This window comes from Tursiops truncatus, chromosome 5 (assembly GCF_011762595.2).
Source record: "Tursiops truncatus isolate mTurTru1 chromosome 5, mTurTru1.mat.Y, whole genome shotgun sequence".
Taxonomy (NCBI): domain Eukaryota; kingdom Metazoa; phylum Chordata; class Mammalia; order Artiodactyla; family Delphinidae; genus Tursiops; species Tursiops truncatus.
The window spans coordinates 59,425,249-59,569,427 of record NC_047038.1 but is presented as its reverse complement, the minus strand read 5'-3'; the positions used below and the strand labels follow the sequence as shown (position 1 = coordinate 59,569,427).

The 144,179-nt window shown below is 35.8% G+C and overlaps 1 long non-coding RNA gene across 1 annotated transcript; it reads left to right on the top strand.

Annotated features, from left to right (window-relative positions):
* Window positions 1-33,508: 33,508 nt before the first annotated feature.
* On the top strand, window positions 33,509-108,197 carry LOC141278688 (uncharacterized). Its single transcript, XR_012331729.1, has 3 exons — window positions 33,509-33,576; window positions 74,679-74,760; window positions 108,144-108,197. It is a non-coding gene; the product is annotated as an uncharacterized lncRNA (long non-coding RNA).
* Window positions 108,198-144,179: the final 35,982 nt, after the last annotated feature.

Sequence of the window (144,179 nt, the reverse complement as noted above, 5' to 3'; positions counted from 1 at the left end):
GCTTTCACTTCTCTTGATTAAATACCTAGGAGTGCAATGGCTGAGTTATATGGTACCTGTAGATTTAACTTTATATTAAACTGCAAAACGCTCTTCCAAAGCAGATATATCACTTTACATTCTCACCAGCAGTGATTGATTTAGAGTTTCATTTCTCCACAAATTGCTAACTCTTGTTATTGTCAGTCTGTTTTAAATTCTAGTCATACTCTTAGATAATTAGTAATATCTAATTATGGTTTTAATGAAGTTGATTAATGATGACTAATGTGGTTGAGCATCCTTTCTTATTAGCCATTCATATTGCTTTCCTATCAAAGCATCTGTGAAAAGCTTTGTCCTTTATATTTACAGATTCATTTAGTGTTTTATCTTAGTATTGAGATATAAGTAGTTGTCACTTACTGTCAATACAGGTCATTTATCAGATATGTGTTTTGCAAACATTTTCTAAAAGTTTATTGTTTACATTTTCTTAAAATAACTTCTGGGGAGCAGAAATTTTTAATTTTGAAAAAATCATTTTACTGATTTTTATTTTATGGTTTGTACCTTTTATTTCCTGTTTAAGAAACATTTGACTAAATCAAGTTTGTTTGCATTAAGAATCTATAATTTTATCTTTTATATTTATTTTTATGATACATTGCAATTTACATACATTAAAGATAAGTCTAAATTCATGTTGTTTTATACATGGATATCCCATTAGTCCAGCACTGTTTCTTAAAATGGCTATTTCCTCATTAAATTACCTTGCCATTTTGGTGAAAATTCAATAGGCCGTATGTGTTTGTGTTTATTTATTGGACTCTTTTTTCTGTTTCACTGACTTATATAGCCACATTTAATCCACTCTTCATTCATGTAGTGTCAAATAGTAACTCCTGAAATTAGGCATATAAATCCTCCAACGTGTACAACTGGCATTCTAACCTATGACTTAACTAACTTACAAGATCTGGAAGCTTATTTGTGGATTCTTTAGGAATTTCTATACACATAGCCATGATGCTTATAATAAATTCAGTTTTACTGGTTCCTTTTTCGTATGTGTGAAAAGTATTTCTTTCTCTTGTCTTACTGCAATGATGATACCTCAAGTACAATGTTGAAAAGAAGTGAGACTTTAGATATCCTTGGCTAAATCAAGGAAAAGCATTCAGTGTATTGTAAATAAGTAGGAATTTGACTGTGGGGTTTTAGCAGATGCCCTTTAGCAGTTTGGGAAGGTCCCAATTTTTGTTGTTGTTTCCTGAGAAGTTTTAATCATGAAAGCACTTTGAATTGTGTCAAATGCTTTTTCTGCATCTGAGATGATATGGATTTTATTTTTATTAATATGATATAATACATTGCTTGATGTTTTTAATGTTAAACAATCCTTGGATAAATATTATTCAAAGTATTTTACCCATTATATACAATTTCAGATTTGATTAACTAAAATTCAGTTAAAATGTATTTTTAGATCTATATTCATGAGAATTCTTTATTTTTGGTCTCACCTCTTCCTTATGTGTTTGGAGGAATTCACCAGAGAAACTGTCTGGGGCAGTTTTGCTTGTGAGAAGGTGTTTCACCTATATACGTATATTTTTAAATGGACATAGAGCTATTCAAGTTATCTGAATAGCCCCAGTTAGTTCTGGTAATTTGAGTTATTCAAGATACTTGTTTATTTTATCTAAATTATTGATCTCAAAAAGGCAGATTCTAGTTTTACCATATTTTTCTATTGATTTTCAGTTTTTAATTTTATCTTCATTACTTTTCCTTCTGCTTACTTTTAGTTTCATCATTTGCTTTCTAGCTTGTAAAGATGTGTTCACTCATCATCTTTTCTTATCATTTTCATTTCTAACATGAAACTTTAAATCTATACATTCTCTTGAGCTCTTCTTTAGCTGTTTCATGTAAATTTTGATGTTTTGTTATTATAATTTCTATTTTCCCTTTTGATTTCTTCTTTGACTCATGAGATAGCCAAAAATGTGTTGATAATTTTCCAAATATTCACAGATATTCTTAATATCTTTTGGTTATTGATTTTCAATTTAGCCTTTTTGTGGTCAGAAAACATACTCCGTATGACACTAATTTAAAAAAAAATTGTTGAGACTTTTTTGTAGTCTAGCATATAGTGTATCTTTTTGAGAGTTCCATGGACATTCTTAAAAAGTGTGCATTCTGTTATTGTTGAGTGAACTATCATAAAAATGTCAATTAAGTCCAGTTGATGATATTGTGGTTCAACTTATATTTCGTTACTTATTTTCTGTCAACTTATTTCCTCAATTAAAGAGAGAAAATTATAAAATCTAACATTAAACTCCATACATGGATAATAATTCAGTGGAAATGCTTATTGTTTCTTAGATGACCAGATAGGCTTTAATCTACCTAACATGTTTGTTAAACCTAGTGTCCCCTAGAAATCTGAATTTGTGATCCCTGTAAGAGAGTCCAGTGATTTTTTTTCTCACCTTGGGACAGATACAGAACTGTGATAAATCAGTCAATTTACTTGCTACGTGTCTTATGGTTGCCCCACAGAGGGTAGAACCAAATTCCACCCAAAATTTGATTTAGATATTAAGAGTGATGATGCCACACATGCATGAAGAATAACATGTAAAGGTTTATTATTCGTATCATGAGGTGTTCTGTAACGAGCAGGGCAGATACCCAAACTGGTCTGAAAATGGCTTCAGAGAGCAAGGTGGGACAAATAGTTAGCGGGTGTGTCTGCGGTGAGGGTTACTGCTCCAGTCCAGGTATTACCTAGTTTGAACTTCCCTCCAGACCAAAAGAGCCAACAACACCCAGGCTATCTTTTTTGGTTTTCCCAGATGTGGGCCAAGAGGGGGAGAGAGTGAAGTGGGGCTTGAAAGCTCTCAGCAGTTAAACATGCAAATGGAGACAGACTATTTATTACACTACATATTACTCTGTTATAAACCGGGCAATTCCACTCAACAGAAAGTAATTTCAATCTATCAACAGCCAGTGTACTGTATACCTCATTTTATTACAATAAATATCTTTTGTTTCATTCCATGTAGGCCTAGCTTTAGAACCCAGACTTTAGGGTTTTATAACATGAAGTGCTACAATGAAAACTTTAAGGAAAAACTGAACTGATTACTACTTTTGGTAATATATGGCTTTTCTAATTTAGAGGAGATAATTAGAGCTATCAGATATTTTAAGTCTATGTTTTGTCAGGCAACTGAAAATAAAGGACATTGTTATGGTAAATAACCTGACCTTTAATCAGAATATTTTTGTTGTTTGAAATTTAATACAAATGAGCTGTATGACCTTGATCAAGATTAGTTTCTGTGTAGGATGTGTTCTTTATTTGAGAACTTATGATTAAAGGGACAACTACACAAAGTTAGCAAAAGTTTATATGAATTAAAATTTAATAACTGTGTGCCCAACACATAGACCTAAGGCTTTGAAAAAAATGAGAGAGGGAAATTAATATGTTTTCTTTGGTTATTTTCAGAAATACTCTAGTGAATAATCTCAAGTGAACATAACATGATTTTCAGAAAGTGGGACGTATAATGCAGCAAGTAATTATAGGCAGGTTAAACGTTCATTAGCTATGGGGAAAAACAGTAAAAATTACTTTCTTAGCTATTTTGAAGAAATAGCTCAGAAAGATGATCTAATTAGAAGTAATCAAAACTGATTCATCAGAGTGGAAAGATTGTTCTTTAAATTTTGCTATAGTTATTTATATTGAAAAATATAGAATGATGGCTATTTTCCTTGTTCAGTATTTCAAAATATTTTGAAAAAGCTAGGGTGAAAATCTGCTCAAATACAAGTGAGAAAAATTGATTAAGAATAAGAGAATAGGACTGGTTTTTCAGTTTTAATTATTGCCACAGAACATTTCAATGATTTGATTAGTAAACAATATACAAAAATGTCAAATTTATACCAAAATCATTAGAATTAATGGCATTAAATTTAGGGACTTTAAATTCTTCGGTTGATTTTTCTAGTACATAGATTTCAGTGTAATAAAAATGTAGAGTGATAAACTTAGGGAAAGATACAAAATAGAAAATGTGTGCTAACCAATAATGGAAATATTATATATGCAATTGGTATTAATTTCCTTGCCCCATTCCAACCACTTGGACACCTCAGCCGCTCTGTAAAGCATTACAACTGTAAAGATCACTTTTTCACCATGAGTACAGTAAGAAAATTATGATATCCCAGTACAACAATATGACCATTCCTCACTAAAAAATATATTTTTTCCTGTGTGCGTTTTTCCAACATAGAAATAAAAAAATCACTAAGATACAAGATAATACAAAACTTGAGCAGGGAAGGGGTATGGATTCATATTGCATCAATGAAAAATGTCAGGATTGAAAATAAGGTACCGGGGCTTCCCTGATGGCGCAGTTGTTGGGAATCCACCTGCCAATGCAGGGGACATGGGTTCGAGCCCTTGTTCAGGAGGATCCCACATGCCGCAGAGCAGCTAAGCCCATGCGCCACAGCTACTGAGCCTGTGCCCTGGAGCCCGTGAGCCACAACTACTGAGCCTGCATACCACAGCTACTGAAGCTCTCGTGCCTAGAGCCTGTGCTCTGCAACAAGAGAAGCCATTGCAATGAAAAGCCCATGCACCACAACGAAGAGTAGCCCCTGCTCGCCACAACTAGAGAAAGCCAGTGCGCAGCAACAAAGACCCAATGCAGCCAAAAATGAATAAATAAATTTAAAAACAAAAAGAAAAGAAAAGAAGCTACCATTTTGAGTTATTCTTACCTATCAGTTCCATCTATAGGCAACTGAATTGAAGAAAACAAATGTATGATAAAAACAGGACTTACAGTGTGTTTATAATGGAAAACTTGATGCTGGTTTTTCCAAAGAAAATGATGAGTAATAATGATAACATTCCAGAGGGAATAGGAAGGCTTTTTCAAGAACAATATAGAAGCTAGTTATGGTCATTACAATGGTTAAAGTGTCCTGTTTAATGTCAACATTTCATTTAAAATTAAGTGAATGATGAACTAATTGCTCCAGTGAGTAAAATTGTTGTTTAATTCTCCCACAGGAGGGAGCAAAGAAGTGGATATAAATAAAGTGGGAAAACAATCATAACTCAGAAATGTGAAATATAAGTTTCCTCCAGAGGCCCCTCTTTTGTACCTGGGAACTTAAGGCTACTTGGTCTTGAGATCACCATGGGAACACCTTTATAAAGTGTGATGAGTACTTACTAATAGGTCTTATGGGGATGCTCATCTGCTTGGGATTTAAGAAAACAGTGAAGGTAATCACTAAGAATTCATAAGAAGTATGTTTTCCAATCCATTACCTGTGATTTTCTTCAAAATTACAAAATCATCTCTGCAATGTAGGTCAGTTAGGTGGATTTCTGATGATCAGATAAAGCACTGGAAAATTGAATAGAAGCCTTGAAAATTGAAGAGGAAATGTGATTGTCTTTTCCTTTTTTGTCTTTCTCCTTTAACTGAATAATATGCTTCATTTAAAAATAAAAAAGCCTGCATTTGAGATTATTTCACTACCTTAAAATGAAAATAATTAAATAGCCTTACTCAAAGTTTACATATTGTTCTTAATAATGCTAATAACTTACATTTATTGATCTATTACTTGCTACTTATCTACACTCTTCTAAGACTTTTAAGCCTCACAACAACCCCATGGAATAAGTTCTGTGTTTATCTTTATACAGCTAAGTAAACTAGGATTCAGAGAAGTTAAGCTACCTCCCAAGGCCAAATAGTTTGCAAATGATAAAGCCTGGATTCAAACCCTAGCAATTTTACCAGCAAGTCTAGGTCTTTAAGGACTTGACTTCCCTACTGATGCTTCAGTCCAGTCTGTTAAATAACATGTATCAAAAATGTTTAAGGTTAATGCTAAATTAAGAAACTCTTTACTTTTCAATTAGATAATAATAAGCTGTATTTAGTTAAAATATAGAGAAATCAACTGGCTAAACTTGGCAATAAATAGTGCCTGTCCTTGTTTATACAAAAAAAATGTAGTATGCTTTCTTAATAAATCTGTATATTTAATATCACATTGGACATTACTTGTTTTGAAACTACCTCTAATTAAAACTACCTAGAGAGCCAAAAATTCCATAGAAATTCTACAGTCATTCTTAAATCTTTTCCTTCTTCAATTTCTCACTCACAAGCTATGTGCCAAGCACTTTGCTTCAATTAATCTTTGAAGGTGATGATGAAATAAAATTGGGTTACCTCTTAAGGTGGTTTTTGAAGTTTGTCTAAGCATTCTTTGACACCCCTCCATTTAAAATGTGGACACTAGTTTCTCTCACCTTGAATGTGGGCTGGCCTGAGGGTCTCTAAGTAAAAAGATGGCAGAAATGACAGTGAGTGGCTTTCAAGGCCAGGATATAAAAGGCATTGCTGCTGTCCTTGTTCTCATACTTGATTGCTTACTCTGGGAACCCACCACCCTGAGGATACTCAAAAAACCCTGCGGAGACCCATAAGGAACAAAACAAGATCTTACAAGCACAAACTTGCCAGGCATGTCAGTGAGTCATCTTGGAAGCAGATCCTCCAGCCTCCGTTTTGTTTATTATCCCTGCTAACAATTTAATGGCAATTTTATGAGAGACCCTGAGACAGAACTTCCCAGCTAAGGTGCCCCTGAATTCCTAAACCAAGGAACTGTGAGATTCTACATGCTTATTGTAGTTTAAACTTCTAAGGTTTGGAGTTGAATTTTAAGGCAGCTATTGATAATTAATAAATGTCTGCTCTCAGCTCTTTAGCATTTTTCTAGAATTTATCAGCAGGTATCTTAACTATTATTTTAGAAAATTAGCTATCATTTTATGACAAGTGATTTTAAATATTGTTGAATAGTTATGGACTACTAACCATATAATTCTGCATTGTGCAACTGCTTAGAAAAGAAGGTTTAATAATTCTCGGAGTCTAAACTTGTTTTGGGTTAACCTTGCTACTATAATATTATGCTTTTTTTTTGGCGGTATGTGGGCCTCTCACCACTGCGGCCTCCCCCGTTGCAGAGCACAGGCTCCAGACGCGCAGGCCCAGCGGCCATGGCTCACGGGCCCAGCCACTCCGCGGTGTGTGGGATCCTCCCAGACCAGGGCACAAACGCGTGTCCCCTGCATCGGCAGGCGGACTCCCAACCACTGCGCCACCAGGGAAGCCCTATGCTTTTTTTGAATTCATGTCTCATCATAAAGTATATGGGCTCAATAAAAAATGACAAATCAATGTTGCTTTAAAAATACATATAAAACATCTCTGAAAATTGCCATATTTTGGCTTATAGTTCCTTTGTTTCTCACAATGCTATAGATTTTAACAGATTAGTCTTTAGAAAGCTAGAAGACAGGTTTCATATGAATCAGTTTGGCTCACATACTCTAAAGTAGACTTCTGAATATTCAGAATTAGCAGAAGAAACATTTAATAATATTTTTATAAATGTGCTATATATATAAAACTAGTATACTATGAAGAAATATGCTATGAAATGTCAAAAGCCTCTAGGAAATGCAACGTACTATTACTTATTTTTAATATTATCACTGTGTATAGGTATTATTTTAGATATTATTCCAAAAATGAACAATTTCTGTTATCTACTGTTGTATACCAGCACAATCCCTCAAATTAGCTTATTAAAAATAATTTATTATTGTCTCTCATGATTCTGTGTATTTCCTGATCTCTACTGGGTGGTTCTCATTTGGGATCTCCCAAACATCTGCAGTTACATAGCAACAGGGGATTAAGTCATTCAGAGGCTATAATCCAAGGTTGCTTCTTCATGAACATGTATGGTCCCTCAGGGTTGCTTCACATGCCTTCTCTGGTTAGGAGAGCCTGTACTTCATACATGGAAGCTCCAAGCATGTAGCATTAGAAGCAGGAGTTCCCAGGCTAGTGAAGGGCTATTCCTAGCACTGACATGGGTTTATTTCCATCATATTCTTTTGGTCAGGGCAGTCTGTGGGCCTGCTTAGATTCAAGGAGATATAGACTACACCTCTTGTTGGGTCAGTGGCCAGGTCACATTGCAAAAGAGCATGTGGGATGAGAAATATTCTTATATCCATCTTTAGTAAAACAGTTTGCCAAATTGTATTTATAAATGCTTTGAAATATATGAGAACCATAATTTTTTAAGTTCAGTGGATATAGCTGGCAACCCTATATCATCTGTTTTAGAGTAATAAAGAAATTTGTTTCATACAAATTTCACCAGTTTTTCCCTGAAAAAATTAAGTTGTTATATGAGCTTTTGGTCTTCAGATGGCTTATTTGCATCTTTTCTATTATTTAAATAATTTAATGAATAATATAAAATAATACTAAATAGATACTGATGTTTATGTTTAAATAATATTAAATAGTAAATTGTGTAACCTGAAAGGATTAATTAGTATGAATAATTTGTCATTTTTCATAGAAATTATTGAGGATAGACAAGTATCTCATATTGCTAATTATTCTCAGGTAAAACAAAGCCTTCCTTATATTATGTATAAAAATGAAAGTAAAATATTAGTTTAAAACTAGAGATGAAAAAGAACAGACAAACATCTCTTAACTTCTTATTAAAGCACATAACAATTGGTATCTGTAAAATATGTGTAAACTGTGCATAATAAAATTATAAAAATATTTCAATAAATAGATAATTTCTTTGGGATTCCTACTAGTTTAGATGTCTAAAAGGCTTAATTTCCATGTTCCAGTTCTACTTTCACCCATTCTGAGGGTTGTCTTTTCATTTTGTTTATGGTTTCCTTTGCCATGCAAAACCTTTTAAGTTTAATTAGATCCCATTTGTTTATTTTTGCTTTTATTTTCATTACTGTAGGAGGTGGGCCAAAAAAGATCTTGCTTTCAGCTAATTAATTTACCTCAGTTTATGTCCATCAAATTTAAAAGATAACAATAATTTTTAGAGAGTAAGTATCCAGTTCCAAGCAGGTGCATATATCATCATTGATAAATATGTGGTACAGACATGATCACAGAAGTGTTTTAAAAACCATGCAATGATTATTATTTTCCTAAATCTGCACTTGGTGTTTTCCCTAAGACTTGAGTATAAACTCTTCTAGAGGATCTACTATAACCTCTTAAAATCTGGTTGTCTGTAATAGAATTGTGTACTAAGAAGTCTTTGGTAGCTAGCCTTGAGTGATTTTCATTTATACTATATTAGTAAAGTGTGTGTGTGTGTGTGTCTGTGTCTGTATATGTCTTTGTATGTTTTAATTCCATACTCCCCATTTAGTTCCATTCAGTTTAATAAACTAGTAGGCCGGGTATCTAATTATCAGGTTTCTTAGAAAAGGGACATGCAAAGTCAAGATTGACCTTTAATAATGTTATTATTAAAATTTGTGTTTCTCTGTGGCTACTTACAAAAATATGATTCACAGATAGCATTGTTAAATTTTAAAGGCCAGAGGGATGCTATCAAATAGATAGCTGGTTATCTATTTGATAACACCAAGGAAAGAAAGTTAGATAACTATCAAAAGAAAGAAGTTGATATGACATATGGCTAAAACGGAAAATAATTCATTGTAAATGTATGGAACTGGACAGTGAAACAATTGACTGAAGAAAAAGCCTTATAATAGTTAACTAGAGGCTCTTGAAATTAATTCCTTGAGAAATGTTTGCAAATAGCACAATGTTAAAAATATTAGGTGTTTATCAAAAATTGATGAAAATATTCTAATTAATATAGACAAATTACAGTAAGTCCCCTACATAAGAAATAGTTCCGTTCTGAGATCGTGTTCATAAATCCAATTTGTTCTTAAGTCCAACAAAGTTTGCCTAGGTACCTAACTAACATAGTCGTCTGTATAGTACTGTACTGTAATAGGTTTATAATACTTTTCACAAAAATAATACATAAAAAACAAACACAAAAAATAAAGAAAACATTTTTAATCTTACAGTACAGTACCTTGAAAAGTACAGTAGTACGGTACAACAGCTGGAATACAGGGGCTGTATGTCAAGTGAACAGGCAAGAAGAGTTACTGACTGGAGGAGGGAGAGGAGGTGGGAGATGGTAGAGCTGAAGGATCATCAACAATAGGAGATGGGGGGGCAAGCTGCAATTTCACTCACACCTGACATTGACGCCACAGGTTCTGGTTCCTTGCTGGATTCAATTCTATCTACCCTCTTGGAAAAACGATCCAGTGATGTCTGGGTAGTAGCTCTTCTTTTCTCATCTTAGATGACACGGTAGCACTGGATTGTGTTCTGAACAGCTGCTACAACCTTCGTGTACCATTCTACATTTGGGTCCTGTGCCTCAAAATCTAAAAGTGCCTCCTCAAACAAAGAAAATCCCCTTGCCATTTCCTGCGTCGTGAATTTCTTCTGTTCTTCAGTTATTTTTTCTTTCTCTTGTCGCTCCACTCTCTCAATTATTTTCACTTTGTTTCCATCTTTTTGGCTTGGCGCTTCTTAGCAGTACCAGCTCTATCACCACTGCTTTTACACTTGCTTCCAGACATCCTGGGCTTGAAATAAAGATACTGTACTACCATACTCTATACAGTACTGTACAGTAAAGTACACAAAAGCACAACAACTTGTGGAGGATGCATGCACATGGCTGTGTACATCAGACACGTGAACTAACTTAAGTGATTGGACATACAACACGCATTCACATCTTTGAAAGTTCACAATTTGAAGGTTTGTATGTAGGGGACTTACTGTAGTTCTTATTTGAAGATTTCTAAATTTTGAATAGCTAAATTGCAATATTATTACAATTGGAATTTGAAACAAAGATTAATTAAATCTTTTTAAGATTCTCCATTCCCCCCATAGAATTTCTGGAAGTCAATCCAGCACTTAACATATTTTTCTTTACCATTTCTTCTTTTTCATGTAATGTTTGCATTTACACATGTCACTTCACTTTAATTTGGTCCCTTACTTTTAACCTTTGATTTCAAGTGCTCTTCACTTTAAGAGTCACAGCAGCAGCAAACAACAAGAGTGAAGAGGTTTTGTTCAGGCAGCAGTGAAGAACATCATGGTAATGAAAGGGATAATTGTGGCTCCCTGCCTTTGCTATAATTGAAAATTGAGTATAGAGCCTTTTCCATTTAACTTTATTGCCTAAGTTCAAACCACTGTATAGGAAGGAAAGCAACACTAGAGTAATTCCTCTAATGTTGCTTTCCTGTCCACACAACAGTTTGAAAGCTAGCATTAAAATTAAGCAGAAGAGGCAATTAGATTTATTCAATTACAGCTATGTGAAAGAAGTATAATTATCAGTTTCATTATTGGAAATGCACTGCTTGCCAAATATTTTCTTGCTAGCCTGGCAACTAGGTTTCCTCTATCAAACAGAAAAACTGGTAAGCATTTGATAGAATGTCCCCGTTATTTAACTTATACTGACTTCCAGTAAAGACCCTGTTACGCTGTGGCAATTAAAGTAGCTGGACTAATGATTTTAATGCTGAAAGAGCATTGTTCCTTGCCTTTAATATGAGGCAAATTTCATCAAATGGCATCTTTATGTTAAAGTGTCATTTAAAAAACTGGTAAAGTTATTTTAGAGTATAAACATGATGTAATCTGGAGGAAAGAACACTATGGTATTTGTCAACAATTTTGATTTGAATAAAGTCTCTGAAATTTATTCCATGGTCTTGGAAAACAAAACATGAAGAATTTAGATGTGAGTCAGATAGCCTGGGTTTGAACCCCTCGTAGCCTCTTTCTAGTGCTATAATCTTGGAGAAGCTGTTCAACCTATTGGTAATCATCATTAAAATATGTACAAATTGTATGCAAAAGTATATGTTAAATTGTAGAGATGTTTGCTTCTGGTATAAATGGAATAACAGGGACTTGACTTACCCTCCCACCTGAAATAACTAAAAACCACACGAAGTACATTAAATCAATGTTAGTCAATACACTGGAAATTAGGCAACAAATGACAGTTGTCCCTGAGAGATGAGAATAAAATGAGGTGAGCACTGTGATTTTTTTCAGCTTACTGGTGGAGAGGGAAAGGAGCCTAGGAATAGCCTCCTGGAGCTGAGGAGATGAAGCTTAATGTTTGGGAGGCCATGCCTGTTAAGATTTACAGAGTAAATCACTGAAGAAAAGAGAGCTACACAGAGAGAACATTCTGAAAATTCTCAGTGTCTAGATTGACTTTTCAGGAGGATACGAATCAGCAGTGTTCTTCCTTGTCTTACAAAAGACCTTGATTAGTTCCTATTATAACCAACCATAGTGGAAATCCTCATAAGTCATGGGGCATCTGGTAGACTATTCAGAATTGTTTTGCCTCAAGATTTGGATGAAATTATCCTACCTGAAACACAATTCCTATCCCACCTAACAGGGCTTAAAAACCAGAAGTGGTAGAATCAAACTAGTTCCAAGTTACTAGCTGAATCTCAGAGCAAAAACTTAAGGACATTCATATGAAAGCCATATGTGTATTGTGCATACATAAAGATAAAATAGCATCTCTGGCAATGAATAAAAATTACTAGTCATGCAAGAAAGTAGAAATTACAACATGTAAGGAGGAGGAAAATAACCAATGAAAACTGACCCAGGGACTTCCCTGGCGGTCCGGTGGTTAAGACTCCATGCTTCCACTGCAGGAGCCATGGGTTCGATCCCTGGTGGGGGAACTAAGATGACCCAGAAATGAAAGATGATTGAATTAATTAATAAGGACATTAAAACAGTTATATAACTGTATTGTATATGTTCTAGAAGCTTAAAGAAAATAAAATGACCATATGAAGTAGAGACAAGGAACATGTAAAAAATCCCGAAGTGCAATTTCTAGAGATGAAAACTACAATGTCTGATGTAAAAAATATACAAAATGGAATTAACAGCAGATTAGATGTTGCATACAAAAAAAGCAAAGAACTTGAATAAATAGCAACAAAAACTATCCAAAATAAAATACAGAGAGAAGAAAATATGTTAAAAAAAATCAACAGAGCATCAGTAATTTGTGGGACAACTCTAAGTGGCCTAATATATGTAGTTAGAATTCCCAAAGGAGGGGGAGAAGAAACAAATTATTTAATAAAAATGGCTAAAAATAATCCAAATTTGTTGACACTATAGATTCACATATCAAAGAAGTTAATTAACCCCAAGCACAAGAAATAAAAATACACAATCAGATTGCTTACAACTAGCAAAAAAGAGAAAATCTTAAAAGCAACCAAAGGAAAAAGACACATCATGTACAAAGGATAAAAAAAAAAGAATGACAACAAATTTTTATACGAAACAATGCAAACAGAAGACAATTGTAGAGTTTGGGAACGTTCTACAATACTGCCCTCATTTCTGTCACCAAATGTAAGTGTAGGACCCCCACACACAAGATGACCTTCAGTTTTGATAATTAACTGCAAGACTCACAGAACTCACTGAAAGCTGTTATACTCACAGTTACTGTTTATTAGAGCAAAAGGACACAAATTAAAATCAGCTAAGGAAGAAATGTATGGGGCAGAGTCCAGGAAAGTTCTACACATGGAAATTCCAATTGTCTTTTCCTGGTGGATTTTTGGACAGATTTTGGACATTAATTTTCCTGGCAAAAATATGTGAAAATAGGCAGACTATTGCCAAGCAGAAAAGCTTCCAGCACCTTGGTGCTCAGGTATTTTATTGGTATTTGATCATGTGGACATGGTTAACTGCCCAAAGGACTTATTTCAGTTCTTAGCCCTTCCAGCAGTGAATCTGATAGTGTGTGACCCAAAGCCTCCACCATAAATCACATTGTTAGACTTAGGCATGGCCCCAAATCACCAACTTAAAAAAGACACTTTTTTCTTTAAGAACTCTTTTTTTATTTCTTTTTTTTAAACATCTTTATTGGAGTATAATTGCTTTACAATGGTGTGTTAGTTTCTGCTTTATAACAAAGTGAATCAGTTATACATATACATATGTTCCCATATCTCTTCCCTCTTCCGTCTCCCTCCCTCCCACCCTCCCTATCCCACCCCTCTAGGTGGTCACAAAGCACCGAGCTGATCTCCCTGTGCTATGCGGCTGCTTCCCACTAGCTATCTATTTTACGCTTGGTAGTGTGTATATGTCCATTCCATTCTCTCACAAAAAAAGACACTTTTATCAGGACGTATATTCCAAGGGCTTAGTGAGTACCTCCTAGGAGCTGAGGGCAAAGTCAGACGTCTCTTTGAGCAAGGTTAAATTATTTTCGTGCAGTGAATCAAGCTTTTTAAAATATGCAATCCAGAGTTCTGTATCAATGAAAGTATCTTTTAAAAATGAAGGAGAGACTTAATCAAACATGAAAAATGGAAAGAATTTATCAATTGTAGTTCCACACTACAAGAAATGTTCAATGCAATCCTACAAGCCAAAAGAAAATGATGAAAGATGATGTCTGGACCTGCAAAAAGCAATGAAGAGCACCAAAATAGTACTACATGAGTAAACATGATCTTTTTCTTATTATTTAAATCCCTTTCAAAGATCATTATTTTTTAAATATATAAATAATAATATAATATGGGATTTATAACATATGTATAAATAAAATGTGTAGTAACAATAGCCCAAAGACCCAGAGAAAAACAATGGGAATATACTATTGCCTCACCTAACAAAGCTTATAAAACAAGTGAAAGCATCAAACTTTACATGAGACAAGGTTCTCATGCTTTACATGAAGTGCTAAACTATCATAGATGAGAGAATATGATAACTAAATTAAAGGGTAATAGCATAAATTCTAATGCAACTAATAAAATAGCACAATGATAGCTAATAAAACAATGAAGAATGTACCATCATAAAAGTACTCAATCCAGAAGAAAGCAAAATTTTATATAAAAATACCACTTTCCTCAATGTATAGTTTAGAATTAAATGAGATCATGTATTCAAAGTACTTAGCATGGTGTCTGCTTATTACATTGTAAATTTTTAATATGTTATTGTTAGTTATTCATTTCAAGTAAATTTCATTACTTCCAAGCTTTAGCTGTCTCAGTCCTGGTGTATGATCTCTTAAGTTGATCTCAGTTTAAATATTCTACCATTCTTGCTAAGCTTCACTTTTGTAAATACCTTTTATCAACATGATAATTCATTTCAGCCTTGTACACATATATATTAACCAACAATTTTGTGGCAGACCTCAGATTTTTACTCCAGTTAATTTAAGCGTATAAGTAATTTCTTGGAGGCTATTGGATATATTAGAGACTAACTAGGAAGGTAAAATACATAGTCAAAAAATGAGCCAAAACCTAGGGGTTCTAGGTGGCAAAAACCACAGAAAATGTCAAATAAGGGACCATTCTTGTGGAAAGCCTTGCCTCTACTAGTGACTTCCATTGCTGGACACTGGTGACGCCGCTAGTGTATGTCTACTGGATGGAATTCTTCCTGGAACCTGCTTCTTTAAATTATTCATCCAGTTAAAAATCCTGAGTAGGATCAAGAGATTGAGTAGATTATTTACTTTTTGCTCTTTTGAATCTGTGTTGGTGAGTGTATATGGATGTCTGGTTGGGAGAAACTTTTGGACTTCCTGCTATTGTAGTAGATGACAGACCTTCCCTTCCACCAATACTCATTCACTGGAGAATTGCTGGAAAGTACAGAGCATATAGAAAATTTTAAACCCATAGTAAAAACTATATCAACAAGATCCCGTTAATTTTGTTTCCTTTCCACCTTCAAATTATAAATACATCTTTCCTCCCATAATGACATTCAGAAATAAAAATAAAATTTATTGTCCATAATATACTGCTACACTCAACCCAACATGCATTTACTCACCACTCCCTCCTTTTGGAAAAGTAGATTACCTAAAATTTCAGCAAATAGTTTGTCTAATTCCACGTCCCAGATTTCTTGGTGACAGTTACTCCTTTTATATTTCTGTTTCAGTTTTAGTTAGAGGAGGAAAGAAAAGAAGTTACCTCAAATATGTAAATATATACATGAAACTAAATGGAAGGTGTAGCTGAGAGTGGAAAAGTTCTCATTTCTGCATTTGATCACAGTCTTTCTTTGTGACACTGAGCTTCTCAAACCTTTCTGCAATCTTTTTGTTTTCAAGTAACACCCATGTGGCTGCAGCTATTCCCCTAGTTCAGTGACACAAACTTTCATTCCTGAGATAACTGAGACCTTGTGTTAGTATATGAATGAGGAGCCTTCCCATAAACTTTTACACTGATCATTAGCAGAATATGAAAGAACAAAGAGGTTCCTTTTTGTTCTATTCATACAGCTTCCTGCTGCTCTTTTAGTCATTCCCTATCCCTGATTTTAGTCAGACTCAGTCCTCTGAGACAACACTAACCCACCTCCCTCCCTTTTTTTTTTTTTTTTTTTGTGTTGTATATATTTAAGAGATGAAAAGCCCAAAAGACCTGGGTAGAATCTTACCTTCCAAATTAATAGGAACAGCTTTGTCTCCTGTTGCAAGCATTCCCCCCTTAATTGCTAAAACATTTAAGTCAATAGCACCCATGGATGCTGGGACAGGAGACAATAATTTTGAAAAAGGATCATTAGGGAAAGTCATTATATGTATTATCTACATTTCCACTTCTTGTGTTATGTACTCAGGTATTTGAGATGTGGGAAAAAGTAGAACCAATTTTCCCAGAACATTCTGTAGGACAGCATCGCAAACTTACAAGGAACCTTAAATGAAACATCCTTTTTCATGAGTTAGCCTCACTGGATGAATTGGAACATGGAAAGAACAGTACATTCCATGGGCACAAGTTATAGCCTTAATTCTTTCACTGCAGTTCCTTTTCTTTTCAGTGGTGCTGTTGTATGGGATATCATGGTAACATAAAAAGTACCCAACACTTGACAACGTGATATGAAAATGTCTCTTCATGATAGAAAGGTCTAAAGCAATCTATCTGCCACTTCCTAGTAGAGAAATATAATATTGCATTGCCAGTTCTTCTCTGGTCACTGGTGATGGAAAATTAGGTACCTTTAGAGATGGTAACCAATTTTACCTTATGTAAGGAAGTGCATGCCTTCCATCTCTTACAAAATCTCCACCTGTATCATTATAGTCATATTGTTACTGAGTTCATTGAGCAAAAATTAGATAGCTGTGGAAGAAGGCTTACTTGCATCCACAAAAAGGTCATTTCATCCCTCTTTTGGGGGAATCTTTTGTAATCATTCAAATAGATAAATATTCTCATCCTTTATGAAATGCTAAAAAGCAATGTTCATGCACTTTTTCCCCCCAAATTTTCATCAACTAGTTGACAATCTTCCTCTTGCCCCTTCTTTTACAAACATGATTTTTGAAGGAATCAGAAAGTCAATAGCACAAAACTTCTATTTGCTGGAGATAACCATTTGAAATATGTACTCAGGAATTATTAAAACAAGATTGGTTGGTATTCTATTAGGCCTAATTGCCATAATTCTTCCATTTAACCAGTGGAAAGTAGCAAGTGGAAGCTTTTAGATCTCCAGAAATCAATTTTCAGGAAGGATTGGAGGATTTTCCACCCATAATTTACAGGGAAACTGGTAAACAGCTATAAGTCATAATCATTCAAATTATTTGGTACCAGTAAACTGGCTTAGATTGGATCCAGGTACTGAGTAAGGAGCCATGGTTCTCTACCACACTGGCTCAAAGCCATGTCTAATCTCCATACCTGATTTTTGGTTTTTTTCATTAGTAATATAGGACCTTGTTAAACTGTCCATCTATTTTATTCTAACTGGCTACAAGAGCAAATAGTCCAAACCAAAAATCAATGTGAGTCATAATTTTAGTTTACTCTACTGCCTATTATGGTAATTTTTCAGACCATACCTCTAGCAAGTAAGTGTTATTACTTTCCTTTTAACACCTAGGGATTTTCATTCATATCCATTGAAATTCCTGGCCTAAAATACTTCTCAAATATTGTTACATCCCCTCCCTAAATATTTCTTGGGGTCTTAACAAAAGATTGTTCACTTTCCCTCTTGTAATTTGTCATCATTATCACTATGAGTACCAGCATTATTATTGATAAGTTATCTATAACTAAATATGTACTAGGAAGCTGTCTCAACTCTTTAATGATATTAACTTATTTATTTCTCACAATAATCCTATGAGAAAAGCACTGTTAAAAATCCATTTCATAGATAGCTAGTGGGAAATAGCCACATAGCACAGGGAGATCAGCTTGGTGCTTTGTGACCACCTAGAGGGGTGGGATAGGGAGTGTGGGAGGGAGACACAAGAGGGAGGGGATATATGTATACATATAGCTGATTCACTTTATTATACAGCAGAAACTAACACAACATTGTAAAGCAATTATACTCCAATAAAGATGTTAAAAAAAACCCATTTTATAAGGAGGAAATGCAATGACTTGCAAAAAGTTATTTATTTGAGAAATGGTTGGACATGTCATAAGTGTTAAAATCACTCCAGCATTTTCATTCCTATATACTTTGGAGTCTTTCCTTTACTAATATCAAAAAATGTTTGGCACCTCAACTTAATTTACTTGGTTCCATAGGTGAATCTATGTTTAAGTCTACAACCAAGCAAACAATTAAAACCACTCACAGCTGTTCCAATTTGCTCATTAAGGAAAACAACAATAACAAACAAAACTCTCTCTTGAGTCAGTGAATCCCAACCTTGGCTGCACATTATAATTACCTGGGGAGCTTGTAAAAATTATTGATGACAAGGCCACACCCCAAACCAGTTAAATCAGTCTCTTGGGTGGATTCTTAGGCAAAGATTTTAAAGAATTTTCTAAAAAGGCAGAAACAGCCTGATCAACTAGATAATAAAAGACTACTTTTAAGGGATAAGAGGATAAGTTAGAGTGTGGCTATGCAAAGTCTTCAGAATCCCTCAAATAATGATTCTGATTTTAAGACTATTTCCCAGTCTTTCACAGTGTTATGTCCTGTTACATTAAGGTTAAGACTGTGAGTTCAACTGATGATATCTATCCGTCAGCGGGAACAAATAATGCATTTCGGTTTTGGTTAATCAGCCCTGTAGCTGCAAGAGATAGACTATTTTAACACAGATTCTAAAATGTCTCAAAGCTTCAGACCACAATATTTTCAAAGTTGTGTTTATCTTTTAGAAGTAGCCACTCTGACCCATAGTCCTTGAATTCCTGGTACCCTTTGTTCTCTATGACAACAGACGCTTATTCCCCAGAGTTTTGCTATTAATGGCAAATGAGAGCTTTTCATTACCTTAAACACATTACTTCGCAAATATTATACCTCCCTAAAGGTTTTTCTTGATCAGTTTTTCTAGTGCAAGTCCTCTATTTTGTCTTCCATAATTATACCCCCTTTATATTTATTTGTCTCTTTTTTATTTCTTCTTGATTATAAACTGTCTCTTCCACTGGATTATTAGCTCATGAGGATAGGATAAATGCTTAATTTTTTCATATCTACATCTCAGATACCCAGAGCAATGCCTAGTGTATGATTATGCTCAGTCTTGTTTTATACACACACACACAAAACACATATGTAGATGAATAATTTATCAGGTACCATGGAGATAGTCTCCAAAGATAGCCAGCAACAGTTTCTGCTCTCCCTATACCTAGATGCTCCTCATTCCATCAAGAAGTGGAGTCCATTTTCTCTCTACTTGAATATAGACTGGCCTCATGACTTGCTTTGACCTACAGATTGCAAAAGAAGTGAAGCTGTGCAAATTCCATTCCTAGACCTTAAGAGTTATGATACCTCTGCTTCTGTTCCCATGGAACTTAGCTACCATCCTATAGGAAAGTCCAGGATATTCTGCTAGAGGGAGATGCCACATGATGATAAGAAGATGGTATATATGCACTAAGAAAAATTGCTATAATATGTTTGTAAAACACTAATTGAGAGTTCAGAAGGGGGAGTAGGAAAAAAAAGACAAATGTTGACTACAGGTACACTTTAAAATATAATACATTTTACATTCTGTTTTCATATATTATTTAATATTTTTTGAAAATTAAGTTTCTGAAAGTATATAAAGTAAAGCATTTATAAACAAGCTACTGAAATTCATTTTCACATTTTCTGTAGCTGTGTTCTACTCTCTAAACTAAACTAACTTTTAGGCTAACAAATTATTTCATATAGTACAAAAGATACCTGAATAATCATTACTTGTTAGACTCCACTAATCTCATTTTTATCATTGTTGTATGGCTGATTAATTACATAAAAATGAGTTTGAAACACTTCCTACCTCATTCAAGCAGCAATTGGGCCATAGACTGGGAATAATTAGGAAGTAGAAATCAGACATGTTCTCTCTCCTGAAGTTGTTGGCATTCTAATACGGAGATAAGCAAGTAATCAGTCTTGTAGCACAATATGATAAGTATATTGATCAGAAACACAGGTACCATGGAACTTCTAGGAAGGCACTTTCGTAGGGTTTGGGAGTTTAGAGAAGGTTGCTAAAGGAGATATCTCAGTGATTAACAAGGTAAAAGTGGTAGGGGGAGAAAAGTGAGGAAATAAGGCAAGTAAGGACATACCCATATGTGAAGGCCCTTAAAGGTTGGATCATAAGGCACAAAGTGTTTAGCAATTATAAAAGAGTCATATCATAAGGAAACACCTAAAGATAGTTATCAGGAGTTTGGACATTATTCTGACTGTGATAGGAAATTATTTGAGGGTCTTAGACAGAAAAGAGACATAATTATGTCTGTAAATTTAAAAATATAACATTTCTACAGGGTGGAGTATGAATTGGTGAAAGATAAGACTGCAAAAAGCTGTTGCACCAGTCCAGGCAAGAAAGAATGGTCGCCTAATATAAAGCAGCAGGAGTAAGGATAGACATTGACATGTAAATCTACCAGTCTTGGTGATTAGATGTAGGAAGTGAAGGAGATGAAGGGGCAAGGATGATACTCAGATTTCTGGCTTGAGTAACTGGGTGTATTATCTTGAATTTAATGATGCAAGAAAACTGACATAAGGAAGAGAGTAATTTCTCCATAAAGTTTTCTTTCTTTATTGGATTCAAATATCTCATGAAGCATATTCATTTAAACCTACTGCTAAAGCCTGCATAGATGAGTGACCATCTTCCACACATGAGTAGATCTTTGCATCATGTAGCTTAATATTCTCATAGAGAAGTCCTGTCTTTGATTTTTTTTTTACTGCCATGCACTATCTCATAATTGAGGGCAAAATTCATTTTTCCTGATTCTTAGATTGGTTGTCTAAAAGCTTTTCATAGACTATGTAAAAATTCTAACTAGGAAGTGAATAGGGCAAATCCACTTTTGTCTTCTCTTGGGTCAGCATGAAGTACTAGTTAGTTCTCCACAAACAGACTAAATAAATTGACCTTGTAACAGTATCTCCAGTAACCTCTTTATACTATGATATATCTTTTATATGATTTAAAAATTTCAAACTACACAATTTTTTCTTTTAAAATATTGTATTATGACTTCTAATTATTATTGTATTGTATGGAAATGTAAAAGTTTAATAAATAGATAAAATTTTATTATTCTAGAGAAAAGAATCTGTATATAAGTGTAGCTGAAGTTTGAAACAAAGGAAAAAATGACATGTGCTCTATAAATTCTCAAGAAAACTGGTATAGTTTATATGTTTTATTCTAAAACAAAGAAACTATATGGAAAAAGCTTAGTATGGCACTAAACTATTATCACCATAAAAAATGATTGGTGGAAACCATTCCCTATTCCTTTGAAATATTATTAAAATGAAGTCTTTCTACTCTCAGAATTCTTGTAGTAAGATTTTAGGAATTATTAACTTGCTTTCACTACTCAAGAGAATTAGTTTAGCAATGCTGATGACTTCTGGATTTGTATCTCTAGCCAAGATCCCTACTAAATGCTGGATCCACACATCCATCTGGACGTTCAAATGTATATTTCACAAGAACTTTAATAGCTTCTCTAAATTTGCAAAGTTGACAATTCCCTAGTTCTTTTCCTGACGAAAGCATCCATCCTACACTCGATACCTTTTGGACAGTGGAGTCATACTAATTTTTCTTTAGGAACCCATGTCAAAAAACTGGTATTATCCTAGATTTCTCTCTGTCTCTTCCTTCACTCCCTATAAAAATCTCATTTCCTAAGGATCTTATATTATAATAATGTTACTATCATTCATCTTTTTTCTTTTCAAATGCTATTAGTCTGTTTAAAATTTATTATTTATCACTTCATCTATTCCAAATCACATCCTTCTTAGTTGGAAATCACTTTTCCCCTTTCCAATTTATCCTTTATAATGCCTCCGAAATTATCATTCTCTACAGGGAAAGCTAATGCTGGTAAAACTATCCCCAATCAATAATCTTCATTATTTTACAATTACTTAAAGAGTAAAATCTCAATTCCCTTGCAAAATAAAAAGATTCCTTTGTTGTCTAGCCCTTGCCACATTGGCCACAATTTATTACACGTTCATGCTGAACTCCTCTTCATGCCAATGCATTTGTTGTTTTCTCTATCAGAAAGTTCCTACTCCATTTGTTGCTTGGGTGCATGAGTAGCAGTGCTTCTTATTCATTACTTAAGTTTCAATTCAATACCTTTCTGTTTCTCCTTTCTAAAGATCATTCTAGACCACTCATAAGCTCTTTCAGATTTTTCATTGCATCATTTATAAGTCTTTATTAAAAATTTTTAATATATTTTAAGTGTCAGAACATGTATATATGTATTTGTATATATGTACACATTGTATATTATATATACACATGTATATATGTATATATATATACAGACATAATTTATGTTACATATATGTATATATCTATATATACAATTAATATAATTATATACATCAAGTTTATTGAGTTCAAAGAGATTTTTTTTGGGGGGGCAGAAAGTTTTTTGCCTTTACTTATTGTTTGACCTCTTAGAACCCAGGACAATGACTATCATATAATACGCACATAGTAAATGTTAAGTGAATGAGTAAATCAATGAATAATTTTAAAATAACACTAGTAAATAGTTACTAAGCATTCAATTAACTTCTTCCTGTGTTATAGAATATGAACCTTAACTATATAATTTGATTTTTAGTTGCTCTTTATTCCTCATTCAGTTTTTTATTTTTATTTTTTTTGTGGTACGTGGGCCTCTTACTGTTGTGGCCTCTCCCGTTGTGGAGCACAGGCTCCAGACGCGCAGGCCCAACGGCCATGGCTCACGGGCCCAGCCGCTCCGCGGCATGTGGGATCTTCCTGGACCGGGGCACGAACCCATGTCCCCTGCATCGGCAGGTGGACTCTCAACCACTGCGCCACCAGGGAAGCCCTCATTCAGTTTTAATTATGTTTTCTCAGAGAAAACAAAAACAAAAGCAAATTTAACAACTAGCCAAAACTTGGCAAATATTGGTACTCTACTGGTTTTAAGGTGAAACCAGGTTACCTTCAAGAATTGGTGTTAATTAATTAACTCATCCATCAGATTCCACAGGTGCATAATCACTGTATCTGAAATTTTGTATGTGTTTCTGAAATATAAGCACAGATACATCTACCCTTTCTTTATGTGGTATCACATCATACATCTTCCTCAGAAAGGTGTGGTGGAGGGATGGGAGGTAAAGAACAATAACGGATTTGTAAATTATGGCTTAATTTCAAACTTAGGAAGATCATTATTGATAAATTGTTTCATATGTGACCTTGTTTCCTCAAGGTGAAATAAGATGGGGATACTTTGCAATTGTTGCAGTGTTTATTCAAAGCTAGTCAGCTGAGAATGAATAAACATCAGAGACTCAATGACGTAAATAGAAAAATACAATGGTTCATTTGCAAGAGGGAAAAAATGTAATATTTTCAGAATGAGTGAATGCTAATAGGTTGTATAGATTAACAATGGTGAAACATTCAGTTAATTATTTACATAGTGTGTTTATGAGGACACGACTCAGAAGGAATTAAGGGTTATTAACAGCATAAAACCATAACCTAGGCAAATGGCTGCCAGATGAAGCACTCAAGACTTTCTATTCTGAGCCTAGTGATTTGTGGGGCAATTTAGAATGTTTCTGAACTTCACTGATCTTATATCTCTGGCCTATCAGTTCATACATAGATGAACAATCTTAATGAATATCAATAATAATCACCTGCCTTTCTTTCTTTCCTTTTCTTTTCTTTCTTTTTCTTTTCTTCCCTAAATATCTGTCTCTACATAGTCTTTCTAAATTTGCCCAAAGGGTGCGTATTTTTTCATGGGGTAATTAAAAAATAAACCTAAATTTAAATAGTGACAATTTCCTAAAGAATCTAGAACTGATCTCAGGTTCTTTAGGGGAATGGATATTTCCAGGAATGACATTCTTGGAGTTTAAAAAATATTAAATAATTAGTGCTAAGTCACTTAGGAAGATAAATGCAATATATAAAAGAAATTGTCTTTAATGCATGTTGTGCTATTGGACCTGATAATATTATTAGGAAATATATCTCTTTTTTTTAACATCTTATTGGAGTGTGATTGCTTTCCAATGTTGTGTTAGTTTTTGCTGTATAACAAAGTGAATCAGCTATACGTATACATATATCCCCATATCCCATCCCTTTTGCATCTCCTTCCCACCCTCCCTTCTTCATTTTGGATGATCTATCCATTGGTGAAAGTGGGGTGTTAATGTCCCCTACTATGACTGTGTTACTGTCGATTTCCCTTTTTATGGCTGTTAACATTTGCCTTATGTATTGAGGTGCTCCTATGTTGGGTGCATAAATATTTACAATTGTTATATCTTCTTCTTGGATTGATCCCTTGATCATTATGTAGTGTCCTTCTTTGTCTCTTGTAATAGTCTTTATTTTAAAGTCTATTTTGTCTGATATGAGAATTGCTACTCCAGCTTTCTTTTGACTTCCATTTGCATGGAATATCTTTTTCCATCCCCTTACTTTCAGTCTGCATGTGTTCCTAGGTCTGTAGTGGGTCTCTTGTAGACACCATATATACATGTCCTGTTTTTGTATCCATTCAGCCAGTCTATGTCTTTTGGTGGGAGCATTTAATCCCTTCACATTTAAGGTAATTATTGATATATATATATATGTTCCTATTACTATTTTCTTAACTGTTTTGGGTTTGTTTTTGTAGGTTCTTTCCTTCTCTTGTGTTTCCTGCCTAGAGAAATTCCTTTAGCGTTTGTTGAAAAGCTGGTTTTTTGGTTTTTTCTCTTAGCTTTTGCTTGCCTGTAAAGGTTTTAATTTCTCTGTCAAATCTGAATGAGATCCTTGCTAGGTAGAGTAATCTTGGTTGTAGCTTTTTCCCTTTCATCACTTTAAATATGTCCTGCCAGTTCCTTCCGGCTTGCAGAGTTTCTGCTGAAAGATCAGCTCTTAACCTTATGGGGATTCCCTTGTATGTTTTTTGTTGCTTTTCCCTTGCTGCTTTTAATATTTTTTCTTTGTATTTAATTTTTGCTAGTTTGATTAATATGTGTTTTGTCATGTTTCTCCTTGGACTTATCCTGTATGGGACTCTCTGTGCTTCCTGGACTTGATTGACTATTTCCTTTTCCATATTAGGGAAGTTTTCAACTATAATCTCTTCAAATATTTTCTCAGTCCCTTTCTGCTTCCTCCCTCTTTTTCTCTTCCTCTTCTGGGACCCCTATAATTTGAATGTTGGTGCACTTAATGTTGTTCCAGAGGTCTCTGAGACAGTTCTCAATTCTTTTCATTCTTCTTTCTTTATTCTGCTCTGCAGTAGTTATTTCCACTCATATCTTCCAGGTCACTTATCCTTTCTTCTGCCTCAGTTATTCTGCTATTGATTCCATCTAGAGAATTTTTAATTTTATTTATTGTGTTGTTCATCATTGTTTGTTTGTTCTTTAGTTCTTCTAGGTCCTTGTTAAACATTTCTTGTATTTTCTCCATTCTATTTCCAAAATTTTGGATCATCTTTACTATCATTACTCTGAATTCTTTTTCAGGTAGACTGCCTATTTCTCTTCCTTGGTTTGGTCTGGTGGGTTTTTACCTTGTTCCTTCATCTGCTGCATATTTCTCTGTCTTCTCACTTTGCTTAACTTACTGTGTTTGGGGTCTCCTTTTCACAGGCTGCAGGTTCATAGTTCCTGTTGTTTTTGGTGTCTGCCCACAGTGGGTAAGGTTGGTTTAGTAGGTTCTGTAGGTTTCTTGGTGGAGGGGACTGGTGTCTATGTTCTGGTGGATGGGGCTGGAACTTGTCTTTCTGGTGGGCAGGACTGCATCCGGTTGTGTGTTTTAGGGTATCTCTGAACTTATTATGATTTTAGGCAGCCTCTCTGCTAATGGGTGAGGTTGTGTTCCTTTCTTGCTAATTGCTTGGTATGGGGTGTCCAGCACTTAAACTTGCTGGTCGTTGAGTGGAGCTGGGTCTTAGCGTTGAATTGGAGATCTCTGGGAGAGCTCTCACCGATTGGTATTATGTGGGGCCAGGAGGTCTCTGGTGGTCCATGTCCTGAACTTGGCTCTCCCACCTCAGAGGCTCAGGCCCGACACCTGGCCGGAGCACCAAGACCCTGTCAGCCACACAGCTCAGAAGAAAAGTGAGAAAAAAAGAAAGAAAGAAAAATAAATAAAAATCGTTGTTAAAATAAGAAATAAAAGAAAATTAGCAAAATTTTAAAAAGTAATAAAAAAAGAAGAAAGTAACCAAACCAATAAACAAATCCACCAATGATAACAAGCAGTAAATACTAAACTAAGATAAATATAGAAATCAGAAACTAGTCAGTGGCATACAGCAAACCCCAAGTCTACAGTTGCTCCCAAAGTTCACTTCCTCAATTTGGGGATGATTTTTTTGTCTATTCAGGTATTCCACAGATGCAGGGTACCTCGAGTTGATTGTGGGGATTTAATCTGCTGCTCCTGAAGCTGCATGGAGAAATTTCCCTTTCTCTTCTTTGTTTGCACAGCTCTTGGGGTTCAGCTTTGGGTTTGGCCCCGCTTCTGCATGTAGGTCACCTTCTGGCATCTGTTATTTCCCTCTTGGTGCTTGCACTCATCAAGTCTTCCCTCCATAACGATGCCTGATACTATATTTTGTTAGCTTGAAAACTGGGCTGTTGCTGTTCATTTCAGCATTGAAGGTGCATGCAATGATTATCTGAAGGCAATGTGAGGCATTATCAAAACTCAACAAGCTTCATTTCAACATATCCAATCCCTGACCCACTGGTTGACCTCTGTACCACATCTTCCAGATTAACAGCAAGATAAACCAGACACCTTCATAGATTTTGGAACAGTCACCTTTTCACTTGAGGATACAGCATAAGAGCTATGGAGAGTCATTTCACAAAGGCCTAATGAATATTAATGATTAGAGTAGCTGTGTAAAGTTACAGGTGTTTTCTGTATTAGAGATTCCAAGTAAAAAAAATCAACAATATGTTCTTTAATATTTTTATTTATAATTGTGTTTGTGACATGTGAGGACCTCAAATAGACCTAGTCCTCTTATATGAATCTAAAGGCAATACTGATTTTTTTTTCCCAAATATAAATTTCAACCTGATGCATTTGTAGCAATGGTAATTAACCAACACATATTTTTGAATGACTGTTATTATTATCCTAATGTTACTTTAGGTATAATGTCTAATAGATAGACTCTATTATGCCTAATTCAGATTTTAAATTTTGCATTATTAATATTCATACAATTTTATATTGAGACAGTTCTCCATGGGTTTGCATCTCTTACAAACAAAAGCGCTGTCTGCCTTTTGTTCTGAGTAGGTGGTGTCTGATCACCCTGGTCTGCCTTTATCAAGAATCCTGTTAGATCAGTTTAGCCAGAATCCTCCCTTATCTCTGATGTTTATTCTCTGTAATTTTCCATCCAATGACTGCCCCCCTCTGACTCCCCGCTTCTTAACTACAAATTTCCACTTTTCTCTGTTGTATTTGAAGTTGAGCCCAAGCTTGCTCCATTGCAGAACCCTATTGCATCAGTCCGTATTCTTACCATCATGGTCTTGAATAAAGTCTGCCTTACTGTTCTTTAATAAATGCCATTGAATGAATAATTTTTTTCTTTAACAGAACCAGCACAACAAAAATCTGGTACTTTTATTGCTGCTATTATTGTGAGTAACAAAATCCTTTGACCTAGATGTCTCCCATGAAACTAGGACAGGCTAACTTGGTGGCAGGGACGTGGAGTAAGATCTCAAACCATTCATAGTTCTTGACAGTTTTTGGTGATGAGAATGGGATACTGGCAGAGGCATGGCTTTCTGGAAGAGGAAAGAGAAGGGCCTCACATGCTAATTAACGGGATTTGAGGGAATCATAGGAATCATTATGGAAAGAGCTGACAAAATTGTATGCTCAACTGGGCATAAATAGTCGCCCATTTGGCACTTGACTACATGCCAAAGAAGTGGAATTGAGGGAGTCGTTTCAGACTGAGTAACAGGATTGGTAAAAACACCTGACCAAATGTTTCCCTGGATGTTACCAATTCTTAAACAGGTATGGAGAGTCCAATGCCAATCTTTTGGTAGACTCACTCGAGATCCTAGAATATTTAATATGGGAAAAACAGTATAGAATATGTGAAAATAGAAAACAATGACTAAAATTATCTGTATTTGAAGAGTATATCATCGTATATGTATAAGGTACATAGTATATCCTAAAGAAAATATAGGAAGAGCTCACAGATTTAATACGTAACATGAATAAATTTAAAATAGGGTTTCAATATGCTTCAGTCACAGTTCTGTAAGAGAAATAGAACCAGAAGAGAGAGACTAAGACAGAGACAGAGAGAGAATTGACTTATTGATTGGGGGCCTGGCTAAGCAAGTCCAAAATTCACAGGACATCCTGTCAGGAAGGCCACACGGGAAATTCTTGGGCAGGAGCTTATGTCACAGCTCACAAAGAAACAGTTGGTTGTTTTTAAGGCCTTTCAACTGATTGGATCATGTTCACCCAGATTATCCAGGATAATTTCCTTTATAAGATCAACTGGTTACAGATGTTAATCACATCTACAAATACCTTCACCGTAACACCTATGTTAGTGTTTGATTGAATAACTGGGTAGTAAAGACTCATCAAGTTGACAAATAAAACTATCACACAATAATATACAAAACTAAGTATATATTTAATAAAATATATGTAAGACCTCTATGTTAAAAACTGCAAAACTTTTTTGAGAGATACTAAAGGAGACAAATAATTAGAGATATATATTTTGTTCCTGTTTGAAAGACTTAGCATTGTTAAGATGTCAGTTCTAAAATTGATCTATCACATCAATGTAATTCTAATCCAAATATATGCATATGGACTGAAATTGATAGGAGGATCACAACATTTATATGAAAATGAAAAGTAACTAGATTATGCAAAACAGTTTTGAAAAAGAAGAAAGTTGGAAAACCCATTTGACTCACACTATGTGACTTGAAGTGTTATTTGCTACCTTAATCAAAACAGTGTGGTATTGACATAAAAATAAACATATGAAACCAAGTAGAGAGTCCAGAAATAGATCTACACATATGTGCTCCACTGATCATCAACAATGATACAAAGGTGCTGGAACAACTATGTATCCATATGGAAAAACAAAAATGAACCTCTATCCTTACCTGATCCCCCCTCCCCATAAACAAAGTTCAATTTAAATGGATCTTAGACCAAAGTATGTGTGCTAAAGCTAAGGAGTTTCTTTTAAAAACATATGAAGTTTGTGACCTTGAAGTAGATAAATATTTCCTAACTAGAAAACAGACCTATCTATCTATACTTAACGTAAAATCCATCAATTCTACTCTTAGTTATTTATCCAAGAAAACACAAAAATATGTTCATACAAACTTGTACAAAATGCAGTCCAGATATATATAGATGGATAGATAGATGGAGGATAGATAGGTATGTATGTTTCCCAGTTAGAAAAAAATATTTTTTATATATATATATTATATATAAAAATATTATATATGTATATAATATTTGTCTACCCTATTTGAAATTTGTTACAAACCTTACATAGTTTTAAAAAATATATGTATATCTTTCAACTCAATAATAAAAGGAGAACCATTTTGATTAAAAATAGGTAAAATAGTTGAAGAGATACTTCACAAAGTAAAATATATTAATGGCCCCAAAGCAACTGAAAAGACATTCAAAAGAACATTAGAAATTAGTAAAATGCAAATTGAAACCACCATGAGCTATGACTATATACCCACTAGAATGTTTAAAATTAAAAGATTGAAAATACCTAGTGTTGACATTTTCAGTAGTTGTTGGTGGGAATACAGCCAATTTCTTACTTATATGCACTTAGCATGCAACCCACCAATTCTACTCTTATTTATATACTCAAAAATATGTCCATACAAAAACTTGTACAAAAAGTGTTTATGACAACATTGTTTATAATAGACAGAAACTGGAAACCTCCCAAATGTGCATCAGTAGGTAGAAGAATAAACAGATTGTATGGTATCCAAACTTGGTTGACTGCCCAAAAATGATTAGGAATGAACTACTGATTCACATAGCAACATGGATGAATCTCAAAAATATGCTGAGTGAAAAATGCCAATCACAAATAAGTGCTCCCTGGATGATTATATTTGTATGTAATTATAGGAAAGACAAAACTAATCTACAGTGACAAAAAGATACATCAGTGGATACCTGGGTGGTCTGAAGACTTACTACAAAAGGACCTACGAGTTTTGGGTTGACACAAGTATTTTGTATTTTGATTGTGGTAATGGTGTATATTTGGCAATGCCCATTGGAGTCTTATGCTTAAAGCATGTATTATTATTTGATTATACATCAAAATTTTTATTTTTGTATAAAAAATAAATTGAATCAGTTTATGTCAATAAAATGCAAGGTTCAGGAAAAAAATGACAAGAATGAGTATAGAACTTCTTTTCAATAATTTATTGGTAGTCAATAAGAAAAATAGGCTCTGCATTTTATTCTCAACACAAACAAAACACAATTTATAAGGAATAAAAAGCTGCCATTACTTAGCCAAAAAGAGCATCCCTTAAAAAATTATGCAGCACATAGGAGAAATGCAGAAATAAGGAAATACTGAGAACACCAAGATGTTCATGTTCATATATATATATATATATATATTTTTTAATTTAATATCTGTTTCCTTCAGTGAGACTACAACTGCTGAGTTCAGAGAACTTTGTCTCACACTTGTCCCTACTGTTTGGCACACTGCTTGATACATAGTAGGAAATCAAATAAGATTTGTCACCTGAATGGATATCTCAGTATCTAATTTTACTTCTTCTAGAGAAAATACTATTTCTTGGCATTACAAGCAGAGTTTCTTTTTAAACCAATTTTAAGAAATGGTGTTGATTCAATTATCCAAATTTACCTTCATTATGTGTAAGCATTCAGCAGCTGCTAAGACCACTTAAGGGTCACTACAAAAGTCTACAGGTACTAGCACCTGTCAGTTCTCAGATAAGACTTGTACTGAAGATAAAAAGATAATATGAAGATCAACAATTCATAGTGAATATAATAATTACATTTGCATATGATGAAAGGAATGACACAATAGTGAGGTTTTTCCATTATCTTTCATCTTGTCACCATCAAGTCAGTGCTCATTTCACTTTTTACAAGTTATAAAATCGACAGAGCATTTGCTACAAATTGCATAGCTTTTCAGGAGAGGCAATTTTGAGACAGTTTTCCTGAGCACCTGGTTGAGTTCCTATAGAAAAAACATATGCTAAGCAATATGTTCAGAACTGAAAAATTATCAAAATTACTAAATAGGCTTGTACTGTGACCAGAATGTAGCCTTAAATTGTAGGCTAAAATATGAAATGTAGATTAAATGGAAAGAATAATTTTTTTAGTCAACTTAAGAAAATAGAGCAAAAATGAAACCCTTCACTAATATCTTTACATATATAAGGAACCACCAAAGAGTCTAAAACAATGATTAGTACAACTGAAGGGATTTATCTTAAAACTTAATTGGGTTATATCTGTATCATATTATCTCTCATCTGGACCTGAACTGGTTAACCAGGTTTCAACAACCCTGATTTAAGAACTCAAATTTGAGAATGTAGCTTCCTGAGATAAAAGTACTCTCTTTCAAATAGTTTTTATAGAGGAATGAGACCACTTTTAACAGGTGGGTTTTCATCCATTGTCACATCTTACTTAAATCACTTGAATTCTCTAAACAAGTATTTGAGGTTTATTTTAGAATTTTTCTGAAACACCTCAATTTCCATTGAACTTGTCATCTCCGGTAAGGATGAGAAAGCAGAAAGGGCAGGGCAGGCCACCAGCAAAACTGGAATGCAGGAAATGTGTGTCAGTGGGGTCGCCAGTCTCCATGCTCATAGACTTCATCACATTAATGATACATGTTCAGCCGTCTCTCTCAGTGCCTATCACCAAAGCTTACTCTGCTCATCCCACCTTCAAAACCTGCTATCGGCAGGGGATCTAAAGAAATTCATTCACATGTAGGCATGTATGACTACTTCGTTTCTACATGCTGCACTTTTCAGAATTTGTTATTAAGAATGTAGATTTCAGCTGAAGGAATAAAGTTAGAAAAGTTTGAGTTCAGATATTAGTGACTTACAAGTTTCTGGTACAACCATGCATGTAGCTATTCATTACCAAAAATATTGTCTCGTGAAAATGATGCTACCAAGAAAGGACTCAAATTGGATAACTGTCATACCATGTATATATTCTGGGACAGATGACCCAGGTATTAACCTCATTCTCAGTAACTCCATTTCTTTTACACAAGTCATTTGATATCATAAACTGACTTAAACCGTAGGAGGGCAGATTTTTATCTCTTGAATATGTCTTTGGCAAAAATCTCTACATTTTAAGACAACAGGATTAGGAGAATGATTGAACATTTTGAAAGAAGAAAAACAGTAATTTTTTCTTGAAATACAATATGTGGGGATAAAGTATAGAATTGCAGATAAAGAATCTAAGAAGTTGGACTGCCTTAGTGAAATCCTGACAGCATGATTACTACTGGTATTGTGACATTGGGTATATTATTATATAAACCACCTGTGTCTCAAGGCCCCATTCATAAAATCCTCACTTAACCTCTTTGGTAAACTGGGAGTAGCAATAGAATACACGTTATTGAATTCTTAGGGGAATGAAATGTGCTAATCCATGTGAAATGTGTTACAAGTGCCTGAGAGAGACAAAATGCTGAATTAATGTTATTTTTTTTTTCCTTCCTGGGCAGGATTCTTTTAATACTGAGTGGAATGGACATAGCTACTAGCTCCTGAAAAACTGAGATGACTGATAAAGTAAACCTACATTAATGGCTAATAGGCAGCTGCATCACGACTTGAATTTACCATTTCTAGGCTAAGATGTCTTCTGGTAAGTCACAGTTTCTACTCCAGAAATTTGTATCCCGCTGAGCTGTGAATGAAGGGAGAAGTCTTACAAATGAGAGGCTTCCTCACGGTATATCAAGGATTCTAATGTACCAGACACACTAGACTTTATTTAGGGGTGCGCTTGTCCTCCAAATCTGATGAGATTGCTGTGGTGAGTGCTGGCTGGATGTGACCTCAACCCTTCAAGACCTTTAAACTAGTTACACACCTTTCTGTGCTTAGCACTTATAAGAATCACATTTAGATTCTAGCTGCAGTCAGAGAAAACTAAGTAATGCAGACATTACTAAGCTCAAAATGTGTCTAGGAAATTGAGTTAAGCTTTGATGTGAAGGTTAAATTGACCTTTAACAGAACTATTCTCTAACTTTTCTTCTTTCCCTTTTCTCTTTGTGCCTTGTCTCAATCTACCTTTCCGTTTCTCATTGTCTAAAGGCATTATTTTTATCTTTTTTCTAAGCCTTTCTCTCTTTCACTGTCTTTCTTTCAACCTACCCTTCACATATTTATTTTCTTTAGAACCTTTATTCTGCGAACTATCGTCCCATATGATCTTACACTTTGAGTCTTATATTTCCATATTTCACAGCCCTGGGAACTTAGTTGCTTTTAAGGAACACCTGTTTAAGATTTAATCATTTTAGGTCTTGAGAGGTGTTTGGAAATTATTTAGTTCATCTCTTTATTTTACCTATTAGGCTGCAAAAGTTGAGTAATATTTTAAGGATAAACAGTTTGTTAGGTGATTAATTACCTAATTCACTTATATTTCTATAATTCTACTAATATATCTTATTTGATCAATTTCTTCATCATATTTACATACACTTAAACCCTTGGTTTTGGTATCTGCTTTAGTAGCTATTATTGTCTAACTTTATTTTTTGTATTTACATATTTTGCAAATTAGAAAGCATCTTGCTGACATACTCCCATGCTGCTCTTTTTAAATAAAGTGATTTTTGTTGTTGTTGTTCTCAAAAAGATGTGGTCAAGTTTGTTTTTTTTTTTAATTAATAAACTACCTTTTTAGAGCAGTCTTGGGTTCTCAGAAAAATTGAGCAGAAAGTGCAAGGAATTCCCATATAACCCTCACAACAACATATGCATAGCCTCCCTTACTACTGACCACACACACAAAGTGGTGTATTTGTTACAGTTGATGAACCTACATTGACACATCATTATCATCTAAAGTCCATAGTTTACGTTAGGGTTCATTCTTGGTGTTGTGCATTCTGTGGGTTTGGACAGATGTAAATGATACGTATCCATCTAGTACCATACAGAGCCGTTTAACTGCCCTGAAAAAGCCTCTGTGTTGTTCCTATTCATCTCTTCCTTTCACTTTACCCCTGGCAACCACTGATTTTTTGCTATCTCAGTAATTTCCCCTTTTTCAGAATGACATATAGCTGGGCTCATATAGTATGTAGAATTTTCAGATTGATTTCTTTCACTTAGTAATATGCATTTAAGCTTGCTCCATGTTTTTTTCATGGCTTAATAGCTCATTTCTTTTTAGTGCTGAATAATACTTTACTGTATGGATGTAGTATATTTTTCCACTCACCTGCTAAAGGACATCTCAGTTGCTTCCAAGTTTTGGCAATTATGAGTAAAGTTTAGTAAGAGAGTTTCAAGTTTTCCACCATTAACAATGATGTTAGCTGTGAGTTTCTTATGGATATTCTTTATCAAGTTGAGAAAGTTCCCTTCTTTTCCTAGTTTACTGAGATTTTTTTTTTTTAAATCATGAATAGGTGTTGGACTTTGTCAAATGCTTTTTCTGCGTCTATCAATATCATCATGTTATTTTACTGCTCTAGTCTTTTTCTGTGATGGATTCCATTAATTGATTTTCAAATGTTGACCCAGTCTTGCATCACTGAGATAAATCCCACTGGGTCTTGATATATAATTTTTTTATATATTGTTGGGCATGATTTGCTAGTATTTTATAGAGGAATTTTTCATATATGTTTATGAGATATATTGGTTTGTAGTTTTCTTCTAATGTCTTTGTCTGCCTTTAGTATTAGGGTAATGCTGGCCTCATGAGTTAAGAAGTATTCCCTCTACATCTATCTTCTGAAAGAGATATGTAGGGAATCGGTATAATTTTTTCCTTAAATATTTGGTAGAATTCACCAGTGAACCCATCTGTGCCTGGTGCTTTGTATTTTGGAAAGTGATTGATAATTTATTCAGTTTTTTAAAGGATGTAAGACTATTCAGATTGTCTATTTCTTCCTGTGTGAGCAATCCTCAAGTTTTTATACATGCTTTTTCCTTTCATATATATATTCTCTACTCATTATATTTATTTGCTGTTAAATCTATAGAAAGCATGGTATATATAGCAAAGATTTAAATATATGTAGATGTTACATACATTTCTATGTTTGAAAAAGGAAAAATATACCATGTGGTTTTCTGTCTTACCATAGAAAAATAGTTTTGTGAAGAATATAACAGAAGGATTTCACTAATGATGGTGATGGTGGTAATTGTGGTTCTGTGTGTTGAGATATTAGAAAATTAAAGGAGACCTGTGGGTAAGTATTAGTTATTCAGGTCAAGAGTGAAGGGATATTGGAAGAGAATTCAATTCTAGTGTAGGAAACAAATAGCACATCTAAATGTTCTATAAGGCCTTGAATTTTGTAAACATTAAAGACCACTATAGCTTTTATTCGTTTAGTTAGAGGATATAGTGCTAAAAGTAAAATCCAAGACATAAGCATGGGAAAGATCATTCTAGTCCACAGTCTATGTTAAGGATTTTGCAGTACATTACAAACTACATCAGAAGCCATTTTAAAGAGTTTTGATTGGTGGAATAGACTGATCTTATTTATTCATTTAAAAAAAAAAAAAGATTGCTCTAGGTGCTGTGTGAAAAATGGACAGAGATGGAGGATGAGGAAAAGCACTGGAGAGATTGAATCTCCTTCCATGTATAGAAGCTAAATAATTTGCAGGTAGACTAGCCTTTCCTGCAGATATTTGTTCATTGTTCTTCAGAAGGCAGCATTTTGTTATTAGCAGAATTCTTTATTACTGCAAACAGTAAACAACTGTGCAAATTTATAAAAATAAATGTTCACCAATTGAATGCATTAGGAATTGGAAATTAGAATTCAGTGAAGTCTAGAATCACCAAAATATGAAATTTTTATCTGATAATATGAGTAACTAAACAGTTCAATTGTCAGAATTTAAAACCTATATAAATTTCAAGAGTGATCTTTAGGAAATTAATCTTCCATGCCACTAGATATTATCCTAGGAACTTGAATACATTAACCCAATGAGTATATTATGATCTTCTCACAGGAAGGACTGTGTTCTCCTTGAATGCAAAAAAGAAAAAAAAAGTGGTTTTAAATAATAGAAGGGGGGGTGTCAAGTTAGAGTTTTCAAGATGGAAGGCAGACTTCACAGTCATATAAACCACCCTGGGTAGCCATCTTTGAGTTAGTTAAGGCATGGATAAAATTAACATTTGATATCTGCAAATATCATTAACATAATTGTTCAGTTATTTGTTTACTCTGTTAGCATAATAAAGACTTACCTCAAGAATATATTATTAGTTTATTATTTTCCAACCATAAAGATTGTGTCTTAGACTAGGTGAAGCGATGGAGCAAGTACTGAATTATTACAGGGTATATTTCAGTAAGAAGTCTGGTTGCAGTGACTGGTAATTCTGGCAGGTATTCTCTAAGGTAATTAATCATCATCCCTTATTTTTAGTAGTGACTAATTTACATTGTCAGAGATAGACTGTAGTTTGGCATGTGATAAAGTGATTTTGAACTACTCTTCTTGATACTGCGGACAATTTCAAGTAATTATGACATGTTTTGTGAGTCTGATTTTCAGAGAAGATGAAAGGAATGGCCTATAGAAGCATGAGGGACTGGCTTGTTTTCTTGTCATTCAGATATTATATTGTTTTTATCAATGCTACTTCTGATATTGCTAAATTAAATCATATTCTAAAGGCTATAGCAGTGACTGTTTTCTTGCATGGTTTAATTTTTAATGTAGCATGGCTAATTTAAGTTTATCATAAAATAAAAAAAAAGTTCAAAAGTAACTCAACAATAAAATATTGAGAGCTAGTGTTTATAAATAAAATTTTCTATCAAATTTTTTTTTAATCCAAGTGTTCTCAATCCCGTTTTGCATTATATAACCTCTAATTTAATAATAGGTGCCTCAGAAATGACCGGTTACGTTTAAAATAAAGAAGAAGAAGGAAGAAAAATGGCATAATGGCATTGTTTTACAGTTGAATGCAAATTCATTTCCAAGTACATTAATCTTTTGCTTTTAATTTAGTGGAATTTTTCCTCTGAGGCATTTGCAGTTTGTCAGTTCTTCACTAAAGCAGATATATGTTGCGCAATGTAATATGATTTCCTGACTGGATTTCAAATTAACCTTTTTCTATCAATTCTAAAATGCAATACTTGACCCCTAAAGGTACTGTTAACACCTCACAGTTCAGTGTGTTATTAAACTTAAAGTAAATCAACGAAATTCATATTAAAATCAGATTAAAGATTTACACTTGGTAAAAGGTTAAGCAAATCTCCATGCTTTTTGATATTTTTAATTTGCATCTTTAATAAGCTGTAGCATCAACAGAGCTGCTGGTCTCATTTCTACATATTTCAGAATAGGAAAACTTGTTCCTTTCACCACAGTATCAAATATTCTAGGTTGGACATTAAAAGTCTTCAACATACCAACAAGTTTAAGCCACCAAAGCTTAACACTTTAAAGTACTTCAGCCTTGAAAATGGTGCTGGAAGACTCTGTCATTGTGGTCATCATCTCTCATTATCTAATGCCTCCTCACTCACTGTTGCTGGTTGACCTTGTGCCTTTTGACCTGGACGTAGAAGCCCCTATTGAGTTCCTTAACCTAAAGAAAGTGACTCGAGCATTAACTCCTTCAGGCCACTAAAGAATTGCTCTGTAAGTTCTTCTACTGAGTTAATGCAGCTTTCACAATTGTCGTTTGCCCCTGAGGATGATTTAGACAACAGATCAGTCTGCGATTTAAATTTTCTTCAGTGACTAAATTACTCCTTCCCACACTACGTGTTAAAAGAGCCACTTGAACATGGACTGTTTTGGGTCACTAGGGCATCCTAGAGCCAATTTGCAGCAGGAGGGTGTTAGAGCATATTAACTCTTCAGACTATTAGGGTGCCTTTTCATCTGCGTAAGTCAACGCACTCTCGAACCTACCTAATTTTCCACCAGGAAATTTTGCAATCTAGCTGGGATGAGGAGTTAAGTGAGTGTTTCACTTTTTAAAGACTCTGCCCCAAGTGACAAAGATGTGATTCCAAATGGAAGGTCCTAATAAGAAAGGTATTATTTTGTGTGTGGTGAGCTGACGGGTACACTGGGGGCTTCATGCCTACTCATGGTTGTGTTTGTGTAAGTTGTCTGTTCTTCAAATTCACCATTAGGTTTCTAGTTTCTAGGGCTGTTGCAACATACATTGGGAGCAACACTTTTAAATGGAATTGTAATTGTGAATTCAAGGCAAAGGAAGAAATTATGATCAAAATGGTTTCTTATAGTCACTATTCATTAGGCTGACAGTGAAAAACTGACTGTAGGCAAAAACTGACTTGAAGGCAAAATCAGGTAACCATGTTGAGATATGCAGTCAAGGGAGTTACTGTCGAGGCCAAATATAAAGTGTACCAGTGACAAGTAGTTAGAGAATGCAGTCTCCCTCTGTGCATCCGTTTACAACAGTAGGTACAATGTCAAGTCTAACATCACTTTTTTTTTGAACACCAAGTATTAACTGGACACCGAGAGGTTAAATATTTGTTTAAATGGCATATTGAAAGACAAATGACCATGGAAGCTCTAAGTTCATATTTTTTTTAAGTAGATAAAACAAGGAAAAGTTAAACTGTCCCAATGACTGTATCTGTATACTGAGAGCCAAAATAATACTGTATACATGGGAAGGGAAGGAATGGTAAAGGAGAAAAAAAAATGTTTATGTTGCTCTTTCATTTGTCTTCATAATCTCACTGCTTTAGCTGTAAGAATAATAGTTTTAATTCAGTTTCAGGTGCTTCCTTAATCTCTGAAGATCTTTTATAAAGAAATCCCTAAAAAATACCTTCTATGTACCTTTCAGTATTCAAAGTAGTCATATTTATTGGATGACAAAGGCATTCTCAAATTAGAAATCATCATGGAGGAAATCCTAAATTCTGGATGTTGGCATGTCTAATGTGTTATGTGGGTATGAGTGCTTTTGATTAAAGCCTTGGCCTCTGAAACCAGACTAGCAGGATTCAAACCCCACTTCAGTGACTTAGTAGCCGAATGACTTCGTCATCAAATATCTCCTCTATGCTTAAGTTTTCTTATTTGCAAAATGATGATAATACTCTAGGGCCTGACTAACCTCATAGTGTTGTTGTGAGAATTAAATGAGTTAATATATGTGAAGCATTTAGAACAGTACCTGGCACATAAAAATCACTCAGTTATTAAGATGTGGAAAATGATAAATAAATGTTAGTACAAATTCTAAACATTGAATATTTTTCTACATTTTGTTTATTCCCTGATTATTTTGATTTCAGAGACGTTCTCAGATTTTATTATACAATTCAGGTCACATATTATGGCCCATAAAAAGTTTTCTCTGTTTGTTCCAATCCAAAGTAATTTTTCCTTCACTAAACTGGTCACAGATAGTCTCCACCATACCTAGTTACACAATGTACCTTGCAACATATATCAAGTTTTAATACCTGCTATGAATTCATTCTGTCTTAAATGAAAACTTAGTCCCTCTTGGTGCCAATGAAAGTCTCTTTCTTCTTACACTGAACCTTGTGAAAATGATGAACAGCAGGACCCAATCAGCCATATAATTATATACTTGAAACTTGAAGGCAGACCCCTCGTGGTTTCCTTTTTGGTAACCTAACTACAACACCGTAAAACATGTACTGGCAATGTTTCCTCTCCAAAACTTTTAACTATTTTCTTCAAATACCATATACCTCAGGCTGCTTTTGAAAAGCCCTCATCCTGTTCTCTGGTTTTCTCAAAACAACTTTCTCCCCTCCTTTCCCAGTACTAGCATAAACCAGCTAGATTTGGCACCTTCTATTGTGTTGATTTTTCTACTATGTATCATCTAAAGAATTATACGAGCACTAGGCTTCACATTTCTCACATTAAGTGAAGGAATGGTAATAAGACTTAGTTTGTAGTTCATGACCTACTTGGCCTTTGGACCCAAAATATGAATGGATGACTCCAGTTCAGGATTTGGTTAGATCACGTGGAAGATTGTAGCTACCCCGACAGCTGCTAACTTCTCTGAATATAGGGACATAATTAAAAGTAGGACTTCTTAGAATAGTTATATAAATATCAACTTCAGGAAATGAGGAGGTTTTGACTTCAGGCAAAAGAGGAACACTGAAAAGGTCTGAATTAAGATAAACAGAACTAGTACTGGACTACACTGCCAGAGACACTGGACTTTTATTGGAATGAGTGCAGTACTGATAACTGATCCTTTAAGAAACATAAACTGTTTTTGGAAACTAAGTAAAAAGCCATTTATCCTCAGTCATATAATTTGAAAGTAATTGAAATATGATTTAAATATATATATATATATATATATATATATATATATATATATATATATATACACACACACATTGCAGTTTAAAAAAAAACAGAAAAAGAAACCTGAGTTTCTTTTCTTCATCCTGCCTCAATCAATGTGTGACCTTCTGTAAATTATTTCATGTATCTATACCTCCTTTGAAAACAGTGATAACCATAAGCCTTTTATTATCTTCAGCATTTTTTTGAAGATTAAATGAAATAGGGTATGCAAAGGACTTAATAGAATGCTTACAAAGGAAGAAATGCTTAATAAATGGTAGCTAGTAATATTTTTGTAATTATTGCTAGAATTATTGGATTTCTACTTGTATCAAAGGTTAAGCAAATATTTTAATCTAAATTATGGACTCCTGAGATTAGAAGAAATACAAATTTTAAAATGATCTCATCTATAATCTGTGGGTAATCTTTTTCTTCCCTAAGTATCATAGTATATATGAAGGAAACATCTAGGACAAAGAGCAGTTAGTTATATTTTAATTCCCATCTCTTCACTTACCTTGAGTTGGTACTTCCTCAACATTCACAATGTAGTTGCATTTATAATAAAGTTCTAGAAACTGGGGTAAATATATCTCTTAAGATTGAGGTCTTAATCTTAAAATTAAGGCTGAGAAATGGACTAACTAGCAAGTGCTTCTTGCTTCAGCACCTTCCAGTAAGGTCAGGAGACAGAATCCACTTCAGTTATACTAACAGAAAATGTAATTTAGAGAACTTTTAACTAGGTATTGGAGAGCTGCAAAGTCACAAAGGACACACTATGGTATTACAGAGGTAGTAATTGCAGGAAATAGGACTGCAGAAAGAAATGGAAGAGGTTTGGACTATTAAAGCTTGCAGGAGGAACCCTGCAAAATCAGGACTCAGACCTCTCCGAGGAGGGGTGTTTTGCAGCTGAGGCTCCAGCCTCAGATGCTTGAACTTCAGGTGTTCAGATAAGGGGCCTGTGATGCTCAGGACTCAGCCAGACCTCTGATGCGGAGGAGCTGGCTGGCTGGTAACTCTCAAGAGGAGGTGAAATAAGGCAGATTCACGAAGTATAGGAAAAACCTGCAAACTGAGATTAACTTCCATTACTGTAGCAAATACTCTGCTGAGTTGAAGCAGCACAGTTGGGGTGATGCTACAGGAAAATGACACCAAAGAAAGGTTCAGGCCTCTTCTTCTTCCTCTAGGCTTTCAGTGTCTCACCACTGCTCCTGCTGCGTGGAACCTAACTGCTGGCAAAGAAGAAATGTACTTTGCAGAGCCCCAATCCCGTATCACAAAATAGAATATAGAAGCGTAAGTTTGAAAATAGAACAGGAGGTTCTAAAATATTTAATGATAGATGAATATTTTGGGAATTTTGAGTCCACAATATGGATGTTTTTCCATAACTGCATTTCTGAATTTTATTACCTTCTAAACAAAAGCAACAATAGAATAAAACATACTTTGATCTGATGACTACAGTATTCTTAATAAATAAAGCAGGATTATTCCAAAGGCCAATTGCAAGTCTGTTCAGAAGCTTGTTCGAAAGAGATGAAAATAAGTATTCTACCAGCCAAAGACCAAATCCAGTTAAAAATACACATAGTCATAGAAATAAAATTACCAAATTCATGGATATATTTACTTTTAACAAGAGAAATAATATATATCAATATTTTCATGAACTATTGTGCATTTCTATAGATTTTATTTTGCTTAGATTTTTAGTTTTCAGAATATTAGAATACTTCAAATAGAAAAATGCATTAGAAAACATTTTAGGAAGGTACCTTTATGTCACATTTCCAAAACTCAATTGAAAAATATATATTTTCAAAACATGCAAGACATTTGCATATAATTCTATATTTATCTCATAGTATTATAATTGTATATTTATCTTTGCATAATGAAAAGCTCTTAGAATGGAGAAATTCATATATGCAGTTCATAACTGACAATAAGTAAAATGAATTTAAAATTTGAGACTATCTTTGTGATAGCACCAGAATCTAAATCAGTTTGATTCTAGCATACTTATAAAGAAACATTATTAAAATTTAACCTTACTGGAAGACTATGTTATGTTTCAGGCATTGCACCTAAAATAATTTAGAACTTATATCTCCCCATCTGCTGTATATTAAAATTGACTTAATGGGTACTACTGCATTTTGTTACATTTGATACTAATCCTTTTCCCCATCTCAGATGAACACCAGTTTCCAAACATTTTAAATAGAAAATATTTTTCCCCAAGAGTGAACATTTCTCATTACACATTGCAATCTTTCAGATCACTGAGAAAAGGAAATAGACTTACTAAAATTCCAGAATAGGTATCCAAACAAACCTGAAAGTTTATTTTAAAAAGTTGCAAGGGAAAAAAAAGTTGCAAGAAAGGATTTTTAATAGAAGCAGTGCAGAATGAATATGCTATCATCTAAATTCAGCCACTCAAGTGCCAGAATAGCACGAGAGATTAATAATGTGTACACCAGCATATTTTATTCATGGTTATAGCCACTACACTTCCAAAATCTGAAATTCAGAGACTATAAATCTCTAAAGAAATGATAAATGCAAAAGGTGGGAAAATGGGCTGGAGTTCTAGAGTGATGTCTTGACATTCACATGTGCTACACTGGCATCCATTAGCCATATGTCATCTTCCCTTTTGATAGTGAAGACTTCTTTTCACCTTATAATTATTTATATATGTTAAATAAATAATGTCCTCTTCTGCTTTTCAGGCTGACGTTGCTCTTCTTCTTTGAAATGGGGAGTTTAGAAATGGCATACCAGGATCCACACACAGCTTATTATGGACAAGGGAGAAGAGTTATTCCCTCCTCCACAAAAAGCTCACGGCCAAGTTCTAACCTTACAAGTTCCCATGCAGATCTTGTTCACAACCTCAAGCTGATGTTACATACTTGGGTACAGCTGTGAGGTATACTCAACAGTAGCCATTTCAAACCAGTGTCTTACATCAACAATAACAAGGATCTGAAAACAATAAGCCTAGCTAAAAATGTGTGTCATATTATCTGTCTTGCCAGCAGTAGCAAGCAGGACTAAGCCTAGGGGAAATGATGTCCCACACCTGGTAAGAGTGCACAATTCTCTTTCCTGCAGGACCTGCTTACATATGGTTCTCTGCTGGGAATGCTCTACCCAGCTAATCCTGCTCATCTTTTAGAGTTTTAAAGTGAACTTTGAAATTCAGTTTTGCCTTTCAGAGTATAAAGCAGACTCAAAGGAACGGATGGAAATAGTGATCAAGAGAAGGAATTATCCTTTATTATAACTAAAGTTGAGATTCTGCCTAAAAGTCAGAGACTATATTTCACCCCTGATCAGGAACATATTTCATTATGCATATTTATCTACCATGAAAGATATTCATCTGAGCCCACTTTAGGGTATGAGTGGGAGAGTTGGGACTATGTACTCAAGTTCCATGAAATCCACTGTCCATTGTTCTTTCATGTTCTTTCAGTGTACTTTCCTGTGTTTGGCAGTAAACTGGCTGTCAAGTTATCCGGGATGGCCTTGGCTGGGAAAACTGGGAAAAGTCAGTTTGCATGCATTTCAGCCTGTAATACACTAAGCCAGCTATGTCCTAGCAGCTGTGGTGAAGAGCAGGCCAAATTTTGCAACAGGGAAAGCAGAAATACACATGTACATTTAAGCAGAAATACATGTCATGTATGCTAACACCAATTTTGAACAAAATGAATCACATAGCTAGGTCCAGTGTCAGATTGAGAGGGGACAAAACATTTTTAGGGCAAAGGGAGCAGATACAGGGAGGTAATTAATTAGGGCCATTCATTCAATTACTCTATCACCATCAGTGATTCTGATTTGCATACACACATAAAATACACATCAGTTGAGAATCTTTTTCCTAGAATAGGCCTTCCCTCTTTCTACTACTTCTGTCTTTTCCATATGAAAATAGTACCTGCAGATACCACAGTAAAAGTATTCTTGTTGTCATACTAAGACTAAGAAAGCATTAACTTACTTTCCTACAGATTGAGATTAAGCTTCTCAGCCTCCTAGGCATGAAGAGGACATGCACCCCCTACAACGAAGGTTAACTTTTTTGACCTTGTTCCTATTTGTGGCAGCTGTTGTCCGTTTGCTGGAAGAGAAAAGATCTGCAGTTACTTTGTATATTAAAAGAGATGCTATGGCTCAGCATTTATAATAGGTATTGAACTCACTAAGCATGCTATCTACCCACAATCTGGGATATATAATAAATACTTACATAAATTATTTTGAGTGAATAAATACAGTTTTTAAACTCTAAAGATGTACAATTATAAGTAAACATACTTAATATATTTGGAATAATTGGGGGATTCAAAAGTCAGTCTAAATTGAGAAGAGTAGAATGCTGTGAACATATTAATGGTTCTGTGATCAAACTAGAAAATATAGCGGTGATATATATGTTGGGAGAGAGGTTGTTTGAAAAAAGAGCTTCTTGTTGTATGTTCCTGATGTTTAAAAGAATTTAAAGTGGATTAAGGAAAAAAGTAAAAAGCTTTTATTTGTCCAAGTAATTAAGTCACCTTCTTGTTGGTTCCCTAAGCCTCTGCTATAGACTGAATGTTTATGTTCCCCAAAATTCATGTGTTGAAACCTAACACCCAAGATAATGATATTTGGAGGTGGGGCCTTTGGGAGAGTTCTCATGAATGGGAATAGTACCCTTATAAAAAAGACCCCAGAGTTCCCTCAACCCTTCTTCCATGTGGGGACACAGTGAGAAGAATGACTATCTCTAGGCCAGGAAGCAGGCCCTCCCCAGACACCAAATATGCTGGTGCCTTGATCTTGACTTGTCAGCCTCTAGAACTGTGAGAAATGAATTTCTGTAGTTTATAAGCCAGCCAATCCAAAGTATTCTGTTATAACAGCCCAAACAGACTAAGAGAGCCCCTAAACTTTGCTCATCAGCATTTCTCAAACCACTCTGAAATTGCCTCTTTAGTACTCTGTATGGTAAACAAGACCTTAAGTTTTTGCACACTAAACCTGTATATTTTCTGGTCAGGCTGTAGCGTCTGGCATAGCATCTGGTATATAGTATAGAAGATAGGAAATTAATGTTTTTGTCAGGCTATCAGAAAAAGGACAATTAGAATTGATCAGGTTATGAAGAATAAATTTGAAAGAGGAAAATAAAAATCAATGTTTATACTATGGTAGCAATGCCTGAGTTGGAGTTGGTATTTTGTGTGCAGAGAAAAGATTACAGTTGAATCAAATATTACTTTGAGTATATTGGGTGGGAGAGTTAGAGAAAGGACACATTCAGTACTCACTATGGTGGAGAAGATAGTACTGGTCCCTGAAAATAGAAAGATTTGAAATGTTCATATCTTAAGAAAATAAAAAGTTCAAGTATGTTAACCATCAAAGTGGTCAGATTTATTAGAAATTGTTCAACAATGAAAACAGGTAACACATACAACACTCCTTCAGTGCCAGACCACTAATTATTTTCGTAACAGTGCTCTGAAAACTTAATATTATTATTATCATTAAAAAATGTAGAAATTTAATTTGAAAGAATAACTTACCCAGGGTTACACAGTTAGAAAGCAGAGCAAAATATTGAACGCAGGTAGTCTGGTTCTACATCTGAGCTCTTAACTATACTACCTCTGTCTAAATTACCTTGCTCAATATATTTGAAAACTATAAAGATACAATGTAAGATAAGTCATTACTTTTGTTTGACAGTATCTATAACTGTGCTATCTAATGTAGTAACCACTAGTGATATGTAACTACAGAGCACATGAAATATGACTTGTCTGATTTAGACACTGGATTTTGAAGATTTACAATGGGAAAAAACATAAGATATCTCAATATTTTTTATATTGATTACGTGATAAAATTATAATATTCTGGATATATGTGTTAAATAAAATATTTTATTAATTTTAATTTACCTACTTCTGTTTATATTTTTAATGCTGCTACTATAAATTGTAAACTTATATAACTTACATATGTGACTGTCTTAGTTTGGTCTGCTGTAGCAAAGTTCCATAGACTGGGTGGCTTATAAACAATAGAAATTTATTTTTTATAGTTCTGGAGGCTGGAAATCCAGGATCAAGGTGCCAGTATTATCGGGTTCTGGTGGAAGTCCTCTTCCAGGTTTCAGACTGCTGACTTCTTGTAGTATCCTCATATGGCAAAGGAGAACAAGCTATGTCTCTGGCCTCTTCTTGTAAGGGCATGAATCTCATTAACAAGGGCTCCACCTTCAAGACTTAATTACCTCTCAAAGTCCCCACCTCCAAATACCATTTCACTGAGGATTAGATTTCAACATATTAAAATTCAGCGTACACAGATGTTCAGTCCATAACAGTGGCTTATTGAACAGCGCTAGCATATATATTGTAGAGGTAATTTCTTATTAGTTCTAATGGTTATAAAGCCCAGGTATCTTTGCTGTATTGGAATTGAGCTTAGCTCTTTCCCCTATTACAATAGTACTGAATAAAGTCTGTCCCTATCAACTTTAATTAATGTCTAGTTCTGTTTCTCTTCAGCAGTTGCTACCCTAGAATAGCATAGTTTTAAGAGGAGGAATCTTTGGCCATATTCCTAAACAAATTGAGCATGTTTGTTAAATCATCTATTAATCATTCAGTATCAGGCTGGTTTAATATGAATTCAACAGATCAACTATTTGGCAAAATTTAGTAATATTGAGGGGTATTTTGAATATATATTAAATGCTTCAAATTTCACATCACTAAATACTAGCTCAGAAAAGGAATTTGCATTCTACAGGAGAGAATGCAAGTATTTTAAAGTGGGGTGGAAACCATGTGCACTAATTTTCTATTGCTACTGTAAAAAATTGTCACAAATTTTGCAGCTTAAAACCACACACATTTATTGTCTTACAGTTCTGTAGTCCAGAAGTCTGAAATTGGTGGTGGCTAAATCACAGTGTTGGCAGGGCTATGCTTCTTTCTAGGAGCTTTAGGATAGAAATGGTTTCTTTGTCCTTTTCAACATCTAGAAGCCACCCACATACCTTGGCTCATGGCTTGCTTCTTCCATCTTCAAAGCTAGCAACGTTGGGCCAAGCATGTCTCATGCTACCCTTTCTCTGGTTCTATTTTCTTATTCACTTTCCACTTATAAGGATCCAGATAATCCAGAATAATTTTATTACCTTAAGGTCAGATGATTAGCAACCTTAATTGCATCTGCAACCTTAATTCTATTTTGCCATGTAATATAACATTTTCATAAGTACCAGTAATTAAGACATAGACATCTTTCGGTGGTCATTAGTCTGCCTGTCACACCATGGTTATTAATTTTATAAATCTATATCAAGAGGAATCCATAGGCAAGTAGAGTAGAACATATTTATTCTCTATCATTCCAAAATAATTCTATTCAAAGTAAGTTTATTGAAATAAACATATGACAAATATCCTACCATAGTGCTGAAGAGTGAGTATGTATGAGGTGTAGTGGCATAAGAGAACAAGATATTATGTCTGTTGATATGGATCAGAATTGGCTGTACCAAGAAAGACGTTTGGGGGCCTTGAGGTGTAAGGATAAATTAGCTCATGAAGTGATAACTTTATGCTGCTTTTTATATATGTGAGACCTCTTTATAAATTATTTTTTCTGTTTTATATACTATATTATTTTCAGAAATATGTTCTTTATCTGAACCCTTAGTGTGATGCTTCCTCACATTTCCCTTATACAATTTCTTCAAATTGGTTAATTCACGATTTTAAAGACCTACCACCTTTTTTACCTTTTAGAATAATGGGACACTAGCAATACAGTACTGAATCAGAGGGCTGTGGTCTCTGCCATCAATTTTCCTTTTTATATTTAATCTACTTCATAGAGCTTTCTATACAGATTTCACATTTTCTAACATATTCAACAAGTAATTTGCCCTTACTCTGCTTCCTGTTCACTTTTCAATGACATAATCTCGTTGTTAAAGTCACATTGTAAGTACTTTTTACTTTATAAGAAGTGAAGTTTGAAAATTGAACTATAAAAACATAACACCTAATGTTTTTAGAAAGCTACACACTTTCAACTCATGTGGGGACATATAATCCTTCTGGTTTTCATAAAAAACGTTTTTAATAAATAATGATAATAGTCTAATAATAATAGATAGCTAAAATTTGTTTAGCTCTCACATGGGCTATGAGCTTCACATGGATTATTTCAATTATTGTATCATTTGTGAAATAAATGTTTAAGACTTAAATATTAAGTAACTGTTGCATAATCACATAATAAGAAAATGACAGAACAAGATTTGAATAATATGACTTACGAGAACATTCTTAGCAAATACGCCATACTGAAAGTAGTATTATAGGTTTCTAGGCTACCATAACAAAGTACCACAGACTAGGTGGCTTAAACAACAGAAATTTACTTTCTCATGATTCTGGAGGCTAGAAGTCCAAAATCAAAATGTCAGCAGGGTCAATTTTATTCTGAGGTCTCTCTTCTTAGCTTGTCAATGGCCATATTCTCCCTTTGTCTTTACATGGTCTTCCTTTTGTGCGTGTCTGTGTCCTAATCTTCTCCAAAGGGGAAAACATAGATTCATTATTGCCCAGTGACAAAAAAACATGAAATTTCTCCAACTGAGAGCAAGATGTGTGATACTTACTTTTACAATAGCATACCCTGCTAAATTACATTTGGAAAGAAATAGTGAATGGCAAGGATTGGGAGTCTAAGAAAGATAATCAGAATCTTTGGAGACGAATACACTGAATATCAAAATCTCTGCAAGAATAAAGCATGAAATGCATCCATTGTGCTGGAAGTTTAGTAACTTGCTGATGAAGGGGTTTTCTGTTGGACTACTGGTAATACTATCACTTGGGAAGAATTTTCACTGAACTAGGAGGCAGAGAACCAATTTACTCTAAGGATTCCAGCCAAAAGTTTAGTTTGCTCAGAAACACTCAGCAGAGCATGAACAGGAACTGAGGAGGTGGACTGCGGGAGGTGAGTGCTATCAATTGAGCTTTGAATGTTAAAACAAAGAAGAATGTGGAGGCTGAGGCTGAGATCAGTCTCCTGCTGAGGTACAGAGCTTGCCTTTCACCTCTCCCAGGGGCAGCAAAGTGCCAGTGTCTGTGTGGTCCACTTGCATGAAATCCATAGAGCGAGACTTTGTTCTGTGGTTTTTCTTCCCACCTATATTTCCGAGAACACTGTAAGCTTTTTACTCCTTGATAAGTGTCCCATGTGTCTGATCTTCACTTTCCCTGTTTATTACTATTTTAATGACTTTGTAGCGCTATATCTCTTAGGGCCGCTTTGTGCTGAAGAGCCCCTTTAATTGCAAGTTCCCTTTTCTCAACCTCCTGCCTTTCAAATCGAACTCCTTCAGGGACTAAGCTCTACTGAAACATTCCTTTCAAAGACTTATTGAAAAAACAAGATGCTTATGCAACACTAATGCTTCTAAATATCTAGAATAAAACAATTAATTATTATCAGGTGTTGGACATTTTAATGTAAAAATAAACTAGATTAAGAAAATTAAAATACACTATCCCAAAAATGAATTTAAAACAGAACAAATCAAAGAGATATACTCTCCTCACTTCTTGCTGGGTAAAGTTTAGAGTAAAATACAAACTCCTGCTTCATACTTACTAAGTCCTAGGTGATCTGTTTTTCTGTCTGTTTCTTGGTCACCCATCATACACACTTCTTTCTTTACCTTAAACATGCCAAAGTATCTACATGGTTGGGCCTTTTTAAATTAGTTCTTTCCATGGATTGAGGTATGTGATGGTTAATTTTATTTATCAATTTGACTGGGCTAAGGGATGCCCATATAGCTTAATTTTGATCATGATTGTGAGGGTGTTTCTGGAAGAGATTAGTGTTTGATTTAGTTGACTGAATAAAGAGATACATCCCCTCCAGTGTGGATGGGTGTCATCCAATCCATTGGGGGCCAAATAGAAGAAAATGGCAAAGGAAAGGTGAATTCTCTCTCTCCCTTCTTAAGCTAGGACGTCCACCTGTTCCTGCCCTCAGACATTGGACCTCCTAGTTCTCAGGTCTTTGGCTTCGGACCTATAATTAATTACACCCTGGCTCCACTGGTTCTCATTCCTTTGGACTCAGACTAAATTATATCATTGGTTTTCCTGGTTCTCCAGCTTTCAGGTGGACAGTTGTGAGAGTTCTTGACCTCCATAACTGCATAAACCAATTCCTATTATAGGAACCAATTCTTATAATTGGTTCCTATAATATAATATACCTATGATGAGCCCTGACTAGTACAAGGTACCCTTCCACCTTGCACCAGTTAGTAAGCTATTATTTCTTCATCCACACCATTCCTTCTAGATCCTGTTATGTAATGCTAGACCTAGGCAACTGTAAGCTACATTTCCTTTTTGTCAAGTGGATCCCTATTATGCTTTCGACAATATCAAGCACTATGTGGATACCAGAATGCTGGGGAAGAAAGATATACCCCTCTTACTGTTGGCTTCCAAGTCTTGTTGGCTATTGCTTCAGAATGTCCCTTAAACCTAGTGGAAAATTGTTTTAATAGCAGTTTTATTTTGTTTTTCCCCTCCAATTCCCAGTTTCTTCATACCCCCAGGTTCAGCCTCTTCCCTCCCTGTGGTAAGCAGAAATTCTAGGAATGGTCTCTGTTGTGTGTTGAGTGATCACCAAAAATATATGTTGAAGTCCTAACCTCTGGTACCTGTGTAATGTGGCCTTATTTGGAAATAGGGTCTTTGCAGATTTAATTAAGATACAAGTTAAGATGAGGTCATACTGGAGTAGGTTGGGATCTTAATCTATTTTGACTGGTATTTTTACAAGAAGAGAAGAAAAGACACAGAGGTAGACACATACAGAAAGGAGATCACCATGTGAAGACACAGACACACAGAGGGAAGATGACCATTTGATGACAAAGGTAAATTGGAGTTATTCAGCCACAAACCAAGTGACACTGAGGATTTCCAGCAGCACCAGAAAATAAGAGAAAGCCATAGAACAGGCTCTTCCTCTGAGCCTTCCCGAAGGAACCAATCTTGCCAACACCTCAAATTTGAACTTCTAACCTGGTGAATTGTGAGAGAATAAATGTCTTTTGGTACTTTGTTACACAGTTTTTGAAAACTACTAAAACCCCCCAAATTATCCGCTACTACATTCACAAGGTCCTGAAACTCCTGTGATTGTGTTATGTTACAAGGCACAATTGACTTTAAAAAGGGGAGATTATCTTGGTGGCCTAATCTAATCCCAAGATTTCTTAAAAGCAGAGAATTTTGAAGATTGAGATGGGCAAACAATGAGGAATGCAAGAGGCATCAAAAGCTAAAAGCAGTCCCTACTTGACAGCCAGTAAGGAAAGGGGGACCTCAGACCTGTGGCCACAGGAACTGGATTCTACCAACAATTTGCATGATCTTGGAAGCGATTCTTTCCCAGCACCTCCAGATAAGAGGCTTGCTGGACAATACGTTGATTTTGTCCTTGTGAGACACTGAGGAGAAAATGCAGCTCAGCCTGCCCAGATTTCTGACTTACAGGACTGTGATATAAAATATGAGTTGTTTTAAGCCATTATGTTTGTGGTAGTTCATTATGCAGAAAGAGAAAACACTCTCCTTGGAAGTATCAGCAGCAACAATACAACATCCTCTCCTTAGAGGTGTAAGTCACAGCTCTGAGAGTCCCTTCCACTAAGTTTCCATTGTACCAACACCAGCTATCCAGTGCTTCCTCATCAGTAAACTGTCGACCTCCTCAGGTTCCCTCTTCCAAGCTTCCAGATTCTGAGTGTCCCAACTCTCCCCTTCTTTCCATTAGCCTTGAAGATGTAATTTGCTTCCTAAAATTATATTCTGTTAGCTCAGTGTTCCTTTTCTGATTTTACCATTCACCATTGCTTGTTAAACAATTCCTTTTATCAAATTCTTTCTGTTAAAATAACTGCTGTGGAAACTGTGAGCCTGAGTGGACCCTAACTGATACACTGTGATCCTCAAATTATCCACTAAGAAAAGAGTGACACCTAATCTAAAGTAACAACTCAGACAGTCTCTGCCACAGCACCTATATTACTTATATTTATAGCTTATTTTCTGAATTTTTTTTTTCTTTGTGCACTTGTTGATTGGTTTTATCAATTCTATCTGCTCATAAGAATGAAGGCTGTGTTCTGAGTAGAAAGCTTGTTTGAGCGTGGTTGCTTGTGTCTGCACATGTTATAGTCAATGGTAGTGGGGAAAAGGGGTTATCATGTGTTTCAAAATCTCAACAATTTAGGGCAGACCAGGTTCAGCTTCTCCAACAGTTAGCAACCTGCTGATAGACTGATTTAAATCTCAGGGCAAGCTAATAAATGAGGCCAAATAGGGAATCCTGAACTGCTCTAGCTTAGCATTTACCAAAATATGTTTTACTGAATAACAGTTTAGGATACTAAGTGTTTTATGTAGTCATTTGGCAATTCAGGCTGTAAGTTGTTTAGTCTATACTAAATGATATGACCTATAATAAATTTTGTGATTAAAAAGATTTGTTCTCTACTTTAGTAGCTTCCAAAAACGTATTAAAAAATAGAACCCCCAGGCTTCCCTGGTGGTGCAGTGGTTGGGAATCCGCCTGCCAATGCAGGGGACATGGGTTTGAGCCCTGGTCCAGGAAGATCCCACGTGCCACAGAGCAACTAGGCCTGTGTGCCACAACTACTAAGCCTGTGCTCTAGAGCCTGTGAGCCACAACTACTGAGCCTGTGTGCCACAGCTACTGAAGCCCACGCACCTAGAGCCGATGCTCTGCAACAAGAGAAGCCACTGCAATGAGAAGCCTGCACACCACAACAAAGACCCAATGCAGCCAAAAATAAATAAAATAAATAAATTAATTAAAAAACATAGAACCCCCTTTTTAAGTAAAACCCTGGAAAATTTTTGGAATAATTAGAACAAGTATTAATTTGGGTAACTGCCCACTACTCTACCTACTCTCCTCATTCTGCTTCTCTCACTTCCAACATAGGAAGGACTATGCTTCTCATTCCCTGATCTCATAATGCAGCGGTCCCCAAACTTTTTGACACCAGGGACTGGTTTCATGGAAGACAATTTTTCCACGAACTTGGAGGGGGGTGTGGGGGGAATGGTTTTGGGATGATTCAAGTGCATTATATTTATTGTGCACTTTATTTCTATTATTATTACATCGAAATATATAGTGAAAAAATTATACAACTCACCATAATGCAGAATCAGTGGGAGCCCTGAACTTGTTTTCCTGCAATAGATGGTCCCATCTGGGGATGATGGGACTGCCTCAGCTCCACCTCAGATCACCAGGCATTAGATTCTCATAAGGAGTGCGTAACCTAGATCCCTCGCGTGTGCAGTTCACAGTAGGGTTCGCGCTCCTGTGAGAATCTAATGCCACGGCTGATCTGCCAGGAAGCAGAGCTCAGGAGGTAATGCAATCAATGGGGAGTGGCTGTAAATACAGATGAAGCTTCACTCATTTGCCCTCCGCTCACCTCCTGCTGTGTGGCCCAGGGTCCCCTGTCATAACATATTGCCTAGGTGAAAACTGACACATTTTCCTAGAATTGGTTGGTGTCTGTCTCAAATAAGTTGTTGTTAGTGATTTGGATCCATAATATGTGACTATATGGACCTAAGCCAGTGATATTGACCCTCTAGCCAAAGAAAATAATGGAAATTTTTTGATAAATAAAATTGCAGAGAGTAATGGTATATATTATCAATATAGGTATACCAATAAAGGTATATATTTATCAGTATATCAATTTACATTGAAATTTTCTGAACACTAGAAAACATTCCTTTCTAAAATGTTGTGTTTGTCTCTCTTCCTATAGTACCTTGACTCTTTCATTGTTATTCACATTATTCTAGTATGAATAATAAGCTTACTGCATGGAGGGACTTTTTCAGTTTTGTTTATCCAGTATTTCAATACTTCACACAGGGCCAGCACATTTTATTCACTCAATGTCTATTTTTGAATGCATTAATATATCAATGTGTAAGTGAATTCCCAGATATTCTTCTCATCTGTCTTAAATCAGAAGCAGTGTTTGGGTTAAGTCAGTATAAACAGCCTCCCCTAATTTTTTATATGCAGATACAAGGTTGGTTGGGAGAGCACAATATATAATAGAACATGGATCAGATAAACTAGATAATTGCTAAAAAGAAAATTCTGTCCAAAGCAATTCAATTTGGGTTTTCTTTATCCCTTACATCAATCTAATAAGCTTGATAAGTATAAAATCTTCATTTCCCTTTGTGTTACATAGACACAGCCTTAACTGAATCTTTATATAATCATCGCCAAGTAATTATATTCCAGCTGGATGCTTTGTGACTCTCCTTTGACCACAAATTATTTTGCACAAAGTGATACAAGCCATATTGTGTGGCATCTTTTATTCCTGCCAGTCACTGACATGTAGCTGAGAACAATGAATATGTTTTGAACAAGAATCGTGCTGTTATCTGGAAGGTCAAATGAGAACCTGCCCAGCCACAGATGTTTAAATAATTATTTTAGGCATTTTTTTTTTCTGACTTCCCTGCCCTGTCCATAATAATGTAATTACTGGCAGTGCTTTTATTACAAGTTCATAAGATGTTTGTCTTCTCAGTTCCTCCCACCTCAGTGAAGTACATATGAAGTGTTAATAATTAAATGAATAGCTCCAGGCTGGAGATCATCACACTGGGCCTTTTCCCTACCTTAGATGGCCTGACACCAATTCGAGTACTTTACAACAGAGAATAAGGGAAGCAACTAATGTTCCTTGAGATTATCAAAGCCAAAAGGGTCCCAAAACACACAGTCAGCTTTTCAAAACCCAATTCTTCTTGTATAAAAAAGAAATTCAATTGGCAGTGATTTCATAAATGCAAATTTTCAGTTAGATATGATACATAGACACATGTACATGTATATACACACACACACACATAAACACACATACATACACAAACATATACATACACTATTGTAAAGACAAATTAACCATCTTCCAAGTAATTGTTTTAAATATATCCTCATGGAAAAGAGAAAGTCAGAGTAAATTTTATTTCTAAATATTTACTAAAATTGAAAAATTAAAAAAAAACCCAAAGCAACAGATGACAAAGATGTAAGTATAAGCACATAGCAATTGCTAACCACAGAGAAATTAAATAAGATAATTAAATGCAAAACATTGTCAGAGCGGGGAAATTTGCCCCTACTCTTCTGGGTTCCTTTGACTGGTCTAATAATTAAATTGACATAAGACAAATTAATGGAAGAAAATCAAATTTAATTTTGTACACATGGAGGTCTCATATATATGGTACCTAAGAAGTGACCAAAGCAGGCAGCTTTTATACCTTCTAGATAAAGAAGCAATAAATTTGTGAGGGATTGACAAAACAAAGAAACTTGGGCTTGGGTGCTAATTAGAGGAGAATTTAAGCAGAGTTTGTTTACACAGGCTTCTCAGCCCTGAATTCCCTGTCCCTGGCAAGTTTGTCTACCTTGGGTATAGGGAGGGTACCTTTCACATGGGAAATTTTTATCTTGCTTTCAGAGGAGGGGCAGAGTGTTCTTGCACTGGCTGTTTCTCGGGTAACTTTAATTCAAAATAACCAATATGCTATTGATACTTTGGTATATTTTAGGATGGTCTGGCCTGAGCCCCAACAATATTTTAGAATTATTACACTGGATTTAGACTGAAAAGTTTGCATCAATTAGTGCAATCAATTATCTTACCGTGTGAAGTTATAGCACGAAAAAATAGAACTCATTTTTTTGGTTTAAATGTATATTCAGTTAAACATAACTTGTTGAAAAAAATGGTAGAAATGAAGGATATTCATAATGAAAAAACTCAAATTAAGCAGTGCCCAATAATAAATATGCACCTTAAAAAATTCATAAGGCAACTTTAAAGTCATGTAACATCAGTTTTTATACTTTATGCTAATAATAAAATATTATTGAACATGAGACACAGATTCACATTAGCATTATATTTAACGTGTACTTTAAGATATTAAAAGTTAGGAAAAGTAAGTGCAATATGGAATCAAAAGAATTCTGTTATTGTAATAGTGGGTAAGAGTTCATAATTGTTCTCTAAATCCTCAAAATCAAAAGATAAAGATTATATCCTCTGAATATTCAGTATACTTTTGTAACTGCACAGACTTTGCTAAATTGGGGCTCACAAATATTGATGAATCTTTTATAAATATATGTTAAGTACACTGTAAATGTATATTAAATGTCATATCTTAAATGCCCTATACATTTACTCTAATATCTCTTCATTTTTCTTACAAATTATTATTTTTCAAACCTCAAATTCTGGTATAACAGAATATGCCAAAGAAGTCTATATTCCATCTTTATCTTTTCAAGTTAAAGTTTCCCTTTTATCTCTTGTATAGAACTCTATACATGTGTGTCTCTCATAATCTTTTACATTTTCATTTCTTTCCTTCTTTTTCTCCTTTTTTTATATTTGTTCATTTCGTTCCTTGATGCTGTGCTTCTTCTATACTCTCTCAATCTCTTGAATTTTCCCCTTAATTTCCCTGCAGTCACTTCTTTAATTCATATAATGAGATAACTTTAATTTCAAGGTCTGTCACTGAATTAATAAGAGGATACAAGCGAAAGAATGCTGTGATTTCATGCCCTAGAATTAGAAAAAGTACTATTCTTTTCTCCAACAATTTGGACCCCCTGATGCTCAGAGAGTAAGAATTTAGGAAGACAATAAAGGAGTTAATTGCAATAGTCAAGATGGGAAGTAATTAAAGCATTTAATGGAAGCATTTCCATGATTGTATTCATTGTCACAGCACTGCTAAGTCTTACAAGGATCAAGGAAGCACATAATGAACAATAAAAGTGTGTGGGTCAATATTTTATTTCTACTTGCTTCCAATTTTAATTTCCAAAAACATAACCACATGATGATTATTGAAGTCCAGCATACATAGTATATGGATAGTAGAGATTTTTTACTTGTCTTCAAAAATGCCTCTTCAGTGACTGCTGATTCTTCCCAATTGTACCTCCCTGCTGAAATGAATTATATCAGGAAATGGAATGTACAAGGGAAAGGAAACAAAAAAGAACCACTGGATATGTTTTCTGGGTCAGAGATTTCTTACTATTTCACAGTACATAGGTATGCCACCCCTACTCACCTCCTTGTCCCAGATTTCATCCTTTATGTGGCGTGATGAGACCTGATGGGAATTTTTCCTACATGAGCATCCAGATACTCCAGAAGCGAGAAACAAAGGATTTTTTTTTCTCTTCTTATAAGGAGGAAGAGACATCTGTCTAGCTCTGCTCCTAAAAGGGTTCCCTTCTTCCTCCAAACCTTTCCAGAAGACTTTTCTGACCTGAATTATTTTCAAATTTGAGGACTTCATCCCTTTGGCATGTAAATTCCTAGGGAGGTAATGCTCTATTCTCAGAGGCACCTTGGGGCTTAACCTAGGACCAAGATCAAGCTGTAACCATTTAACTCTCTGGGGGATATAAGAAAGTTGTATTAGCCTTTTGGATCAGAACAATTAACTAGAAAAATGGCTGCAGATATAATTCTTATGTTATCTGAAATGTTTATAAGAGAATGGAAAACATACATCCTCTACTTTTATAGTGCCTATGCTTCAGTGGATTAATAGGGTAAAGCTTTTAATAGGAAGATTGAGAAAAACATGAAAGTTTTATTCTCCAGAGATGGTCAGTCCAATTCAGTGCAAAAACTATGGTCAAATTCCTGTTAGAGCCACTATGGCCAGTTTTCAGGTGCATATAACACAGTGCTTGCCTTCAAGGAGTTTATAATTTCATAGTGTCATTGAAGCCAAAAGATAAACAAATAACTCTAATATAAGACTGAATGTATATACTTTAGCAGGAATACATTTATAGAACATTTGAGTGTTAATAGGAAGATGTAACATCAATTTATAACTGTAAAATATTTCATAAAAGTGATAATTAAGATGGATCTTAACAATTGTAAAGGCACAATTTCCAAAAAAAGGGTACATTCCAAACACAAGAAACTACATAGATAAATGAATTATAAAATATTACAATATGACACTATTTATATTACCTGGGGTTGACCCCCATTTATGGTCCAATTGACCATTTATTTTGTATTTATTTACTCAACATTTTTTCAACATCTACCCTATAACAAGGATCATTTTTGGTAATCACAAAAAATGGAAAATAATACTGTTGAAATTTAGTTAAGTTAATTAACTACTTAATTACTATATATATTGTGTGGATACATATTATAAAGTAAGATAAATTAACATAGAGGCTAGAGTGATATATTCCAATGATTAGGAAGTCTTCTCTGCTAGAGTGACATTGATCATTTGACGAAAACACTGAATGAAACGACTGAGAAAGTCATGCAATTGTAGGGGAGAAAAAATTTTTTTTCTTCTATCCATCTTAGGTTCCCTGGCTAGGGCTGTATAAATTAGACTGACAACAGACAGATTAACAAAAAAAGACAATAAGTTTATTAGTATGTGTATCATGCATACACATGGGAGCACTCAGAGATGAGTAATTCCAAAAGTGTGGTTAGATTTGGGAGTCTATGTACCTTAGTAAAAGAAAGTAAGGATGGGGAGTAAGGACACTTATGGAAAAACAAATGACTTTTTAGAAACATAAATAGGACCTTAGGAGAACAGATGGGATATATAAAAAATTAATAAACAGAAACCTCAATTAAACAGAGTCGGGAGACCAGAAGGGGGAGTTTTACTGCCCTATCACCTTAGCAGAGCTCAAAATAAAGAAGAAAGCCCCCTCTTCTTTCCTGGCAAGGACTCAGCCAATGAAAAGCAATGGACTCTCTGTTAACTATAGTCCTCCTGATTCCTTTTCCTCTCTATAAAAGTGTTCTTTCCTTGCCATGAGGGGACTTGCACATGGCTCTTCATGGTCGCAGAGCCCAAATTGCAATTCTCTGCTGATCCTGAGCAAACCCATCTTTGTTGGAGAGATAGCTGGCAGTCTATTTGTCGTACGTCAACATTTTGGTGGCTCCAGGGGCCAGAGAAGACCCCTGAGGGCTCTGGGACTGGTGAGCCAACAGGTGTGGTACCACAATTGAGCCCATTGTGCTCACTGCTTTTCATGTCAGTCCTGGAGTTTGAATGTAAGTATCTCTCTGAATCTGAGATCATACCCTCTTTACATCGGAAGCTCTCCAGACTTTATTTGGGATCTGTTTTAAGGTTTTATGCTTTCTGGTTAAGACCTTTTTCTGTATGTGAATGCTCATTTGGCACTTGGGTCTGATTTTGGTATTAAACGGTTTCAATCCGAGCTGGCTGATAAGCTGTCAGCCCATTCCTTCAGGAACAGAGGCTGCTTCACTGAAAATGCACCAGTTCAGCTATTGGACCATTCCTTTGGAATAGGAGCTGTTCTCTGGAAACTGGCTAAAAAGCCTTTGATCTGGCTTTTCTGGGACCATGCTGTTTCCTTAGAACTTACTGGTATTAGGTTGTTTGAGACACAGGCTGTTTCATTTGAGCTGTTTGAAAATCTTGCTTTCACTCTAGAGAAAAACGTATGAAAAATGAGATTCCAGTTACCTAAATATTTTGAGTGCACCCCCGTTTCAGGGACTCTGGCAGATTTTGTTTAAAAACCAAGATCCTTCCTCATGCACATTCCTAACTAAATGAAACGAACTGACCAAAGGTAATTTAGAATATCAGTGGCCATTATGGGAACTTTTGAAATCCCCAATTTTCTTAAAATGTAATTGGACCACAATAGCTCAAAACTTTCCAGAAGTGAATGAAATGAGTATTTTGATTTGTATTTTGAGGCTGCCCCAACAATATCTGGCGTCCAAAATTGCCTCTCTGCAAGACAATATTTTAAGATTAAGTGAGGCAAACAAATGATTAACAAAGGTTAAACGGCTCCCAAAGCCTCAGGCTCTTCTTCCTTGGCTTCTTTGTCTCAGGCTCCACCTGTGGCGCCATCTTGTTTCTCTTCATCAGCCCCTCATGCTCTGACTCCACCCACGGTGTCATCTTTCTGCTTTCCTCCCATACTGTCTGCACCTCTTCTATACCTTCAGTACCCTTGAACTATTTCTGTTGCCGAACTTACCCTTTTCTTTGAAACTCTCCCCACTCTGTTTACCTCAGAATTTATCAGGAGCTGTCCCTTTAAAATTAAGCCTTCTGAGGATCAAGGCTAAATCCTTAATTTCTTATATACTCTGGACTAAGATGAATTGTGAGCTACAGTCAGTACAGTCAGAGTTTTCTCGAAAGTAACTGAAGATCCACACAGATTCGCTGAGGAATTTAATATAGTCATTCAAGCTTATCAACCTAATTTCTCTGACATATGAACTAGCTCATATGCTTGTTGATAAAGGCCAGGCTCAACACTGGATGAAAGTTGCTAATTGGGAAAATCCTGAAAGGTCTGTAGAATTACAACCAGGAGACCAGCCAGCTAACTTATTATATGATCAGACTTGGGCTATTGCCCAATTCCTATTCATAGAGCAATTCCTATTCTTTCTCTCCAGAAGGGGAAATAATTCTAGAATTAGACAGTAGTTGTCAATGTAACTAACCAGGTGAATTAAATGATCCTTTGACATTTTTTATGTATTCCACCTCTAAAGGTACTAGAGCTGGTTCTGGAAACACTGGTCATTTGTCTTTATTGAATCAGCTACCACCTTTTTTATGAGCCAAATCTCCAACTAATATTAGGAAAATTCACAGCATACCTCCCATCAAGATTCAAAAAATTCCTCAAAATCTCTTCCTGGAATTAATCAATACTCTATAAGTAAAGAAGTCTTTAAGGCATGAAGCCCATAATAGAAGATTACAAGACTCAAGGCCTCATTATCTCTTTCATCAGTCCCTGTAATACCCCTAATTTACTGGTGATAAAACCAAAGGGCTGAAAGTTGAGTTTCCCTTGGACCTCTGAGCAATAAACAACATTGTTATCCTTTGATACTTCGTTGTTCCTAAACCTCAGAATTTATTAACATCCATTCCCACCACCAGAAGTAAATTCTTTACTGTAATTGATTTATGCAGTGCATTCTTTACTATTCCAGTTGATGAAGCTAGCCAATACCTTCTTGCCTTTACTTGGTAAGAAAAACAATTCACCTGGACAGTAATGCCTCAGGATTTTACTGAGTCATTCTTATTTCTTGCAGATCCTGAAGGCTGATCTGGATGATGTAAAGTTTCCTATAGGTTTTACTTTGTTGCAATATGTGGATGATTTGCTTCTTTGTTCTTCACAAGTCCTCCTTCACAGGAAGACTGCATCCTCTTGCTAAAGCTTTTAGTCTTAAAGGGACATAAGGTCACCAAAAAAATTTTAGTTTGCCTAAACTCAGGTTTGATACTTAGGACATCTAATATCAGAACAAGGACTACACCTAGATTCTAAGTGTGCTAAGTTTCCCACAACCCAAAAGTAAGTACTAACTGTGAGGTTTTCTTGGGTTCGTTGGTTATTGCCAAGGTTGGATTCCAAATTTCTCTCTTATGCCAAAACTCTGTATGTTTTACTAAAGAATAACAACCCCCAAACCAATTTTACGGATGACATATGGAAGACAGATGGCATAAAGGAAGTTTGATCAACCCACCTGCCCTTGGGCATGTCAATTATCAGATTCCCTTTTTCTTTTTTGTATGTGATCTGCAGTAAATTCCTTGGGGTAACACTGACTTTTCATGGTTCACTGATGTTTCTTGTTTAAAAGGTGACAATGGCACATATTGTTCTGGGTATGGTATTGCAACTCCTTTTGATGTGTTGAGGCAGCATCTTTACTCCAGACCAACAGGCTGAATTATATGCTCCTACGAGGCTATTGCTTTAGCCAAGGACAAAACTGCCAGCATTTATAATGATAGTAGATGTTCTTTCAGAGTAGCTCATGATTTTGGAATGTGAAATCAGCATGGATTTATTACTTCCAGTGGGAATAAAATTTAAAGTGGTCTCAATGTTCTACAAGTATTTGATGCAATAATTTTACCTGCTGCTTTAGTGATTATTAAGATTCCAGGACATTCTAAACTTTTCTGGAAGCTAAGGAAAATAACCTAGCTTCTATTTCTACAAGAAATTCTGCCCTTAAAGGAACTAATAGCAGCCATGCTATTTCATGCTCCAAAGGGATATTTCCCCAAATAATAATTTTTAAAAATTTCTAGAGAAGCCTAACAATTGGCCTCAGGAAGAAAACAAAAAACAAAACAAAACAAAAAACAAAAACAAAAAAAACAAGATTAGAAATTCAACAAATTTTGGTTTGATAAAAAGAAAGCTTTGGTTTGGATCAAACAACAATCAGCCTTACCAGAAATTCTCAAATTCCTACTTCTCACCATTTTACCTTCATTAAACCATTGGTTTACCAACAGAATGATAGCATTTGTGAATCAATATTGGTGTGGAAACATCAAGGCCCCAAAAATGACTAACTCATTTGTACCACTTGTCCAAAGTACAACCTGGGGAAGCCTGTTCACACTGCTCTTAGATATTTTAAACTGCCTATTGGTCTGGCAAATGGATTGCATACAACTTCCTTCATCTAATGGATATAAATATGTTTTAGTCATGCTCTGAATGTTTTCACACTGAACTGAAGCCTTCCCTTGAAGAAAGGCTGTTGCCTCTTCTGTGGCTAAAGTCCTGTTGGAAAAGAGTATCCCTACCTGGGGAGCTCCTCTCAAACTGCATAGTGATCGAGGAACGTGTTTTACTGGTCAGGCGCTTCAACAAATTGTGCTGTCTGGGCAGTTTTACAATTCTTTTACTGCGTTCACCACCCTCAATCCTCTGGCCTAATAGAACACATCAATGACATTATAAAGACTCAACTGGCAAAATTTGTAGAGGTCCTTTAAATACCTTGGCCAAAAATGTTGCCATTTGTCCTTCCAAATCTCAGACCTACCTTTTTTTGGAACTGGTGAACTCTCATGCTTTGAGATAGTCACAGGATACCTAATGCACCTGGCACTTGCTTCTTTTGACCCACAACCAACAAAAGGAGAGATACTCCAATATTGTAAAGGCTTAATTGCTTCTATTAAAAATAACCATAATTTGGTAGAACAGTCTTTTCATAGTGTACTCTTGGGAGATGAAGACCTTAAGCATTCTTCCTTGCAACCTGGAGGTTGCATCTAATGGAAAAGAGACCTCCAGAAGAACTCTCTTCAACCTTGTTGGAGAGATCCCTATCAGGTACTGCTAACCAACCCTTGGGTGGCTAAACTCCAAGGAAATGACTCTTGGATTCATGTAACATACCTAAAGAAAGCACCAAACTCTGAGTGGACCCGCATATCATCTGTTGATTTCCAGATAAAGATTTAACAGATTTGAAGCACATGATATCTGATGAGACAGCTTTCCCAATATAACAAGGACCAGGTCTGCTCGAAGTTTGTTGCCAAACCTGTGATGATGACACAATGCTTCAGGTGATCTCCAGTGTCTATGATCTTGATAACATACGGACTTTAGATAAAATTACCTGAGGGTTCTCCTTTCTACCTCTCCTTGTTACTTGAATGTGACCCTAATAGGTTTCAGTACACCCAGGATAGATCTTTCCTGACACTGAGGAACAAAAAAAACCAGCTGAAGCTAGAAAACCTGACTCTTGAGCAGCGATGCTTTCAGAGAAAGATCTTGAACAAAAAGGGAAAATTTAAAAATTAATAAACAAAACCCTCAATTAAATAGTGTTGGGGGGCTTCCCTGGTGGCACGATGGTTGAGAGTCCGCCTGCCGATGCTGGGGACATGGGTTCGTGCCCCGGTCCGGGAAGATCCCACATGCTGTGGAGCGGCTGGGTCCGTGAGCCATGGCCACTGAGCCTGCGCGTCTGGAGCCTGTGCTCCGCAATGCGAGAGGCCACAACAGTGAGAGGCCTACATACCACAAAAAAAAAAAAATAGTGTTGGGAAGTCAGATGGGGAGCTCTCACACCTTGTGACAATAGCAGAGCTCAACAAGAAGATCCCTCTTCTTTCCAGGCAAGAGCTCAGCAAAAGATAGGTCGTGGACTCTTTGTTTAGTGTAGCCCTCCCTACTTCCTTTTCCCTCACTATAAAAGTGCTCTTCTTCCCTTGCCCTGGGGGGATTTGCATGTGGCTTGCCATAGCTGCAGACCCCAAATTACAATTGTCTGCTGATCCCAAATAAACCCATCTTTTCTAGAGAAATATCTGGCAGTCTATTTGTTTTAGGTCAACAGAAATATGACAGCTTGGTAACTGTCTGTTTGGATATGGTGTTGACTTCTCCTCTCTGAGAAGAGAAGATTAGAATTGTTCCTGGGGAGGGAATTTATGACACTTGAGTTCTTTGGGGAGACTCTGATTTTAGGCAGACAAGGAATTTCAGGAACTGAAATACCTTGAGCAAAACACCATTCTTTTGCCAAAATGGCATGTGGAGTGGCATGTCCTGATCTCCTTTCCAGGGAACTAAGAAAAGAAATTAATATTGTGTATGTAGACACAATATAGACTCCATATATACTAGTAAGCTCTTTTCCTAATAATAGTGGGAATAGCTAGCTTGGAGCAAACATGATATTCGCACTCACGAATCTGTCCTTAAAGTAGATAGTGATAGTCTCCTGAAGTTTTGTTTTTTCTTTTTTCCAATAAGATGGATGTGAGTGGAAGAGTTACCAGTTAGGAGATAATTGCAAGAGCATCTGTGATGGATAATGGAGGCACTAGAGTGATGACTGTTCAAATTTAAAGTGGGTGGATATGAAATTTTTCCTGGAAGGTGAATATTTGCATTTGGCTCCTGGGAATGAAGTCCAAGATACTGAGATTTTTAAGGCTACATAACGAGAAAAACAAGAGTCCTATTTCCAGACATTGAAAATTTTAGAGGAAGAGTTGATTTTGAAAGAATAATAATGGTTTGGGAACTGTTGAGTTTGGGGTTCTGCTTAGTAAAACATCTAAGTAAACCTAGAACATGGGATTTAGGAGAAGAGATCAGTATTGCATATACTGACTTGAAGTAATTTGTTGCAAACTGACCCAAGCTGATATGCAGTTCACAAACATTAGATTCTTTTCAGTAGTTATTGGTATCTCCTAACAGTTAGGGGCTGGTGTGTGCTGTTCAACTTCTCTCTATAACCTGAAGATATGGTCGTATGTTGCAAGTTGTGCCACACATATACAAATATTTGTAGCAAGCAGGCATACAAACAGCCATTCATACTTTCTGTGATTTCCATAAACTCTCAGCGATCTGTCCCTTTATATTCTCTCGCAACCTGGCAGAAAAGATTTTCTTATGGCAAATACAAACATTCTGATGATAAGATTCAGCTAACCTTCTAATCAAGGTCAACACAAATATCCTCTGATACAGCCCTTTAACTTACAACCAGTTTGGAATCCTAGGATTAGAACACCATTTTCAAAAGAAATGGCTCTTAGGCTTACTAAATTCTTACACTATGTTTATCTAATGATGAGAATGTCTATGCAATATTTCAGGCCAACCTACTACCTAGAACATCCTCTGGTGTTGGTCATATTTAATGTCATTTAAAGTACTTGGTACTTTAATTGTAGACTAAACACTCCTAAATTGTAGATTAAATTAATTAATATACACATATAGTCCTTACTGTCTATGTGAAGTATTTTACACAAATATCAGGCAATGTACCATTTATTTTATAATAGTTTGAGAATATATTTCAATCCCGCCTGAACCAACCTTGGCCCATAGATTATGTTCTGCCATCTCCCTCTTTCTATATGTGTTACAAACCCTCTCCTCACCAGCACTTCTCAATTACATAGAGTTCTACATTACTCAGACCCATCATGATTTTCCACATAGTGTTACATTAATATCAGAGCTAATACCCTGGAATTTGATCCAAAACAAGATTTAGCTCAGGTTTAGACTAAAATTTGTCCCAATTATTTGAATATTTGAAGGAAGAGTGTGTTCCCTTAAAATATTCACTGAGGCAATAGCAACAACAGCTCAAAATTTCAAATTTCTCTGTGCCCAATACCATGATTGGTATGACAGGAACAATAAAATCCAAGAATCTTAGTAAAATAAAACATTATAATATGAACAACCAATCTGATGCACTTATTTTTCTGAAAGAATATTCAGGGGGCTGTTAATACACTCATACTCCTCATTCATTATTTCTTTAAAAAAAAAAAGTGAAAATGATACAGGAGGTAAGGGGGCAGGGCACAACATTTAAAAGAATGACATAACCCGAGGACGCAACATAAACTGATTAGAACCTTTCCCAGGCAACTATTGTTATCTATTACTTGTATTTTTAAAATAGATATTCTGTACGTTTTCTGACGTATATAAATATGTATATATTTTATATAAAAATAAGTATGTTATTATTATAATGCCTCATTAAATATACATATATATAATTTAGAGAGAGAATTAATAGTATGACTGTCAAAAACTGGATCATTCTTTTTAAGCCACATAAAATTCTATTATGTGGAACTACCATACTGCCAACTACAAATTGGCATTTTCCAGTGGCACTTGCCATCTACCTCTACAAGGATTAAATCATGTGCTGCTGCAGGTGCTGACTTTCAACACCCCCTGAAAAGAGCTCAGGATGGAGAGCTGAAATGAGGAGCTCTGTGCTCTGGGAAAACCTGGCAGAACAGGTCTGCAGGTAGTTAGATATTTTCAGGAGCCAATTTTATGAGCCAATTCTTGTATCTCCTCATATCTAGAAAAGCACTAAAATCCTTCTTGGTGACATCTGCTCCTCGTGACTAAAAGTAACTTGCACGAGATTAGCAGAAACCTTCTGTAACAAATATGTGCTTGGGGCTTCCCTGGTGGCGCAGTGGTTGAGAGTCCGCCTGCCGATGCAGGGGACACGGGTTCATGCTCCGGTCCGGGAGGATCCCACATGCCACGGAGCGGCTGGGCCCGTGAGCCATGGATGCTGAGCCTGCGCGTCCGGAGCCTGTGCTCCACAACGGGAGAGGCCACAACAGTGAGAGGCCTGTGTACCGCAAAAAAAAAAAAAAAAAAAAAAAAAGTTATTGATTGCATGTATTCCCCCTTCACCAAAATCACATATATACTGCCCTTCCCCCCGGCCCCCGCCTCTTTGGAACAGTTTCTCAGAGATATCTAGGATGCTGTCTCCCTGGCTGCAGTCCTCATTTTGCCCCAAATAAAACTTAACTCGAAACTCTCAAGTTGTGCATTTTTTTAAGGTGACAATACCATGACCATCTTTTCCTTATTGGTGAATATTTAGGTTGGTTCCAATATTTTTCCCTAATCAAAAATTCAGCAATGAATATTCTTGCACATATCATTTCACATATATGTAAGAATATCTGTAGCAAAAATTCCTAAAAGTGAAATTAGTAGATCAGAGTGTACAATTTAAATGTATATACATTAAGAATGAAAAAAGCACCTTAGATCAATAAAATATCATCCTTTGACTAACATAAAACAGAACAAAAAACAAGTTGTTCCTTTTTATTTATTTATAGTCCTTGTCATTTTTTGTTTCTAATAAATGTTACTTATATAAACTTCTCTAGCAATATTTGAATCCTATTCAAGTTACATATGAAATATTTATCTAAAACATCATTTCTCAAACTGTTATTAATTTTTCAAATTCTCAAAATGAAAAAATGTTCATGGTCATCTACTTTCAGGGAAAAGATGCATATCTTAGCCTACTTTAAAAGCTAAGGATCCTAAAATCTGAGAATTTTTTCAAATAAAGGAGCCTGTACAAATTTATTTAGTCCAGCAATTCTCAAATGTGTTTAACAGTTATTAACATCCTTTGGAAAAAGTGTTCCTAGGAATACATAGAGTTAATACACCAGAAAATGAAATATGCTAGACTGTTCCATAACAATCATTTTAAATCTACTGTGTCTCAGATACTAGGCAAACAAATAAGCAAATTACCTCGTCCTCAGGGCTTCACAGGGTTTTCAAATTCAAAAGCAAACATTTTCTAATAGATTGACAAAGATGAGAACTCAGTCAAAAGCCAAGTAAACCAAAATAGTCTCCTGTTTATTAAATCATATTCCTTGGTATGAAATATCTGTGCTTTATTTGCCAACTTTAGATTTGTGAATTTCTTCCCATTGTCTTTTTCCCAAATTATTATTACTGTTATTAGGAGCATGAAAATAAAAGTCACAGTGTTTTTTAATACAAGAAAGCCACTGTCATTTAATTTTTATCACCCAAGAAGAATCCCAGAATCTCAGAATTTGTCACCCCCAAATATGCCACTTTAGTGTAAGGATTATTTTGAGTTGAGGACAATAGAAAAATAGCAAACACTGAGAAAAATAAAGCTCTGCCTTCACCTACCATTTGCGTCAAAACCATTTCTTAATTACCGGAAACAACTTTAGACTCTTATCAGCCCAGAGACAGGGCAGTGGGGAATCTACATAACAAACCTTACTAAAATAACCCTTATCTCAGCAGTCCCCAACCTTTTTAGCACCAGGGACCGGTTTTGTGGAAGACAGTTTTTCCACAGACAGGGGGCTTAGGGGGCTGTGGTGGGGACGGTTCAGGCGGTAAGGTAATGTGAGCCATGGGGAGCAATGGGGAGCGGCAGAAGATTTGCTCACTCACCCACCATTTACCTCCTGCTGTGCAGCCCAGGTCCTAACAGGCCACAGACCGGTATGGTCCATGGCCCAGCGGTTGGGGAGCCCTGCCTTATCTTCCAACAGTTCCCTCCCCCCATATATTTACCTTCCCAGAGTTTGCCGCCTCTAAAAGCCTAAACCTGTTTTTCTTTGTCTTGTCACTTTTCTACAAATTTATTGTTCTTTATTAAGATGCTATATCACTCCCAAATTCTAACTACCCCCTTGAGATACTCCTCAGTTTCTCCCATTTGTATGTACACTGCACGTGTTAACAAATGCTGGGATTTTTTTCTCTTGTTAATTTGTCTTTTGTCAGTTTAATTTCCAGGGTCCCAGCTGGAGAACCTAGGAGGGTAGAGGAAAAAGGTTTTTTCCTCCCTTCCAGTGTCATGCTGAGAGCTATGAATTACACAGCAGACAAAGAAATAATCATGGATTCAAGGAACTCGGAAAGGGAATCAGATGTGTCAACTGCAATAGCTAACAATAACCAAGGCAATGCATTAACAATGCAAAGCCTATTTTGCTAAATTAAATGCTGTAACTTTCCCCAGAGAGATAATCTCTTGATATTCCACATCACGAAATTGATTTTCCTCTTATCATTTGTAAACATGGGCCTTTTTCTCTGAAATTATGTTTAGCTACATTGTATTTCCTTGGCCAGAATATTATTGATGTTGTGGATAATCACTATATAAGTGAACTTATAAGTGAAATCCCTTTTATTTACATATAAGTACACTCAAAACAATTGCCTAGGCATCCTAATTTTTCTAGTCAAGACAGTGGAGACACACTTGCACTTAAACACATGAAAACACACACTCTCACACATACTACACACACACAAAAGCAGTAACATGTAAAGAACATTAGGAAGTCTCCAAATTTCTTTCTTAGTTTAAAGTAGACACATGCTAGGATAGACCACAAATAATAAAGGTATACAAGTAAACTTAATAGTACTACTGTCAGAACTGCACTATTACCTTAGAGAGAAGAATACAATACACTTTTTCTCCTAATCTAAAAATATAAACACAGCATTGTGAATCAACTATACTTCAATAAATAAAATTTAAAAAAATATAGGAACATGGAAACTTCATCAATGGTCTAACTTTGAATTTGGATTTTCAAAAGTATTGTTTGATTCAATAGTTTTTATTTAAAATGGCATAACAAACAACAATAAACAGTAAAAGGAGAAACAACTAACACTGCTTTCTGTACTCTACCCAAGACCAGAGGCTAACACCATTATAAGCTCTTCCTGACAGCTCCGTCCCTCCATATTGCCCAGGCTCTTCTGTCTCTGTGGAATTCCTCTCATTTAATTAGTAGTATCTTAATTGTCTTCCAAGGTAAAACCCAGGAATCTTCTCTGGAAATAAATTTTTGATTTTCCGGAGCTAAAACTAAAACATTCCCTCTTTTGACCAACACTATACTTATGTGTATCATGATTACCATATTGACAACAATTATTTGTTTAAATGTCTCTCTCTCTGGCCAGTCTTTCTACTTCTTTAGGGCAGGGCCTATGCATCTTCTTCCCAGAATCTAGGACATTGCCTGGGATATTGTAAACACCTAAACTATCTGTTGAAAAATGAATGAATACAAATGCAAATGAATGAGGAAACACAGTAAACACATAGCTGTGTAAGATGATTTGAAATATCTTTGCACCTCTTAAGAAACAGCTTAACATTTTTTTTTAAACATCAGAAAGCTGCTATAATAAAACACACTTCCTGAAATTATACAATGCATTTATTTATCTCATTTCTTTTTAACATGTTTAATATTTATTCTTTATTTCCCTCTAATAAATTCAATTGGTGTACAGTGGTTTTGCTTTGGTTAACTCATAGTGTATGTAATTTGGATCTGGTAGCACTTGAAAAGACTCACTGTAATACATTTTTACCGTTTTCAGTTTTTTGGAGATCAATGAAAAAGAATATCAGGTCAGATTTTATTTTATTTTTTCCCTGCAAAAACAGCAAGGACATATCCTCAGACCATAGATAATATGAAAGGGAAAAGAAAGTACTATACATGAAATGATTTGAGTCCTAGCTCTGGTTTATTTCATCAGTAATAAGAAAATTCCTACCGATATTCCATTACGAACAGTTCTTCTGTGAGGACTTCACATGAAAGACTGTGAGATTAAACCCTGAGGCTGTTCGTCTCCAAACGGTGCAAGGACACCTGGAGTTCCACACATAATTTAACTGGCCAAGTTTTTAGTTTTCCTGCTAATACTATAGTATATCATTTTCATGATTCCTGTTACCAGTAGGAGGACTATGGTAGTAGGTTGAAGGTAAAACCTGTGATGGAGAAAGTATACAAAGAATGACCTAGCAAAAATATTTCCTTCTACAAAGCTGTTCAAATAAAAAAGATGGGTTCGGGCTTCCCTGGTGGTGCAGTGATTGAGAGTCCGCCTGCCGATGCAGGGGACACGGGTTCGTGCCCCGGTCCGGGAAGATCCCACATGCCGCAGAGTGGCTGGGCCCATGAGCCATGGACGCTGAGCCTGTGCGTCCGGAGCCTGTGCTCCGCAACGGGAGAGGCCACAACAGTGAGAGGCCCGCGTATCACAAAAAATAAGATGTGTTCACTGTCTCTAGTTAACCCTTGCCGACCCACTTCCCCCCGCCCCCGCCGCCAAATTCTAATTATCTGTGACCCATTTTGGCAATTAGACTATGACATATTCAAACTACTGTCAGTTTCCTTCAAAGTAGAGGTTTAGGAATAAAGATAAAATACCTAGGAGATATGCAATCAGAGTTACTTTTTCCTCTGCCTCCTTTTTTTGACCACCTAAATTAGATAAGTTGTTTTAAATTTGTTTTATTTACACACTTTAGAAGATAAGAAATAAACAGTAAAGAAAATTTTGGTGCTGATGAGTTCTTATGCAGGAGTCCTGACCCCTATTCCAGGCAGAGTCATGGGTTGGAACATAGAATTCCCATACACTTTTTTGGATCAGACAACAGATGGGAGCCCACATCCTTTCCAAATTTTCCATTCATGCAGAAACACTTCAGAATTCCCTGTATCTTTCACCATGACAAAGGGAATATTTGTGTAGAATGTGATGCTGTGTAAGCAGAAAAAGTTCTTTATTTGAATGAGTGGAACTAAAATTTTATCTTCTAATAATGTACAAAAATCTGATCTTTGAGTCTTTCTTGATTCTCCCATCCAAGCTGTCACCAGTTGTTAGTGAATCTTCCTGTCTCAAATCTGGTTCCCCCTTACCTTTTTCATTGCCATCATCATGACCCAAGCAATTAAAAACATTTGTCTCTTGCTATCAACTTAATGTTTCTGCCCACCCAACATTCAAATGTTGAAGTCCTAGCTGTCAATATGTTGGCATTAGGACATGGGGCTTTTGGGAGTTGATTAGGTCTTGAGGGCAGAGCCCTCGCAAATGTGATTACTGACCTTATATAAGAGGCTCCAGAAAGTTCCCTCACCCCTTCTATCATGTGAAGATACAATGTCTATGAATCAGAAAGTGGGCTCTCACCAGACACTGAACATACCAGTGCTTTGATCTTGGACTTCCAGCCTACAGAATTGTGAGACATAAATGTTTGTTGTTTAAGCCACTGGGTTGTGGTATTCTGTTATAGTAACCCAAACAGGCTAAGACAGCTCTTTTATCCCTAAGTCTAATTGTGTCCTGAACATCTGAGCTTCTCCCCTCACCTTCAATAATGCCCACAATTTTTCATTATTAATATTTCTGAAGTACTGATCAGACATGGTACTATTCTATAGGAAAATTTTATTCTGAATAAAATCCATGTTCCTTGGTATTATAAGAGATATCTTTTATAATCTGGTCCCTATCTACTTCTGCAGTCCTATCTTCCAACAGTATTGTTTTTATCAATAAAGATTATAAGCTTAATATAGCCTCTATGGAGCCACCTTCATTCTCTTTCATTAGCTAAGTGTTCTTTCCTTCTCTTTTATTTAAATCTTGTTATCCTTCAAGATCTAGATTAAATTCCACTTTTTTCACAAAACAGTTTCCTCAAACACTATCAAGGCACTTATTTCCTTTTTTCTTTGAACTCCTAAGCACTTTATTGCACCACCCCTTTTAGCCATTATTATTGTCATACTCATTGTCCCCGTTGTTGTTGGATTATCCATTATCCTCCCTATGATGTTGTAAAAGTTTTCTCAGCAGGGGCTACATTTAATCACCTTTTAATAGGTAGCTCACCTCCAGGTGCCTAACTAGAGCTTTGTGTAAAGAAAGCATTCAGTATATTTTTGTTGAGTGAAGGGGAATCAATTGATCCTTCATTTTCAGAAGAGTTTAGGACTTGCAGAGCTCAGAAAGTGACCAAAAAAAACCCTTCTCTTTATATGCGCACTTAAGTAAATAGTAAGTAAGTATAAATAGTAAGTATCCTTGCCTTGCCTTTCTCCTTCTAAGGTGCATCTGTGGCCTCCAGAGTTAGCAGGAACCAAAGCAGAAGCAGCAGCAGGTTTCCAGTGGTTAACACTGCAAGCAGCAGGTATGATCTTTGGCAACTAGCAGATTCCAGTAGAGCTTAGAGGATGTTACTGTACCACTGAAACAGATTAACCATCAAAGTATCTTCCTTCTTTTTCCATTTGGCTTTTGTCAGCAATTGGCAAAGCTCCACACAGTAAGAACATACTAAAAGAAGAAGGAAAGTAATGAGAAATAATTAGAGGTGGCTCGTTGCCAACCTATGTCTGCATTTGAGAAGAGAAGCTGTTGAACAATATTAGGAAAAGAAACTCCATGCCTAAAATCTAAATGAATATTGCTGAGGAGGGTCAATAAGATGATATCGTGAAAACATAAATTCTCTCTCAATTACCATTTACTGATGACGAGCACATTTTCTGGAAGCCATAATACAGTGGGCTGGGAGCTGAAGAATTGACATATGGAACTGAGAACCACGAACTCACTCCTTCTTTCCCTCTGACAATTCCCTCATTAATGCACAGCCAGGAAACCTGGGAAAGGCGTGCTTTCACTGAGTTGGAGAGAGATGACAGTACTGTCAGCTGCTGAGCTTTTGTTCCTTTGTTCAGCCATATTAAAATGATAGAAGGGAAGTGAGCATGAAGCTTCTTTTTTCCCAAGCCCAACGGTCTAAAGGATTTATTGGACATCTGCTTACCTATTGTTGGTTTTGAAAGGTTTCTTCTCACTTTTGAAAGCAGAAACACATTAGACTATCACATCAGGTATCAAGGATATTAGACGATTAGCCAGTTGCTTCTGTGGGTAAAAGATAACTGGAAATGAATGAGACATCAGGAGAAACATCAATACTTCTTTCACAGCAGGAAGTATTTGTTTAATAAATAGGATTTCTCAAAATGCAAGTTACCCCTTCACATCAGGCAGTCATGTTCTGGGACTTGAGTGGAAAACTCAGGTCTGTTTTAGGAATTTTAAAAGTTTTAGTGAGTATGCTGACAGAATAAAACATTAAATTAACAATAAAAGCCTCAAAACATGGCTAGATATGGTATGACTCACTCCTATTCCACGCTTTTTACCCTCTTGATCTGAAAATAAAAGTCCTTTAAGCAACATCTTCAAATGTCTTTGTCTCAGGAAGGTATTTGTAATCTATGAACATCTACCCAAGGAGTCATAAAAGTGAAATAATTGTAAGGCTTTCTTTTGTATTCCTTTTTTGCTTTTTTATGTTCACCAGTAGAAATACTAAGAAAACAAAGAAAGAAGCCTGTGTAGTGCTCTATTTATTCCTTACTCTGGGTCCCTTAGTGTGTAACCTTCATTAGAGCAGAAATATATTCAAATGGGATTTCATTCCACAGTGTCACTACCTGGGTCATCTGCATAATCAAAAACAATTTGTAATTAGCATCTCAAATGGTCTGAGAAATGAAGGCACCAGGTAAAAGAAATCACCTCCTAAGGGACTCTCTCCCCCTCCAGTGAACTGCCTTCCCAAATAATTCCCAAATATTTAAATAGATAAATCAAATTAATAACTTATCTCCAGTATATCAATTGTGTCATTTATGGAATACGAGACCAGATGCAGCAAAAAATTCGAGCTCTAAAACCTCATTTGCACATATGCAGACACACACACACACACACACACACACACACACACACACACACACAAACTACTGTCTTCAAATACCATTCAACCTTGGGATCTAGACAGGAGACAAGAATACAGTTGGAAGAGATTTAAAATTATTTTTTTTAACTTGAGTTTTAATAGCATCACACAATGAAGCTTGGTATGCTCCCTGGTGAGGATATAATTAGGGAAATAAAAAATTAAATCATAAAAACAGCAGGTGAGAAGATGGGCAAACTATGCAAGTAAAACTTTTGGTTAGTAACTTCTATTTCCTTTTTTCCCTAGTTGACCCTCCCCACCCCAATACACACTTTTTTCTTTGAATTTCATTCTTATTGAATGTGGCCATTTCTAAGACCGATTAACTGAATCCAGGCTCCCCTGGAAAGCCTTGCTCATTTGCTTCTGATTATTTCACCAAATACTGGAGAAATCTTCAGTTCAAAGATTGCTTTACTTTAAAGAAAAAAAAAAAAAAAATCAGAGGCTTGTCACGGTGCTCAGAGGTTAGAGTGAATCACGGTGGAAATCAAGATCTCAATTCCTTAATAGAATTCTATGTTAAAAGAACTTCCTCAGAAATTTCCTGAGATTCATTGTCCTCTCACACTGGAAATGAACAGATATATGAAGGCACAGAGATTATTCATTGTACACATTATGTACTGAGTAAACTTTTTCGAATGCCATTCTGGACCAATATATCAGTTGATTATTTTGCTTTTTTGCCTATAATTCTTCTTGTTCTCCATTATATTTGTGTGATAGACATTGTGTGAAGTCTTTTACATTCATTATCTCATTTTTTCTACATAACAAACATGTCATAAATCTTACTATAATCACCATTTTACAGGTGATGAATGCTGAAGATGAGAAAAGCTAAAAGTCTTAGTCAAAGTTACCTAGCTGATAAAGTTTACTTTTTTAATGTGGTAAGAAACACATAAAAGAATTCACTATTTTAACCATTGTTAAGTGTACAGTTCAGTAGAGTTAAGTATATCCAAATTGTTGTGCAACAAATTTCCAGAACTTTTTCATCTTGCAGAACTGAAAACCTGTACCCAATAAATAACTCTCCTTTTTTCCCTCTCTCCTCAGTCCCTCATAGCCACCATTCTACTTTCTGTTGCTGTGAATTTGACCTCATTTATTTATTGTGACTGCTTATTTCACTTAGCATTCTCAAGATTCATCTATGTTGTATCATGCCATAGGATTTTCTTCCTTTTTAAGGCCGAATAATATTCCATTGTGTTGACGTGGTCCAGAAGACACCACTGTGGCATAAAAATTATTTTTATCTGAAGGCATTGGAGAGCAGGATTTTTAAACTTCCTTATCTTCTTAAGAACAGAGTCTCCCAAAAGAAGTTAGTTGTTACAAATCTTCTTGAGAGTTTCTCCACCAGAAATTGACTCATCACTAGAGAGAAATCAGCATCAAATCTAACCAGGCATTGTTACAAAACTATTGTATCTCCTATCTGTTCTCCTAAGGACCCATTCAGAAGTGTTTTCCCATAAGTGCCCTTTCTCCTCCTCCTTTTCCCCTAGTGTAATAAGGTGCTATGTAAGTCCCAAATTCTAACCACCTTCTTGAGCCACATTTTTTCTGTGAACTCCTGTATACCCACAATGAAAACATCTGTATTTTCTCTTGCTAACCTGTCTTTTGCCAGTTTAATTTGCAGACCCTCCAAGCAAAGAACATAAGAGGACAGAGGGAAGGTTTTTCTTCCCCAGCAGTATGTAGATAGCAAATTTTGTTTATCCATTTATCTGTCTGTGGACATGTGGGTTGGTTCCACCTGTTAGCCATTGTGAAGAGTGGTGATATAATCATGATTGCACAAATATCTCTTCAGGACTCTGTTTTCAATTATTTTGAATCTATATCTGGACATGGGATTACTGGATCATGTGGCAGTTTTATTTTTAATTTTTTAAGGAACCCTCATACTCTTTTCCATAGTGCTTGCAGCATTGTACAATCTGGCAAACAGTAGACAAGGTTTCCAATTTCTCCACATTTTCACCAACACTTGTTATTTATTTATTTATTGTTTGTTTGTTTATTTTGCTTTGTTTTGAAAGTAGCCATCCTAGTGGGTGTGAGGTAATATTTTATTGTGGTTTTGACTTGCATTCCTCTGATGACTAATGAAATTAAGTATTTTTTCTTATGCTTGCAGCTAACATATTTTTAACCCTGAATTGAATTCAGGCAACCTGACTCCATAGCCTACATTTTTGGTACTAAATTGTGCTTTGCATGATTTCATTTTTTCTATTTTTCTTGATTATTTACTTAACTAGAAAATTTTAACACATGTACTTCCTAATTTTATAATCTGTATTTTTAGGTTATCTTAATGTTTGATGATCATATTTTTAATTATGGAAACATTTTATTTTAATTACATAGCAACAGTTAAACCAATAATTTAAAACTTTGAGCTCTTACGGGTTATAAGGACCTGTATACCCTTCTATACCCTTTTCTTATGTTTTCCAGGAATGTTCACTTTTGGAATAATTACCTTATTTTTTAATATAAGTTTATGTACCTATATGTTTGGGGCTTGTATTTTCTCATTTCTCTTTGTGACTACTTATACTGTGAGAACCACAATTACAAAGGATAGATGCAACTGAAGTAGGGTTAGACAGAGAATGGATTTACTAAATTAACTCAGGTTCTTCATTTCCTTTGAAGAAGGAATGCCTTGAGGCTGAATATTCATGACCATGGGTTATACTTAGTATGCCTGATTATTTTATCTCTTATATATAGAGTAATGTGCTGATCAAGAGCTTTGGTACCTGTTTATGCCAATTCCAACTGATTTATTTTTATTGTAAATATATGATTTAGATAAATCTTATGTAAACAAGTACAACATGAACGAGTAAAAGAAAGCAACTATAATTTTAATTTAAACATGGGCTGAATAGTTTGGAAATATTTAGTGAGTCAGTCACTAAAATAAAAATAAAATTTAAAATATGTCAAAATTGGGGAAATATGAAATACTATTAATATTTGGAAAATATAAAAGTATTAAATATTTAATACTAGATTGCTTTTCCTGTGTTTTAAGTTCTCATTCCACTTCATGGGAATTCAAATCCAAATTGTATATTATATTTTATGGGTATGGTTTATAAATGAAAGATATCCTAAGACTTTAATTTGTGACTCAACATCAAAGGAAAACACGTGGACCTATATCAGAAGATTATCCAATGAATGCTTATTTATGTGTTAATTAAAAGAAAATGAGGCAGATATGAATCACATTTTTTGAGTTTAATGCTTACCTGACTTTTTAGTTAATCAACTAAATGCATTGCTTGCTTTGGATAAAAATGGCTTTTACTATAAAAGCTCAAGAACTGATAGCTCTTTTGGTCTCTTTCTCTATCTTTCCATCTTTCTGTTTCTTTCTCTCCATCTAAATATACAGATATAGATAGATACGTAGACCGATAGCTAGATATAATAGTTAGATATGCACAGATGAATCCCATACATATGAATATTTAATTTCTTATTTATTTATTTATAGCCGCATTGGGTCTTCGTTGCTGGGCATGGGCTTTCTCTAGTTTCAGTGAGCGGGGGCTACTCTTTGTTGTGGTGCACAGGCTTCTCATTGTGGTGGCTTCTCTTGTTGTGGAGCATGGGCTCTAGGAGCACAGGCTTCAGTAGTTGTGGCACGTGGGCTCAGTAGTTGTGGCTTACGGTCTCTAGAGTGCAAGCTCAGTTGTGTGGCGCACGGGCTTAGTTGTTCCACGGCATGTGGGATCTTCCCGGACCAGGGCTCAAACCCATGTCCCTTGTATTGGCAGGTGGATTCTTAACCACTGCGCCACAAGAGAAGTCTGAATCCCATACATATGAAAATATACTAACGTCTTCCATGTTATCAGAAGTTGTTTAAATATCTTGCTTAGGAGAAAAATTGCATAAGTGACTATTATTTCCTATTATAATTAATGTATAAACTGCAAAGTTTCATTAATGCAAAAGTAAATTCAACAATCAAGTTGGCACCAGTGATAATATATTCAAAATTATATACTGTTGATGAGTCAATCCTGCTATCTCATTAATTAGTTATAAAATTATTTGGAACAACCTGGAGCTTGATAGAAGTTATAAACACTAGCAAAGATCAGTTGACTTGGTTTTATAGTGAATATTGGTGACCATTTTTCCGAAATGCTATTTTTTCTTCAGATAAATATACACGCCTCAGTTTCCTCATCCATAAAATGGCATAGTCACACTTCATAGGGCTGCTTTGAAGATTAAATAAATTAATTTACGTAATGGATTTAGAATAGAAATTGGTACATAGTAAGCACTATATATACTAGATTTATTGTTATTATTATTTTAATGCAAGAACATAGTATACAGCATCTACCTTAGTAGATATCCACAGAAAATTTTTCATTGGAAGCTTTGACCTCCTATGCTTTCACATATATGGAATTGAAGATCCAACCTCAAGGGTTTGTACATCTAGCAAAAACGCTGTGTGGAAATGCAGTAGACGGTGAAAAGACACAGTAAATCATATACATATTATTCAAATCATACTAACCAGGTGTCCATTGGTCATTTGGTTACTACAATGGACTGAATGATGTCCTCTTAAAAGATGTGCTCATGTCCTCATTCCTGGAACCTGTGAATATTACCTTATATGGCAAAAGACGTACTTAAGTTAAGGATCTTGAAAAAGGGGGCTTATCCTACATCATCCCAATGAGTCTTGTATACCATCAGATGTATCCTTACAAGAGAGACACTCAAAAGAAATACACAGAAGGGAAGGTGATGGGAAGACAGAGGCATAGATTAAAGCGATGGCAGCCACCAGAAGCTGGAAAAGGCAAGGAACAGAGTCTCCCCTAGACTCCCTGGAGGGAATGTGGCCCTGCTGACACTTTGATTTTGGCCGTTCTGGCAATACTGACTTGGACTTCTGGCCTCCAGAACTCAGAGGGAATAAATTTCTTTTTTTTAAGCTACTGACTTTGTGGTAATTTGTTATGACAGCATAGGAAACTAATACAATTACTAATAATTTAGCAAGAGCAGAAGGAAGCCAGAACAATGTGCACAAAGATGGCAGTGACAGTAAGAGTCTCTGAAGTGTCCTCCCCATTGGAGGAGCAGTCTCGCCTTTCCTTCATGTCCTCAATGTGCTACTGGTTATCATTGCTGCTCTACCTCCACTGACTCACCTCAAAATCTTCCCTTTAGTTTAGTATCCTCTTGATGCCTCCATGTTTTCTGGTTAAGTGCCTGCTTTTTCCCTCATTATAAGTAATGATGAAAATCCAGACACAGGTTTTACGAAGATTTCTCTAAGGCCAGATCAAAGGATTTTACAGGGTCAGCATTCTTGATGTTTCATATCCCCAGCAGGGCAGGTTTAGACCTGGATGAAATCTATTTCTTCACCTGGGTTCAAATTAAAGTTCTGCTAATTACTCAATATGTGACCTCCAACAACTTAATTAACCTCCGGAGTTGTGGGTTTTCTTATCCATAAATCCAAGATACTATCAACTTCACCAGTTAGTTATGATCATTATAGACTAAGTAAGTAAAATATCAGGCAAATAGAAAACTGAAAGATTTGTTCTTATTCTCTACATTTGTCCAGATTTGTTCTGCCCTCACTCAGGACAAACCACAGAGCCTGGTATACCTGTCCATTTTGCTTGGATGGGGGTGTGTTTTAGGCGAATGTTTGGCCAGGGAGATCTCTTACTGCTGGCCAGACTCTAAGTTCATCAACATGAATTTATATGCTCCTCTTTGTAGGAAGCAAATGAGAAGTTCAGGCTTTATGAGACAGACAGTTGTCAGAGTCATTTTTAAAACCTCTTTTATTTTCTCCTTCAGATAATACTAAGAAATAAACATGTATGACTTGCACTGGTTTTACCGATTCTGCTGGTTAACTTCCTGACCTTGAATTGTGTTAAAATTCTAAGGCAAACTGAAGAATTTAAACTGCACCTGCACCTCTACCCTGGTTTGAGTAGGGGGTAAAAAAGAAAAAAAAACTCCATAAGGAGTTTCCATGGACGAAATCTTATTTTATTTTCTCCTTGGTGTACTGGGAGGCTGACTTCTTCTACCCTCTAACAGAGATATTACAAAATAACACATATGCAGAAATGCTCCAGTTAATAAGATTAAAGCTTAGTTTATGCCCTTGTTGAAACTCAAACAAATTATCTCCTGAGGATGAAACAGCTCAAGTGCTTTGCTCTCCCAGGGGAATTTATCAAGTTCATTTTTATTTTTCCTGTATGAAGGCAGAATTTCCACATGGCTAGTGGCCAAGTGCTCTGGTTCTGGAGGCAAGATTTCCAATATCCTTCCTGACCTGGACTTCTTGTAATTCTTACCATCCCGGAAAAACCTCTTCTGAAGGACAGTGTGAGCCTTTGGCTGCCTTTCTTTGAATTTATTTCCTTACAATCCGGCTCATTCGCAGTTTCCATTAGGACTTGAATATAGCTACAGACTGCTTTTTTGACTCTAAAATCCCCTGGAGTTTCATTCTCACATTCGAAGTTGTTGGCTGACATCTTCACCTGGATGTCATGCAAACACTTTAAGCAAACATGTCCAAAATGGAACTCACACATACAAAGATAACTAACAATTCAAAGGGAGATAAGAAAAGAGTTCCAGATAGAGGGCACAGAGTAACAACTAAAATTTTCAAAGAGGTGGGTTTCTGCTGACTGGGGTGGTTGGAGTTGGCTTGATGTGAATGATAATTTTGAAGTAAACTTCAAAGAATAGAGGTTTCTATTCTTACCTTTCATGATTCTTACCACGAAAGGAATAGTGGGCTAAGATTCAGCGGTAGAAATACTCAAGGGATGTTGGCAGAACAGTGAATAGTCAAATTTGGATAGAAAAAAAAAAAAAAGAGTTCTTAAAGGGTTTTTTTAAACAGGAATAAAGCCCCACATGGACCTAGCATTCAAACTTCTCCATGGTTTTGCACATAATTCTTTGTCCTCCTTGCAGATGTATTTGGCATATTCCATCTTATTTATTTCCTTACTCTATTTGACTGCTCAGACCTCAGTAAATTTTGCCTCACATTATCTTTCTCACAATATTTTGTTAAATTTTATCCTTTTCCAGTATACATTCAATCACTTTAATTTTAGATCTCTTAATTTTTACCCAACATTGTTTTTTGTTTGTTTATTTAATAACCTCAAGTTCAAAAAGGCTGGCTTATTACAAAGCTCCTCTTTAGCACTGAATCTGATTGCATCCTCACCCTCCATTCCTTTGGGCCTTCAGTTGGCAGCTTTGTAATCCATATTTAAAAGGGCTAAGATCAACCACCTCTGCTTTACCCATCTATCCATTCTGCAAATATATGGGTTAGAGAAGCCTAAATGTGTTTTTAAATGCACTGAGCTTTTTTTCTCAGAAAAGGACAAACATCGAAGTAGCTCTGTTGCTGAGGGTAGTCTCCTTGGGGAAGCTAGGTTGGGCCTCTGGCTATCCAAACACTCAGCACTCTCACCATTTTACATGATCCCATTAAACGAGCTTCAGTTAGGTTCTCTGGCACTTCAGGGCTGAATTCAGCTGTGTACTTGAAGTTTGATGGCTCGTCCTCAGTTATTCCATGGATACCATGACCATTTTGCTTTTGCATCCAGCAAGAAGCAGTAGATATAGAATTAAGGTTCATGGGGTTAAGTGAAATAAACAGTCTACATGTCACAATATGTCATACTGTTCTGAAACTGAATTTGAACTAAATATAGACAATTAATATTTTCACAAGATTTTCAAGGGATAAACAAAAGCAATAGTATCTTTATGTAAACAATTCCAAAACTGACTCTACAAAACTAACTTGTTATATCTATAACCATCAATTTCATACTGATGGTGTTAAAAGTTGTATAATATTTTGTTATGCTAATTCTGAATAATCTTTAGTCCTATATTAAGGAAATTGATGACTTTAGGCATAATTTGATGAGGTTTTAAAATTACACAATATTAAAAAATAAACAGAAAAATTGTAGGGAGATAGTTGACGAGTGAACAATTATGTATCTGTCAATAGACAAATTTTCAGGAATATTGTGATTCTTTTAACTTTATTATTCAAATTGTATTTCTAGAAATTTTTTCTTCTAATAGTGAGTTTCTCTGATTATATATAATATCTTACTTCATATTCTGCTAGATGCATAAAATTTCAAATTCTTATTATAAAAGAATGATGTTTTAAAATACTTATTTTTCTGTCTTTGAAATATTTGATAGATATTTAAAGTTTGTCTTTGTAAACCAAAGTTGTGTTGAATCAGCAAGAACAATATGCCAGAGAAAGGTAAAAGATAGTTAAGTTTTTCTTGGACTCACATTTTTCATACTGTCTAAGCATTTATCATTTTATTCTAATAATGGAAAAATACAAAATTTTATTCAGAAGCCTATTCCTTATTTCATGTAAGAAGTATGAAAAAGTATGGGGGATGACTCCAAAATTGTGTGTGTGTGCTCATTAAAAAAGATGTAAAAGCACAATCACCTAAAGTAAAACCAGTTAATATTGATGACAGTATATTCAAAGAACCTAAGTTTTCTGTTTGAGTGCTGGCATTACATAGATTTATAAACTAAAATCACATGGTAGATAAATAAGTTTAGATTCAATGCTAATTTACTGGCTTAATGACTCATTTTTGCCCAATCAAGCACATCAGTGTAGACCTCAATCCAATTGTTAAGTGAAGATGGCTAAAAAATACAAAGTTATTTTTTAACTTGGTGATTGACTAGTGTAAATGCAGCCTAAGTTACTGTATTCCTATTTTTGTTATTTAAGTATTGATGTGTCCTTTTCTATATTCTGTATATGTTTAAACAGATTATATTCTGAGTGATTCTAAATAGCTGCAGTGAGGCCTATAGTAATTTTTTCTGTGTCCAAGATGGAAAAAATAAATCATCATTAAGATAACATCATTTTTAGAAAATTCAGTGGAATTTCTGTTTTATTATAAGATAAAGCAAGTAAATAAAGCACTTTCTTCCTGGAAGTGCTGACAACCTAAAAGTCTTTTTTTTTTTTTTGGTGTTTGGTTTGGTTTGATTTTTGTTAGTTTTTAAGCTTCCATCCAAATAAATGAGTGATCTATCTCAGTTGATTTATTTGGCAAGAATAAGTTATAGCATGTCAATTATGGTACAGAAGAAAAGAAACTTTGTAGCAATAGGATTAGAGGCAGTAAATATTTTTTGTAGAGTCAATATCCAAATGTCATTATCTGAATAAGGAGCCTAATACTTTATTTCTTCTCTTACATGACAATTATTTTATATTCCTTTGTGTTGTTTTAATTTATTGTTTCTTTTTCTAAATAATAGTTTGTTTTGTGCTTTGCTTTTGCTGCATATGCCTATGACAACCAGAAAGGAAATATACCACAAGTATCCCTGTCGTACCTTTTACAAATGTCCTTTGTTCGTGATGTGTGATTTCTACTTTTGCAGGCTGTGAAGGTGGATGAATGTGGATGATACTCATTATGGCTCTATGCTTCATGTTGCTTACCTAACTTGCAAATGTATTGTTAAGATTAATGCTTATTTGAAGTACCTACTATTGTACTTTCCATTAGAGAGAATGGCTCATACACATTACAAAAATCACCCAGTGGAAATAAAATTATACATACACTTACAATCCTCTGGACTTGCAGTAAGGGTACATTTTAATGAGACAAACATTTTCTATAGCTATGCTACAGTATTCTTAGTGATCAAAAAGAAGCTGTTGAAATGCCATGAGGAGAATTTAAGAGAAAACATAGGAAGCTTTTCATCATTATGGGTATTAGTCAAATAGCATTTAAAGAACACTAAGTTATCTACATTTGGATTATATAGTCAGTCAACCTTATAAAAACAGATATACTGAAGAAAAAAATACAATCCCATATAGCTATTTTCCCCAGATCATGCCATCTTTCCATTATGAACAGCAAATTTAATAGATCATAAAACTACACTAATAATCAGATACTGTGCCTTTTGGCTCCAGAATTACTACCTAGTGACTATTAAAAATAAACAAATCTCATATGTAAGAAAGTGAAAATCTTAGCCAACCCGATACTTGCTATTGGTAAGTAAGTAATATTTGCTACTTGCTATGTAGGTACCCAATAAAATACATTTTCTCAATCCATTACTCTCTATCCTAGGAATAATATTACTATTTTATTAATGCCAATTTCTAAAATATGGCTATTTTTATGGAATGAAATGTTGAAGTTCAGTGCTCCCATAATTTCCTACTTAGTTCCTGGGGACATGAACCTTCTGATGGATCCCCTGGATCACACCATGACCTAGCAATGGGAGAGTCAAATCATGGTAAGGCAGTTCCTCTCCAGGCACTTCTCCAGTGCTCTCTGCATCCATTCTTTTTTTTTTTTTTAATAAATTTATTTATTTATTTTTATTTTTGGCTGCGTTGGCTCTTTGTTACTGTGCGCGGGCTTTCTCTAGTTGCAGCAGTAGGGGGCTACTCTTTGTTGCAGTGCTCGGGCTTCTCATTGGGTGGCTTCTCTTGTTGCAGAGCATGGGCTCTAGGCACGCGGGCTTCAGTAGTTGTGGCATGCGGGCTCAGTAGTTGTGGCTCGCGGGCTCTAGAGCGCAGCCTCAGTAGTTGTGGCGCATGGGCTTAGCTGCTCCACGGCATGTGGGATTTTCCCGGACCAGGGTTCGAACCAGTGTCCCCTGCATTGGGAGGCAGATTCTCAACCACTGTGCCACCAGGGAAGCCCTCTGCATCCATTCTGATTGGCGAGAGATCCAGCCCTGAAACAAGTCGATTAATCTGTGACTGAATTTGATTAGTCTTGATTGTATATCTGAGTCAAGCAGTGATACTATACCTTTTCTCAAGAGCTCTGGACTTGGACAAAAGACAACAGGATGCTGCTTATCAGTCTCTCTCCAGTGACTTACTTAAACAGTAAGATGTAGAACTCATCAGCCCTGGAACAGTCATGTTTTCTCCCTTGTAAGTAAACCAGCTGCAGTCAGAAAGAAGGATGGCAAAATATGGTGTGAAGAAGAGATGATTAAGAGAATGAGAACAATTGCTCCTGAACTCCAACCTGCCTTTTTCACAGCCTGGTTGTTCAACATTTCTCTAAGAGTATATGAACCACACATTCCTTTCTTAGCCTGAGTGAATTCTAGCTCTTTTTTTCCTGAAACAACTAACAACTCTCAAGGGCATTTGCCACCATTTTGAGTCATTTAAATGTGCCAGTGGCTTGAGGGTAGGGCACTTCTCTCTTGTAAGCTACTCATCAGTATTAAACACAGGTGTTACTCACAACAGATATTCAACAAATGTTTCTTGAACCACACTAAATATGTCCCCCTTTCTGTTTTTATTCTCCATGGCCCAGCATAGACTTAGTTACCTAGAATGAGCATAATAATCATTGACCTCACTGATTTTATTTAACATTCTTTAAAAAGTATTTCTGAATACAGTCAGTACTTTTAGAGCAGGCAGCCACACTGATATAGGAAAAGATTTGTGACCTTTGACAATCAGCTATGTACTTTATTATACTGTCCCAAGTAATGCTACTTAATTAATATGGATTATCAGAATGTTAGCCATGGAGGAGGCCTTTCAATTTATATCGTTTATTTTCTTTATTATTTTTTAACATCTTTATTGGAGTATAATTGCTTTACAATGGTGTGTTAGTTTCTGCTTTATTACAAAGTGAATCAGTTATAAATATACATATATCCCCATATCTCTTCCCTCTTTCGTCTGCCTCCCACCCTCCCTATCCCACCCCTCTAGGTGGTCACAAAGCACCGAGCTGATCTCCCTGTGCTATGTGGCTGCTTCCCACTAGCTATCTATTTTACGTTTGGTAGTGTATATGTGTCCATGCCACTCTCTTACTTTGCCACAGCTTACCCTTCCCACTCCCCATATCCTCAAGTCCATTCTCTAGTAGGTCTGTGTCTTTATTCCTGTCTTACCGCTAGTTTCTTCATGACACTTTTTATTTCTTAAATTCCATATATATGTGTTAGCATACGGTATTTGTCTTTCTCTTTCTGACTTACTTCACTCTGTATGACAGACTCTAGGTCCATCAAACTCATTACAAATAGCTCAATTTCGCTTCTTTCTATGGCTGAGTAATATTCCATTGTATATATGTGTCACATCTTCTTTATCGATTCATCCGATGATGGACATTTAGGTTGTTTCCATCTCCTGGCTATTGTAAATAGAGCTGCATGAACATTTTGGTACATGACTCTTTTTGAATTATGGTTTTCTCAGGGTATATGCCCAATAGTGGGATTGCTGGATCATATGGTGGTTCTATTTGTAGTTTTTAAGGAACCTCCATACTGTTCTCCATGGTGGCTGTACCAGTTCACATTCCCACCAACAGTGCAAGAGTGTTCCCTCTTCTCCACACCCACTCCAGCATTTTTTGTTTCTAGATTTTTGATGATGGCCGTTTTGACTGGTGTGAGATGATATCTCATTGTAGTTTTGATTTGCACTTCGCTAATGATTAATGATGTTGAGTATTCTTTCATGTGTTTGTTGACAGTCTGTATATCATCTTTGGAGAAATGTCTATTTAGGTCTTCTGCCCATTTTTGGATTGGGTTGTTTGTTTTTTTGTTATTGAGCTGCATGAGCAGCTTGTAAATTTTGGAGATTAATCCTTTGTCAGTTGCTTCATTTGCAAATATTTTCTCCCATTCTGAGGGTTGTCTTTTGGTCTTCTTTATGGTTTCCTTTGCTGTGCAAAAGCTTTGAAGTTTCATTAGGTCTCATTTGTTTATTTTTGTTTTTATTTCCATTTCTCTAGGAGGTGGGTCAAAAAGGATCTTGCTGTTGTTTATGTCATAGAGTGTTCCGCCTATGTTGTCCTCTAAGAGTTTGATAGTTTCTGGCCTTACATATAGGTCTTTAATCCATTTTGAGCTTACTTTTGTGTATGGTGTTAGGGAATGATCTAATCTCATACTTTTACATGTACCTGTCCAGTTTTCCCAGCACCACTTATTGAAGAGGCTATTCTTTCTCCACTGTACATTCCTGCCTCCTTTATCAAAGATAAGGTGACCATATATATGTGGGTTTATCACTGGGCTTTCTATCCTGTTCCATTGATCTATATTTCTGTTTTTGTGCCAGTACCATACTGTCTTGATTACTGTAGCTTTGTAGTATAGTCTGAAGTCAGGGAGCCTGATTCCTCCAGCTCCATTTTTCGTTCTCAAAATTCCTTTGGCTATTCAGGATCTTTTGTGTTTCCATACAAATTGTGAAATTTTTTGTTCTAGTTCTGTGAAAACTGCCAGTGGTAGTTTGATAGGGATTGCATTGAATCTGTAGATTGCTTTGGGTAGTAGAGTCATTTTCACAATGTTGATTCTTCCAATCCAAGAACATGGTATCCATCTATTTTTATTATATTTAATTTCTTTCATCAGTGTCTCATAATTTTCTGAATACAGGTCTTTTGTCTCCTTAGGTAGGTTTATTCCTAGATATTTTATTCTTTTTGTTGCAGTGGTAAATGGGAGTGTTTTCTTGATTTCACTTTCAGATTTTTCATCATTAGTGTATAGGAATGCCAGAGATTTCTGTGCATTAATTTTGTATCCTGCTACTTTACCAAATTCATTGATTAGCTCTAGTAGTTTTCTGGTAGCATCTTTAGGATTCTCTATATATAGTATCATGTCATCTGCAAACAGTGACAGCTTTACTACTTCTTTTCCAATTTGGATTCCTTTTATTTCCTTTTCTTCTTTGATTGCTGTGGCTAAAACTTCCAAAACTATGTTGAATAAGAGTGGTGAGAGTGGGCAACCTTGTCTTGTTCCTGATCTTAGTGGAAATGGTTTCAGTTTTTCACCATTGAGGACGATGTTGGCTGTGGGTTTGTCATATATGGCCTTTATTATGTTGAGGAAAGTTCCCTCTATGCCTACTTTCTGCAGGGTTTTTATCATAAATGGGTGTTGAATTTTGTCAAAAGCTTTCTCTGCATCTATTGAGATGATCATATGGTTTTTCTCCTTCAATTTGTTAATATGGTGTATCACATTGATTGATTTGCATATATTGAAGAATCCTTGCATTCCTGGAATAAACCCCACTTGATCATGGTGTATGATCCTTTTAATGTGCTGTTGGATTCTGTTTGCTAGTATTTTGTTGAAGAGTTTTGCCTGTATGTTTATCAGTGATATTGGCCTGTAGTTTTCTTTCTTTGTGACATCCTTGTCTGATTTTGGTATCAGGGTGATGGTGGCCTTGTAGAATGGGTTTGGGAGTGTTCCTCCCTCTGCTATATTTTGGAAGAGTTTGAGAAGGATAGGTGTTAGCTCTTCTCTAAATGTTTGATAGAATTCGCCTGTGAAGCCATCTGGTCCTGGGCTTTTGTTTGTTGGAAGATTTTTAATCACAGTTTCAATTTCAGTGCTTGTGATTGGTCTGTTCATATTTTCTATTTCTTCCTGATTCAGTCTTGGCAGGTTGTGCATTTCTACGAATGTGTCCATTTCTTCCAGGTTGTTCATTTTATTGGCATAGGGTTGCTTGTAGTAATCTCTCATGATCTTTTGTATTTCTGCAGTGTCAGTTGTTACTTCTCCTGTTTCATATCTAATTCTATTGATTTGAGTCTTCTCCATTTTTTTCTTGATGAGTGTGGCTAATGGTTTATCAATTTTGTTTATCTTCTCAATGAACCAGCTTTTAGTTTTATTGAATTTTGCTATCGTTTCCTTCATTTCTTTTTTGTTTATTTCTGATCTGATCTTTATGATTTCTTTCCTTCCGCTAAATTTGAGTTTTTCTTGTTCTTCTTTCTCTAATTGCTTTAGGTGTAAGGTTAGGTTGTTTATTTGAGATGTTTCCTGTTTCTTAAGGTAGGATTGTATTGCTATAAACTTGCCTCTTAGAACTGCTTTTGCTGCATCCCATAGGTTTTGGGTCATCGTATCTCCATTGTCATTTGTTTCTAGGTATTTTTTGATTTCCTCTTTGATTTCTTCAGTGATCACTTCGTTATTGAGTAGTGTATTGTTTAGCCTCCACGTGTTTGTATTTTTTACAGATCTTTTCCTGTAATTGATATCCAGTCTCATAGCATTGTGGTCGGAAAAGATACTTGATACAAAGGCTTGATTTGTTACCCAAGATATGATCTATCCTGGAGAATGTTCCGTGAGCACTTGAGAAAAATGTGTATTCTGTTGTTTTTGGATGGAATGTCCTATAAATATCAATTAAATGCATCTTGTTGAATGTATTATTTAAAGCTTGTGTTTCCTTATTTATTTTCATTTTGGATGATCTGTCCATTGGTGAAAGTGGCGTGTTAAAATCCCCTACTATGAATGTGTTACTGTCGATTTCCCCTTTTATGGCTGTTAGCATTTGCTTATGTATTGAGGTCCTCCTATGTTGGGTTCATAAATATTTACAATTGTTATATCTTCTTCTAGGATCGATCCCTTGATCATTATGTAGTGTCCTTCCTTGTCTCTTGTAATAGTCTTTATTTTAAAGTCTATTTTGTCTGATATGAGAATTGCTACTCCAGCTTTCTTTTGTTTTCCATTTGCATGGAATATGTTTTTCCATCCCCTTACTTTCAGTCTGTATGTGTCTCTAGGTCTGAAATGGGTCTATTGTAGACAGCATATATATGGGTCCTGTTTTTGTATCCATTCAGCCAATCTGTGTCTTTTGGTGGGAGCATTTCGTCCATTTATATTTAAGGTAATTATCGATATGTATGTTCCTATTCCCATTTTCTTAATTGTTTTGGGTTCGTTACTGTAGGTCTTTTCCTTCCCTTGTGTTTCTTGCCTAGAGAAGTTCCTTTAGCATTTGTTGTAAAGCTGGTTTGGTGGTGCTGAACTCTCTCAGCTTTTGCTTGTCTGTAATGGTTTTAATTTCTCCATCAAATCTGAATGAGATCCTTGCTGGGTAGAGTAATCTTGGTTTTAGGTTTTTCTCCTTCATCACTTTAAATATGTCCTGACAGTCCCTTCTCACTTGCAGAGTTTCTGCTGAAAGTTCAGCTGTTAACCTTATGGGGATTCCCATGTGTGTTATTTGTTGTTTATCCCTTGCTGCTTTTAATCTGTTTTCTTTGTATTTAATTTTTGACAGTTTGATTAATATGTGTCTTGGCTTGTTTCTCCTTGGATTTATCCTGTATGGGACTCTCTGTGCTTCCTGGACTTGATTAACTATTCCCTTTCACAAATTAGGGAAGTTTTCAACTCTAATCTCTTCAAATATTTTCTCAGTCCCTTTCTTTTTCTCCTTTTCTTCTGGAACCCCTATAATTCGAATGTTGGTGTGTTTCATGTTGTCCCAGAGGTCTCTGAGACTGTCCTCAATTCTTTTCATTCTTTTTTCTTTATTCTGTTCTGCAGTAGTTATTTCCACTATTTTATCTTCCAGGTCACTTATCCGTTCTTCTGCCTCAGTTATTCTGCTATTGATCCCATATAGAGTATTTTTCATTTCATTTATTGTGTTGTTCATCGTTGCTTGTTTCATCTTTAGTTCTTCTAGGTCCTTGTTAAATGTTTCTTGCATTTTCTCTATTCTATTTCCAAGATTTTGGATCATCTTTACTATTATTATTATGAATTCTTTTTCAGGTAGACCGTCTATTTCCTTTTCATTTGTTCGGTCTGCTGGGTTTTTATCTTGCTCCTTCATCTGCTGTGTGTTTTTCTGTCTTCTCATTTTGCTTATCTTACTGTGTTTGGGGTCTCCTTTTTGCAGGCTGCAGGTTCGTAGTTCCCGTTGTTTTTGGTGTCTGTCCCCAGTGGCTAAAGTTGGTTCAGTGGGTTGTGTAGGCTTCCTGGTGGAGGGGACTAGTGCCGGTGCTCTGGTGGATGAGGCTGGATCTTGTCTTTCTGGTGGGAAGGTCCACACCTGGTGGTGTGTTTTGGGGTGTCTGTGGACTTATTATGATTTTAGGCAGCCTCTCTGCTAATGGTTGGGGTTGTGTTTCTGTCTTGCTAGTTGTTTGGCATAGGATGTCCAGCACTGTAGCTTGCTGGTCGTTGAGTGAAACTGGGTGCTGGTGTTGAGATAGAGATCTCTGGGAGATTTTCGCCGTTTGATATTATGTGGAGCTGGGAGGTCTCTTGTGGACCAGTGTCCTGAAGTTGGCTCTCCCACCTCAGAGGCACAGCACTTACTCTTGGCTGCAGCACCAAGAGCCTTTCATCCACATGGCTCAGAATAAAAGGGAGAAAAAGTAGAAAGAAAGAAAGAGAGAAGATAAAATAAAATAAAATAAGGTATGGTAAAATAAAATAAAGTTATTAAAATAAAAAAATAATTAAAAAAAAATTCTTTAAATAAAAAAACCCAAAACGGACGGATAGAACCCTAGGACAAATGCTGAAAGCAAAGCTATACAGACAAAATCTCACACAGAAGCATACACATACACACTCACATAAAGAGGAAAAGGGGAAAAAATCATAAATCTTGCTCTCAAAGTCCACCCCCTCAATTTGGGGTGATTTGTTGTCTATTCAGGTATTCCACAGGTGCAGGGTACATCAAGTTGATTGTGGAGATTTAATCCGCTGCTTCTGAGGCTGCTGGGAGACATTTCCCTTTCTCTTCTTTGTTCTCACAGCTCCCAGGTGCTCAGCTTTAGATTTGGCCCCACCTCTGCGTGTAGGTCGCCTGAGGGCATCTGTTCTTCGCTCAGACAGGACGGGGTTAAAGGAGCCGCTGATTCGGGGGCTCTGGCTCACTCAGGCTGGGGGGAGGGAGGGGTGCGGACCGCGAGGCGAGCCTGCGGCTGCAGAGGCCAGCGTGTCTTTGCACCACCCTGAGGCACACCGTGCGTTCTCCCGGGGAAGTTGTCCCTGGATCCTGGGACCCTGGCAGTGGCGGGCTGCACAGGAGGTGTGGAGAGTGACCTGTGCTCGCACACAGGCTTCTTGGTGCCGGCAGCAGCAGCCTTAGCGTCTCATACACGTCTCTGGGGTCCGCGCTGTTAGCCGCGGCTCACACCGTCTCTGGAGCTCCTTTAAGCAGCGCTCTTAATCCCGTCTCCTCTCGTACCAGGAAACAAAGAGGGAAGAAAAAGTCTCTTGCCTCTTCGGCAGGTCCAGAACTTTTCCCGGACTCCCTCCCGGCTAGCCGCGGTGCACTAATCCCCTGCAGGCTGTGTTCGCACCGCCGACCCCAGTCCTCTCCCTGCGCTCCGACCCGAAGCCCGAGCCTCAGCTCCCAGCCCCTCTCGCCCCAGTGGGTGAGCACACAAGCCTCTCGGGCTGGTGAGTGCTGGTCAGCACCGATCCTCTGTGCGGAAATCTCTCCGCTTTGCCCTATGCACCCCTGTTGCTGCGCTCTCCTCCGCGGCATTGAAGCTACCCTCCTCCGCCACCCGCAGTCTCCGCCTGCGAAGGGACTTCTAGTGTGTGGAAACCTTTCCTCCTTCACGGCTCCCTCCCACTGGTGCAGGTCCCATCCCTATTCTTTTGTCTCTCTTTATTCTTTTTTCTTTTGCCCTACCCAGGTACATGGGGGGTTTCTTGACTTTTGGGAGGTCTGAGGTCCTCTACCAGAGTTCAGCAGGTGTTCTGTAGGAGTTGTTTCATGTGTAGATTTATTTCTGATGTATCTGTGGGTAGGAAGGTGATCTCCGTGTCTTATTCTTCTGCCATCTTCCCCCTCTCTCTATATGCTGTTCTTAAGAGATTCTCTTTTGGTTTTGGCCAATGAGAAGCAGCATACCAGGAGATTAGCTCCTAGTGTTGGAGGCTCTCCTGCAGAGGCAGGGGGGTAGCTGTGGCTCACCATAGGCACAAGGACGCTGGCAGCAGAAGTTCTGGGAAGTACTCCTTGGTGTGAGCCCTCCCAGAGTCCACCATTAGCTCGTTCTGAAATATTATTCTTTATTTGATATTTTTTCAAACATTTAAACTGTAAAATGTTTTAGCTCACAGGTCAGATTTAGACCATGATGTGTAGTTTGCTGATCTCTATATTAGAACATCTAATTATGTCATGTTTCAGTTCAGACTCACTTTTTCTCCATGTAGTTTTCAATGGCAATTCCAGAACTCATCCTCCTATTAAAAGGGTAATCACTTAAAAAAAAAAAAAAATACACAGAAACAAAAAAACACCGTTGTTTTGTGTTTTGTGTATATTCATGTTTTCTTCTTCACGTAATTTTTTTCTTTAGATCTCTAACACTTTCTAGTCCATGAAGATATGACTAAGTTCCTATAATTAGCAGTATTATATGTTATCCTAGTCTAAAAGTCTTGACAGCTGAATGCTTGGCACTATTTAAATACTGGAAAATGTATAAAACTCTAGACTTACAGCATTGCTTTTGATTATCATGTGGCAACGATTGGCTGGCATTGAGTAGCAGCTGTCAAGTTGGAAAGTGCATTTGATTTCATGTTTACCACTGTCTTCTCCACTACCTATTTGGCATACGAGAATTCTTAGATGGCTACCTTGACTATGGTGGGACCTGTGAATACGAGGGAACAGTAGTAACTCCATTGATGCATGATACATGATTGCAGGATTACATCATGTGATGTAGAAATGTATTGTAGCAGACTGAAGTCTTGGTGACTTTGAAGAAGTAAACTTCCATGTTGTTAGAGGACCATGTGATAAGGGCCTCTGGTGGCCTCTAAAACCTGAAAGCGACCCCAGCCAACAGCCAGCAAGAAAATGAGAATTCTCAGTCCTACAACCCCAAGAAACTGAATTCTGGGAATAACCTGAATGAATTCAGAAGAGAATGCTGAGCCTCACATGAGATTGCAGCATCATATGTCACCTTGATTTCAGCCTGGTGAGACCAAAGCAGAGGATTCAGCTAACCTGTACCTGGAATTCTGAGAAAACTTTGGGATGCGAAATTTGTGTCATTTTAAGCAACTAACTTTGTGATCATTTGTTATGCAGTAATAGAAAACTAATATGCTATTACTTTGCACAAGCACGCTTTAATAACTGATAAAAATCCACCTAGCCTGAGAATGCCAAAAAGGCTAGACTTGACCTATTCAACTGCCACAAGGTCCTCTACTTTACAAACAATGGCAAATTACATTTTGCCATTGTAATTTTGTAATTGTAAGTTACAATTGTAAGTAACTTACAATTGTAATTGTAAGTTACAAACTTACATTGTAAGTTTGTAATTTCAAAACTCTTCTGAAGACTTTTTTTACTTCAAAATTGGTAGAATTTGAAATAGCTAAGTTTTCTGCACTGAATAGCAGAAACTGTAGGTGAATCGAGAAAGCTATTAAGTGCCTCTTTCTGAGTAAAATTGCTAAATTGTTCTATATTCAAATCTACCTGATATCCCTATTAATTACTCTCAAAGCAGTGGAAGAGGAATACGATTAGAAAAGAGGAAAAAGGGTTTTTTTATTCCCAGTTAAAAGATTGGTGCCTACTTGCTTGCTATGTAGCTTCCAGACCTTCCGTTCACAGATCGATCATATGACCCACATCAGACTCTACAACTGTCACCTCTCTGTCCTTCCCAAGACTAGACTCTACTCTGCCCAACACACCATAAGTGAACGTGGCCCTGACTGACTCTCAGACTGCAGCTCTGGAAACGGTCCTTTTCAAATGCAGCTAAGCCTTACTGCTTTCATACATAATAGCTACTTGTTGATCCCTTCCCTTGGGACTCCACATTTTATATCCTTGTTCTTGGTTTCATGCTAATATTCCTCCTCAGTGCTACTAGAATGCTATAGAAAAAACATGATCCATAGACAGTATATTCTAGTCTTTCTTCTGGGTGACTGTCCTTATAAATGAATATATAAACAGTTCCAGTTTTTAGGGTACACCATTTAGTTTGATTTTGTTGGCCAACATCCTTCTTTAATGTTCTCTAAAATTTAAAAAAGATAATGATTCAGTGAAATATCTGAGATATGAATTACATGAGATGTTAATATAAAATATGAATTATAGGTCAAGACTATACTAAAAAACATTAAGAAATATTTACACACTTCAGTTTAACAAGAAAATCTTTTATTTAACAAACACGTTTGTTTCTTGCTTATGATGTACTAGGTGGCTGGGTCTTTTTTAATTTAACAAACGTTTATATAGTGCTTACTAGATGCCCAGCCCTGTAGCAAATGCTGTACAAATATGATCTCATTTAATCCTCATCAAGTCTATGAGGTAGATGCTATTATCATCTTCACCTCTATTTTAAAGATGAGAAAACTGAGGCATGAGAGTATTGAGAAACTTGCCCAGGGTTACAGCTAGTTAGCAGCAGAACCAGAAGTTGAAGCCAGGGAGTCTGGCTCTGAAGTCCATGCTCTTTTATTTTTTAAATTTTTTTTTTTTATTGAAGTATAGTTGCTGTACAATATTATATAAGTTACAGGTATACAATATAGTGATTCACAATTTTTAAAGGTTAAACTCCATTTAGAATTATTATAAAATATTGACTATATATCCTTGTAGCTTTTCTTATACATAACAGTTTGTACCTGTTAATCTGCTATCCATAGTTTCCTCTCCTCCCTTCCCTTTCCCCACTGGTAACTACTAGTTTGTTCTCTACATCTGTGAGCCTGCTTTTTTCTATATTCACTAGTTTGTTGTATTTTTTAGATTCCACATATAAATGATATCATACAGTATTTGTCTTTCTCTGTTGAATTATTTCACTTAGCATAATACCCTCTAAGTCCATCCATGTTGCTGCAAATGGTAAAATTTCACTCTTTTTTATGGCTGAGTAGTATTCCATTATATATATATATATATATATATATATATATATATATATATATATATATATACCACACCTTCTTTATCCATTCATCTGTTGATGGACACATAGGTTGCTTCCATATCTTGGAAATTGTAAATAATGCTGCTATGGACATTGTTTGCATATATCTTTTCAAATTAGTATTTTTGTTTTTTTCAGACAATGCCCAGCATAGAATTGCTGGATTGAATGGTAGTTCTATTTTTAGTTTTTTGAGGAAACTTCATATTGTTTTGTGCAGTGGCTGTACCAATTTACATTCCCACCAACAGTGTACAAGTGTTCCCTTTTCTCCACATCCTCACCAACGTTTATTATTTATGCTCTTTGTGATAATAACCATTCTGACAGGTGTGAGGTGATATCTCATTGTGGTTTTGATTTGCATTTCCCTGATAATTAGTGACGTTGAGCAGTTTTTGTTTAAGAGCTCATAAATATCAACTCACTTAATGCTTCTCACAGCCATCTAAGTTATTGCTTTTATCATCTCCATTGTACACATGAAGAAACTAGAGCACAAACAGGTTAGAAAATTTGATAAGGACACAAAAATAGAAGCTAACTGAACCAAAATTCAACCTCAGTCCATGTAGCTCCAAAGTCCATTCTTTGTTCCACTATGATATGCTGCTTCTAGCCATTTTTCTCCACTTTCAATTCTCGACATTGATAAGCAATAATACTTTCATAATGATAACATTTAAAAATGGATAGTGTTCTCATACCCAGAAAAACAAAGTATATGTGGGACTTCCCTGGTGGTCAGTGGTTAAGACTTGGCCTTCCAATGCAGGGAGGTGTGGGTTCGATCCCTGGTTGGGGAACTAAGATCCCACATGCATTGCAGCCAAAAAAAAAAAACATAAACAGTATTGTAACCAATTCAATAAAGACTTTAAAAATGATCCACATCCCCAAAAAAAAAAAAACTTAAAAAAAAAGCATATGTAAAACAAGTCATTTTAAAGCCAGTTTAAGTAGTACAAATTTCTCACATAACCTCACCCAAGAGGATGATGAAAAGATGCTAATGTTTTATTTTGGCATAAAACATCTAAGTGCCTTTTACTACTATTGCATACTCATATAAAAAGCATGCTTATTCTTCTTTTTATTTTTTGATAATACAGAGGAAGAGAGTATATTTCTAAGTGTTATAAATTCATCTAGAGCAATTTAGGTGAAATAAAAATCAATCTAAATCAAGTCTTTTACTTATAGAAGAAAATGAGGAAAACAAGCCCAGAAGGAATTTTCCTAAAGCCTCCATTAATTTCGAACAATCTGAAATATCACCCAAGTGTTATCAAGTAAATTTAAGCTTTAGGACTTATGTTTTCTCTGCTCTTTTCTGCTTATCTCCCTGCCCCCCATAAATAGTAGGCAATAATGCCATTTCCTATTTATAAAATTTCTGGAAAAGCCTGATCTAGTGTATAGTCTCAGATAAAACTGGAATAGCTAAAGCACTCTGAATATTTCTCCAAAATAGTTGAACTGCTTATTAAAGGAGTAACAAGAATGAAAATACTATATATGAATATATATACATATATACATGCATATATACTCAAATTCACAGATATATATATATCTATATTCACATATATACATATGTATTTATAAACACTCGAACAGAAAAAGTATACTATGTGGAACAGTAGTTAAAAACATAAATTCTGAAGCCAGAATGCCTGCCTACATCTTAATCTTGCCTTTCCCCATTTCCATCTATGTGAACTTTTCCAAGTGATTTAATTAGTCTTTATTCAATTTCCTAATCTATAAAATGGGAGTAATAATAATAAGATATAATAAACACCTCGTGATATTTTAGGAAGTAAATATGTTCATGTACATAAAGTGCAGATTTACTGAAGACAATGCTAGCAAATAATATGCTCTATATACTCATTAGGAATATATTTCTGTATAAACTGAGGGAAAACACACATATGTATATAGGTGTTTGTATTTTGTGTGTAGGTATGTGTGAATTCGTATGCATGCAGTGGAGACTCAGGTACAACAGAAAACAACTTGATTTATACCTTCTACTTCCTGTTCAAACTACTTTGAACATCCATTCCTCTTTGTCCTTGGATAAATTTAAGGCATATTCCTTGGCTTGTCTTACAACTCTCAGGGAATAAAAAAATGTTCACATGACTTCAAGTTCAAACAGACTTATTTTAATCAAGTGTTCAGAACCTTGGAAGTTCAGAACTCTAAACTTAAAACCTCTCTCATTCCATAGCTCTTGACTACTTCAGTGTGGAGGAGCCTGTGAGGGGAAGAGTTCAGAGTAAGCTCCTTCCCTCTTTCCAGTGCTATGGTCTTCTCCCAATTGAGAGACTGCCTCTGACTGACCAGGATGCAGTGGTGAGGTGAGATAAGCAGTGGTCGGAGGAGGTAGGCAGGGATATTATAAAGAGCAGCTGTGGTAAACAGCCAGCTTCATTCTGCTGGGAGCACTTCTGTGCTGCCTTGGAGAAAACCTCTGCTTACTCCGGTTCTCTCATAGACAGTGACTGTGCTACGTGCCTCCTGGTATGTCACTCAGAAATGTCCTTTCTCAATTTCTGAGGATTCAACTATGTTCCTCTTCCTCTATATTTGAAAGTCTTTTGCCTTTCCGGTGACTTTTATGACACATTGGTTAAATATTCCAGGTTTACTACATCAATGAGAAGCATGCAACTTTAATACCTGATCATTGTGAGTGGAGTTATTTTTGAATCAGTGCATTCTGTTCCACTGTCTCAAGACATTCAAGCCAGTCTCTTGTTCTTTGGAATGAAAAGGTGTGAGTGAGCCACATACCAAATACTGTGTTCTCCAAGTTCCAGTGGATATATACAAGCTCTCCATGTTGTCCCCACCAGGCTTGCCATAAAAAGAAAGTACCCCCATCCCTTCCTTGCAGGGGCTTAGTAAGATCTGTAGCTCATCAAAGACTCTCTCAAAGGAAAATTCCAACCTCTTTCGTGATTGCTTGAGTCTTTACTGGACTGGATTTAAGGGAAGTATAGGTAGCTATGGGTCTCACAAGTGGTTAACACATTGTACGTATGCAAATATTGTTCGATCCGTCTTTTTGGAAATTTGAGGTAACTTGTCACCTATGCTTTTGTTCTTGCATTTTGTGTGTCACTGAACGTCAGCCATAAGATATTACATTTTAATGTCCTATTATATATTCTTGTATTTATATACACACAAACACTCACATGTGTCTAAAAGAGAAATATTAAAGCATCAGTAATCTGAAAAATATAGATAGATAAGGAGAGAAGAAAGGGTTGATAAAAATATAGAGAAAATTGGGTTATTTTTAATGGATTTTTTCATTGTAAGAAACAATCATTTAGATTAGAAGTAAAAAAATAAGTGCCAAATTAATTGTGAAGATACAACTAATATCCCCTAGGTCAGTCCAAAAATACCAAAAAGAAACCAGATAGCTGTCAATTATGGGTGTTTGCATATAATTGAAAATACCTGTAATTAGGATGTAAAAAGGACAATTTTATTAAAATTTCAAAACCAATAATTTCTACTTTAATTTATTATTCTATTTTTTCTCTTTCTCCCACCTTCTCTCCCATCTGCCTACCTGTTCACTTATCTATCCATCATCTCTTCTATCACCATGCTGGAAACCATTGAGAGAAATAAATACGACCCACCCACAGGGATAAAAGTCCTCATTTTATAGCACTATTTAAAGGCTTCTAGAGATTTATACATATTACCTCATTAATCTTCACAATATCCTGTGAGGTGTGTAGGTGGAAATTATTTCTCATTTTATAGATGGATAAAATAAGGTACTGTAAACTTACCAAAAAGACTTACATAGCAACAAAATACAGGAAACCAAATGAGATAAGCCTTTGAAAATATAGACTAATAGCTGTCTAACTTTGTTTTAGAAGTTAATTTTATGTGTTGGAGCCTATTCAGAAGTTCTTTAAAGGTTGATAAAATTAGAGGCATTCTCTCAATATTCTTGGAATATGCTAATAAATGGGGAATCTCATAAAATATGATAAATGTTCATAAAAATAGCAATTGATAATGTAGATTGAGCACTTATGCTGTGGCAGAAGCTTCCTGCATCATCAGTTTTAGACTCACAACAACCCTACAGTTCTGATTCTCTATTGCAGCATAACAAATTATTCCCAAATTTTGCAGCTGAAGATGACTTTTATGATTTCACACAACTTCTGAGTTCAGAAAACCAGGAGGGGCTTAGTTGGATGATTCTACCTCTGGTGTCTCTAAGAGGTTACAGTAAAACTGTTGACTGGGGCTGCATTTTCATCTGAAAGCTCAACTGGAGGAGAACCTGTTTCTAAACTAACTCACTTTATTGACATAACTCAGTTTCTGAAAGGTTGTTGAACTGAGTGGCTATTAGCTACTGGCTTCCCCCAGTTCCTTGCCACATGGGTCTCTATATAGGCGACAACACCTTTCACTTTTCTGAGATCTTTACAAAGGATTTTACAGTCACAATCTCAGCCTCATCTTTGGACTGAGTTCTTCTGGCATTGCTCTAAATTTTATCTTTTCTCATAAGCCATTTCTAAGTTTTATCATTGGCTGCCGTCTAGAGAGGCTGAGAATTTTCAAAATCATCGAGTTCTGGCTCCATCATGTTTAACAGTCTCAGTTTATCTCTTTGCTGTCACATTTTAGTATAATCAACAGGAAGAGAGTAGGTGGCACCTTCAACATTCTGGCTGAAAATCTGCTTACCTTCCAGTGTATATATGAAGTACATTTTTTACTTTCCACATGTATTAGTTTGCTAGGGATGCCATAACAAATTACAATAGATTGGATCACTTAAAAGAGGAAATTTATTTTCTCACAATTCTGGAGGCTAGAAGTCTGAGATCAAGGTGTTAGCAAGGTCGGTTTCTTCTGTAGCCCCTGTCCTTGGCTAGTAGATGGCCGTCTTCTTCTAGTGTCTTTCACGTCATGCTTGTTCTGTGTCTGCTTCTGTCCTAATCTCCTCTTTTCATAAGGACACCAGTCATGTTGGATTAGGTCACTCATATGACCTCGTTTTACCTGAATTACCTCTTTAAAAACCCTATGCCCAAATACAGTCACATTCTTTTGTAACATTCTAATATTAGGACTTCAACATATGAATTGGTGGGGGGACATAATTCAGCCCATAACATTCTGCCATCCCCCCAAAATTTATGTCCTTCTCACATGCAAAATACGTTCACCTTATTCTAACAGCCAAAATAATCTTAATACATTCTAACATCGGCTCTAAATCCAAAATCTCATCTAAATACATATAAATCAGGTGTAGGTGAGACTACAGGTATGATTCATCCTGAGGCAAAATTCCTCTCAGAGGATTTATCTGCTTCTAGAACACAGTGGTAAAACTGGCATAGGGCAAATAGTCCCATTACAAAAGGGAGAAATTTGGGGAATTCCCTGGCAGTCTAGTGGTTAGGACTCCACGCTTGTTTTTTTTTAAATTAATTAATTAATTTTTGGCTGTGTTGGGTCTTCGTTTCTGTGCGAGGGCTTTCTCTAGTTGCGGCGAGCGGAGGGCACTCTTCATCGCAGTGGGCGGGCCTCTCACTATTGCGGCCTCTCTTGTTGCGGAGCACAGGCTCCAGACGCACAGGCTCAGCAGCTGTGGCTCACGGGCCCAGTTGCTCCGCGGCATGTGGGATCTTCCCAGGCCAGGGCTCGAACCCGTGTCCCCTGCATTGGCAGGCAGATTCTCAACCACTGCGCCACCAGGGAAGCCCTAGGACTCCACACTTATACCGCCAAGGGCCAGGGTTCAGTCCCTGGTCAGGAAACTAAGATCCCGCAAGCCATGCAGCATGGCCAAAAAAAAAAAAAAAAAAAAGGAAATCTGAAAAATTGGAAAGAAGAAAGGGATGATATGTTGTCCCAAGCGAGTCTGAAATCTAGCAAGGCAAATCCCATTATTTTTTTTTTATATTTTTATTGGGGTATAATTGATTTACAATGTTTTGTTAGTTTCAGGTGTACAGCAAAGTGAATCCATTATACATATACATATATTCACTCTTCTTTAGCTTCTTTTCCCGTGTAGGACATTATTGAGTATTGAGTAGAGTTCCCTGTGCTATACAGTAGGTCCTTATTAGTCATCTATTCTGTATACAGTAGTGTGTATGTGTCAATCCCAATCTCCCAATTTATCCCTTACCCCTGGAAACCATAAGTTTGTTTCTTATATCTGTAACTCTATTTCTGTTTTGTAGATAAGTTCATTTGTAGCATTTTTTTAGATTCCACATTTAAGCTATATCATATGATATTTGTCTCTCTCTGTCATTGGATTTTACAGCTCAAGAATAATCCTCTTGCTTTATCCTCTGTGCCCAGTGGGAAGGCAGCTCCGTATCTTCCATATCCACCTGCCTGGTGACCCCACACCCTCCCTTGGCAGCTGCTTCTCCTCCTTAGCTCTGGAAGGTAGCCCTGACCCCTTAAACCTGAGTGGCCACCCTGACCCCTTTAGAACTAGGGAGAGGAGCCCCACCTTCCAGGTCTGTACCCAGTGGACCTGTGGTGGTAGTAGAAGCCTGCCAAACTTGGTACTGCCTTCAGCATCATTCTCTCCTTTGCTTGAGGGATAATACATACTTACAGCTGGATAGCTCTATTAGCACATCCTGTAGAATCCTAGAAATCTGACAGATTACTTTCATTTTGTCCTATCTCTGTCTCCTTCAGTCCAAGCTGACAACTGTTTTTGCTGGTATAACCTCAACTCTACTCTTAGGTTCTGCTAAGATGGCTGATTGGATCCATAAATCACATGCCTGTAATTTCTTTAGCAAATGTTCTTTGGCCATGCCCTCAGTATTCTCTCAAGAGAGTGCTTTCTCATTTTTTACAATATGCATAGGCTGAGAATTTTCGAAATCTTCAAGTTTTGCTTCTTTATTTGCTTAACAATTTCTTCAATTTATCCCATAAGCAACCAGGTGAAAAATGGCTGTACCTTCAACACTTAGACATTTTTTCAGATAAATATCCAAATTCATCAGTTACAAGTTCTACTTTCCATAAAACACTAGAACACAATTTGGTCAAGTTCTTTGCCCCTTTGTAACAAGAATTGCCTTTCCTTCAGTTTCAAACAATGTGTTCCTCATTTTCATCTGAGCTCTCACCAGAAGCACCCTTGAAGTTCATATTTCTACCAGTATTCTGTTCATGATGATATATGTATAACCAACTCTAAGATGATAGAAACTTTCTCTACAGCTCTCCTCTGTCTGAGCTCTCAACAAAATTGCCTTTAATATCCATATTTTTACCAACAATCTCTGAAAGGCAGTCTAGTCTTTTTCTAACATGCACCTCAAAACTCTCCCAGCCTCTACCCAAAACTCAGTTTCAAAACCGCTTTCACATTTTTAGGTATTTGTTACAAAAGCACTCTACTTATTGGTATGAAAATTGGTGTTAGTTTGCTACAGCTGCCAAAACAAAGTACTATAGACTAAGTGACTTAAACAAAAGAAATGAATTTTCTCACAGTTCTGGAGGCTAGAAGTCCAAGATAAGTTGTTGCAGGTTTAGTTTCTTCTAAGGCCTTCTCCTTGGCTTGTAGATGCCTCCTTCTCTCTGTATCTTCTGTGCTGCCTGTGTCCTAATCTCTTCTTATACGGACACCAGCCTATCAGATTACAGCCCACTCATGTGATCTCCTTTACCTCTTTAAAGGTCCTATCTCCAAACATATTCAAACTCTGAGGTACTGGGGATTGTGACTTCAACATATGAATTCTGGGAGGACACAATTCAGTCCATAACATCTCATAACTACAGCATAGTGTTGATAAACCAATATTACATGACAAGGATCCTCCTTCCTACAACGACACTGCTATGTTAATATTATGGTTTAACCATCGTACATGCTTACACAAGCAGTGGTAAGAATTGAAACTTGAAAGCAAATGGTTTTAATTTTGGAAAACTTAAAAATGACTTCTCTATCTAAAATAGCCTGGTGATTCCAATTTTGATACAGAGTAAGGGGAAAGATACAAAGACAGAAGAAAGAAAAAGCAGCCCTGCATAAATTAGGAATATATGCAGTAAAATCACTCTATACCTAACATAATATTTTTCTTAGAAGAATGATAGATGATTGTGAAGAAAAATATATAAAATAGAAAAATATAAAAGTAATAAAATTTTCTACACACTATACATCTGGACTATATTTTATTGTTATCTTTCATATACAGTACTCTTGGTGTTATATTTTTCTATAAATATGACTATACCCATGCGTTTATTAATGTGTACTTGCAGAATCTATAACTGCATATGTAGTTCATTAGTTACTATCTAGCAACCATATTTACACATTTTACTCTTTGGAAGACTGGAAGTATTGGAAAGAGAAAAGAAAGTTAAACCAAAAAATTTAAAGTTCAAATTAATGAGAGAGTGCTGAGGGGATATGTATGATTGTGTGTATGATAAATTGAGAACAAAATGAAATTTAAAAATAGATATTAAAATTACAAGGAATATTGGCACTGCTCTAGTTCAACTCCTTACCTAGAATACGAGCTTGTTTTTCTTTATAATTATACCATTTTAATATTAATACTACCTTGATTCCAAATTCATCTTTTTCTACATACTATAAAGTTCTCAGTCCTTGGAAATCATCAGTTTGATTTTTTAAATAAACATCTTTTAAAAGAAGTATTAGATTTAGAGAATTATTGCAAATGTATTATAGAGAGATCCCATATACCCCACACCCAATTTACCCTATTATTAACATTTTCTATTACTAGGATGTATTTGTCAAAACCAGTGAACCAATATTGACATACTATTATTAATTAAAGTCAATTCTTTATTCAGTTTTCCTGTGATCTCATCCAGGATACCACATTACATTTAGTCATCAAGTTTCCTCAGCCTCTGCTCGGTTGTGACTGTTTCTTAGGCTTTCCTTGTTTTGTTTTTTTTTTTGCCCTTGACAATTTTGAGGATTACTGGTTAGGTATTTTAACATTTCATAGCATGTCCCTCTATTAGAATTTGTCTGATATTTTTCTCATGATTAAATTTGAATAATATATTTTGGAAAAGAAGAATACAGAGCTGAAGTGCTATTCTGAACCCATCATAGCAAAGGCACATGCTATCAATGTGACTTGTCACTGTTGATGTTAACCTAATCACCTAGCTTGGGGAATTGTTGTTTCTCCACTATAAAACAACCCCTTTTCTCCTCCCTGACCTTACTGTCCTCTCTGGAAGAAAGTCTCTATGCACAGCCCATACTAAGGAGTGGGGAACTGTGCTCCACCTCCTTCAGGGCAGAGTATTTACAGAAATTATTTGCAGTTTATCTGCGTGGGAGAGATCCCCGCTATTTATTTATTCAAGCATTTATTTGTATCAGCCTAGACTCATGGAGATTTATTTTATACTTTTGGTTATAATCTAATACTCTGTTAAACATGTTTTTAATTTTATGTATTCTGATGTTTTGGCATCTGGGGCCCTACTGACCCTGAAGAGACTATCCCTCCTGGGGTTAGCCAATTTCTACCTATAATAAACAGCTCACCCTTAAATGCACCTTCAATGCATACCAACCAATCTAGACGCCATACCTCCTTTTGGGGACCCTTACATGCCAGGCTACTTTCCACCTGCCCTAATCACCCCTGACAACTAAGGACAGCCCCTATGCTGCAGAGCCCACTGAAATGATTCAGACTAGGCTGTTGACATTGCCTTTCCTCTTCCTTCCTGCAGAAACCATAGTAAAAGCTCTTGACCGATATTCCCCCAACATCCCTGCCTCCTGACCAACTCTGGTGCTTCGCATGCACGACAGGAGCCTTTGCCTTGGAATCTGTGAGTATCTGTGTGTGCCTTTGTTTATAATAATTTTATATCTTCTTGATAATTTGACCCCTTAATCAATTTATCAATTAACCTTCTTTAAAAGTTTTTTTTTAATTTATTTATTTAATTTAATTTATTTTTAGTTGTGTTGGATCTTTGTTGCTGCGTGCGGCCTTTCTCTAGTGGCGGCAAGCGGGGGCTACTCTTCGTTGCGGCACCCGGGCATCTCATTGCGGTGGCTTCTCTTGTTGCGGAGGCTTCTCTTGTTGCAGAGCCTGGGCTCCAGGTTCACAGCCTCGGTAGTTGAGGCGCATGGACTTAGTTGCTCCTTAGCATGTAGGATCTTCCCAGACCAAGGCTTCCCAGACCGTGTCCCCTGCATCCACAGGTGGATTCTTAACCACTGAGCCAACAGGGAAGCCCTATCTACAAGTTTTGACATAAAGTATGTTTTAGATTTTTTGTTTCTGATATTAGAATAGCCACCTCAGCTCTTTTTTGGTTCCTACTTGGGTGAAATATTTTTCTTCCTTTCTTTTGTTTTCAACTTATTTGTATCTCTGGATCTAAAGTAACTCTTTAGACAGAAAATAGAGTTACAGAAAGAATATAGATCATATATTTTATCCATTCTTCAAGACTCTGTCTTTTAATTGAGGAGTGTAATTCATTCATAATTAAAGTGATTACTGATAAGAAAAGACTTACTTCTACCATTTTGCTATTTTCTATATGTCATATATTTTTTGTTCCTCAATTCCTCCAATACTCCCTTCTTTTTGGCTTATTGTACTTTTCCTAGTGCACTTTTTGGATTACCTCCAAATTTCCTTTTCTATACATTTTTTAGTTATTTTCTTGGATCCTGGGAATTGTAGTTAATATCCTAAATTTCTAACAACCTAGTTTGAGTTGATACCAAGATAGCTTCATTAACAAACAAAACTGCTCCTCCCCAGGCCTTAACTTTTGATGAGACACTATCACCAGAACTTTTCTTGCTTTTTAAAGCATAGTTTCCCCGTTCTTTGAATATATTTATAATAGCAGCTTTGATGCCTTTGTCTGTTAAACCCAACATCTTGGTCCTCTCACGGGCAGTTTCTGCTTCCTATTTTTCTTCCTGTGTGTGGGTCATACTGTCCTGTTTCTTTGTATGTTTTATATATAACTTTTTGCTGTTAGAAACTGAACATTTTAGATAATATAGTTTAACAAATCTGGATAGTGATTTCTCTCCCTCCTCACCAGAACTTGTTTTAGTTGTGGTCTGTTTATTTGTTAGTGATTTGACTAGACTATTTTAGTGAAGCTCTTTCCCTGCACTGTGAAACCTCTGATGCTGCTCCTTGGAGGGCACATCCTTAGATGTGCTCAGAGTTAACCTGGGATGCCAACAATTTTGGAAGAGCTCTCCTTGGCTTTCTCTTTTCCTGATCTCTCTGTTAATTGTCTGCCTAATTTGCTTTCCACCCAGCTATTAGGATCCACTAATTGCATGCTGATTGCTGTATTGTTTTCAACAAGTCCTTATGGCATAAACTGCTCTGGAGTCTAATCCAATTAAATGGGAGCAGGGGTAGTTTTTGCCGGTGGTCTTTGAGGTTCCTTCCGACCTCTGAAGTCTCTTCTTAGCTTTCTCTTTCTCCAATTCTCTCTGGTGAAAATGAACTATGTTTTACCTTGCTGCTTTTAAACAAAAGGAACTATTGTTTTAAAGACTGCCTTTAAGCTTGAACTTCATCATACTTTTTTTTTTTTTAAACTAAGTTATTTTTGAACTTTGAGAGCTTTGGGTCTCTTTGTTCTCATAGATTTCCTCATCCCAAGAAAAAAGAATCTCTAAGCTACTAAACAGGTAATTGGAAGGAATGATAGCCTCTGGTCTTCTCAGCTTGTTTCTATTTTTATAGAACCACTGCCTTATTAGCAACCTGATGTGAGGGAGATTGGGGCTTCAGAATTTTCAGCCTGTCAAACCTGGGGTATATTTGTAGCAGATGAGTGGGACTGGGTAGAGAGTACCCAACATTTCCTCACACTCACCAGAAAGAAATAGAAATGCTCACATCCTTCCTCCCCTCTATATGAAATAGTGTATTCCTCTTATTGGGAGCTGAATAGAGAGGGAGCCTAATCTTGGTCACACCTACCCAGAGTGACTCTTTATGCTAAACTGGGGGTGGGGTGGGAAAGGTAGAGAGCAGTGCATGGCTGGATCACATAGACTCTAACTGTTCTTATCAAGTTTTAGTAGATTTTCTTGAATAAATGTTTATTTGCTTTATACTCTTAGGACTTTAAAATGTTTCTTTACATTCTTCATCAGTTGCACTAGTTTCACCAAGAGTGGGTACATGGAGCTCTTCAGACTCCCATCCCAGAAATGAAAGCCAACCAAGGTTTTTAACTGTTGAAAGTGGAAGGAAAACGTCTTCCCTCATTGAAGGTATTTCCTTTCATGTGAAAGGAGATGCTTTACCATAGCGTTCCCCCAGGGGAGGCAATGAGAATGGGAGCTGAAAATGCCTTGCCTCTCTTTCTCTTGGGAGGAACCTACCAACAGAAATTGCCTATTTCCTTTTGCACCTAAATGACATATATCTGAAAAGAGCCATCTCTGCTCAACTAAATTAGCTGCAAAACTTCAAGATCTGCAAGTTTAAATTATTGGTTTACAAACTTGGAGAAATAGAAAAAGTAAAATTTTAGGACAGAAAAGTAATACTGACTGAAGCTTCTGGCTTTGCTAGAGTGAGTGGATTTAAATTTGGGATGCACTTAAAGGATGCTACAAAACGCAGGTCTTTAACTTGCTAACTTTTTTGTTTGTTTGCATTTAGTGGTTTACAGATAAATTGTGTAGCTTCTTGACATTAGGTAACAGGAGAGAACAACATGTGTTATTAGCACAAACTCAAAGGAGGTGTCAGGGTGTTTTGAATGTTAACATTCAAGCTTGACCTTGAATTGGATGGCTGCAAATGAACTCTACAAACACTACAGAAGAGATGTTCTAGGCTCCAGTTTTTGGTAGCAAACATAGATTGGCAGTGCAAAGCAGAAAGAGTTATTCATAGATTTTGAATATCCAGGAAGGAAAAGAAGGGATTTAAATATCATCTCGTGCCCGAGGCTTAAGACCACTCCACAATTCTAAGTCTATGATATAGCAGAAGTGTCACAAAAGGCACTGACTGAGAGGAAAGAATGGAAAGAAATGTTCCCCCCTTCTAGCTGTGGTAATCCATCATGACAAATCATGTTCTTCCTGTGGGTTTTCTCCCATTTGAATCAAAGTTCAGTGGTCATGGATCCTGGATAACCGACCTAAACTCTGTGACTTCTCGGTGAGAAACAAATTAAGAATATTTTCTTTCTTCCCTCCTTCTCTCAGATAACACTGAATTTCTGCTAGAGTCTTTGTTAGCACCTGGGATTTGGTATAGAATTTTTGCTGGAAAAACTGCTCAGAAGCCTGGGAACTGACCTGTATTTTTAATTCAGAGAATGTGGGGCTAGTTTAATGTAAATCTTGTGTGATCTAGTATCTCTTTGTTATCTTTAAAGTTGACATGAGAGATTTGTCATGGAACAGTTCAACTCAGAGGTCCTGAGATAACCAGATCCTTTTCAGTGAGAAAAATACAAAGTTTTGTTGATTGATTGCAATGGGATTTAATATTTGACCAAATTTTCCCTGAGTATTTGACTAGTGTTATAATGTTTATATTCAAATGAGTGCACCTTATTATTTGTGTCTTTGTTGTCAATACATCTTCAATCTCTTTACAAAACCCCCAGTAAGCCACTGGAAAACATACAACTTGGCTGGTTATAGTATGGGCTGGGAAATATGATAGGCAGACAATTTCAGTTTTTGATTCATTGTGACTTTAATGTTAATTTACTTAATAGGCTGTTTTACTAATTTTGGAGCTTTCTGGAAGAAAATATATATTTTTTCCTACTAGTGTCCCCATAACATACTCAAAGAAGCAAGTTCAAAAGGTTAGAATCAAAGCTATACTGATAGATTATTGAGTTCCAATAAATATTCTTGATTTCTTGCCTAACTCCTTACTGAATTCCATAGAGGTGGATAAACTACTTCACTGGTGGGTCACAATTATTCCCCAACGTTTCCAATCTAGAAGAGAGCTGTATTGCTGGGCAACAATGGGGAATCTCTCTCCCTCTCTCTTTTTCCCCTCTGATCTGACAAGTGTATCTGTATCAAGCTACCTCTCCGGTGGGTGATACCAAAATCTATACTGAAGAATAGAATGTTTACTTGCTCACATTTATCTAGGACCCTCAAATTAAACTTTTTCATAGCAAAGAAATATTTTGGCTCTCCATCTGTTGATAATACCTCATTGCAGAATTTGGGATAAAAACATGGGTACTATATAATGAACTCCCTTGAACCCATCCCAACATTAATCACTGTATTATACTCTCTCACAATATATCCATATTTTTGCTGAAATCTCTATATATCCCACTGTATCTCTGTAAACGTGATAAAATCCTGACATCATTTGTCTGCCTCCTCTTTCAATTGCCATGTTTTACAAAATTAAGGATTAAAAAATATCATTTCCCTAACATTTTAAAAAACAACTTGTCCACATTTTAATATGATTCTAGATTGTCTTTAGGATATTTAATCTAGATTTTGAACTTTGGTTATTTTGTCAAACAATTTCTCTTAGGTGTCTGACCAAAGTATATCCAACTCAGCATAGGTCTAATGTCTAAGAAACATCTTCAGTAGGCCTAATGTTTAAAAAAATTTCTTTAGATGCTCAACAATGTCTTAGGAAATTACTAATACTCAAAATTTTATAGAAAAATGTCTCACTAAAAACTGAAATAAAAATACATATTCCTTGTTCCAAAATTTAAAAAAAGGAATTAAAGTCAAGTTTAAATCATCCATCCATTTGTAGATTAACCAGTTTCTCTGTACAAATAATGGATATTTTTGAAAAAGAAAAATTTACTATTATTTGAAGAAAAATATAGTCCAGTGAACTCTGGCAAGAAAAATAATGCACCTGTGAATGTCTTCCTATACCATCACCAACACAATGCCATGTTAAGTATTCAATGCCAACACCAAGGCATTTTAGGCAAATCGTTATTTGGGGGTGCCTGTTTATTTCAATCAGTATAGCAATTGGGTATTAGATCTACTTTACTTTACTCCCTTATCTGTTAACATATTGAAAATTTTGTATTAGAGTAAGAAAGATGCTAGCTAACTAAAAAAAAATCACCAAAACAGTTTTATATTTAAATTTTAATACTGTTATATCTTGAAGGATTGATAAATGTCATACTTTCATCAAAAATTCAAATATGTGACATCTGAGTATTATACTACCATATATTTGTATTGTATCTTCTTGTAGCCTTACCATCTATATCAGTGGTCCCCAACATTTTTGACACCAGGGACCGGTTTTGTGGAAGACAGTTTTTCCATGGCCCAGTTCCTAACAGGCCGTGGACCAGTACCGGGTTGGTACCCCTGATCTATATGATGCTTCAGAAAGTTTGTTCTCTTTCCCTATATATGAATCTACTTGTATAGGTTCTAAAAAAAAATTTAAGAAATAAAACAGAAATGACTTAAGATGAATGGAAGCTATTAATATTTTCCTTAACTTGATATGGTTTATGTATAGATACTCAATTCTTTCTTATTTTATAAATTTATTTTATTTTATTTATTTATTTTTGGCTGCATTGGGTCTTCATTGCTGCGTGTGAGCTTTCTCTAGTTGAGCCGAGTGGGGCTACTCTTTGTTGTGGTGCGCAGGCTTCTCATTGTGGTGGCTTCTCTTGTTGTGGAGCATGGGCTCTAGGTGCATGGGCTTCAGTAGTTGTGGCTTGCGGGCTCAGTAGTTGTGGCTCGCGGGCTCAGTAGTTGTGGCTCGCGGGCTCTAGAGCACAGACTCAGTAGTTGTGGCGCATGGGCTTAGTTGCTCTGTGGCATGTGAGATCTTCCCGGACCAGGGCTCGAACCCATGTCCCCTGCAATGGCAGGCAGATTCTTAATCACTGCGCCACCAGGGAAGCCCTAGATACTCCATTCTTTAAAGGAAATTTAAAATAGTATTCTGAAAATTTGAAGAGTATTCTTGACATAACATGAACAAGTTAAAGCAAGATTATAATGAGCAAGAGTGGAACTCTCAATCATTATGCCTCTTATTCACAATATCCTGACCACCCTGGCTTTCTGTCTCCAATTTGAACTCATGCGCATCATGGGAACAATGGATTTGCTGCTCCCACTGGCCAGACAGTTCTTTCCCCATACTCTGTTTTATCATCCATGTCTTAAAACACAGATGCCACCACGTTATAGAGGCCTTCCATTACTACTTTATCTAAATTGGTCCCTATGACCATACACTGTCTTCTATTACACTGTTTTGTTTTCTTCATCTTAATGCTATCTTAATTATCTTTTATGGACATCACATTTTTCTATTGTCTGTTTCACCTCACTAGAATACATATTCCACAATGCTGGGTATACTTTTGTTGTTGTTGTCATTTTGCAGCTGTATTCTCAGCTTCTGGCACAGTCAAAATATTGAAAAATATTAGATACCATAAATTTTATTGAATTTACTCACAAACAGGTGAAAGATCGAATGAAATTAACAGTGTTTTTATATGTATTGAAAAATGGGCTCTATTATTATTTTTCACAAATTAAGAAAAATAATACTTAAAAGACAATAAATTGTCAGACACCACACTAGGCTCTCAGGTACACAATAAGAATGAATTAGATAAATCCAATACCTTCAAGTGCTTACATTCTAGTGGAAAGTCCGGACAAATAATCAAATTCTTGTGATTCAAGGAGACATGTTCTATGAGAGATTTATGCACAAAATGCTTTGCAAACCCTTAGAACCATTAATATAGCCAGCTCAGAAATTCAGAGATGGCATCTCAGAGGATGTTGTGTCAGCACTGAATCAGGAGAAATGATAGGCCAACACAGGAGATCTGAGTGAATGCTTTTCCAGAAAGATCATAATAAGCAAGGATTGGAAGGTAGGAGAGTGTGAGGAGTTTGTAATAATGTAAATAGCTTAGCATGGCCCAGAGCATAAGAGGATACAAAGAGAGAGGAGTTAGGGAAGTAGGAAGTATAATGGTACTTGCCTGTAGTACCAAGGAATTTAGCCTTGGTTTATTGTTTAACTACCAGTTTTTCTTTTAAAACATCTTTATTGGAGTATAATTGCTTTACAATGGTATGTTAGTTTTTGCTTTATAACAAAGTGAATCAGCTATACATATACATATATCCCCTACCTACCAGTTTTTAAATTATCAATTTATTAATTTTATTATGTATTTATATATATGCTTATGTTATTTTTATATTAATGATCAACTCAATCATTAAACTATTCCAGTTAATCAGATATTTATAGAAGGTTTAGTATTGTACCTGCAATGTGATTGTGTGGCCTATTGAATTAATATGGACTAAAATATCCCTCAGATTATTTGTATATGTTTATGAATATTTATAAACATATACATATATATGAAAACATTGATTATGATTATATATATGTGTGTTTACTTCTGAGAAGAGAAGAAAATAAAAATCTAGAATTAAGTGAAGAGAATTAAAAAATAAAGGAACACTGTAAAATATGAATTCCAAATTTGTTACCTTTGTATTTTCAGTATATTCAGAGAAATGTCAAGAAGAGTTCATTAGAAAAACAATTAAAATGACATGCATTATTTATTGTTGTGGCATCAAAAATGTTATATAACCCTAAACTAAATTTTGTGAAACATTTCCAACAATAACATTTAAACTTACGAAGTAATGGATATGCAACTTCATAGCTTTTGTTCTAAGAAAGAAAAAGACAACAATATGGTACTTTATAATAATATAGCAAATAAGACTACTAAAGAATATCAGAATAAAGACACAATTTCCTTATGAAATAACTAGAGTTTCAGTTAATATTGGCATCACACAAGAGGAAAAAAATGACGGATTTGAAAATTGTATCATGCGTGTTAAAATTGATCAATATTGAGTTTTTTAGTGTAATATTCACTATTATCAAGGCCAACAGTTATCAATAGTGTATACTATTGACTAAACAGAAGAAAGAGAGAGACTAGCAGACCCTGAAGAGAGTCATAAAATTAATAAAAATAAAATAATCCAACATAATAAAATTCATAATTTTTAGTGAAAAGTAAAGCTTTATAACTTAATTTTTAATGGGGGCTGTAATGTGTGAGAAGTTGGTCAATATCAAATTAGGAAAGTAAATTAGAACTCTGATACATCAATTTCATAATAAAAATGTTATATTTTCCAAGACTGTATGCACTGCTTCTTAACCAGTCTTTGTTTAAGAGTTATCTTGGAGGTTTTGGAAAATACACGGCTTTAACCACCTTAACCTAGTGGATCAGGTTATTCTCTGTGATTACCTGAATTTATAGTATTTTAAAAATCCACTGCTTTTCTATTGATTAGAGCTGAGAATCACTGCTCTAGGATCACGTTTTGTGGTTTCCAAGAGAAGGTACAAAGACATCTAGTGGAGGAACTGCTTCTACATATCTTTTTAAAATACATATTCATCATATCTGAATGACTGATATGTTGTTGATGATATTGACAGTGTTGACAGTCAAAATATTTGAATTATTTTGCCTTTGTGTGCTTCTGTGAGCCTTGTGACATAGCTAATTTTCACTTAAATATTATTATAAACACTCTAAATTAAGGTAATTTAGATTGAAGAAAAAAATGTCAGATTAATTTAATCAAACATTCTACATAGGGGTCAATATCTATAGTTGTGCTATCACCCTTTTCTACCAATTATAGAAAATGCTTCATGGTAGTCTTTAATGAACTCCAAAACTTTTCTTGTAACCATTAGGAATATATTGTTATTAACACCTGAGATGAAAGCTATATGCCATCCTAGTTCTATAATTTTCATCTTCAGCAACAGAATGAGTTGTGGTGGTTGTATGTTAGTCTCTGAACTAAGCTGTCAGAGAAATGTACAGTAAAATAATAACTACTCTAGATCTTCTCCAGCCTCACTTAAAACGTTGTACCTTCATAGCAACATTGCAGGCCGTTTATTACCATCACCATTTTATGTTTTTTTTGTTTGTTTGTTTGTTTTTGATGGGGTTTTTTTGCGGCACGCGGGCCTATCACTGCTGTGGCCTCTCCCGTCTTGGAGCACAGGCTCCGGACGCGCAGGCTCAGCGGCCATGGCTCACTGGCCCAGCCGCTCCGCGGCACGTGGGATCCTCCCGGACAGGGGCATGAACCCACGTCCCCTGCATCGGCAGGCGGACTCCCAACCACTGTGCCACCAAGGAAGCCCCTACCATCACCATTTTAGAGGTAGTAAAACCAAAGCTCAGAGGTGTAAAATAAACAGTTCAAGGTCATTCAGTTATTAAGTGGCAGAAATGATTCAAACCAGTCTTTTCCTAAAGCCAATGATATCCTTGACACAGTTCTTACATTATGACACAATATAGATTACAAAATATGGGATTACCATTTTTTAAAATGACTGTGAAAAAATCTCTGAGGAACACTGAATGTTACACAAAATATAATTCTACAAAAATGAATGTCTTCCTTGAATAAGGAGAGATAGAGCATCTCAAACACCTGAGATAGATTGACAGGTTGTCCGTTACTATCACAAAATATCACACTCCTCTCTATAGAATTTATAAAAATGGTTTTTCATTGGTTGTGTGGAGCAGAATCATAGAGCTCTGGCCTTGTCTTTGCCACATGAGTTGCCTATAAACTGATGGATTGATTTTAATTTGACCTTGGCAGCTTTTGTTACCCTATGAAGTATTAGTCTTGCTCTGTTCCAGACCTTTTCCTTGAACTCTGCCTTTGGACACTTCCCTTCTTCTAAAGATTTGTCCCTGAGGCCCTAGGCAGGCTGTCAGTCATAACTTTTTTGGCCATGATATGGTGTGTCAAACCCACTAGTGCTTTTGCCAGTACTATTTTTTTTTAAGAAGGTACCTTAGTTGTCTAAAAGAATAATCTATATTTTAAATACTTAATTTGATAAAAGAAACTCAGTGAAAATCTTGCTTTTATTGATTAAAATAATGAATGCATATTATAGTGGTTTTTAATATAGAAAAACTAGGTTTCTGCACAAGTGATTCCATATTCTATGTCATTCACCTAAGTATTGTTACATGTACATCTACTCAGAAATGGATAAGTATTTCAGAAATATTAATCATAATAAAAAAACAACTGTCAATGATTAGGAAAGATATTCTTAATTTTGTGAAGTCTGACTCCACTTATCTAATTATTCTCACTGTCACATATTAACAGTGGCATTACATATCTATATACCTATATACTAAATTTGATCATCTATAACAAATTTCCTGTTCTAGTTTCCTTTCTGCATTTCTTTTGCTACATCTCTTTTTCATTCTTTTACTTGCCTTATCATTTCAACACACTCCATTCATCTTAATAACCCAGTCAAAATGATTGCTCTAAATAGCTATACCAAGAAAAAATGGAGGTATATATTTTTCGATAGGGAATGTATTTCTATGTCATTTGGGCTGGTATTCTGACAGAGAATATTATATATGTTGGGAATACTTGAGATCAAAATAATTCAAGATGTTTTTATTTCTTGCTGCAATTATTTCAAGGTGTTTTATTTTTATACTGTTTCTTAACTTTTTCATACAAGCAATGTCTTTAAACAATTACTGAACACAAAATTATAAAATGAATGTTGAATTAATCTTAGATGATGAATGGATACAATTATGAAGGTAATTGTATGACTGTAGCAGTTGTTTCACTCTTCATATATCAAACAATGTTTAAAAATATTACCTTTGATTAGTTTTCCCATTATTTTTAGCAATTCAGAAAACAATAACTTTCCAAAACTCTCCATTTTCCCATTATTTTTAGCAATTCAGAAAACTTTATTCATAAGTACATAAGTCCAGTCAAATTCTAGGAAATGCAATGTCACTGACCAGTACGTGTCTCTAATAATTTAATGGCTAGTGTTAGAGATTATGCAGATGCAGTGATGTTTTTCCCACAATCCAATATTGATATAGTACATAGTTAACCATTCATAGAATTGGAGAGATTGAAATGACATTAGAAACAGTATGATCTACACTCCCTCGTGTGACAGATTTACTTTTATATATACTATACTTATTTCAACATTAAAGTTAAAGTTAACACTGAAACAAAATCTTTTCAATATTTTATTATGTATCAAAGAAAGACATCAAAATATTTCTCTTTAAGAGGTGTGTGTATATGCACAGCTAGGAAACATAAAGTTTCATATATCTATTCCTAGTGAAGTGGGCTTGAATTTCTAACAAGCATTGACACTTCACATGGTAAAATAGTAAGTTCATCCTTAGAAAAGAATATAACATTAAAAAGGAGAGAAATTATTAGAAACAGTTGAGTTTAGAAAATAGATCTTTTGACATAAAGATCTTGACAGTATATGTTGAAGCAGTAGAAATCATAAATAATATTGTTTTTTATGTTATACATTCTGAGAATTTTTATAGAGCTCAACTGGATTGTAATAAGATGACAATAAAACTCTCCCTATGATACTATATATGTTGTAACTTTTATTTTGTGTGAATAGTAAAACAACTCTCTCTTTTTCTTTCTCTCTCCACACATGCATGTGCACACACACACACCCACACACACATTTTTTCAGTATAGGCATATATTTTATCTATTTTCTTGCCACATTTTGCCAACTAAAAAAAAAATTAATATAATACCCTTCTTTAAGACAGAGAAGAGCACAATGAGAGTACTAGACAACGTTATTGTCCTTAACTGTAGGTGATCACAAACACTGCAAAGCATTTCATAGTACATGACATCATAAAGCTGTATGTATTCAAATGCACAAGCTATAGGACTTAAAAATAAACAATACCAAATAATACAAAAACAGAAAAAATTTTAATAAGTTACTATTGCCTTTATAAACTATAGGAAACACTTATGCTTGAACAAAAATTACTTTCTCTTTTAAGTTCTTGAATTCTTTTGAGACAATTGTATCTCATATTACATAACTTAGATCGAGAAATGTAGAGATATATTTATTACATTGAACATTAGGTTGTAGTAGAACATATTACTTTTAGCTCATTTCTACAAGGGCAGAAGCATATTTCTTCACAGTAGAGGAAACATGGAATATAAAAATGTCTATTTTATTTAAATGGTTTCATGTAAACATGCCATTCTTACTTGAAATTAAATGGAAAGCTTTCAAATTAGAATCATTTAAATTAAAAGTGAAGATTCCCACACTTTTCAGTAACAAAGATTTTTAAACATTCAAACAATATTTATTAATCACCTACATTTTACAAGCCATCCTTCCAGACTTTGGTGATATAGAAGTGAATAAAACAACATTCTTTGCCTGACAGAGAGTTTCTCTATTGCAGAGAGTGGCAAATACCAAGTAAAGACATTATTTTTAATGTTTAATTTACATATATATGTATATAAATGAGAAAATGTGATAAGTCAAATGACACATGAATTATGGCAAATAAATGCAAAAGAGAACATAAATAGTGGAGAGTGAATGCTATTTTATATAACTTGGTCCAAGAAAATTTCTCAGATAATGACATTTAAATATAGACAGAGGGAGGGACCTTCAAGATGGCAGAGGAGTAAGACATGGAGATCACCTTCCTCCCCACAAATACATCAAAAATACATCTACATGTCCAAAAACTCCTACACAGCACCTACTGAATGCTGGCAGAAGACCTCAGACTTTCCAAAAGTCAAGAAACTCCCCAAGTACATGGGTAGGGAAAAAAAAAAAAAAAAGAAAAAGCAGAGTCAAAAGAATAGGGATGGGACCTGCACCTCTAGGAGGGAGCTGTGAAGGAGGAAAAGTTTCCACACACTAGGAAGCACCTTCACTGGCAGAGACTGGGGCTGGATGGGGGTGGGGGAGCTTCTGAGCCACCGAGGAGAGTGCAGCAACAGGGGTGCAGAGGGCAAAGCAGAGAGATTCCCGCACAGAGGATAGGTGCCAACCAGCACTCACCAGCCCAAGAGGCTTGTCTGCTCACTCACTGGGGCAGGTGGGGGCTGGGAGCTGAGGCTTGGGCTTCGGAGGTCAGATCCCAGGGAGAGGACTGAGGTTGGCTGCGTGAACACAGCCTGAAGGGAGTTAGTGCACCACAGCTAGCCGGGAGGGAGTCAGGGAAAAACTCTGGACCTGCCTAAGAGGCAAGAGACCATTGTTTCAGGGTGCACGAGGAGAGGGGATTCAGAGCACCACCTAAACGAACTCCAGGGATGGGTGTGAGCCGTGGCTATCAGCATGGACACCAGAGATGGGCATGAAATGCTAAGGCTGCTGCTGCAGCCACCCAGAAGCCTATGTGCAAGCACAGGTTACTCTCCACACCTCCCCTCCTGGGAGCCTGTGCAGCCCACCACAGCCAGGGTCCTGGGATACAGGGACAACTTCCCTGGGAGAACACACGGTGTACCTCAGGCTGTTGCAACATCACACTGGCCTCTGCCGCCTCAGGCTCACCCTGCAGTCCGTACCACTCCCTCCCCCCAGCCTGAGTGAGCAACAGTCCCCTAATCAGCTGCTACTTTAACCCCCGTCCTGTCTGGGCAGGGAACAGATGCCCTCAGGCAACCTACATGCAGAGGCAGGGCCAAATCCAAAGCTGAACCTCAGGAGCTGTGCGAACAAAGAAAAGAAAGGGAAATTTCTCCCAGCATCCTCAGGAGCAGCGGATTAAATCTCCACAATCAACTTGATGTACCCTGCATCTGAGGAATACCTGAATAGACAATGAATCATCCCAAAATTGAGGCAGTGGACTTTGGGAGCAACTGTACACTTGGGGTTTGCTTTCTGCATCTAATTTTTTTCTGGTTTTATGTTTATCTTACTTTAATATTTAGAGCTTATTATCTTTGGTAGATTTGTTTATTGATTTGGTTGCTCTCTTCCTTTTTTTTTTTTTTTTTTACGGTACGCGGGCCTCTCACTGCTGTGGCCTCTCCCACCGCAGAGCACAGGCTCCGGACGCGCAGGCTCAGCGGCCATGGCTCACGGGCCCAGCCGCTCTGCAGCATGTGGGATCTTCCCGGACCGGGGCACGAACCCGTGTCCCCTGCATCGGCAGGCGGACTCTCAACCACTGCACCACCAGGGAAGCCCTCTCTTCCTTTTTTATTTTATTTTTTTGTATATATATATTTCTTTCCTTTTTCTCTTTTTGTGAGTGTGTATGCATGCTTCTTTGTGTGATTTGGTCTGCATAGCTTTACTTTTACCACTTGTCTTGGGTTCTGTCTGTACTTTTTTTTTTTTTTTTTGATAGTTTTTAGCACTTGTTATCACTGGTGCTTTGTTTTTTGGTTTGGTTGCTGTTTTCTTTTTTTCTTTTTTTTTAAATTGTTTTTTATTTTTTTATTTTTAATAGTTTTTTAATTTTTTATTTTAATAACTTTATTTTTTTCACCCTTCCCTCCTTCCTTTCTTGCTTGCTTCCTTCCTTTCTTTCTTTCTTTTCTTTTCTCCTTTTTCTTCTGAGTTCTGTGGCTGACAGGGACTTGGTGCTCCAGCCAGATGTCATGCCTGAGCCTCTGAGGTTGGAGAGCCCAGTTCAGGACATAGGACCTCAAGAGACCTCATAACCACACATAATATTAAATGGCAAAAGCTCTCCCAGAGATCTCCATCTCAACGCTAAGACCCAGCTCCACTCAAAAACCAGCGAGCTGCAGTGCTGGGAACCCTATGCCAAACAACTAACAAGACAGGAAGACAAGCCCACCCATTAGCAAAGAGGCTGCCTAAAATCATACTAAGTTCACAGACACCCCAAACACACCATGGGAAGCGGTCCTGCCCACCATAAAGACAAGATCCAGCCTCATCCACCAGAACATAGGCACCAGTCCCCTTCACCAGGAAGCCTACACAACCCACTGAACCAACCTTACCCACTGGGGGCAGACACCAAAAATAACAGGAACTATGAACCTGTAACCTGTGAAAATGAGACCCCCAAACATAATAAGTTATAGGAAAATGGGAAGAGAGAGAAATACACAGCAGATGAGGAGCAAGGTAAAAACCCACCAGACCAAACAAATGAAGAGGAAATTGGCAGTCTACCTGAAAAAGAATTCAGAGTAATGATAGTAAAGATGATCCAAAATCTTGGAAATAGAATGGAGAAAATACAAGAAACATTTAAGGACCTAGAAGAACTAAAGAGCAAACAAACAATGATGAACAACACAATAAATGAAATTGAAAATTCTCTAGAAGGAATAAATATCAGAATAACTGAGGCAGAAGAATGGATAACTGATCTGGAAGATAAAAGAGTGGAAATAACTACCACAGAGCAAAATAAAGAAAAAAGAATGAAAAGAATTGAGGACACTCTCAGAGACCTCTGGGGCAACATTAAATGCACCAACATTCGAATTATAGGGGTCCCCGAAGAAGAAGGGAAATAAAAGGACTAAGAAAATATTTGAAGAGATTATCATTGAAAACTTCCCTAACATGGAAAAGGAAATAGCCAACCAAGTCCAAGAAATGCAGAGAGTCCCATACAGGATAAATCCAAAGAGAAACATGCCAAGACACATATTTATCAAACTACCAAAAACTAAATACAAAGAAAAAATATTAAAAGCAGCAAGGGAAAAGCAACAAATAGCATACAAGAGAATCCCCATAAGGTTAAGAGCTGATCTTTCAGCAGAAACTCTGCAAGCCAGAAGGGAGTGGCAGGACATATTTAAAGTGATGAAAGAGAAAAAGCTACATCCAAGATTACTCTACCCAGCAAGGATCACATTCAGATTGGACAGAGAAATTAAAACCTTTACAGACAAGCAAAAGCTAAGAGAATTCAGCACCAAAAAACCAGCTTTACAAAAAATGCTAAAGGAATTTCTCTAGGCAGGAAACACAAAAGAAGGAATAGACCTACAAAAACAAACCTAAACCAATTAAGAAAATGGTAATAGGAACATATATATATATCGATAACTACCTTAAATGTGAATGGATTAAATGCTCCAACCAAAAGATATAGACTAGCTGAATGGATACAAAAACAAGACCCATATAAATGCTGTCTACAAGAGACTCACTCCAGACCTTGGCACATACGCAGACTGAAAGTGAGGGGATGGAAAAAGATATTCCATGCAAATGGAAATCAAAAGATCTGGAGTAGCAATTCTCACAACAGATAAAATAGACCTTAAAATAAATACTATTACTAGAGACAAAGGAGGACACTACGTAATGATCAAGGGATCAATCCAAGAAGAATACATAACAATTATAAATATTTATGCCCCCAACCTAGGAGCACCTCAATACATAAGACAAATGCTAACAGCCATAAAAAAGGGAAATCAACAGTAATAAAATAGTAGTAGGGAACTTTAACACCCCACTTTCACCAATGGACAGATCATCCAAAATGAAAATAAATAAGGAAACACAAGCTTTAAATGATACATTAAACAAGATGGATTTAAATGATATATATAGGACATTCCATCCAAAAACAACAGAATACACTTTCTTCTCAAGCACTCATGGAACATTCTCCAGGATAGATCATACCTTGGGTCACAAATCAAGCCTTGGTAAACTTAAGAAAATTAAAATCCTATCAAGTATCTTTCCTGACCACAATGCTATGAGACTTAATATCAATTGCAGGAAAAAATCTGTAAAAAATACAAACACATGGAGGATAAACAACACACTAATAAATAACCAAGAGATCACTGAAGAATTCATAGAGGAAATCAAAAAATACCTAGAAACGAATGACAATGAAAACATGACGACCCAAAACCTATTGGATGTGGCAAAAGCATTTCTGAGAGGGAAGTTTACAGCAATACAATCCAACCTCAAGAAACAAGAAATATCTCAAATAAACAACCTAAACTTACACCTAAAGAAATTAGAGAAAGAAGAACAAAAATCCCCCAAAGTTAGCATAAGGAAAGAAATTATATAGATCAGATCAGAAACAAATGAAAAAGAAATGAAGGAAATGATAGCAAAGATCAATAAAACTAAAAGCTGGTTATTTGAGAAGACCAACAACATTGACAAACCTTCAGCCAGACATATCAAGAAAAACAGGGAGAAGACTCAAACAATAGAATTACAACTGAAAAAGGAGAAGTAACAACTGACACTGCAGAAATACAAAGGATCATGAGAGATTACTTCAAGCAACTGTTGCCCATAAAGTGGACAATGTGGAAGAAATGGACAAATTCTTAGAAAAGCACAACCTTCCGAAACTGAAACAGGAAGAAATAGAAAATATGAACAGACCAATCACAAGCACTGAAATTGAAACTGTGATTAAAAATCTTCCAACAAACAAAAGCCCAGGACCAGATGGCTTCACAGGCAAATTGTATCAAACACTTACAGAAGAGCTAATGCCTATCCTTCTCAAACTCTTCCAAAATATAACAGAGGGAGGAACACTACCAAACTCATTGTATGAGGCCACCAGACTATACCACAAAGCTACAGTAATCAAGACAGTATGATACTGGCACAACAACAGAAACATAGATCAATGGAACAGGATAGAATGCCCAGAGATAAACCCACACACACATGGTCACCTTATCTTTGATAAAGGAGGCAAGAATATGCAGTGGAGGGAAGACAACCTCTTCAATAAGTTGTTCTGGGAAAACTATACAGCTACATGTAAAGGAATGAAATTAGAACACTCCCTAACACAGTACACAAAAATAAACTCAAAATGGATTAAAGACCTAAATGTAAGGCCAGACACTATAAAACTCTTAGAGGAAAACATAGGCAGAACACTCTATGAAATAAATCACAGCAAGATCCTTTTTAACCCACCTCCTAGAGAAATGGAAATATAAACAAAAATGAACAAATGGGACCTAATGAAACTTAAAGCTTTTGCCCAGTAAAGTTAACCATAAACAAGGCAAAAGACAGCCCTCAGAATGACAGAAAATATTTGCAGATGAAGTAACTGACAAAGGATTAATCTCCAAAATATACAAGCAGCTCAATATCAAAAAAACAAACAACTCAATCCAAAAATGTGCAGAAGACCTAAACAGACATTTTTCCAAAGAAGTTGTAGAGATTGCCAACAAACATATGAAAGGATGCTCAACATCACTAATCATTCAAGAAATGCAAATGAAAGCTATAATGAGGTATCTCCTCACACCAGTCAGAATGGCCATCATCAAAAAATCTACAAACAATAAATGCTGGAGAGGGTGTGAAGAAAAGGGAACCCTCTTGCACTGTTTGTGGGAATTTAAACTGATACAACCACTATGGAGAACAGTATGGAGATTCCTTAAAAATCTAAAAATACAACTACCATATGACCCAGTAATCCCAGTACTGGGCATATACACTGAGAAAACCATAATTCCGAAAGTCATGTACCACAATGTTCATTGCAGCTCTATTTACAATAGTCAGGACATGGAATCAACCTAAGTGTCCATTGACAGATAAGTGGATAAAGATGTGGTACATATATACAATGGAATATTACTCAGCCATAAAGAGAAATGAAATTGAGTTATTTGTAATGAGGTGATGGACTTAGAGACTGTCATGCAGAGTGAAGTAAGTCAGAAAGAGAAAAACAAGTACCGTATGCTAACACATATATATGGAATCTAAAAAAAAAAAAAAAAAAAGTTGGTTCTGAAGAACCTAGGGACAGGAGAGGAATAAAAACGCAGACATAGAGAATGTACTTGAGAACACGGCGGGGGGAAGGGTAAGTTGGGAGGAAGTGAGAGAGTGGCATGGACATACATAGACTACCAAATGTAAAATAGATAGCTAGTGGGAAGGAGCCGCATAGCACAGGGAGATCAGCTAGGTTCTATCTGTCCACCTAGAGGTGTGGGATAGGGAGGGTGGGAGGGAGACACAAGAGGGAGGAGATATGGGGCTATATGAATATGTATAGCTGATTCACTTTTTTATATAACAGAAACTAACACACCATTTTAAAGCAATTATACTCCAATAATGATGTTAAAATAAATAAATAAATAAATATAGACAGAGGAAGGAGCCAACCATGTGTCTTTCTGGGAGAAAAGTGTGTTAGACCATGAAAAGGATTCTCACAAAGCTCTGAGGGTGCTCCCGGCATGCTTGAAGCCTTGAACCCAACTTGAGGAGACCAGTGTACTTGAGACAAGGGGAGGAGTGACCACAGATGACATCAGAGCTATGGTAGGGTACCCGGGCAGCATACATTTTATTCTGAATGAGTTGAGAAGCCATACAGGGTTTGGAGCCATAGGGTGACACCACTGACTCAGTTTTTTAAAGGATCATAATTTCTGCAAAGGAGAAAGTTGGCAATGGTGGAAGCAGGAGACATGTTAGAAGACTTTTTGAGGCCAGGTTAGGGATTACAGTGGCTTTAACTTGTCTAGGAGAAGTGGAGATTGTCAGAGTGTTTGGATTCTGCATCTACTTTAATGGTAATGTTGAAAGGATTTGCTAATGGATTGGGTAAGCAGTGTGAGAGAAAGAAAGCAGTAAGAAATGACCTCAAGGTCAAAATAACCTAAGGATTTTCTCCCCTCCTCCAAGCAAGTTGGCTTTAATGTTGAGAATTCTTTATCCTGACATGTTGAGAATTACTGACACATTGGCTGTTGTATTTTTCAAAGGCAATTAATATCAGAGAGACAATTCCGTAGTCTATTGATTAATAGAAGCATGCAATGACTTTTTTTTTTTTTACCATTTCTGCATTTGTGTTAAATTTTTAATACCAGTCAACCTGATTTTAGAAAACACAAGTGACCTTTGGAAATATTCCTTTATTATTAAATGGTAACACTTCTTGTGCTCAGGAAATGCTTGATCAACATGAACCCTGAGAACTTGAAAATCTAGAACAAGATTTTTTTCCTTTAAATGAATCTAATAAGACAGAAAAAGGAAACATTTCCTTCAAGTAAAATAGTTTATTCATATAAAAGATAGCAGTAAACTGGACATCAGACTAACTTACAAAAATTGCATAGATTATGATATTTGTATTTAAGCATTTCATGCGTAGTGTTCACAAATATTGTATTTATTGAATGTCTACTATGTGACAAACTGTGATTAGCAGTGCCTCTCCAGTGGAGAGGAAAAAGAGGAGTAGTATGTAGATATAGAGAATAAAAGATGTAGGAACATTTTAATAATGTAATATAATAAAATTATATAATATTTTATAACTATCAATCAAGAAATATAATTTTTAAATTAGCTAAATGCTAAGAACAGCACATAATCTATTGAAAGCACGGCATTTTTTTTTTCTCCCTCTGCCGTTTCCTCAGCATTTAGAAGAGTAACTGATACTCTAAATCTTTCAATGATTATTTGTATAATTAACAGATGATGACATAAGAGCATAAAATGTGAGGTTGTTTTTGTTTTTGTTTTTTTGCAGTACGCGGGCCTCTCACTGCTGTGGCCTCTCCCGTTGCGGAGCACAGGCTCCAGACGCGCAGGCTCAGCGGCCATGGCTCACGGGCCCAGCCGCTCCGCGGCATGTGGGATCCTCCCGGACCGGGGCACGAACCCATGTCCTCTGCATCGGCAGGCGGACTCTCAACCACTGCGCCACCAGGGAAACCCAAAACGTGAGTTTTTTAAAGTAGTCTTGGATGGCTTTCTTGAGTCACTGGACAGGACCAAATTAAAAAATTCTACCCAGAGCCTAGCCTTTATAGAAAATGCCTTCAGACTTAGGCAATCAAATAATAATACAATATTGAGCATATTTTATTTGGAAGATTTACAGGGAATGATAAAAATTCAGAGGAGGAGGAGGAGGATATGATCTGTGACCTTAAGGAACTATGATCTAGATGAGGAAGGCCCGAAGAGCAGGATAACTTGGTGTGTGGTATTCAAGTTTCTTTGAACCATCTCTCCAAATACAGCATTTATTTAACTGTGACCTTATTTATTGCTTATGAAACTTCCTCTTTCACATGACTGAGCACTCCATGGAGTGATTAAACAGAACTTCTCATTGAAAAATTGATATTAAATGACCCTTGAAAAAGGAGTAAAAGTTCTTAACAGGGTGAAGTGAAAAATGAATGCCAGGGAAAACATAAACAGGTACATAGAAATAGCAATGTGAAGATATTCCTGGAAAACAGTGGGCAATATATTTTAAAGGAAGTCAGATATCACCTGGAACATATGAGAAATAGAAATGATCATTCAGGCTAGACTTCAGAGAACTGTCAGTGTCTAACAAAGCCTTGAATCATAAGCAGGGGTCCCAAGCTGAAGGGTTTTAAAAGGTGAGAGATGTGATCAAGGTTGTATTTCTGAAAGTGAGTCTGATTTTTGGATAGTTTTGATTGATTATAAAGGCAGATCCTCAAATGCTAGCCCTGCAGGAGCCTAGAGCTCAGATCCAGTAGCCAGTTCATAAAGACCTGACTTGGCATAGAGGGGGGAATAAAAAAGAAATTATGATGGCTCAGTGAGGAGGAAAAAACCCCACAAATGTTAAAGATAACATCAAGGTTTAAGAATGTCAGTTGGGAATACTGAATAAATATATGAATAAAAATACCAAATGAATATAAATTAATAAAAGAAAATGAGGACTTCTCTCTGTGTTTGTGTCATGTCTCCATAATTAGAGGAAAGCTGAAAATGTAAATAGCATCAAGAACATTTAAGAGAAGTGTTCCCATATGGTTGGATATGTTAATGACAGATCTTCCCAACGGCCAAGTGGTACAATGGGACAGTAGTCAAGCAGTCTCAGATGGTAATTAACTTAGTTTGAGAGTAGGTGGTATTGGCCAAGAACCAAAATGTCGAAAGCTGGAGAAATGGAATAGGCACATAAATCCAGGAAGGGAGGAACATGTCAAGGACTGACCCCAATTAGCTCCATGGCATCCAAGGATATAATAGCTCTAACATGGAGGAAGGTGAATATGTGAAGGAATTAAAAAGGTGCAACTTTAACTGAAAAAAAGGGGTTGAGGGGTACAAAAGTAGAAGCTAGAAAGGCCAAAAAAAAAAAAACCCAAAACCTGACTTTTAGGCGCTTCGTGAAGCCCTTTTGTTTTAGAATTACACCAAGGATGCAAAGTAATAAAATAGACACTGTTTGATATCTTTGGCTGACTGCTTGCATTAAATAGCTTAGAGAAATCCATAACAAGTTGTATGGCTTCATAACAAGTTTGTTGCTATACTACTTTCAATCTTCACTTCCGAAAAATGTATCCAACATTTTCCACTTTCTCATAAAGTTTGGTTAGTTAGTTGTCCATTTATATAAAAACAGCAGTTAGGATCCTCTACTATCAAAAAAGAATATGAACCTCACCAAATCTTTGTCTGATTCCTAAAATGGGCAGTTTATATCTAGAAGAACCTACTCAAGCCTTTATCAGAGGTTACTGTGTGTTGTATCTTCCCTAGCGAAATCATAGTACTAAAATTTCTAAATATAATGACAATATTCTGAGGGACATATGATGGGGGAAGAGTAATATGATGTAAGTTTGATGAGTCAGGCTGGGGCCAGATCATACAAAGCCTTAAAGAACAAAGTGTTTGGGGTGTAATTCTAAAGGTAATTGTAAACCAATTTTAGATTTCTAAAGTGTTTGAGGAATAAAATGATTAGCGTTTCAAATTTATTCTTATTGCTAAAAACTGTCTTGGTCTAACAAAAGAATATTGTCTTCTAAACCAAGTAAAACTTACTATGTATTTCCTTTAAAGTGATTAACTGTCTTGCAACATGGTTTCACATGACTTATTCTTGTTTTAGATTCAAAGTATATTAATTACAAGGATATTCACTTGCACATCATAGTTGCTTAATAAATGCTTGAATGACTCAAGGAGTGATTGAATGAAGTGATGATGAATACAATTTTCTTATGAATTTTGATGATCAAAGTTGAAGGTTATAACTAATGATAATTTTAACTTGATAGTCTCAAAAATTTTGTGAGAATTAGAACAATGCCATCATAAATTATTATTTCAAATGTGCTTTCAAAAAACGTATTTAATTTGATTCCTAAAACAGCTTTGCCGGGAAGGAAGAGTAAATCTCACTGCCCCTAGTTTGTAGGTGAGGTAATTAATGCTCCTTGGAAAAGTTTCTTGACAGTGTCAGGAGCTGAAATTTGGACAGGCCTAACCATTTAGAGCATTTCTTCACTTCCAATTTTGCTGTTATCTACTGAACCATGATTATCCCACGCAATGGAAACACTGAGCTGGACAATGCTCTTAAATTTGACTTATTCTGAAAAGCATTTACTTAGCCTGCAAATCCCCGAATACAAAGGAGAAGTTGAATAACAGCCTGGAAGATTGGGAATTGCCTGACAATCCTGAGGTTGACAGTGATTTGGTTGGCTTTCAGCAGACATTTTTCTTTGTGTTACTTCACTGAACAAGACAATATATGATAATGCTGTTTCACTGACTTCAACCTATTTCCTACCATGGGCTTAAAATTAGCCAGGATTTTTGTCAAAACAGTGCAAATCTCTATGGTATAAGAGCTGAAAAGGAATATCCTTTAAGAAATATATTGATAAGTTGAGGAAAGTTGGCTAAGAAAACTCCCTTGTTTTCAATTTCACTACTTAAATAGAAAAAAGGAAGTGTTTGGGGATATCTTTTGTTCTAATGTGAATAAAGAAATCAATTTTACATTTAAATTTTAATGGTTACGTGGTTATACCAGTCTAAATCCTGTTCAACATATTATTTTTATGCCATAATTTATTATAAGTATCATGTAGTGAAATCTCAGTACTAGTGTTCTAAAATTTAGCTTTCAATCACTGGATTTTCTTGGGATTAGAAGATGGCCTGTAGTTCTTCATTTGTAATTATAAGGCAGTATAGAGGCAGTGGTCTACGTTGGTAAGGAAGGTATAAAATTCCATTTTCATTCTAAAGATTATTACTATGGTAATCTCTCTTTCTCTCTGTCTCTCTCTGTCTCTCCCTGGTTCCCTGTCTCTCTCTTTTTTTCTTGTGTCTCCATCTCAAATTCATTATCCCTGTTAATATTAGGTACCTATAGATAAATATTCCTTCTAGGAGCACATCTGTAAATATAATGTATTTGTTGTATAAAGAAACATTTTCAAAGAGTTACATAATAGCATTGTAATGTATAATTTTGGACTAAAATCCTGCTTAATTGAATCTTAAACCTTGTAGTTGGTATTTCCCAGGTTTACAAAACCAGGATTATTCCCAGATTATCATCAGCAAATATGAGAACCACCCATAATATTCAATAATACAGAAAGAGAAGCTTTAATATCATTTATAGATCCCTTATTTTTCTATAATTATTTTAAAAGATTTTTTTAACCCATTATGCCCCTTTGAAGATAAATACATGCACTCACTTTGAAGGGGGATATATAGATATAGATACTATGTATATATTATAATTCAAATTTTAACTATATGTATTACCTTATTAAACAAATTCATATGATATTTAAATATGAAAATACAAAAACAGAAAGCTTGTACAAGGCATGTCCTTAAATGATGTCATTCTTCTTTGTGGTTTTATCAAATCAATTGAATACCTAAAATGTTAGGCTTTTACAAAAATAATTGTCATATAGAGCTTCTGTGTGATATGTAATGTGACATTAAATTTATCATATATTTTATTTATATAATAAGTCTATCATAATCAATATTCTGTAAGCCATGTTCCTAAAACACAGTGTCCAGTTAAGTCACTCTACTAGACCTAGTAGGTGATTACTAAATAAAAATAGTTTGAGTATTGCTTGCAAGTAGCAAAACCCCTCCTTTTGCTACCTTTGCACGTACTATATACTCTCTCATCTATTAATATTTAGTTTATTACTATAATGGTTTCCATTCATGCTTTCCCACTTAAAATACAAGACAGGTAATCTTTATTTTGAATGTACTTATCAGGATTTCTTCATCTAATGTTACTCATGGACAAAAGCTCCAAGGATGCTGTTGACATGATACAAAATATGAAGGGTGGACAGTGGTGGTGAAATTTTTCACACAGAGGAAGAGGCTACAGTAGGCAACAGGATGGGGAGGAGGAAAGAAGGTGACCTACACCCCACTTTGCAGACCACAGGCCTCTTTGATAAAATGTAATCTCCTTAGTCTGACATCAACAGCACTTTACAATAATCTCTGTTCTAACCTTTCAGCCACAGGTCTTGTCAGCTTTCTCTCTGCACCCAGCATACATTTAATTCCACCTGAAAAAGCATTATTGAAATTTCCAGGCCTTTGAATACATCTTTGACATTTCCAAAGGCTCTCACCTCAGGATGCTACATTCTTTCCCCCTCCAGGTAGTGAATTTTCATTCATTCTTTAAGGTCCAATTCAAAGGCTGACTGTGACACTTGTTGTATCCCCCCAAGCATAATTACTTTCTCCTCCCTGAGACCTCTCTCAGTATAATTTATGGAATACTGTAAAGCACTTAATCCCACTGAATTGTAGCTACTGTCTTGCTGTCTTACCAACCAAAACAAGGGCAATTTGGGGAGCATGAAATTTAAATTGAATAACATCCACAAAACAAAAACCCTGGGCATTTTACAGTCTTACTTTTAACCAATAAAGACAGAAAGAGTATAATTGTTAACAAACAAACAAACAAAAAACCCAAACAGCAACAAAAAAAAAACCCAATTATATAAAATTTGATAAGACTTTCTTCTAATATTAATTTTTTAATGATTTTTTTGTTTGTTTTAGAACATTTTGATGGAAAGACGATTACATACAAATTGCACTCCTATGACTTCCCCTTTTGATACTGTAGCTGCATGTTATTTGGCCAGCTAAAGTATTTAAGATTGCAGGAAAAATTTCAAAAAGGAATCTGAAATTTAGCTTCATGATTTAGCTTCACAAACAACTATTTGGATTGGAATGCTACATTAAATGCATTATAATTTTGTATTGAGTTGCAGGGGGGAAAATGAAAAGGTTGGGAGACCATATGTTGAAATTCTTTTGATATGTTAAGAAATATGCCAGTTTTGTTTCCTATTCCTTCTTAAATATTTTTAGAGGTTGCCCTGTACACTAGTTGACAAAAAAGCCTGCAATGTTGATGTTTAAGGGCTGTTGATTGCTGGCACCAAAATATTCCAGCTATACTGGCACCTGAGAGAGCATTTCCACATTTTCTTCCAGGATCATCACCTTTGTTCTAAATAGCTCCCTCATAGTGTGAACAGAGGTCATATATTTCAGATTTTCTGCCTTGGCACCCAGGAAATTAGTATGATTGAGAAAACATATTAAGCTTCCCCTGCCTTTCCAGCCTGAACAGGTGTTAAGTACAAGCTGATCCACTTCCATTCAACCCGAGAGACCACATCCACAGACTGTTTCATTTTCTTTTCAGTTTGTATAGAAGCATAGATTCTTGCTGGCATGTATAAATGTGCCATTTAAGGCAATCAAAAATGGCTCCACATCTCACTTGATTTCCACAATTGTTGCTGTAACGATGGACTACTGAGGAGAGAAACTTAAATTCTCTGGCAGTTCTTCCCACGTTGAAGCAACACGTTAGTGGAGAGCCAGTATTCAGTAATTACAGCACAATCCCTCACAATTTCACAATTCACTAGCAGTATGCCTTTTCACAATGTAAAGCTGATTTTCCTTTAACCAAATAAAACACGAAAAGAGAGCTGGAAGCAATGGGCAATCTAGATCATTAGATGATTGATGTGAAATTAGAGAACATTTAGACTGGAATAGATGGCAAACATCAGGGAGCTCAGAAGGCTTGTAAGCTCTATATTTTGAGGAAATATTTTGTTGATGCTCTTGCAGATCTTAGTAACAACCTACCAATTAAAAAAAAGGCTCAAAAGAATTTACCCACTAGTTACTTCAAGTTACTATTTCCAATTATTTTACATCACACAGCCTTTTCCAGAAAGTTCTCAACTTTTTCACCAGAACAGAATTTTCAGTTCTAATTCCATGCCTATTTTCATACTATTTCTCTTACCTTTTAGACAAATAATTGAAACCAAATAATCATAAATCTAGAATTTTGTATTTATGTTTAATATTTTAATGTTGTAAGAATTGTCTAATCAAATGAGTTGTAGTATTTGAAAGATAGGCTCCATGAATAAGCGAAAATATATAGAAGTGATGTACCAAGTCTACACCATTGTAAGCTATAATATCTTCTATTCCCAAATATTATTTTCTTTCAATAGTAATGCAAGTTAGCATTTATTGAGCACTAAAATATGCATAAACACTATACTAAACTCTTTAATTATCACAACAGTTAATAGTGTAAATTCTGTAACCTACATCTTCTCTGGAGTATAAGTAGTCATAACATAGGAATTTTACATTCTATGATCTTTAATGGCAAGAGAAAGTTAAAGAAAAAGGTAAGGAGATATAGATAGAGACAGACTAACAGATACCAAAATGAAAGTGAGAATAATGCTATCTGATATATTGTGTAATAAAACTTTTCATAGCCCATGGTATCCTGGCAGCATAGACAAATACATAAGGGACTGGTAGACAAGAAGAGACTTTCTATTTAAGTGGCACTGAAACACTGACTGAGTTTTTAAAGATGATATAAATTTGTTAACCCAAAAAAGGGAAATCTAACTTGAGGAACAGAGATAACAAATGAAAGTTAAGAAGGTTGTGAAACAAAATGATATATTCCATATCAAGGAATATGGAAAAAAGAGAACAAGAAAAAATTTTATAAAATATTTCTGTTGTGAGGATGCTGATTGATGAACCAACAATATGAGAGTATCAACAAATATTGAACACATTCAACTGTATATTATATATATACATATATATATATCAAGATATTGAATACCTAGAGACCCTGAGAAATTAATTTTCATTGTTCATAGCCTATTACCACATCATGTGATGAAATCTCTCAGTAATAGCGAATAGAGATGATACTTGTAATGATAATGATAACAGGAAGAAACATAGAGCTGGGGACTAAGGATCAGGAGACCAGAAAGTACTGGCTTTTCTATCAAATAAGTAAGCAATGCAGCACTTCTTTTAATTATTCATTCATATGTAGTATTCTAAAAATTCATATTATTTTTATTATTTCAAAATATTGAATTGAAGTACTATTTACAGGGGTTAGACTAGTATAGTAAAATATTGGCTCTTGTCTATGATTGATGAGGTGGGCATTGCAGATTCAAGAGTATAGCAGATCAAGGGGAGAGGATTGTGAGTGGTTAGAAAGACAAACAAGAATACTCCCATAGTGTGAAGGCAAGGCTAGTAAGTGAATAATTTTTCCTGGTTGATAGATGTAGGAGGGTTACTAATGCTTGCAAATGTAATCAGTACATCCCTATTTGTCCTAGACTTCTTGCGGTAGGCAGGGCCATGAAATAAGTTGTAGTCAGAGGGCTGTGAGCAGAATACATGTGTATCTTTTTGGGCCAGTGCAAAACCCTTCAACACTCACTTCCTCTGCTAGACCACGAGTCTTTGTATTGAGATGGTAGAGCATAGAACAAAAGCAACCTCATCACTGAAGTATTGCATGGCAGCCAGATATCCTGGAGAATATGGACCCTGATTTCATGAAAGCAAGAAACAAGTGTGTGATGTTTTAGCCACTGCAATGCCAGAGTCAATTATTAGAACTACAAAGCCTGTATCATCCTGATTAATACAATTTTTCAAAGTAGGAGAAATTGGCAAATGAACTAGTCCCTGCATCATAGTAAATCACTGTGAAGCAGAACATTATAACATTCCATCCTGTATATTAGTGAGAATTTGTTATATTTACCAATGTTAAGAGCCACAGTAGTGTATTTACATGGATTCAACTGGATTAACCAGTACATATTCATTTTCTTTAGGTTTATTTAAAGTAACAAGCCTACCAATGTCATTAAATAAATGGACAAAATGAGCAATGGAACATTTTGTGCTTCTTATTGCAAAATGAACAAATATTATTTCACTAATGAAAGCTAAGAGTGCAATACAATGTTAAGACTGAAGTGGTTTTTCCTACCATTTAAAGGACAAGTTTTAGAGAAGACAAGTTCTGTAAACAAAACACTATTGCCATGGCAACATGTACTTCAGCTTTTAACCTTTCATCACACAGAAGGGATTTTAAAACATCTTTATATTTTCATAGTTTGTGATAACAGTGCTGACCTCTGAAGCTGGCATTTTCTGGAAGCTAGTATTGGCAAAACCTCAGGCTCTCAAGATTTTGGCCAATCTACTAGGAGAGCTTTACCCATGTTTCTCATTACTTATAAAAATTCAATTCATTTTCTGAGCTCAGAAACGTAAAGACAAAATCAGTTCAGCCATGTATTTTTTGAATAATGCATACCTTAACAACAAATATTTTACTTAACTGTCAGATATACCTCTCTCTGAGTCACACATTTTTATATGGGCATATGTCGTGGGTTTGTGTGGATGTGTGCACACATGTGTATATGATTGTGTATGTGTGTAATAAGGCACTTATTTTTTTATATAAAATTTCTGATAAATAAGAAAGCCAATGATAAGGTATAAATAATATATATGAGATTATATTAGTTATCTATTAAAATAAAAATAATACCACAAACTTTTTACCTTAAACCAGGAAAATTTATTATTTCACAGTTTCTGTGGGTCAGGAGCCTGGGCAGGATTTAGTTGATTTAGTTGAGCTGTCTGCTTCATGGCCTTATAAAGCTGCAATCAAGGTGTCAGCCAGGACTGTGGTCTCAGCTGAGGCTCAGGTGGAGAGGTATCCTTGCCCAAACTCATGTGGTTCTTAACAGTATTCAGTAAGTACCAGGAAGGCTACTGGACCCAGGGTGTCAGTTTCTGGCTGCCTGAGGACCAGTGGTCACTCTCAGTTCCTTGCTGTGTGACCTTCTCCATATGGCAGCTCACAACTGACGGCTTGTGCCTTCAAAGCCATAAGAAAAAGAGTCTCCTAGCAAGATGGGTTCCACTCTCATGTAACATAATCATGTACACATAATCACATGGTCCCATATTTGCCACTTAAGGGTACACTTAAGAGAGAGTACAAAGTTGTTAAGAAGGTAAGGACTATGAAAGCCACACTAGAGTCTTATACCACAGAGATTTTTCACCTAAGTCTGCATAGTTAGAAGTGATGCAAAGACAATTTTGTGTATTTCAAAATTCTTCTTTTGCTTATTGAGCAACATAAATATAATTAACTGGCATGAGGTAATTAATTTTTTTGCAAAATTGTGTCATAAATACTTACTACATGCTCTATTTCTCAAATCAGGCATTTATAAAAATTTCAGCATATATTCCAAAATAACTCCATATTATTATTTTTTACTTTAGGCTACTGGCAGTATTGCATAGGGAAAGGAATATAGATTCCAATGACTAAAAAAAAACCTAGGTTCAGGCTTGACACATCATTTGACAGCTAATAAAGCCTTTTGTAAAGATTTAATGTACCCTGTTATCAGTTTTACTATCTATAAAATGGATATAATTGTACCTGCTTGATGTGTTTATTCTGGATATTAAATATTATGAAGTTTGTGAAGTTTGAAAAGGGCCTAGTACATAGTAGTATCTGCTTAAATATCTGATATAATTATCAATAGTTGTGGCTCGCGGGCTTCAGTAGTTATTGGCTCCTGGGCTCTAGAGCGCAGGCTGAGTAGTTGTGGCGAAGGGGCTTAGCTGCTCCGCTGCATGTGGGATCTTCCTGGACCAGGGATCAAACCCTCGTCCCCTGCACTGGCAGGCGGATTCTTAACTACTGCACCACCAGGGAAGCCCCCATGTCCCAGTTTTTTAGAAGTCAATTTCTGTTAAGGAAAAATGCAAAGCAATTATATCAGAATTATATTTCTACATACTATGATCAGAAGTATCACAGCATGGGAAAGGAGGGAATATTCTGCCACAGCTGTAAAATTATATGCAGCACATCTCACTTATTTGACTTCTTCATGAACCTCAAGTAAGAAGTTACAGAAAATATTAATTAAAATGTTTTGCTTGTGAAAAACAAAATGTCATATTTATATATTTTTTGGTATGCGGGCCTCTCACCGTTGCGGCCTCTCCCGTTGCGGCCTCTTCCATTGTGGAGCACAGGCTTCGGGTGCGCAGGCTCAGTGGCCATGGCTCATGGGCCCAGCCGCTCTGCAGCATGTGGGATCTTCCCGGACCGGGGCACGAACACGTGTCCCCTGCATCGGCAGGCGGACTCTCAACCACTATGCCACCAGGGAAGCCCTAAATGTCATATTTTGACATCATACTAGTTCTGGGTAGGATCCTTCATTGTGTGGAATAGATGTGAGATTCTGCTTCAAAATGTGGACTCTGCTTCACTTAGAAACTACACCTGGATCCCTTTGTTTAAGTCATTACTAAATACACAGCCTGGAATTCTAGCTTATCTGGATATAGTTTACTGGCAGCTCTGCAAACTATATGGTGGTTCTAAAAATAGGGGCAGTGTCATTTTTGAAATTCTTATATCTCCTTTTTGGGAGATGCACTGTGATTACCCCCTGTAAAACTACTACATTACTTCTTCTGTGCTTCCCTTCACTAGGGATGACAGACTGCATGTTTCTTATGGTCCATCCTCACTAAGTTAGGAGTGATCATTGAGGATGACTTTTATACTGAATTGGAGCTCAGAACGGGAGCATACCCTTCCTCATAAGCTCACTCTCCTTGCCACAGGGACCACTGTGGCCTATATGCTGTGGATCTAACAAACAGGCTCCAAGTGTGTAGACAGCCATTTGTGCAGACCTTGGAACAACAAATTACACCTTCCTCATGCTTTCCCTTAATCTGGCACTTGCTATATGCTATGGACTGAATTGTGTCTCTCCAAAATTCATGTGTTGAAGCCCTAACCCTCAAAGTAACTGTGTTTGGAGATAAGGTCTTTTGCAGATAATTAAAGTTAAATTAGGTCACACGGGTGGGGCCCTGATCTGACAGGGTTACTGTCCTTGTAAGAAGAAACACCAGAAAGCTCTTTCTCCAGGTGCACACAAAGAGGTCATGTGAGCTCACAGTGAGATGGAGACTGCCTACAAACCAAGAGAAGAGGCCTCAGAAAGAACCCTACTTTGCCAGAACCTTGATTTTGGACATTCCAGCCTCCAGAACTATGAGAAGTAAATTTTTTTTGTTTAAGTTACCCCATCTATGGTAGCCTGAAATGACTAAAACAATATGCTATGTTTTATAATAGAAATTCCAAATTATATGCTCTTTGCTTGAAATTCAGGTTTTTCTTTTGATAATTAAGGATCCTCTTTTTATGTATTTATTTCTTATATATCTTATACACTTCCTCTTATTTGCCTTTCTTCACCCTCAGCCTATCACTCAAGGTGACATTATCTCTAACTGGAAGTTCAGATAAAGCCCTTAATGCAAGCTGTCTGTGAAATTTTATACCACATGACAACATAAAATTGTGAATATGTGGACTATTTTACAATTCTAAGACAAATTCTCTCTGGCAGTATCATTACACATCTCTATCTTTTCATAGTCACTACAGTGAAGTATTATTTACTGTTCTTCTATGAAAAGCTGGATTTAGAAGTTTTAGGATAGTTGGTGCATTTTCTTCAAAATTTTCAAAAGATATATCTATTATTACAATGTCAGAATTTCTGACTTCCTCTATGTTTTCCTTAAAAATGTGTGTACGTGTATGTATAGAGTGTACATGTGTACACATGTGTACATGTATGTATAGAGACACCCATGTGTCTCTATAACTTCAAAGAAAAAGCTGACAAGAGTTTTGCCACACATTTTTGTTTCAGTTATAACAAAATGACTGAGTTCCAAAAAATAAGAACTTTTTCCTCAAAGTATGAATGAAATGTGATTAGTCTAAAAAACACATTTCATTTGTCAACTTGCAAATAACTGAAAATAAGAAACTGAATTTTTAAAGTTTCCCTTAATATTAACAAAAAAGGGAAACTAAAACCAAAAATGTACTATTAGAACCTATGAGAAATCAGGGCTGTCTTTGTGAAAACTAAATGCTTTGCTAAAATTTTTTAGGAAACATTGTCAATGACATTTTTCTTCTATATAGAAAAGTTGTATGAGAGAGAAATAGAGAACCCTAGATCTGACCAAGATTTTATAAATATATATAATAAAAACTATAATAAAGAATATAAATGTATAAACAGTGTAGATTATTTTGTGTATAGTTATGTCCAATATGTAAATATCTGTCAGTAAAAAAGACAAAAGTGAATTGGAAGGAAATGCAAAATGGTGCAGTCACTTTGAAAGACAGTTTGGAAGTTTCTTACAAAACTAAACATACACTTACCATGTGATCTAGCAGTTGTGCTCCTTGGTATTCACCCAAATAAGCTGAAAACTTACATCCTCACACACCTGTACATGAATGTTTATAACAGCTTTATTTGTAATTGCTTGAAATTAGAAGTGAACAAGATGTCCTTCAATAGATGAATAGATAAACTGTGATGCATCCATTCAGTGGAATGTTATTTAACAGTAAAAAGAAGGAGCTATCAAGCCCCATACACACAAAAATGGAGGAAACTTAAATGTGCATTGCTAAGAGAAAGAAGTCAACCTGAAAAAGTCTACATACTATACGATTCCAACTATACGACATTCTGGAAAATGCAAAACTACAGATATAATAAAAAAATCAATAAAGATGTTAAAAAAAAACTCAGTGGTTGCCGGGGGTGGGAGGAGGGAGAAAAAGATGAATAGGTTGGAGTACAGGGGATTTTTAGAGCAGTAAGACTATTCTGTATAATATCATATTTGTAGGTACATGTCATTATACATTTTTCAAAGTCCATAGAATGTACAATACAAAAAGTGAACCCTAAGGTAAACTATAGGCTTTAGTTAACCATATTTCAATACTGGCTCATTAATTTAACAAATATACCACATTAGATTGATAATAGGAGAAATAAGGGGGAGGCAAGATGTGGAAGTATATGGAAACTTTCTATACATTCTGTTCAGTTTTTCTATAAATCTAAAAATTATCAAAAACTAAAGTCTATTAATTTAAAAGTAAAAAGTAACTACATCACAAATGTATTTTTTTCATTCAATCAAGAAACACTTACTGAATACCTACTGTGTTTTAGGCCCTGTAAGAATGTGTAAGGGGAATGAAATTAACTTCCTGGACAGTCATATAAAATTTCCAGTGGAGAAAAAGAAAGAAAATTACATAATTCTAAAAAATAACAGTTTGCTCAAAATTTCTTATTTCAAATCATATAGTATGATTTCATTTTAGACCAAGTTCCATTTTTTGTCAAAGCTGAGTTTATGTTGCAAATTATTGTTCTGAGTAAATCTTTTAAAAATGGTGTCTTGGAATTATATTTAATTTGAGAAGTAGGGTAAAATTTTCAAAATGTTTGAGCAATGTTTTATATAAGAGAAAGCTACAAGGCTGACTTTATTTAAAGAGGAAAATGTTTCAGCAGTTGTTTCGCTTAAGAAATTTTTCAACTCACATAAAGACATTTTCTAGAGAAAACTGAAAAGGGTAATTAAGTCCTACAGCCTCCAAATTAATACACAAGCCATATTTTTTTAAAACTAAGAATTTAGTTAAAAGTGCTCTATATAAATAAAATTATTACTAGAAAGTGATTCTTTACTACCAAATATAACCTTTATTATTATTATTTTTAATGATAAGCTACATGGAATCAGTTTCCAAACCATTGAATACTTTCAAATTCCAAGGCTAATAATGGAGTGTGTGTGTGTGTGTGTGTGTGTGTGTGTGTGTGTGTGTGTGTGTTATTGATTATTGGAGCTGTGATATTAAACAACCACCTTAAAATTCTGGGGTATTGCTTATATATCTGAATTGATAGAGAGAAGAGTCAGTATGGATATTTTGTAATATCGACCAAACCTCAAGGTAAAGGAGAACTGGGAAAAAATTGCTCAGTTTTAACACTAATAAACAAATCTGTGCCCCAATCTATTTGGATTCGAGAATGTTCTACATCAGTTATCGATTTATATATACTAATTAATATGATGAATTTTTCTAAATTCTTTAAAGCACAGAAAATAAAGAACCTAACATAACAATATCTCTGTAGTATAGCCTTTCTGAATTTTCTCACCCAGGCCTCAGCTTATTTTCCAAGGCTACCATATTGTTTAAACACAGTGCAATTTTAAAAATCACCAAATATCTGTGTGTGTGTATGTGTGTACATCTTTCTTTTCCCATCTAGAGTGTGGGTCTCTGAACATAGAATGTGTATTACATACTCATTTATTTTGAAAGTTTCTTACAATGTTTGGAAAACATAGCAGGCACTAAGATATGTTACTTTAAAAATAATATTAAAAAATAATTATACTGAGAGAGAATTGTGACAAGTATTGGATGACTTGAGTTATGGGCTCTGTGTAGTTACCCTGAATCTGTTGAGTATGTTATGGACTGTACTATCTTTTCCATATTATATCTCTATGAAATTGATAAAATTTAAAATGATAGGTTCAAGATGAGAAACCAGAAGTACTTCAGAATAATAGAGGAATGAAAAGAAGCAGATTATTTTTCATTTTTCTCCTTGTG